The sequence below is a fragment of the Eucalyptus grandis genome, chromosome 9, assembly GCF_016545825.1.
Source record: "Eucalyptus grandis isolate ANBG69807.140 chromosome 9, ASM1654582v1, whole genome shotgun sequence".
NCBI lineage: Eukaryota > Viridiplantae > Streptophyta > Magnoliopsida > Myrtales > Myrtaceae > Eucalyptus > Eucalyptus grandis.
In genome coordinates this window covers 9,276,412-9,420,590 of record NC_052620.1, presented here as the reverse complement: position 1 = coordinate 9,420,590, position 144,179 = coordinate 9,276,412, and the positions used below count along the sequence as shown (strand labels likewise).

The 144,179-nt window shown below is 39.4% G+C and overlaps 5 protein-coding genes and 1 pseudogene across 6 annotated transcripts; 1 reads left to right on the top strand and 5 right to left on the bottom strand.

Moving 5' to 3' along the window:
- Positions 1–40,411: 40,411 nt before the first annotated feature.
- LOC120288087 (probable glucan 1,3-beta-glucosidase A) lies at positions 40,412–44,880 on the top strand. The gene is made up of 8 exons (XM_039301405.1): positions 40,412–40,594; positions 41,172–41,282; positions 41,722–41,913; positions 43,298–43,456; positions 43,540–43,709; positions 43,835–43,984; positions 44,138–44,490; positions 44,618–44,880. Exons 1-8 carry the CDS (start codon positions 40,412–40,414, stop codon positions 44,803–44,805), a joined length of 1,506 nt encoding a protein of 501 aa, XP_039157339.1. The 3' UTR covers positions 44,806–44,880.
- Positions 44,881–70,284: 25,404 nt separating this feature from the next.
- Positions 70,285–72,217, bottom strand: LOC104418251 (protein NEN4). Its single transcript, XM_010029535.3, has 5 exons — positions 71,721–72,217; positions 71,584–71,630; positions 71,408–71,471; positions 70,910–71,098; positions 70,285–70,632 (listed from the first exon to the last, which is right to left on the bottom strand). The coding sequence occupies exons 1-5, from the start codon at positions 72,177–72,179 to the stop codon at positions 70,555–70,557; spliced, it is 837 nt and encodes a 278-aa protein (XP_010027837.2). The 5' UTR covers positions 72,180–72,217; the 3' UTR covers positions 70,285–70,554.
- A 4,287-nt stretch (positions 72,218–76,504) lies between these two features.
- Positions 76,505–78,124, bottom strand: LOC104418250 (scopoletin glucosyltransferase). The gene is given in 2 exon segments (XM_010029534.3): positions 76,505–77,830; positions 77,833–78,124. Coding segments are annotated over 2 exon segments (1,452 nt in total). The 3' UTR covers positions 76,505–76,670.
- A 5,354-nt stretch (positions 78,125–83,478) lies between these two features.
- LOC120288379 lies at positions 83,479–87,690 on the bottom strand (annotated as a pseudogene).
- A 424-nt stretch (positions 87,691–88,114) lies between these two features.
- On the bottom strand, positions 88,115–89,829 carry LOC104418249 (scopoletin glucosyltransferase). Its single transcript, XM_010029533.3, has one exon. It carries the CDS (start codon positions 89,819–89,821, stop codon positions 88,364–88,366), a length of 1,458 nt encoding a protein of 485 aa, XP_010027835.2. The 5' UTR covers positions 89,822–89,829; the 3' UTR covers positions 88,115–88,363.
- A 19,849-nt stretch (positions 89,830–109,678) lies between these two features.
- LOC104418248 (aluminum-activated malate transporter 4) lies at positions 109,679–113,279 on the bottom strand. Of its 2 annotated transcripts, none has more exons than XM_010029531.3 (6): positions 112,648–113,279; positions 112,327–112,464; positions 111,942–112,208; positions 111,412–111,548; positions 111,200–111,346; positions 109,679–110,873 (listed from the first exon to the last, which is right to left on the bottom strand). In XM_010029531.3, exons 1-6 carry the CDS (start codon positions 113,015–113,017, stop codon positions 110,217–110,219), a joined length of 1,716 nt encoding a protein of 571 aa, XP_010027833.2. In that variant the 5' UTR covers positions 113,018–113,279; the 3' UTR covers positions 109,679–110,216. The 2 variants fall into 2 exon arrangements, with proteins under 2 accessions (XP_010027833.2, XP_010027834.2); XM_010029532.3 differs by having other exon boundaries at positions 112,887–113,278.
- Positions 113,280–144,179: the final 30,900 nt, after the last annotated feature.

Here is a 144,179-nt window from a genome sequence, read left to right as displayed (position 1 = left end):
AGATTGACCCATGGCAATGGTCTAACTGCTTTTTCATTTATCAAAAGAGGATTTATAGACTGCTAACTCCTAGTATCTAGAACTTGAAATTGAAAAGACAGGATGAAATACTAGATATTAAACAAGAGTCCCTAAACAACAGAACTTTCACACTATTTACACTAAGGGGCACATGATTGCCAATTTATATGCGACGGGGAGCCTTGTTCTTGCGAGAACGCCTGCTTCCTTGAACTAGCTCTGAGGTGTGCATCTAGTCCATTCCCAAATCCCTCTCCATGAGCTCTGCTTGCTCGTGCTGGCTACTCTCGCTGATTGAGTGAGGGACTGATGGCTTCCATTTTGTCGGGATGCGATGGTTGTGGATGTAGGACATGGAGGCGTGGTGGGATTTTTCTTCTCCCTCAAGCCCTTCAGGTACCACGATCCTTTTACGATGGCACTTGTTCCATGCTTCTTCATAAATGTCAACCATGTATTCAAAATTTTGATGAGTGAAGAGAAGTGGAGGGGTCCTCTTCTTGAAAGATGGCGGGATCTCCTGAAGGGCTCCATACTGTTGTGCCACCCGTTGTGGGAAATAGGAAAAAGCACCGGTGAGGCCGAGCTGTGGAATTGGATGGCGGCGCTTGAAAGCAAAGCGAGCTCTCTTTTCATAGAACCAACCAGCACACCATTGGAATGCCTCAGGAGCCGGGTCTCTTAGGAAATTTATCCAATTTAAACAGCTTTGATTGGGAATGTATGGTCCTAAAACCATAAATTTTTGTAATGGATTTTCGAAGTCATTCATTCCGGATGATCGCATGAAGCCTTGGAATTCGCTTAGGTGAGAAAAGAACCAGACTTGTAAAATTTCAGGAGAGGCTCGCATGATTTTCTCCGTGTTGTCTTTAAAACGATTAAAGGACAATAATGTTTCAGTTAAATCATATTGACATAATTTTGCCCCCTCAAGATTTGATCAACTATCCATGCCATCTTAGGACTTATGACATTTCTTTGATGGGGAAAATGATGAACCCAAAAAAAGCCCGGGGAGGAAAATCTCGCTTTTTGGGTCATAGGCTGATTTTGAAAACGAGGCATTCATGAATTCTAGTGGGCGGTATTATGGTTGCCTTCAAGAATTTGTCTCATGACATGGATTTCGGTTCTAAAAGTCGCGCTAACCCTTGCCACGGGAGGAAGCCTGTCGATGGCTTAACAAGCTTTTTCTCGAGAGGCATTCCAGTGATGATGCTGTATTCTTCCAGAGTTGGGGTTAGCTCAAATCCACCAAACATAAAAGTAGTCGTCTTCAAGCACCAGAAATGTGCCATGGCCTGTATGACTTCGGGACGAACAGTGATTTGAATCAACGATAGGAGATGACCGACTTTGGCCTTCACGCGCTCTTGGGCAAGGCGATCTAATTGACCCCACCATCTCGAAGAGCTCCGCCTTGGGAGCGGAATAAACTGATATCGTCTTTCCCCATCGCATATAAACGGGACTTGAAAAAGCTTATCCTAAATTGCCATGGGCCAAAATAAAAAATGAGTAAAAGTAAAGAAATCGCCTTGCTTTTAAAGAAAAATGGCAAGCACAAAGACATGCAGATGGGATGTGCGGCTCGATTTCTAACTCAGAAGGATTGGTGAGATTAAAAGAATATCCGCCCGTCGCGCGTCTCGCGTTAGCGACATACCCTTTAACCTCGGCTAAGAAATTCGGGAAAAGAAAGGCGACCTCTACATCGCAGTCTCGCGTTCGAGGTCGTATCTTTCTTAACACCATCCTAGAAATCCTATGGCGGCCCAGTCCGGCGGTGGGTTGTGTGTGCCATGTGTAGTGTTTAAAAGCAAAGAAAGCATGCACAATGCAGTTTATAATCACAAAACATTTTATTTTAACAAAATAAAAAACTTTAAACTACTACCCCGCACAAAAGAAAAAACAAGTCAATAAAGGGTTTAAACAAGATAAAATGGCCTAAGTCCTCAAAGTCCCCGGCGAGTCGCCAGGCTGTCGCGACCTCTTTTTTTTTTTTTTCGGCGCCCGCACGGGTACGAGCGCCTAAGGAGGCTAATGGCTCGGCTGAAATTTGTTATGCCCCGACTCTCCCAAGTCCACCAATTCACGACTTAATAGTCCAGGTTTTTAACCCGTAAGTCAATTTTAAAACGGAGTCGCCACTAATCGCCTTTGGGGTGGGTTGATTAGAAACCCAAGCGAAATATCGGGAGAAATACTCGCTCTGCGTAACCGGAGAGAAATTAGGATCGGGGACTTGATTACACTAGTTAATCACTAATGCCCTTTCGGTACCTAATCTTGTTTAAACCTAAGGCTTTTGGATTTTTGAGGGATTTTCCATGCATTTTGGAAGGAAAACATTTTTAGTCTTTTCTATTTTTTTTTTGGACATAAAAGCATTTTTTTTTTATTTTTGGATCTTTTTCTGAAAATATAAATCCTTTTTTGGCTTTTCTGACTTTTTTTGACTTTTTGGGAAAATATGGACATTTTTATTATTATTTTTATTTTTTTAGAAAATAAATTATTTATTATTTTTTTAAAAAAAAATATTATTTTATATTAAAATAATAAAATAAAACCGATCCTGGTCGGATCCACGGGTTGGAGTCCGACCCGCGCCGCGACAACGCGAGACGGGCCGCGTTGCGGGCCCGACTCGGATTTTTCTTGTCTTTTTTCTTTTAAGTGTAAAACCTAAAAGCCCAAACCCACTTTGACCCTTTAAAAGAAACTCAGCCCAAAGACTACCCGGCCCTCGCGCACAACCCGCCCAGCGGAACCCTACCTGGTTCAAACCCATGCCCGACCCACTCTCGACCCGGTTCACAACCGCGACCGGTTCGCGGAACCCTACCCGAACGCCAGCCCCGGATCCGCCCGACTTCGACCCACCTTCCCTTCGCCGACCCGGATTTCTGGAGTTCACGAGATCCGACGATTCGCGGCGCCGAGGAACGAAGGGGGACGGACAGCAGCCCGGCGTCCGACGACGGCGACGTCGCAGCCGGCAGCCGGCCACTCAACTAGATCGACGACGGGGAGACGAGCGGTGGCGACGGTGGAGACGACTACGACGATCCGCTTATGAGGACAGCGAGGGCGAGCGACAACGGGTTTGCGATGAGGATTTCAGTGGCGGCATAGTTCGAAAGGGGGGGAGACGCGGCGGTGACGACGCGACCAGAGGCGGCGGATACCTAGTGGTGGCGAACGGTGATGGTGACGCCGACGGGGCGAGCGACGGCGGTCCCTCAACTCTCGATCCGTGTGGCGTTGGCGGGTCGGTCATGGCACGGCATCGGGGCGGGGAAAGCAGCAACGAGCAGCGGTCACAAGTGGCCGAGAGCTTCCGGCTTCCCGGATCCGGCGTCCAGGGCGATCCTTCCTCTTCTCCGACTTCTTATCCTCCCGGATCTGGGACTCCCTCGGAACCAAACCCTCCGGCTCGACCGGATCTCTCCCTCTCCGCCAGATCCGAGATCTCCGTGGCTTGCCTTCAAACCTTCCCCCGAAGTCTCTCGGGAAAGGTCTTGAAGCTTGCTACCGGAGGTCCCTCACTTCGCCGTGCTCTCCTTCTCGGGCTCGTTCGCCGCCGGCCTCCCGAAGTCTCTCGGAGGGAGGTCGGTTTGAGCTCACGACCCGATTTCCGCCTTGCTCGCTCTTTGAGCTCCCCGAAGTCTCTCGGGAACCTCTCTGAGCTTGCTGGCCTCTTGGCTTGCTCTTTGATTTCCCCCTTGAAGTCTCTCAAAGGGAAGATCTCGGAGTTCGCTGTGTTGGTGTCGACGGAGGTGCTCCGTTATTTATAGGCGAGGGGGTCCGGTCGACGGAGGAGCTCGGCCGCCGGTCTTTGGCTAGCAGACCGGACTCTCGCGGCCCAACCGGCGTCTCATCTCAGCATTAAAGGCGCGCATTGAAGGCGCATGCGCATTGTCCTCTCCTTCGGCGGCCTACCTCCGTGCCTCTCTGCCGTAGGCTGCCCTTGAGCGCGTCGCCGGCCACCGCGCGTGAGATGCAAAGGCGAATGAAGAAGAAGAAGACAGGAAGAAGAAGAGGGGGGCAGGTCGTGCGAAGGGAGAAAGAAAAAGGGGCTGGCTGCTTTTTTGCTTTTTGCTTTTCTTGTTTTTATTTTTTTTATTGAATACTTATCCGAAATGAATTAAAAACTTGATTAATAAAATTGACCTGATTAAAATTGAGGTGTCAACATCCGTCCTTTTGCTCTAGGTGCTTGAGTTCATTGCGAGCTTCCTCTTCCACGTATGCAGGATAGTAGTTCCATCGAAACTCTTTGACGAACCGAGCCCATGTTGTGATAGGGTCACCACACCTATCATCCGATCAATGATGCCACCACAGCAGCACATTATCAACTAAATACATTGATGCGGTATTTACTTGAGATGCGTTGTCATTGATTCCCATGACCTGGAAGTATCGTTTCATGTACCACAGGAAATTATCCATGTCTTTGGCCACCTGTGAGCCCTTAAACTCCCTTGGCTTAGGGGCTTTGGTACGTGGGTTTGCCTGCATGGTGACCACCTCGTTCACATGTGCCGCCTCAACCTTGGCGAGCTTGCCTTTTAGCTTGGCAATCTTTGCGTGCATGGCTACCATCACTGCCTCCCAGGTCTCATCTTGCTACTGTAGCTAGTGAGTGAGGGACCCGAACACCTTGACACGGAGGTCTCCCATGCCGGCCTTGAGTTCTTGCATTTCAGGCAAGAACTCCTCCATACCAGCTTCTGGTCCTTTGATGATCTGGTTCAGTTCGTCCACCATCGCTTGGATGTCTGTGACTATCTCTCTAGGACCATCAGTCGACACCTAAATTTTGGCAACCCATTTTATCATTGATCACATTAAAAAATTAGGGATCAACTGTGACCCCTAAGCAAAAATATAAGTTAATTGCATGGATGTTAGGAGCATTATCATAACAATGAGTCCATGTAAAGTTGCATTGAATGGGTCTCGTGCGAAATTCGGAAGTAGACATTCAATATTGCGGACAAGGAGCCCACTCACGTATGAACTTTTAAAAATTGGCTTGGGCATCAAAAAAATCCAAAGGGCTGACCAATGTTTCTGCTGAGGAAGATAACGAAGAAAAATTAAATTTGGAGATACTAAATGTATATTCTCTTCACACATATCTATAGCAGTATATTTGGTTTGTCTTGAATAGATTTGAAGCAAAGAGGGCAATTGAATAATTCGGCAAAGTGCAAGAGGTGTGGGAATCGTGAAATAAGATAATAACAAATTATGCTTCCCACAATTCAAGATAAATTCGTGCCGGTAGAATGTGAAGGAGAAGCAAGGTGATGACAAAATATCGCCCACTCGATTGGTATTTCCAATTCGGCAACGCAAGGAAAAATAGTGAAGGAAACACAGGATACGCATGCAAGAGGTAATGGAGGAAATGTGAATTTCAACGATTCTTTTTCTTATACAAATTTCCTCTTTCGCAATACAAGGTAGGCAGTATAAAAGGGAAGGCCACATAATTGAACAAAAACTTTTTTCGGGGGGCATTGTTGATACGAGAGAGAGAGAGAGACACGTGAGAGAGGAAAGAGCGTGAGTCTTCTTGGTCAATTCTTGGCCAAGACTCACGCCGACGTTTCTACCACGGTGCTTTCATCGTCCGCGATACATTGTCAACGAGCTGCCATCCTGTTGGAGCTATTACTCGACCGCTTGACGACGCCATCGCAGCCCCTTCATCGATGATGTCACTGCAGTACCGTTCCTTGTAGTTGCTGATCCTCCACTGACGAACGCTGCCTGGAGCTACCCCTTTGCGAGGAGATCGTTGCCTCATCGAGTCGGCAATCTTATTGTGTTTCTGTTTTGCAGCAACTCTCCCTTTCGCTGTTCTAGTCTTCTTGTGGCTGCCCCCTGCTGTGCTGGTCATCCTCGTTGACTTTGCTAAGCCGGATCAGCGAAGCATCAGTCACCACTCGAAATTTGCTGTTGCTTACTGAGCGAGGCACCATCTTTGAGCAGCACGTCATCTTGAACTGCCGCTCGTGAGTCATCCTGCCGTCCGTCATTCAACCAAACTTGACAACGTGGTTCACATGACGCCAAATATTAGGTAAGAATCTCTTTTAATTCAATTTTCATATATCCTTATTGCCTAATTTGTGGGATTATCTTGTTTGAATATTTGAATGATACCATCATATCCACAAAATATCGATTAGCCTTTTAAATTGGGAAATCTTCATAATTTCGTAATGTACATATGATTAACGGTCCGATTTCACGCTCGAAATACAACCCACAATCGTACGGAAAAATCACAAATCCGATCTCACGCTCGAGATACGATTCGTGATTTTATTTAAAAATTGGCCAATCCGATCTCATGCGTGAGATGCGATTCGTCAATTTATTTCCCAAAATTAAATGGACGTGGATGATGTCTTGCTTGATTTGGTGCCGTGTTGTTCTTGATGCCTTATTTGTTTGCTTCCGTAAAAGAAAAATATTTGTGTCGAATAGATGCATGTTAGGATATTACTTGTTTTAGGTTATTTTGCATGTCTAGAATAGGAAATTTATTTATTTCGAGTTTCTTAAATAAAAATACCAAAAACATAAATTTAGGATGTTAGATTTCTGTTTCACTAGTTTAAATTGCATGTTTAATTATTTGGCAATTATTAATTTCGAAATTAAAAAAAAAGAAAAAAAAAGGAAAAACAACAAAAAAAAAAAATCATCATGCATATGTCATGTAGAGTTAGGGTATATTTTTCACATCATTGCATATTAGGATAAAAATTGCACTTAGTTTAATTTTAGATAATTTTTTTCTTAATTTATTATAAGTTTAGGTTTTTTTAAGATATATTGCATTTTAGAATTATTTAGGTTAAGATAATATTTTAGTTTAAATTAGGATTTGGCTCAACCTAATTCCTAATATAAATTAAGTAGGATCTTAATCTAGTTAGGTAATTTTCACATTTCACCAAATTTCGAATTTCAGGAAAAATACAAAAAAATGTCATAGGTTAAATTAGTTTTATTATTTAGGATAAAATGCATACTTTTAGGAAAAAGAAAAAATATCATATGCACGTCATTAGGGTTAGATTCATTGAGATGCATGTCAATTAGTATTTTTGCTAGGCCCAATTAATTAGAAATTACATGTCATTAGAATTAGGTCATTTAGTTAATATTGCATTGCATATTGCATGATTTTCATTAATTAAGTGAAAAAAAAATTGCGTATTAATTAGAAACCATATCTAGGGTTGTTGATGTGGATTTTAATTTAACATTACAGATGCTTTCGTTGCTTTGAGGTAAGTTTTTGCAATTTATTTATTGTTTATTTGGGTGTTAAATTGGTGGATTGCGTACCCGCATGATCACTTCACATATTAGGGAAATAAATTTAAAATCAATTTAAGCTGCCTGCAAAAAACATTTTTGAAAATAAAAGAATGGTATCGAAAGGACATTAGAGAAATCTAGTTTAACTAAGTCCCCGTACCCATAGTCTCTGGTTCGTAGGAGTAAAGTAAAACTCCCGTTACTTTACTTGGGTTTCTAATCGACCTACCAAAAAAATAGATTAGTGGCGACTCCTAGATAAAATCTATTTGCATGTTAAGAATTTAAACCTAAATCGCGAATTGGTATGGGCTTGGGAGAGCTCGAGTTAGGTCTAGGCTTAGCAATCCATTAGTCAAACCTTAGGTGGTTCACGCTTGTAAATTTGATCGCGACATCATCATTCGATTCTCCAAGTCATCCTTTGGATCCCTTGAGCTTGAGACAACATAGTTTTTTCTTTGACTAGGTGGTCTTCTCGAGTGATTTGTTCACAATCGTCACAGTCGTCACCATGAGTGATCGCAACATCAGAATGAGCATTAGCTATTGTGCATGAAATAAAGGCTTTGATACCACTTGTCACGGGTCCGTTGATTCCGAATGATTACATAATCGTGCGGCATTAGGATTCAATCCCAAGTCATCTTTACGCACCCTCAGCTCACAAGAACAAGTATGTGAGTGAAGCATGAATATATTCACTTGTGAACTAAAGTGTACATCTGAAGGGGGAGGGTCTCTTATTTATACATGAGAGGGCTTGATCCTAACCATTGATCTCCTTTCGATCCGATGGTCGTATTCAAATATGTACAATCATTACAAGGCTACATGCAGCTCAAGAGATCCTAGGGCATATGGAAGCCCAATGGATGCTTGCCATGGGTCTGCAGGATTAGTCCTTGGGGACCCCAAAGGATCACTTGGCATAAGGAGCTGAACGGTCATGGGCTTGTCCTATATTGTGCATGGGCCAACTCTTGCGTTGATCACAGATCACTCGTGGATCACTCAAGGGCCAGTTCGTGTGCTAGCTTGTGTATGGAACATGGCTCTATCATCTGGACTGTCTTGGATCATGCTTGCCCTTGGATCGTGTCACAAGTGTGTATGCATGTGGACTTTGAGGAACAAGGATGGGACAAGAAAAGGAAAATTGTATTAGATATTTGTGTATCACAAGATTGGGTGAGGTTTTCTTGTGGTTGGCCTGCATCATACGTGGGTTATTATACGTGGGTCACACGTATTATATTCGGCTCAAGGCATGCGGGGGGACAACAATACATAATAATCTCCCCTAAATTGACCAAGCCAACCGCATTTGTGTACGTATGCGTACTAAATTCTTGCGCATGATCATTGTAGACTTGCCTTTCTTCTAACATGTACCAATATTCATTATGGTAGACTTGCCTTTCTCCCCTAAATTGACAACAATACATAATAATCTCCCCTAAATTGACCAAGCCAACCGCATTTGTGTACGTATGCGTACTAAATTCTTGCGCATGATCATTGTAGACTTGCCTTTCTTCTAACATGTACCAATATTCATTATGGTAGACTTGCCTTTCTCCCCTAAATTGACAACAATACATAATAATCTCCCCTAAATTGACCAAGCCAACCGCATTTGTGTACGTATGCGTACTAAATTCTTGCGCATGATCATTGTAGACTTGCCTTTCTTCTAACATGTACCAATATTCATTGTAGACTTGCCTTTCTTGTGGTTGGCCTGCATCATACGTGGGTTATTATACGTGGGTCACGCGTATTATATTCGGCTCAAGGCATGCGGGGGGACAACAATACATAATAATCTCCCCTAAATTGACCAAGCCAACCGCATTTGTGTACTTATGCGTACTAAATTCTTGCGCATGATCATTCTAGATTTGCCTTTCTTCTAACATGTACCAATATTCATTATGTGGCGGTACTGAGACATTGATTTAGACCCATAATTGGAAATCTCACATGTTATTTTCATAATGAGCAATCCAATTGTCTCGCTTTCAAGTAACGATATGGATTATCGAATATTTATTTCAGGTTCATAAAAAGGAATTCTCGCTCCCAAAAATTTCTTTACATTACATATTAGTGAAAATGCGATGCGATCATCGAGCGGTTAAGTTTCCATTTATAGTTCTTATTGATGTGGATGGACACTTTACTCGTATTAAGCGGATTAAATATTAAGTGTTACTATATCTTGAAAAAACGAGGAGAATAGTCATTATTCCTCGATGGTTGAGGCGTGATCCTTTCATACACAAGAATAGTCATTTCCTTAAGTCTGTTTATAGACTTGATTCCACCTACTTTAGCCAAAATTACTGCCGGCTTCGTACAGCTAGACATTTCTTAAATATGAAAGTAAACTTGATGCACATGCACATCTAGACTACTCTAAATTGGACTAGTATTTAACACTCCTCAATTGATCAATTTTTGTGATGCTCTGACCATACGTCTCAATGTCTTGAACTTGGCTTGTGGCAGCATTTTACTAAATATGTTTTTTTTTTTGGGTAAGGTTTGTACTAAATATGTTCATGACTTGATTTTCGTACTTCTTGTATGCAGTGATATTTGATAGAGATATGTTTAGTTCTTTTGTGAAAGACTGAATTTTTAGAGTAGCGATCTTGAACTTCCCACATAACATCGAATTTAGTTATGTTTGTGCTTTTTTGACGTCTTCTAGAATTCTTCGAAGCCATAAAGCTTGGTGATTACTTCCACACTAGACTGCGCTACTAAGTATTGCTTTTTGGATGTCTATGTTGACACCCAAATTTTTACATAATAAATGGGTTAATTTTTACCAAAAAAATAAAATAAAATTGCATAACATACAGTTTAGGAGCATTTATTTTATTTTATTGAATTGACGGTGAGCGTTGATACGATGCGAGATTTTTCACATATTCAGCTAAGATTTTTACATATTCAGGTAATGTACATCGGGGACATATTTTGGGCGGAAAGGAAGGTTTCAGATGAAATATTTGAAAAAATACAAAAAGAGAATATTGAGATTTTCGTGCCCGAAATTCGACTCGCAATCGCTTGAAAAATTGCCAATCTGATTTCACGCTTGAGATTCTATTCGTGATTTATTAAAAATTGGCCAACCCGATCTCATACACGAGATATGGTTCGTCAATTTTTTGGATATCAATCTTTTCTTGCTCGATTTGCCATAATGTCGTTTGAGTTGATTTTGCTTTCATAAAAAAATCCAAAAATGTGAGTTAGATTAGGTTTATTTCTTGTTTTAGGGTTTTTGCATATTTAGGGTAGGAAATTTACTATTTCGAATTTTTAAAAATAAAAAAAAAATACCAAAAGCATAAATTTAGGATGTTAGATTTTTGTGTCATTAATTTAAATTGCATGTTTAATTATTTGCCAATTTTTATTTCGAATTTTTATTTTAAAAAAAAAAGAAAACCTAGAATTAGGGCATTCTTTGCACGTCACTGCATTCTAGATAATAGTTTTTAATTTATTATAAGTTTAGATATTATTTTTTAGATAGATTGCCTTTTAGTCGGGGATTTCTATGTTAGGATAAAATTCTAGTTTAAATTAGGATTTGACTTAACCTCATTCCCAATACAAATTAGATATATCTTAAACTAGGTAGATAATTTTCGCATTTTTATAATTTCGAATTTCATGAAAAATACCAAAAAATTGCCTTAGAATAAATCAATTTCATTCTTTAAGATAGACTGCATTTTATTTATGTCATATGGTTAGGTCATATTGCCATTTCATATCATTTCACGTTAGATTAGTGGCATGCATTGCATGACTCTTATTAAATAAGTGAAAACAAAAAGAAATTGCGTGTTAATTAGAAATGATATTTAGGAATGTTGATGTGAATTCTAATCTAACAATGCAGGTGCTTTTGTTGCTATGAGGTAAGTCCTGCATTTTTTTTTTTTTTTTTGCGTTCTTGGGTGTTAAATTGGTGGTTTGCGCACTTGCATGATCACTACATGTTAGGAAAGTAAATTAAAATCAACTCAAGCTACCTGCAAAACATGTTTTAAAAAAAAAGTACCGAAAGAGCGTTAGAGAAATTTAGCGTAATCAAGTTCCCGTACCCAAAGTCTCTGGTTCGTAGGAATAAAATAATTCTCCAATTATTTTACTTGGGTTTCTAATCGACCTACCAAAAATAGATTAGTGGTGACTCCTAATTGAAAATCAATTACATGTTAAGAACTTAAACTAAGTCACGAATTGGTATAGATTTGGGAGAGCCCGAGCTAAGTTAGACTTACTAGTCCATTAGCCTGGTTTTAGGTGGTGCACCTGAAATTTATGTTGCAATAATCTATGAGAACGTCGTAGAGTGGGAATGTGTAAATAGTAGTACTCTTACTATTGTCACCTGAATTTGCCTAGTGAGCATTTGCGCTTGGCCGACATGAAATGCCATAGTCCATCATTCCTCGTAGATAAGTTGAATTATTTTAGCATCTCTAAAATGAATTTGGCTTAGGCACTGCATGAAGTGTGATGGTGGACTTGTTGCGTGCAAGATATCTCATGGTGTAGTAGTGAGATATGATAGACAATATATAAAGGCTTCCCTAGAGGGAAGCGTTCGCCTTTTTTATCCCGTTTTCTTTTCGCAGCTTCTCGTTTGTTGCAAGTTATGTTGCAACCATTTGGAAATAATTCATCTTATTTTTCTTGACGAAGTTCTCTACATAGTTCTTTTGGGAGACAAAAAGCTCCTTTATTTTGGTCGATTTCATAAGCATCGCATCAAGCCCAAATCCATCATATCGAAGGTTGCCATTATTTCTCATTTGAACTCTTGAATCCATTTTTCATTGTTCACTTTACAATAGGAGTGCCGGACTTACTTCGGGTCTTAATGTACAGTCTAGGCGCGCTCGTGCTCGTTTTGAATCCTTGCTTAGTAAAGTATCTATGAATTCCGCTCTACCACGATCGTCACTCCGTTTATTTGGGCAAAACCCCACAGATAAACAGTGTAAAATTGCAACAAATTTCTTGGTGAAACCTCTCAGATGAAGCTGGTGACTGGCAAGAAGAAAGACCTCTGTGAAGTGAACTTCTCGGGTGAGGTAGCACGTGAATCGGAACTTTTCTGAGCTGTGTTCTCTGATCTCCAGGATGCACGGAAGCCCTGTCTCTGTTCGGGCTCATCTCCCTGCCTCTTCTCGAACGCGCGTCCATCTCCTCCCCTCTCTCTCTTCTCCCCTCTTTGGGGGTTGCAGGAATTTATCATACACACCAGTTCACGACCACATAAGCACGCAAATCGACGCGAGAACCGAAACTGAAAAGGAGATGGTGGTGATTGAGACAAGACCTCTAAGACAGGGCAAAAGGGATGGGGGTCAGATTTGCTTTTAGGGGGGTGTTGTTGTTGACTTTAAGTTTGCTCTGATCCTGATTAGAAAGCCAAAAGGGGGAAAATGAAGAAAATATCAGTGAAACCTACAGAGACTGGGCAGTATGTGTGTGTGTGACGAAGAAGGTGGTGTCAGAGATTAGATTCTAGGACACGTTGAAGCGTCCATGACGTTAAAAGCCTGCGCCCTGTCGCTGTTACCTTCGTTAAATCGCGTCGAGATCCCGACATTAGCAAACCAGTCTGCAGCTTCGTTGCCCCCTCTGAGTGTATGCCTTGACATATTTCCTAGTCTCTATGCAACATCTTGACAGTGTCTTGGATTTTTTTTTTTTTGGCCCGAGACAGTGTCTTGGTTTGAAAAGTCAACAGTTAAGACAAATAGGGCTTGTTTGATGGTGATTTGTCCTCCCATGGTTGACCAAAATATCTTCACTCCGACAGTTCAAATTTTGCAGGACTCCGTTGTTGTGCAGAACAGCACAACACTTTGGAAGTCCTCGCTTACATTATAAGGTACATTGCAGAAATTACACGGAGCTATCTGTTATTGATTTAAAGCACCTATAACCCTAACATTAGACGAAGACCCATATAAACTGTGACAAACGTAAGAAACAATGTCATATGAACATCAGTACACGGTGTTTCTATGAAACTGTCACATGGTAGTCGCGCAAACATATACTTCTCTGTGACGTTGCAGAATGTAACATGGACACCTTCTGTACTTTGTAGATTTTGAGAGGACTTGATGAACACCCTTAGTTTGTTTGAGAAACAACAGCGACACTCCATTCAATATGACAACATACTACATCCTCTACAGATAATATATCCACATGTTGCGATAAAAAGGCGTCATAAAAGAAAGGGACAGTCATTTCCACGACAACATTACTTTAATCTTTAATCAAAATGAACTTTTGGACTACAAAAGCATTTCCGTTCAATCATGCAAACTCCCCAACTAAATATAGTAGAAGAAATCGCAATATTCCACGATTTATTAAATAGATACAATCACATTGATTGATGTAATTTTCTTTAACGGTGCATGGATTATCAGGTAAAGTCACTGACAGAAGTGATGGCAGATTATACTGAAGGCACGAGTTGGGATGATAATGACCCGTCTGTCTTCGAAATGAACACTGTTGGAGGCTTGCAAGTTGAATACCAAATAACAATTGGCTATGGCCCAAGTACTGCCGGAAAACTCTTACAGGTAATCCTCAGTTAGGTGGCAAGGAAAGAACGTAGTAATTATGCAGAGACGAAGCAGATTGGTTATTTATTAACAATTGTGCTCGGCAGGATCATTGGAACACTTACATTACCGAGCAGGATTTCCAATTCACGGCAAACAAACATCTAAGTGAGGATTCCAGTAGGATGGTGGATGGCATATGATCCAACACCGCTGAAGCCTTTTCTGGGAGGCTCACTGAATGTACTGGACAAGGCTTTTACATCTTATCCAAATAACTCTGATAGAAAATTGGATCAGTAGTGATCAAAATTGAGAGAATCCTATAAGTCTAACCTAGTGAATGTTCTCTTTGTAGGAAATATGGTCTGAAGGTAATAGTTGATCTCCATGCTGTCCGGGATCTCAAAACAGGGAATCTCATAGCACATCGAGAGATGGATATATGGAGTGGGGTGACTCTTACATTGAGGATACTCAGAAAGGTATAGACTTTCTAGCAGCAAGGTCTAGGAAATTCTCACTTGGGATATGTCACTCATGACATATATCACATTAGTATTTCAATGAATCGGATTCCTTGGTATTGATATAAAATATGCTAGATCTTAATTTGATTTTCTAAAGCATGCTCATTTGTAAATGTCAAGTAGATATGGCAACCATCTGGCATTGGTCGCGATTGAGTTAAGGAACGAGCCTCGAGCTCTGCATGTCAAGTTGGAGGATCTCATTCAATACTATTGGTTACATTATGAGGCGTTAGGAGGCACACTTCAAGTGCTTATGTGATCTTGTCCAAATCGGTTGGGACCTACCGACTTGCAAGAGCTCCTTCAGTTTGTGGGAGGCTTGAGCCAAGTGGTCATCCATGTGCATTGTCATGCCTCGAATCTCGGGTATGCGCACATCCCTCAGCGATCGATTAAAAATGCGACGTCCTAGGACGCGTTGTCGACCCTTTTTTTTTTTTTTTTATCTTTCAATTAAGCACATGCAGAAACGAATTAAATACAACACCCAGTCAACAACCAAACTTTAGAGATAGTAAACACAAGGAACAATTTCCCAAACACAACAATTTCCTTACCAACTGTTGACCCTAGGAAGTCTAATAATTACAAGCCCTTTAGCAGCCACTTCCTCTCGACCCTCTCAAAAGACCTCAGGACTCAGGGTCACCCTAAACTTTACTAATGGCAGGGCCACCACAAGGTGTTGCATCTCGCGCCCACCACATATGAACTCAGCAGATCTTCATGCTATGGCCCTGAAAAAGGTTTAGCCCACAACGGGGTGAGATAAAATTTCAGCAAGTCAAAACCTTAAACCCCGATTAGGACGAGAATTCACTCAGAAGCAGCCTAAACAGACATCACACACAAACTTACCTCGCCTCAGCATCTCCATGCCCATTAGCTCATCACATATATTATATGCATACAACAAACATATGTAATAGCTGTAACACCTCAATTTATCTTTCAAACAATCACATGGGTCCCAATTATATAGCTAAACTGTTATGACATGTCCCATTCCGTGCCACATAATTTTGTCCCATAATCAGGTGTAGTTATCTCAATCACTAAGGCATATCCCACTTATTACGACCTAACGGCCACGACCAACTCAACAGTTAGTGGTCATCCAGCATAATCGGGCATCGTCCCACTCCGTCGGGCACGGCAACATCTACATCTAGACGGCATTCCATAAAGGAGCATCGGCCCAGCCTCCACTGTGACCGTCATTCGTTGACTTGGGGCATCCGAACTTAATCATGCATCGTCTCGCGTGAACGAATTAGGACAGGTTTTGATAGTGACCACACGCACATTCATACTCAGCCAAGAATATCGTGCTTTGCACTCAAATGCCTCAATTTCAAATAATAGATTTGGCCAATTTTCTTCATATTAAAAAAATCCCGATAAAATAATTGTGCGTGGTCACACATTCAAATAAAACCATAAAACATGATACTCTCCCATTTCAAAATTCCACGATTTTATATAGTACATAAAATATTTTTTGTGTAAAAAATTGACACTCGGTATTTTTCTATTTAAATACCCATAAAATCGGGTTTTGCAATAATAACCAATAATCACCACCAAGCACTCAATTGCATATCATATTACATAGAAACCATCAAAATCACGCATAATGCCATCATATAGCCAAGAACACCAAAAATCCATTTTTAAAATCAACTTGGCAACTCTTTTTTTTTTCTTTAAAGTTTTCGGAAATAAATTCATACGGGGTCACGTATTTGAAATTAACTCGCCAAAATTTGTACGCATCTAGTATAAAATCTCATCGTTTTATTGAACACATAAAATTCGGCGTCCAAACCTGACACCTCATTTATTTTATATTTTCTTCTCCAAACACTCCTTTGTGAAGACAATTTCTAGTAACCTTTTTTTTTATGTTCAAAACTTTTAGAAATAAATTCGTAGGTGCTCACGTACTCAAAATTAATCTGTCAAACTTTGCACACACCTAGTTTAAAACCTCATTATTTTGATGAGCAAATAATTTTTGGTGTCCAACCCGACACCTAATTATTTTTCTAATTAAAAGCCCATAAAGTCATCTTTTGCATTACCAATAAACATTCACCATAGCACAACCATTCACGTATTATCACCCATAAGTTCTAAGCATGCCAAACATCAACCAAATCATAACATATTCATTTCTTAGCAAGCCAGATACCAAGAGCAACTACAAAACCACAACCGGTCTTAACCGACAGAAACCGGGCCACTCGCACGCCTCCAAGTTTAATTTCAGAAAAATAATCAAATGAGCTCATAAAATTCTCAAATTTTAATATGTTCTGAAAGACACTTAAAATTTTTTTTTTTGAAAACACCTTGACCCAAATCTTTCTATATTAAGAACAGTAAATCACTCAATCCGTTACAAAAACTGTGTCCGTGTCTAGAAATTTTGTTTTCCAAAATCAGTTTGGTTTGAGATCCAAAAATTGTCCATTTGATCTAAAATTTGACTATGTTAAAATAAAAGATGTGATGAACAACTTTTGTGAAGAAACTCTTTCGAAAATAGAACCCTAAGAGTTGATCAAAATCCTTTGAACACCAAAAGGTCATTGTTTGCAGAACAATCCGAGATTTTGTTTTGCAAATAACGAAACTTAAATCTCATTCTTTTAAATTCCTAAAATTTTAAGTAAAATATATATCATAGTTGAAGATGTTTAGAATATTTCTCAATAAGGAAGTAATTTCAAAATCGTAGCACATTTTTCCCCAAAAAATGGCAAGTGGCGAGTCCAGCAAATTGATCTGGTAGAAATCCACTAAACCAAGCTAAATCACACTTAAATCACACTCATTACTACTAATCCAACCAATTAGATCAATATTAATCCATCTTAAGGCTAATCTAACCAAACTAGATTAAAAATAATCCATCTTAAGGCTAATATAACCAAACTAGATTAAAAATAATCCATCTTAAGGCTAGTCTAACTTAATACTAATTTAACTAAGTTAATTAGCACTAATCTAACCCCCTAAGCGCAATTAACAATCTAATAAAGGATTAGGGAGTTAAATCACCGGATTAGGACGGCAGCGGGCTCATGGTGATGGCAACGCGATGACGACGGGAACCCAAGTCTACCGTGACTCGAACGTAGTTCAACTAGTGGCTGAAAACGACCCCACAAGCTCACGACTAAGGACATGGTTCTGTTTGGAGGCTTCGGTGGCTACTGGTCGGCGTAGATGGTGCTGGAGTGAAGTTGGACGGTGCTTGCAGTGGTGGTGTTGGGTCGCTGGCTGTTGGTGTGAGGAGATGGGATGTGGGGCATGTGGGTGGTGATGGAGATGAAATTGTGGATGCGTGAGGGGAATGGTGGCTGTTCGGTGGGTGGGGTTGCTGGACATTGAAGATTTGTGTGGCGTTGGTGGGCTGTTGGATGATGGCAGTGTGACATCCCAGATTTTTAGTTTTGTTTTCTATTGAATAAATCGGGTATTTCATTGACGCGCCTATAGAGCTATTCTCAGAGCTGATCACTCTCGAGATAACTAGCCTATCTAAGAAAGCCATTAAGGAATTTGAAGGCAATAGACTTGAAAATTTGACCAGGAATCGACTTTTCGATCGTGCTCATCTTTAGAGGCCATTACGGCACAGTATAAAATCGATTTGAAATCAAAGATAGATCGGTTCGACTGAGATGTGCGGCTAATTATTGGTGACACCACTAAATTGGAAAATTCTCGTTAGCCAGCACTAGACTGATTTATCTATCGTTTTGGTACCCTGTATCCATATCCAAATCCTCGAGATTTTCACGACAACTGAGAGTCGTCATTGTGTCGAATGGGTTCATAGTGGCTCGAAGAAAATCGACCACGGTTTATTTACACTAAATTTTTTTGAAAACTACCCGGTAGCTTAGATCACGCTAAAAACGCGCTTGAGTGAAATTTACTGTGAATTGGAATCTAATTTCATAATTTGAAGATTCTATCATGTCACAATAAATTCTAGGAACGTCGACTCAGTCTCAGAAGAATTTTCTACAACCCGAGACTTTTTGGGAAAAAGTCGTCTTAGGGTCGTTTTTGTTTAGAAAAATGCCGGTAATGTTTTTTATTGCAAAATTGAGATACAAGATGGTTCAATTGGTGAGGAAAAATATCGATTGGATCAAGGACTCGACAACGGGATTTGTTGAGGCCAAATGGGATTGAATTGGGAGTGAGATCAAGTCCAATTGAAGCCAAAGCTTGGCAAATTCGTAGCTCCACCCCCCTTGCCTAGCCAAATGGACCAATTCAAGTGTCCTAAGGTGTGCATGGTTGGCTGAAGGACAGCCAAGGAAGACATAGGTGGTGGTGGTGGATGGGTCAAGGGGAGAATTGAATGGAAAAATTGGCCAAGGTGGCCCCCCTTTCTCCCTCATCTTCTCATCTCCTCTTATGACCGTTGACCAGCCCATCCTCCCTCTCTATTACACCTTGGAAGCTTCAACAACCCGCAGAGAAGAATCATGAAACCCTCGCCACCGAAGACGCCACGTCGAGCCGCCGTTCACCGCCTTGCCGCACCATCGCCCGCGAGCGCTGCTCGAGCACGTTCGCCTCCCTCACGCCATCGTTCCAACCTGTTCGCCAATCCAATAGGCTGTTTCACAGCCCAGTAGGTCGCCCCCATAATAGAGAGCAGGAAAGTGGGTTTTCCAGCGACTTCAAGGCCCGTTTTGAGGTAATCCCGAACCTTGATTGCTAGGCCCATTGCTAGGCCCACCTTGAGGAAAGTCGAGCCCCGCGATGTTCCCGTCATTTTGCACCGAATCGCTCGTTAAACAAATGAGTTTTACTCACTAATCCCTGCTTAGTCGATTAATGATGCTTAGGGATTGTTTATATTTAATTAAGTATGATTAGGTGGATAGATTAGAGTATAGCAATTAAATTAGTACCTTATCAATGCATGTTAGGCAAATGGTTAGTGCTATTAGCTAGTGAATAGTCTATAGTATTTATTGAACAAACCTTGGAATTTTTCCTGATTCGTTTCGGCTTCCAATTATGCATTATGGGCCTAAATCAAATTTATTTGCATTTATTTAATATTTTCCGAAAAATTAGGCTGGAATAGCCAACGACCGAAATTTTATGCTGATTATTGTGGTGCAGTTTGTTTATTTATTTGAGTGTTAAATTGTGATGAATTACATTAAAGGTGATTTAGGGATTTTATTCCTAAATTATTTAATTTTGGTAATTAATGGGAAAATTACCGGGCGTCAGTTTACAACGCCAAAAATGTGTAATGAGCTGTTGAAACTGGTGGGATGTTCAAAAGGTAAAATTATTATATTTTGGTTAAGGCCGACTGTGTACCCACACACGGCTACTTTTATCGGGTATGATAAAAATGAGGAATTGATTAAATGGTCGGGATGGTATACTATATCAGCCTATGGGCAATATGTCAACTTAAATTGTGAGCAATATACCGGTATGCTATATCAACCTACGGGCTCTGATATGTCAGCTTAGTGAGAGCAGTATACCTACAGCTTAGCGAGAGCAATGTGATCAACTTAGAGAGAGTATTTTTAGTGTACTATATCAACTCAAGGGTTTGATATGTCAGCTAAATGAGAGCAGTACACTATTTATCGGCTTAGTGTGAGCTATACTATCTATATATTAGCTTAGAGCGAGTAGTCCTATTATGGTGGACTTATAGATAGTATTGAATGGGCCAACCATGAGAAGGTCGTGGTGACATGTAATTGACTAGGTCGATTGATCAATGATTTGATCTAATGCTGTGAATTGATTGGTTGTTGTGATTTGAGGCATCTGTAAATGACATTGATTTGCAGGATGGAACTGAGGTCAAGGTAAGTCCTCTGACTTGTATTGTGCTTAAGCAGCCTCTAGAGTGTATTGGCTTCCTAATCAGGTCTCAGGGGGTAGAACTTGCTGAGACATAATCTCACCCCGTTATGGGACAACATTTTAGGTCCCTAGATGGCAGCACCTCCACCTCCTCGTCCTCCCATGCATTTTGGTATTCCTGAAGAGATCACCAAGGTAGGATACTACTTCCGATACACCCCCACCGGAAGGACTATAGTATGTTTTGGTGAAATTCACCATCTAGGTTGATGTGGATAAAGACGACTTGGTGCCCCATGAGTATTGGTCGTGGTATCATCACTACCATGATGGGCGAAGAGAGGGTCCCATAGCAGAAGGTGACATGCCTTTGTATGTCTTAGATGTAGCATTCGAAAATGGGACTGCAAATCCCAAGGACTGAGCAGTGATCGATACCAAAGACCCTAAGCTCGAGGGTGACCTTGATACTCCCGTGTACTCAGCCGTGGACTCCAGCTGGAGCGAAGAGGAATGGGACATTGTTGAGTAGGAGGAGGATCTTGAAGAGGAACCGGAGGAGGATTTAGAGGAGGATCCAGAGTATGACCCGGATGAGGATTGAAACCCCCACCCTGTTTTGCAAACTCTGAGTTGTGATCTGATGTGTGATAGATCTGACTTGTTAATAGTATTGTAATATATACTATGAGGGTTGCCTTGTATAAAAATGTGGTTATGGTTTTTCAAGTTTAAAAAATATGGCATTACTTTTCTATCCCATTATTTTATTTTCTAAAGATTACTTTATATGCTTCTGCATGTGTATTAAAATGAAAGGGTTAGCGATGCGTCCTGAGACATCGCTATTAATCGACCAAGGTGACAAATGGGCACGTGCTCAGATGATTGGGGTGTGATAGGCAACAAAGAAGAAATAAAGCTAGACGGGAGATGGGTTGCTGATTGTGGGGGTTTAAGCATGCATGAAGGATGGAGAGATGGGTTGGTGGCTGTAGCAAGGAAAGGGGATGAAGAATTTGGGGGAAAAGGGACGTGGGAAGAAGAAGAAGAAGAAGTGGGCGGCTAAAGCAGGGGGTGGGCGTGAGAGAGAGAGAGAGAGAGAGAGAGAGAGAGAGAGGGGGAGGGAGAGGGAAGGGTAAGAAAGTCAAGGGAAATATCCTAATTCACTCGTTGCAAAGCCACAAAAGTCTTCATGCCCATCTTCTTTGTCCCCAAATATTTTCTTGAATCTAATTTCCCACAATTAACCATTTTCGGGCAGCAAATCACTCAATTCCCCTCCCATCCGAGTTTCCATTTCTTTTCCGTTTTGTCCGAAATTGATTTTTCCACAAAATTGGACAAAAATTCTCTGAAAGATAAGACGGCGTCCTAAAAATGAATCGCGACACGCTTGAACGTCTGAATTCCGAAACCGAATTCAATTTCGTGGTTAAAATCGATCAAACATGATTTTAGTACAACCTAACCTATCGGGTAGCTTTTAGGGATTTTAGCGCATTTGACCTGTGATTGATAAGTTTTTATTTACGTTTGTGCATCCCCGACTCATGCGACTCTTGGTTGTTGTAAAAGTCACAAGGTTTCAATTACGTGTCCTGAGTACTAACCTAAACTCTTACCAATTAACAAATGGTTATAGCCCAAGTTCTGACCTAAACTCTTATCAGTAATCCTTAGTTGATTAATGGAAAAGAGAATATGTAATATAATATAGTTACTAGGGGCGCGCATGACAGCCATTCTTCCAAAAATAGTTTCGGAACATAAATAGATTTTTCTATTTGTATTTCTAAAAGAGTTTCTAAGAAAAAATAACCTTTTGATAACGACACAAAATTTCTACTCTAAAATAGAAATTCGTTTGATAACGACACAAAATTTCTTTCTTTCGGATGGCGGCGGATCGGCGGATAGCGGTGACAAACGGCGATGGCTGCGGTGGTGGCAAAACGGCCGGATGGCGGCGATCGGCGGCGTTGGCGGCGACCGGTGGCAGCCGACGACCAACGGAGGCGGGGGCCGCGGCGGCCGGCTACCAACAGCAGGGGGTCGGTGGGCGGGCGGCGATCGGCGGACGGTGGTCGACGGCAACGGATGAAGGATCGGTTGACGAACGATGAGAAATTTTTTTATTTCTCATTTCTATTCCAGAAATAGAGAAGTATAAAATTTCTACTTTTGATTTATATTCCAAACCTATTTCTGGAATATAAATCTATTCCAGAAATAGAAAAACGGAATAAGTTTATCAAACGGATTTCTATTCCAAACCTTTCTATTCTAGAAACAAGTTTGGAATAGAAAAATTATTTCTGGAACAGAAATTCTGGTTTGTCATGGACCCCCTAAGTAGATTGGTATTCTATTAGCAAATATGCTTGGTAGGAACACTGGAACACTTACATTACCGAGTAGGATTTCCAACTCATGGGAAACAAACATCTTGCTGCTGTGAGGATTTTGGTAGGATGGTCGTTTGCATAAGATAAGACACTGTCAAAGCCTTTTGTGGGAGGGTCGTTGAATGTTTAGGACAAGGCTTTTACATGGGCAACGTAGATTGAAAATTTGATTAGTCACATTGAATTAGAAAGAATCTTGTGAGTCTAACCTTGAATAATTGAATGTTCTTGTTATAGGAAATATGGTATGAAGGTAATAGTTGATCTCCATGCTGCTCCAGGACACTCTGAAATTTATAGACTTCCTAGCAAAAAGGCTTAGGAAATGAGTTCTTACTTGGGACATTCACTCATGGCATATATCTCATTAGTATTTTGACAAATCAGATTCCTTATTATTGATATAAAACATGCTAGATCTTATCTAATTTAATTTTCTATAACATGCTCACTTATGATTGTCAAGTAGATACAGCAACCATCTGGCATTGGTCGTGATCGAGCTGATGAAGGAGCCTCAAGCCCTGGATGTCAAGTTGGATGATCTTATTAAATATTATTAGTTAGGTTGCGAGGCAGTGAGGTACGCTCCGAATGCTTATTTGATCTTGTCCAACCGGTTGGGACCATCTCAAGAGCTTCTTCAGTTTGTGGGAGGCTTGAGTGGAGTGGTTATCGACATGCATTACTACAACCTTTGTGATCCAAAGTTTAAGCAGTGAAATCTACGACAGAACATTGACTACATCTATAACAATAGAGCTTCAGCTCTAAGCAAATTAACCACAGCAAGCGGCCCCTTGTGCTTTGTTGGTGAGTTCTAACACGTGGTCAGAAAGCAATATGAACATGCTTATGTAGAATATACAAGTGCACATGCTGCGCACATGATAGCAGATTCATGTCATGACCTTCATGAGCTAAAATGGGTTTCCCAGGGGAATGGACTTTGGCATTGGACTTCAACGGGGCAACAAAGGAGGATTCGGGGAGATTTGCCAAGGCTTAGCAGAATGTGTATGTGCGGGCCACTTTTGGGTGGGCGTATTGGTCTTGTAAGTGCCGGTGCGATGCCCGGAATCTCAAACAGATGATTCAAGACGTTCTCATAAAGATCCATCTTGTTTCCATTCTATAGTTCCTCATGCTCATCAAGCGGGTCATGCCATCATGAGTACTAAGAATTAAATAGAATTGAACGTGAGCATCTTCTTCTTCTTCTTCTTCTAGGTGTCCCACGCATAATTTGGTTTCTAACTTAAGATATCTAAGTTTTGGTACAACAGTTTCCTTCTCACGTTTATTTAGATTTCCAATTGAAATACGTTTTCCGAATGATTGGTGTTAACTCTAATTTGGTGTTTTAATTTTATGACTAAATTTATATGTGGTAAGTTATCTGAACTCAGATTTGGAAAAATCCTAAGAATTAGGCGCTAGTAGCTGGTGAATTGCAAAGTTGGAAATGTTATTGATTGGCGACTCCATGGCAGATGTTGGAAATAACACGATAGGTTTGGAGGACTCTTTGGTTGGGTCTCATATCCATGGCAGCCACGCCGAGGTCGATCACCACCTCATGGCGGATGGCGTCATTGCCTCACCGGTGGCAGTCTATGATATGACGCATGTGACCTCCATGTTGGCCCTCTCTGAGATCTAAGAGAGATGGCCATGACTAAGGGGCCAGGGCTGTTATGAGTTTAGATGCGATAGCCATGACTCATGACACGATAGCCACGACTCACTACCCAACGGCCATGGATCTAAATGTGACTGCAGCGACTTGCCAGAAGCAACGTCTCGCGAGGTTCCCATTTAAGTCTGAGAAGGGCGAGAGGGAAACTAAAAATTAAACGAGAGAGAAAGATTAGAAGGGTGTACAGGCCTCCATTGTTACGGTCAACGTTGGTTTGGAAGAAAAGAAATTTCCAATTCGGCAAAACGTTTCTGTAACTAAGTCTCCGTCAGAGAATGCTTGTAAAAGATTATAGAAGCTACCTATGATATTACCCTTTTTTAGGTTTTTTTTAGGGTTAATACCTTAAAAAGCCCCAAACTGGTACACTTGTGACAAATTTACCCCAAACTATTTTTTTGACCATGAAAAACCCAAAACTGGTACACCTGTGACAAATTTACCCCGACTAACTATAAAAAACCATAAACTGGTACATTTATGACAAATTTACCCCAAATTAATTTATTCGATCACAAAAAATCCCAAATTGGTAAATTTGTGTCTAATATACCCTCTGAAAAATTAGATTAATACCACAAAAAATCACAAAAATTATAAACTATGACAAACAAAGTGTAAAATCTCAAATTGATATACCGGTCAATTGTCACGTGTTATTTAACTTTATAATTTAACAAGAAAATTTAACTAAAACTAACAGAGGGTAAATTTGTCATAAGTGTACCAATTTAGGGTAAATTTGTCAAAAGTATACTAGTTTGGGGTTTTTGGTGGTCAAAAATAGTTTGGGGTAAATTTGTCACAAAATGTACCGTTTGGGGTTTTTCAAGGTATTAACCATTTTTTTGACCATGCATGATGTCCTGTAGCATTTTGAGCAAAGAGACTAAAATTGCCTTTTGTCATAGTATCTGTGATAGTTCCAATGATATTATTCCACGTAGTATGACCATGCAATAACTTTTGGCATTCAGATTTTCTAACATGACCCCAACTTTTGGGCTTTAGCTTTTCTGATAATGCAATGAATGAGGATCTTTCCTTAAGAGGAAGGAACACTGAAAGATCTAAATCTAGATTTGGTGGCAGGAATATATTTGGAGGAAGATCTAAAAGTAGAGATCTATAAAATAAAAAAATAAAAAAATAAATAACGTGTTAGAAGTGTAAAAAACCTGAACACATGAAGAAGGATTGTAGAAGTAAAAGTGTGGGTCTAGAGTAGCGAGATGAGGCATCATGCTATAGTACAAAGAAGGATGATATCAACAGCATGAGAGACATGAATGTCATCTACAATTCATCTCAGGTTGACTGTAGTGCATGGATAATTGACATTGGAGTGTCTTTCCACATGATGCCTCAAAGAGATTAGTTCAATTGTTATGAGCCACATCGGGAGGTAGAGTGCGAATGGGAGATGACACGATGTTTTATATTGTTTATCACGAAAAGTGAAGCTGAGGATGAAAGATGGGAAAATCAAGAATCTTCCGGATGTGATGCATATTCCTATACGGGAACCATGAAAGATGTTGGTATTACTTTTACTAGTGACCAATATTTATGCAAGCTAATCTGTGGATCTATGGTAATCGCCAAAGACAAACGGTATCGAAAATTGTGGAATTTATTGGAAAGCACAGTGATCAATGGTGCGAGTTATATCTTAGAGGAGGTGAAAGAAGATATTTCTATATTAGGCCATCAAGAGTGGGTCACATTGGTGAGAAAGGACCGATGACTCTTTCCTCAAAGAAGAAGGTAAATGGAATCTCGAGTTCTTCAATAGGTTTTGGATTTTGTGAAAATTGTTTACATGGGAAACAAAATTGAGTATCTTTTAAATCCATAGGAGGAACAAAAGGGATTTTGGATCTTATCCATAGTGATTTCTTTGCTTTTACACCTATTGCATCATTTGGAAATTCAATGTATTATATTTGTTTTATCGATGATTTTTCTAAATATGTGTGGATGTATTTCTTGTAGAGGAAAGATAATGTGTTTGAAAACTTTTGAGAGTTCAAATCTTTGGTGGAAAATTAGTTTGATAGGAAAAATCAAAGTTTTGCTGACTGACAATGGATGGGTATTCTATTTAGTGAAATTTGATCAATTCTATGTGACTAGTGGCATTGCAAGGCAGAAGAGAATGCCCTATTTACCTCAGCACAATAGGGGTGGTAGAGAGGATTAATACATTTCTCATGGAGAAGGCAAGCAGTATGGTAAGTAGTGTAGGCTTATTAGTTGAATATCGGCTGGGACTAATGGCTACAGTGTGCTATCTAAAGAACATGTCTCCCACATTAGCTTTGATGAGTCAGACACCATTTGAGGCATTGTTCATGATGAAGCCATGCATATACCATGTTAGAGTATTTGACTGTGAAGCATATATATGCGTACCAAAGGAAAAGAGTAACAAGTTCAAGAGTAAGTCAAAGAAATGCATATTCATTGGGTACAAGGATGATGCCAAAAGGTATAACTTGTGGAACCCTGATACTGTACATATCATCTACAGTAGGGATGTGGTGTTTAGAGAATTTATGACAAATCAGATTTTTCCACAAGCTTCTAAAAACTATTGATGGTTAAAGTAGATGTAGGTTTGAAGGAAGAGACAAAGACTATACAAGCCAAAACATAAACTTTAGATTTTGAAGCTAATGAGCCTAACGAGGTGGATGACACCGTAGATTCTAAAATTGAGTTTCAAGTTGAAGCACCATCAAAACCGGTCTTAAAAAGGTTTACATGACTGAGAAGACCACTTGAGAAGTATACCCTATTTAGTAGTAATGAGAATTGTGCTTTGACTGTTACGGATGATGATTCAAGTACCGTCAAGGAAGCAAGAAGTGTGAAGGATGCCAAAAAATGGGAAACTTTCATGAAAGATTAAATGAATTCACTGGATACAAATAGAATGTGGAGTTTGGTTAAACTACTTGTAATCAAAAGACAATTGATTGCAAGTGGATGTTCAAGAAGATGATCTTTGTAGATGGAGAAATAAAACAATACAAGCTCATTTGGTTGCAAAGGAATACTCACAGATAGACAGAGTTGATTATAGTGAGATCTTTTACGTGCTAGTAAATTGAACTCCACATGTCTTATATGTAGCAGCTACATACAATCTTGAGGTAGAGCAGTTTGATGTGAAAACAACATTCCTCTATGGTGACTTGAAAAGAGGATATTTACCTGAAGAAATCATAAGGGTTTATCGTTAAAGGGAAAAAAAGATTTTGTTTCAAACTGAACAAATTTTTATATAGCCTGAACCAATCTCCAAGAATGTGGTACTAGAAATTCGAATCCTATGTCTTGAAGTTTGGCTTTGTTCATTGTGATGCTAATCATTGTGCCTACATGATGAGGTTATAGGATGATTTTGTTATCTTAACCTTATATGTTGATGATATGTTGCTAGTTAGGAACGGTTTAAGAATGATCAATATTGTAAAAGGATTATTGGCAAAATAGTTTGAGATGAAAGATCTAGGCCCAACAAACTTCATCTTGGGCATGTAGAAAAAAAGAGAGCATGAGAATAAGAAGTTGTGGCTAAGTTAGGAGAAATAGGGATGTGTTCACTGGAAGTTCTAAAACTTATCATGAAAATGCAATTGGGTTCTAAAATTTATAAAAAGTGTAATAAAATTCTAAAACTTGTCAAATTGATGCAATAAGTCATTTCGTTAACACTATCAATTTGAGTAATGGAAGATGCTGATGTGGTATTTTTTTTTAATTAATTTCTATTTCCATGTGGCATTTTAAAATTATTTTTATTCAAAATTTTAAAATAGATTAAAAAGCTCAAAGAAAAAAAGCTAAAATTTATTTAAAAACTATATTAAAAAAAAAAAAAAAGAAAATGGCAGGGCTTGCCAATGGGCACTTTCACCGCGACCCCCATGGCTAGAGGGATCGGTAGTGGTTGATCATTCTCGCCAACCGTAAGCAAGAGCTGGCAACCCTTACCAAGCTTGGGCTTAGGCACCCAAATTTGGGCAACGCCAACATTGATCGAGGCCAACAACCATTGCCCACCCTTGGTAAGGCCTTGCTGGGCCCAAGCAAGGGACCCTTGCTAGGCCTAGGTGAGGGTGACACCGTGCTTGCTCGGGCATGGCGAGCTTTTTTGCCCATTTGCCTAGATCTTGGCAAGCCTTGCTGACCCTAGGAGAAGGTTGGCATCACCTAGATTGGAGCACCCTTGCTCGGCCTAGTAGGGTCGCCAACCCTTCTAGGGAAGGGATCACTAGCTTGTTGTTCTCTATTTTTTTCTTTTAGTTCTATTTTTAAAAATAAAATTTTGGGTTTTCTTTTTAGTTTTTTAATCTAATTTAAATATAAATTGGATAAAAATAATTAAAAATGCCTCGTAGGAAATATAAATTAATTCTAAAAATACCACGTTCGCATCTTCCATTAGTGAAATCAATGGTATTAAGAAAGGACTTAATTGCATAAATTTGATAAGTTTTAGAACTTGATTGTACTTTTTGTAAATTTTAGAACTCGGTTACATTTCATGACAAAACTTAAGACTTTTGGTGAATATATCTCGAAGAAATATATTGAAAATGTGTTCAAGAAGTTCAACATGGCATAATGTAAGTTAGTGAGGACCCCACAAGTTCCAAGTTGTTAGCCTCTAGTGTCCTAAGATTGAGGAGGAAGTTGAAGAGATAGCACTAGTTTAGTATGCAAAAGTGGAAGTATTGAGAAAATATATGTCCACTTCATGGAAAAAGCATTGGATGGCAACAAAGTGGGCACTTCATTATCCTCGTGATACATCTAACTTTGAGTTATGTTATGAAAGCATGAAAAACTAAAACAACATGTGTGAGAATTGATATGATTTGCGGATACTAATTGGGGTGATGACATTGATAGCATGAGGTCTATCGGTAGGTTGTTTTCTTATTTGGAAGAGTCATGAGTTGGATGAGTAAGAAGCAAGGCATGGTTGCTTTATCTACTATTTAGGCATAGTACATGACCCCTACTTTTGCTGCTAAGGGGTGATCTGGCTATGTAGATTGTGTAAAGAGCTTGATTTTATATAAGAAAGAGCGAATATTGGATTTCTTGTAAGAACAAAGCACATCAACATACAATATCACTTCATCCGAGAAAAAATAGATGGAAGGTTATAAAGCTAGAGAAAATTGACACACATATAAATAGTGCAGATTTTTTTACCAATCCAGCAAGGTCATAAAAGTTTGAATAGTGTACAATTGTGTTGGGTCTAAAGAAGCATGTAAAGAATTCACCAAGTGGGAGAAGAAATGTTAGGATGCATATGTGAGTTGAGTTAAAGAAGTCTCACATCAGATTGGTGTGGTGTAGAGCAATTAATATATCCAAGTTGACCGAAAACTCATTGGCTTAGATTTTTGAGTGAATGTGAGTTCAACTATATATGTTAATGGGGGTTTGAACTTGAGCTCTCTCTTGGTGATGGTGAATATATTGAACTTATGCTATGTGCCCCTAATTAAATAGTATCAAAGTCGATAATTGATTGGTGGGCCCCCAATCTATTGTATTTAGTGAATATTTCAATGAAGGTAGCTAGTCACTAACGTAGTCTGGCATTGTGGTGTAGTAACATGGGCCTAATTGATGGACTTTGAGATGAAGTAGGGTGTTGATGGAGATTCAAATTGTGAGATATCCTGATGTAGAATGATGCTTGGATTATGGGGGTAGACTTAACACTGAGTTCACACATGAAGAGGGGATTGTTAGGATGCACATTGGAGAATTTGTATGATGTAAAACGGTTAATATATCCTAATTGATTCAAAAACTCATTAGTTTAAGTTTTGAGTGAAAATGGACGTACTAGATATATGACAAGCTTGGATTTGGGCACCCTCTTTGTCACACCCCGATCCTCAAGAGCGTGTCCATTCCTTAATAGTCGATAAAATTTGCGACGTCCCAGCACGCGTCGCCGACCCATTCATTTTATTGCACATGCGGAAGCGAATTAAACACCCCTGACAACAAACAACATGGGATAAGAAAGCAGGACAATCACAACAAACTAAACACCTTTATAAACAAACTGAGTTTATATACAAAAGTCTACCAAAAGACCTATATACAGAAGTCTAGATCGAAAAGGGGCTACGGAGATTCTAAACTCCACGCTCTCTAGTCCTCGGCTCCGGATCCTCCACGACCATAAGGATCCAAAGGGTGCCCTATCTCCCATTCTTCCATCCCGATGGGAGGCCCATCAAAACCACATATAGGACCTTTCCGACTCTCATCTGGCTTATGAAGGTACTACGCTTTGAAACGATGAGGCACCAGGTGGGGTAGACCATTATTGACCTAAGCAGTGGACTCCACAAGCTCACGGGTCAGGTCGGTCATCAAAACTGGGAAATAGGAATGTTGGAAGTCTACCTCCCTTGAAACCCCATAGCGTACATGACGCTGCTCCATCTAAGGACCTGGAAAAAGATGAGCCCACGACGGGGTGAGACAATATCTCAGCAAGTTCACCTCCTAAACTCCGACTAGCAAGGAAATACGCGTAGGGTGTCCTAACCACGCAGTCACACAATCATAGAGACTTACCTTGTCTCAGATCCTTACTGCATGTCAGTACAGTTCTTATCACAAACATAAATAGTATTCATGCTCAAATAATTGGAACGCCATCACTTTCATCTCAACAACACAAGGGGTTCCGATTATAGGGTCAAATCGTTATGACATATTCCATTCCATGCCACACAATTTTATCCTATAATCCAAATACGTCAATTTCACTCAAAGATGCGTTCCAATTGTTAATCACGGCCACACACGGGTACGGCCTACTCGAAGTTTGGCGGTCTTTTGGCGTAATCAAGCATTGTCTCGCCCATCAAGCATGGCAATATCACTACGTTGATGGTATTCCATAAATGAGCATCGGTCCAGCCTCTACTGTGATTGGCATCCAATGGTAGGGCATCCATAAAGGGGCACATCCAGCTCAACAGCTTGGGACGGGTTCTCTTAAACAACATACGACCATTCAATCTTGGCCTAAGACACTGTGCATTGCACTTAAATGCCCCAATTAAAATAATGATCCCAGCCTATTTTATTCGTATTAAAAATACACGGTAAAATAATCGTGTGTGGGTATATGATCAATTTGAACCAGAAAAACTGATACCCTTTCTTTTCAAATCCCACTATTAGACATAGTATTTAAAACTATTTTCAGTGTCAAAATCCAACACCCGGTAATTTCTAAATAATTACCAAAATTTCCAAATTTTGAATTAAATACTCGAAATTTCAATCGCCACACAATTCGCACAAATTAACACTCAATTAAATAAACCAAGCACACAATTGCAATCGCACGAAATTCCAAATCACGACTATCTCGGTATAATTTCTAAAAAATGTTAATTAATTAAATAAATACCAAAATTAATTAAATAATTCAATTTAAATTCAATAAATAGCAACTTATGTCGAAACACTAATCTAACCACCTAAACGGGCCTAGAAATTTTTTGAATCTATCTAGATAAATATCACAACTTATCTAGACCTTAATTTATCTAGTCTAACCACATAATATGCAAAATTGAATAATTAAATCATTAATCTAATCTAACTAACCGCATAATCCCTAATTAACCTAAACTAATAATCTCTTAAGCATGATTAACTCCATAAGCAGAGTTTAGCAAAAACTCACCAGCTTAGCGTTTCGATGAGTTCATGGCGACGGCGACATAAAGGCGAGTGATAAACAACCCCACAAATAGGTACCAACGAAGGCCCTAAGGGACCTAAATGGGCCTAGAAGTCTAAGCTCTTGCTGGGACTTCCACTTCTGTTCTTGGCTGCAGGGACCAGTTGAAGGGGTTGAAACAGAACAAGATGGACGGCGACAACTACAATGTCCTAGGCGGTCAACGGCGGAACTTCCGGTGGCTTGGATGGCGACGTACGGTGGCTAGCGAAGCTTCTAGGCAGCCTCGATGGCTTGCTGGGCGCAAATAGGCGCGGGACGAGCGCGCAGGACGCACAGAGCAACTCGCGAGCAGGGGCGGCAACGACAGGCTCGAGCAATGGGCGGAGGAGCTCCGGCAGCTGTGCAATGGGCAAAGGCTGCTCTGCTCGGTTTCTCTAGTTTTTGGAACTCAAATTCTAACCAATAATGGATAAAGGAGGCTGGTTGAGGGAGAAGAAGACTATAGAAGCTTTAGGCGTTTCCTTTGACCACAAATATCCTCTTTCTTGATCATTGCTTGCCTCCACCACTTAGGCTGTTATCCTCTGCCATTTGCAACTCCTTGGCTTCCCAAACAAGTCTCCCAAATGGTCCAAAATGTTGTCTCCCCGATGGCCTACGAATTTGGACCATTGGACATCAAATTAGATTCAATTTCCTTTCAATCCTCCTCTAATTGAGCTCAATTTGGTCCATATAAATTGAACCAAGATGATTTCGTCCCTCTTAGGATTTTTTCTTGTTAATTGAACCAACTTAAATCCTAAAAACGTGACCAACAACGATCCTCCGAATTTCCAGTTCAAAACGGCCCTACTTTGAATTTTCGCCAAAATCTCAATTTGCAGAAAATTTTTCGAAAGGTGAGTCAACGTTTCTAAAATGAATCATGATATGACAAAACTTTCAAATTCGCGGTTAATTTTAATCTAGTGCGATTTTAGTGTGACCTAACCTATCAGATAGCTTTTAGGAATTTTTGGTACAATTGACCCGTGGTCGATTATTTTTTAGCCATATTGTACATTTTCGACACATTGACGACTCTCGATTATTGTGAAAATCTCAATGTTTCAAATACGGGCATAGGGTACATAAATGACATAAAAATTCGGTCTAGTACCGTTCAACAATAATTTTGCAATTAGATGGAATTACCCACACAGTAATCACATACCTCTATCAAATCGACCTATCTTCGGTCTTTGATCAATTTTGACGGTGCCGTAATGAACTATAGGCGCATTGTAGTTTAGCACGGTCAAGTAGTCGATTTCTAGTCGAATTCTTAAGTCTATTACATTTAGATTCCTTAACTGCTTCACCTGATAAACTAGTTATCCCGTGAGTGGCCAACTCAGGGAAAAGAATTATAGGCGCATCGATGAAAGGCCCAACTTATTCAATTGAAAACAAAACTTGAAATTCAGAATGTCACACTCTTGGCAAGGTCTCGAACTTCCATTATACACTCTCAACAATTACAATGGAGGCACGAGCTGGGATGATAGTGATTTGTTTGTCTTCGAAATGATTGCGCTTAGTGGCTTATGAGGTGAATACTGAATAACAAATGGCCATAGCCCAAGTGTTGCCCAAAACTCTTATAGGTAATCCTTAGTTGATAAGTGGCAAAGAAAATATGTAGTATGATACAAAGACTAAATAGATCAATATTTTATTAGCAAATGTGTTTGGTAGGATCACCGGAACACTTTATCGAGTAGGATTTCCAATTGATGGCAAACAAACATCAAACTGCTCTGAGGATCTAGTAAGATGGTGGATTGTGTATGATTCAACACCGTTAAAGCCTTTTGTGGGAGGCTTGCTAAATTTTCTAGACAAGGTGTTTACATGTGCATTGTAAACAACTTTTCAATGCTTTACATGGGTAGTGTAAGCAACTTTTCAATGCTTTACATCTTTCTCTAGACAAAAGCAAAAATACAATAAAATTATTAAAAATATATAATAAAATTGCATAGTAAAATTATTAAAAAAATTAAAAGAAAATTTGAAAAATATAATAAAATTATACTAAAAATATGATAAAATTATATAAAATTTTTTAAAATATATAATGAAATTATTTTAAAAATTAAAATAAAATTTAAAAATATAATAAAATTACATAATAAAATTATATAGAAATATGATAAATTTGTATAATAAAATTTTAAAATATATGATAAAATAATTTTAAAAATAAATTTATATAATAAAGTTATTAAAAAATTAAAGGAGAAAAATATATTAAAAGTATTAAAAATTAAAAGAATTCTAAGTTACAAAAAAATTTAAGAGCCGTACTAAACGCATTTTTATTCTAATAATAGAAATCTTGGGTAGTTACTAAATGCTTTCAAATACTCAGAAACTTGTCCATAAAACATAATAAAAAAGAATCATTTCTAAGTAGAAATTATTTTTTTAGAATAGAATGGTTACCAAATGTGCCCTTTAAATAATATGCTAGAAAATTTATTATCGAAATTCACCTAAACTTGGGTTATGTCTCCGTGCAAAGGCACTCTGCAAATTTACTAACTTCGAAAAAGTTGCAATAGAGCGATGATCTTCTCTTAACATTAGGGCACAAAGAGATTGAGAATATTTAGAAAGAAAAGAAAACTCACTTTTTTTCTTTTCTCTTTTCTTTCCTCTCTATTTTCTTTGGTTAGCGTCTAAATATTGCTGATATAAAGGTATAGCTTTTAACCTAAAAGCAAAATTAATGGAAAAGACAAAAAAAGCCCCTAAAAAAGATTTGGCTTCATCTATCAACACATGTCATCATGAATACTAAGAACAGATTGGTAATCTATTTACAAAATTCATGTATTATCAAAAGTTGCCATTATGGTGACAATAATAGAATTAAATAGAATTGAACGTGGGAATGCTTCCACTACGTTCCTACTTTATTACCTTCCAATAAAGCTTAACGTGATTGATTAGCCTATTGTCGTGGTGAAAATGAGCACATTCATTGATAAAAAGTTCAATTATTTCTGTCAATGCTGAAGTCCGTTTCTCGGGAGAGACATAAGGCCATGTCATGTTCAAAATCATAGATAGTTAGAAAAAAATGAAACATTAGTCCCCCAATTTTTTAAAATCAAAGTCACCGGTATGCTTTTTTGTGTGTATGTGTATGTGTGTGTGTTTCTTTTTTTTTTTTGTTAAAATGATCCTTATATTTATTGGATTAATACCATGAAAAATTCAAATTAGTATATTTATAACAAATTTACCAAAAACTAATTTTTTGACCACGAAAAATCTAAACCAGTATATTTGTGACAAATTCACCATAAATGACTACAAAAAACTCTAAACTAATACATTTGTGACAAATATACTCTCCATTAAATTGGATTAATATCACAAAAAATCACAAAACTAGTACAACAATGATAAACGGAGAGTAAAATCTCAGATTGGTATACCGGTCAATTGTCATATGTCATTAAATTCAGCAATTTGATAGTAAAATTTAACAAAAATTAATGGGAGGCAAATTTGTCACAAGACCCACCCCGTGGTGGTCGAGTTGGTGGATTCGAACATTGGCCACACGCAAGGACAGGGTTCGATTCCCCAACTCGTCACAATGTGCGACTTAAGTGGGATGCCACGGGTGGTGGGTCCCCGCGCTAATGCCTCCTAGGTTTATGTCGTCGGTTGCCAGCTATACGGTGGTTCCTAGGTATCCAAAAAAAAAAAAAAATTATTGCGAGTATATTGATTTGAGATAAATTTATAAAAAATGTACCAGTTTGGAGTTTTTGATTGTTAAATAATTAGTTTGAAGTAAATTTGTCATAAGTATACTAGTTTAAAGTTTTTGTGGTTTTAACCCTATATTTTTTAAGTGAAGGAATCTTGCAAATTGCTAATCCATCCCATCAGGAGTCAAGGTCCCCAACTTAAGATTTTTAGGTTTTGCAAGATAAATGTCTCGTGCACAATCGAGTCCCCGACATAAAGATAAGTTTTCATACAACAGTTTCCTTCCCACATTTTTTTTTCATAGATTTCCAATTGACATAAGTTTTCCAAATCGATTGGTGGTAACTCTAATTTGGTATTTTAATTTCCAATTGACCTAAGAATCAGGCGCTATTAGTTGGGGACCCCTAACTTGCAAACTTCGAGTTGTTACTGACTAGCGACTCCAAGGGAGATGTTGGAAATAAGATAACAGGTTCAAAGGCCTATTTTGATTAAGTCTTCGTATCCATGGCAACCAAGCTGAGGTTGTTCGCCGCCTCATGGCGGTCGCCGCCTCAACGGTGGCAATCTATCGTATTACGCATGTGACCACCCCAGCAGAGTGACTACGACGACTTGCCAAAAGCAATGTCCTGTGAGGTACCCTTTTACATATGAGAAGGGCCAGAGGGAAAGTAAAAATTGAAACGAGAAAGAATGATTAGAAGGGTTTATAGACCTCCATTGTGATGGTCAACGTTGGTTTGGAAGAAAAAATTTCCAAGTCGGCAAAACGTTTATCTAAGTCTCCATCGGAAAAAATGTATATTATCCCTTTTTAGTTTTTTTCCACCATGCACGGTGTGCTGTAGCTTTTTGGGCAAAGAGACTAAAATCGCCTTTAGTCATAGTGCCTGTGACAATTCAAATGATATTAATCCACGTCGTATGACCATGCCATAACTTTTGGCCTTCAGCTTCCTAACATGATCCCAACTTTTGGCCTTTAGCTTTCTAATAGCGTCCATGTCCCGTACCAAACGATAATAACCACATAACATTGTCTAATATACATTTTTCTAGTTTCTAGAATCTATTTCTTTGTTCAATATCCCTCTTACTAACTTGAAACAAAGCATTAATAAATCTGTTCCGCGCAAAATGGGAATGGGCCAGGGTTATGAACTTATTATCTATAATCTAATGATTTGATTCCTCAATGTCCCTGCTGTTCACATAATGTGAAAAAGGAGATGAAGAATCACTTGCTTTCAGAATAAATCAACAAATTTATTGGGAATTCTTCAAGATCCTTTCTTTTTTTCTTTTTTCTTTTTTTTGTCCTAATGATTGTAGCTTTCTCTAGACCTCCGAGAAAAGCATGAAAAAGACTTGAGTGGTACGATTTCACTGTCACCCCACAATGAAAGGAGTAATTTCGTAGCTCTGGATCTTTAAAATAGTAGGCTGTGGTACTACAGAATCTTTGAGATTCTTCTCTTTGAGCTTGCTGGCCGCTAGCAAGGGTTGCAGGCCTCTCCTGTGGCCGGTGAGAGCCACCTTGCCCATGGCCGGTGAGGGCCAGCAAGCCCCTGCAAAATGCAATTTTCCGAAAGTATCAAAATTTTAATCGCATGTCACAAATCCATTTCTCACCTAATCCTAGCCAAAGAGCGGGCATGATGCCTCAGCTAGGATCGATGCACTCCACCACGTTCGGTGCACTTAGCCACGATCCTCGGCTAGCATTGACATGCCAAGAGCTCTTGATGCCTCTTCATATGTCTTTAGAATGTGTCTGTCATCTCTCCTTTGAATAACTCTACCAGTTACTCATTTTTAAAAGACAAATAATAACCTATCATTGTGGTCGGAAAGCAGCATGAACATCCTTACGTAGAATACATGAGTACACACAATGGGCACACGAGGGCAGATCCATGTCATGACCGTCATGAGCAAAAATGGGTTTCGCAGGGATCGGACCTCGGCACTGGACTTCAATGGGGGCAACAAAGGAGGATTCGTGGAGATTTTCCATGGCTCAGAAAGATGTGTATGGGCGGGCCACTTTTGGATGGGCGTATTGGTCCTATAAGTGCCAGCACGATACCTGAAATCTCAAACAGATGATTCAAGGCGGTCTTATACAAACTTAGCTTCACTCCACTCTATAGGCCCTCACTCTCATCAAGCGGGTCATGTCATCATGAATACTAAGACAAAGGGTTTCTAGTGGGCTTACGGAATGTGTGTATCATCAAAAGTTGAAATTATGGTGATAATAATCGAATCAAATAAAATTGAACTTGAGCATACTTCCACTACATTCCTACTTTATTACCTTCCAGAAAAGATTAACGTGATTGATTAGCCTATTTTGTGGTGAAAACGAGCACATTAACCTATTAACAGTTCAATTTTCTCTCTCAATGCTGACGTCCCTTTCTTGGGGAAAAGATAAGGCCATGTCATGTTCAAAATCATATTTAGTTAGAAAATTAGAACATTAGTCCCCCCATCTAAAAAAAAAAAAAATCAAAGTCACGAGTTTACTTTTTTTTTTTTTTTTTTATCCTTATATTTTAAAGTAAAAGAACCTGGCGGAATGCTAATCCATCCATGGGTAGTTTTAGTCCCCACTTAAGATTTTTAGGTTTTGCATTCTAATCTATCCCACACAAAACTGAGTCCCTGACTTAAGACTTCTAAGTTTTCGTACACCAGTTTCCTTCCCGCGTTTATTTAGATTTCCAACTGACATAAATTTTCCGAATCGATTGGTGGTAACACTAACTTGGTGTATTAATTTTTTATTTATTATCCGAACCTAAGATTTGGAAAAACCATAAAAACCGGACGCTACTTGCTAGTGACCCCTAACTTGCAAAGTTTGAGGTATTGCTGACCAGCGACTCCACAAGAGATGTTGGAAATAACATAAGAGGTTACTCTTTTGGTTAAGTCTTCGTATCCATGGCAACCAAGTTGAGGCTGGTCACCACCTCATGGTAGTCGCTGCCTCAACGGTGGCAATCTATAGTCTGATGCATGTGACCAGCCCACCAGAGTGGTTGGATGCGCAGCCGAACACTGTGTTGACCCTCCGGTTCTCTGAGATCTGAGAGCTAGAGAGCGAAAGCTGGCCATGATTGAGGGGCCGGGACAACCGTGAGTTCAGATGCGACAGCTATGACTCACGACGCTATAGCCACTACGCAATGGCCATGGCCCAAGATGCAACTGCGGCGAATTGCCAGAAGCAACGCCTCGCGAGGTAATCTCTTACATCTGAGAAGGGCGAGAGGGAAAGTAAAAGTTGAACGAGAGAGAAAGATTAGAAGTTTTCCAGGCCTCCAATGTTACGAGTCAACGTTGGTTTGGAAGAAAAAAATTCCAAGTCAGCAAAATGTCTATCTGTCACTAAGTCTCCGTCGGAAAATCTTTGTAAAAAATATATGAACTACCTACCATATTACCCTTTTTTTGAATTTTTTTTACCATATACAGTGTACTGTAGCTTTTTGAGCAAAGAGACTAAAATCGCCCTTTGTCATAGTGTTTGTGACAATTCAAATGATATTAATCCACGTAGTATGACTATGCAATAACTTTTGGGCTTCAGCTTTTTAGAAGTGTCCATGTCCCATACTAAACAACAATAACCGCACAGCAATTGCTCAGGATGCTCTCTTTTGGCTTCTATAATTTTTTTTTTTTTTTTGTTCAAGATCCTTGTTACTAACAAGAATCAAACAATTAGTAGATCTGTTCAAGATCCCTCTTACTAATTGGAATCAAATTAGACTTGGAGTGTTGGATGATTTTCAGCTGGAAGAACTAAAAATCATTTATTTGAATCTCATCAGCTCTATGCAAACTACTTTAGATCTAGGCCATTTGCATAGATAGGTCTTGATTTAACCCATTGATAGATCTAGCAAGGTGTTTTGTGAAGGTAGCCGGGTCTTACACTTGTGTCTCTAGATAATATGACAAGAAAAAGAGAAGTTATTACATGATTTATAAATCATATGTACATATATCATCAGAATTATTAATCATATGAGTCCTATCTTGGAGCCTATGTGATTGACGGTCCATATGATTTGGTCTACACAGTCTACAGGCCCAGATATTTCTTACCCAACTTGGTGTTTCGAGTGCGTTTGGCATAAAGGCTATCCCCAACTGCACTACTCTCAAATGCGTTCAGTTAACAAACACCAAAGCCTGGACTCCTCTCAAATGCGTCAAGTCAACATCCCACCGAAGCCTTCTTAGTCTTAAGACTTTTCTCTGCCGGTCTATAAATGTGTTGGCTCTTCCTCTATCTCTCTGTGTCTCATTTAATCTGACAGCAACGAAGAGAGCCAGAAATGGCACACTGTCGTCACCATCCACTCGTGCTGCTTTGTTCACTCTTTGTGTTCCTTCCCTCGATCCTCGCCCAGACCGCCGACTTCAACTTGCCTCTCAGGGCTATCAACCTCGGAAATTGGCTCGTCACTGAGGGGTGGATGATGCCTTCTCGGTTCGATGGGCTCATTGGACAGCTCTTGGTAGGTACTTAAAGATAATAAGATAAAAGTATCTATGATCCTCTGAATTGTTATTATGTTATGTACATAAAATTGTACATTTCACTTTCTCTAACACACTCTTATATTACAGTTTCACAATTAGTATTATCGGGTGATCACAAAGTTTCTTCTCAAGTCCAATATGACATATGAATGAACTGTGATTGTTGCTTGAATGTGTAGGACGTTTCAAAACCATAAGAGTACAAAACAACGGTGCAATTATACATGCAGATTCTATTTGGCATGTCTATGTGTGTTAGTACATGATTCCAACATCAGACTAGTACAATTTAGTACATGATTCTAACACGAGACTAGTACTACAATTTGCTCAAATTAAGATACCCGAATGTCCCAGAACTTAGTTTCTAATCGAACATTGCTTTTCTTATATTGCTAGATCTCTGACATACATAAATATGGACTTGATCTTAATTTGACTTGTAATATGAACTCTATTAATCCCCTCAAGATGAGGATATATACTGTTTTTCGTTTGGTCTATCAAAATAGTACTTCACTCTTTCACTGAGATTAACCAGTCCAATGGTAGGATGGGGCTCAAGTGCAGTTCAAGTCGACGCAGCTGAAAAAATTCCTGTGCGCTGAAGGCGCCAACATAGTCATCAATCGCGACCGGGCCGCTGGCTGGGAAACTTTCAGGGTATGGCTTTCTATCTTCAATAATCAACTATCAACTTACAAACTATTAGGTTGCATAAATACAATGAAATAGAGAGTAAAAGCAAGAAAGAGAAATCGAGATATAATATTTATTATGATTTACCCTGTTGGTAATTTGAGTTTGTGCTCATTAATAGCTATTGTTTATATATAATATATTTCTTTTATAATTGAGAGTTGTAACAAAAAGGTAAAAGGTCATGATGTAGCCCTAATATAATCCAAACTATAAAAGTCTTTTAAAGTTGCTGGGCTGCTGCCCCATGTCCCCTTTGGGACAGCCCTCGGACCTCCGCCCACTCACCAGGGAGTGGGACTCCTTGCCTTCTCGTCGATGAGAAATATGAATCACACCCCCACATAGACAAGCTGAAAAGATTCACATGCCATCCTTAATTTTTGCCCTTTCTATGGTGCAGCTGTGGAGGATTTCCGACACTAAATTCAACATCAGAGCTTTCAACAAGAATTTCGTTGGATTGAAAGACAAAAAAATAGTGATTGCAGAAGTTTATGGTACTCCGAGTGCCTCGGAAACTTTTGAAATTATAAGGAACCCGAACCGTCCCAATCGAGTGCGACTCCAAGCATCTAATGGGTTGTTTCTCCAGGTAATCCCCGCTATTCCAGCTTCTATATGACTTCTACAGTCCCCATTGTATTATGGCGTACATGGCTCATTCTTTGTTGCCGAGGGTTGCACAACCATTGCGTCATGGCCCATACAATGATTAACAATGAGTGATTTTTAAGGGTAAGTTCACTAGATATGTCATAAATATTGTATGTTGCTTATTTGATTGACATAATTTTTTTTCGCTCACTTAAGTATGACTAATTTGAAAAATCAATTACTTGAGTGTCATGAGCGATTTGCTTCACCAAAAAAGTCAACCTTACATTAATTTATAATATATCATTCAACATGATGTGTGGGAAAGCTAAAGTCAGAGTGCCATAAATTTTTTGAAGTGAACATTTAGATTCATTAATTTTTTAAAAAGTGATTAACTGACAAGAAGAGGAAGTTTGAAAGAAAAATTAAGAAAGGATGACTCTTATGATACTCTTGCCATACTAGATAAAAATTTCCATGTTGAACTTCAATTTATTTTAAAATTCCACGTTTGAATGGCAAATTGAAAACAAAATATACCTAGGACGATTTGTCGGAAATGATGCTCAAATGATTGTTTTTACATTGATGTAGCACTAAAGTGAGTAAAAAAAAATTATGAGATTTAAGTAAGTGCTATATGTAAATTATACTATTTTGTAGTATTGTACTCATTCCGTGGTTTTCGATTTGACGGTTGAGGGTGATTTCTCATCCCGTGGTTGACAATATCTTCACTCCGACAGTAAAATTTTTGCAGGACTACGTTGTTGTGCCGAACAGCACAAGACGTAGAAGTCCTTGCGTACATCATAAGGCGCATAAATTACATGAAGCTATCTGTTGCTGATTTATTGCACCTATTACTCTAATGTTAGACAAAGACCCGAATAAACTTTGACAAACATGACCAACATAAGAAACAATGTCATATGAACAGCAGTACATGGTGTTTCTACCAAACTATCACATGGCACTCGTGTTGGCATATACTATTCTAAGACTTTCCAGCATGTTACATGGGCACATTCTGTACTTTGTTGACGCTACGAGTACGTGATGGACACCCCTGGTTTGTTTGATAAACGTCAGCAGCACTTCATGCAATAGGACGAATATACTATCTTCTGCAGATAATATATCCACCTTTTGCAATGAAAAGCTGTCATGGAAAAGCAAAAAAAACAGTCATTTCAGCGACAACATTACTTTACTCTTTAATCAAAATGAACTTTTGGACTACAAAAGCATTTCCATTCGGTCATCCAAAATCCCCAACTAAATATAATAGAAGAAATCGCCATACTCCTCGATTGTTAAACGGATACAGTCACATCGATTGATGTAAAAAAAATTTCTAACGTTGTATGGATGATCAGGCAAAAACACCGACATCAGTGACAGCAGATTATAATGGAGATACGAATTGGAATGATAATGACCCGTCCATCTTCGATATAAACATTGTTGGTGGCTTACAAGGCGAATACCAGATAACAAATGGCTATGGCCCCAGTACTGCCCCACAACTCTTACGGGTAATTCTTAATTGATAAGTCGCACAGAAAGCATGTAAAGGATACAGAGACTAAGTAGACCTATTTTCAAATGTGCTCTGCAGGATCATTGGAATAATTACGTTACCGAGCAGGACTTCCGATTTATGGCGACCAATAATGTAACTGCCGTGAGGATTCCGGTAGGATGGTGGATTGCATATGATCCAACACCGCCGAAGCCTTTTGTGGGAGGCTCGCTGTATGCACTGGACATGGCTTTTACATGGGCAGAGTAAGCAACTTTTTAATCCTTTACATCTTATAAAAATAACTCTGATAGAAAATTGGATCGGTAGTGATCGAAACTGAGAGAATCCTATGAGTCTAACCTTGAATAATTGAATACTCCTTTCGCAGGAATTATCGTATGAAGGTAATAGTTGATCTCCATGCTGCTCCAGGGTCGCAAAACGCCGAATCTCATAGTGCGACGAGGGATGGATTTGTGGAATGGGGTGACTCTTACATTCAGGAGACTGTGAAAGTTATAGAATTCCTGGCAGCAAGGTCTGGGAAATGAATTCTCACTTTGGACATATCACTCACGACATATATCTCATTAGTATTTCGATGAGTTGGATTCAGTGCTGTTGATGTTAACATGCTAGATCTTATCTAATTTGGTTTTCTAAAGCATGCTCACTTGTGAATGTCAAGTAGATATTGCAACCGCTCAGCATTGGTCGCAATTGAGCTGATGAACGAGCCTCGAGCCCCAGATGTCAAGTTGAATGATCTTATTGATTACTACCGGTTAGGTTATGAGGCTGTGAGGAGGTACACTATGGATGCTTATGTGATCCTGTCCAACCGGTTGGGACCAGCAGACCCACTAGAGCTCTTTCAATTTGTGAGAGGCTTGAGCCGAGTGGTTATCGATGTACATTACTACAACCTCTACGATCCGAAGTTTAAGCAGTGGAATCTGCAGCAGAACATTGGCTACATCTATGTCGATAGAGAGAATGATCTGAGCAAAATAACCCAAAAAAGGGGCCCCTTGAGCTTTGTTGGTGAGTCCTAGCCTGTAGTCGGAAAGCAACAAGAGCATGTTTATATAGAACACACAGACAAACACGACGCGTGCACGGGAGAGCACACACATGTTATGATCTTTGTGAGCTAAAATGGGTTTTGCAGGGGAATGGACCTCCGCATTGGACTTCGATGGGGCAACAAAGGAGGATTCGGGGAGATTCGCCAAGGCCCAGCAAGACGTGTACAGGCAGGCCACTTTCGGGTGGGCGTATCGGTCTTATAAGTGCCACTACGATACCTGGAGTCTCGAACAGATGATTGAAGACGGTCTTATAAAGATCGTAGCTTGATTCTGTTCCGTAGTTCGTCATGCTCATCAAGCGAGTCATGTCATCATGAGTACTAAGAATAAAAGGTTTCGGAGCTTGTCTGCGGGATGTATGTGTCATCAAAAGTTGCCATTATGGTGACAATAATAGAATTAAATAAAACTGGACTTGAGCATGCTTCCACTGCATTCCTTTTTATCACCTTCCAATAAAGATTGAAAGTGACTGCTGCGGTGGAAAACGTGACACATTCTTCCATAAAAAGTTCGGTTCTTTTCTCGTTTCTGAAGTCGGTTTCTAGGGGAAAGATCATGTCATGTTCAAATGCCTCTTTACTTTTTTTTTTTTTTTTCCGAGTTAAAATTTTCCTTATATTTTTTTAGTGGTGATCGAAAGAACGCCAGAACCAGTCCGTCAGAAAGAACGCCAGCACCAGTCCGTGACCTTCTTTTGGTTTTTTTATGCTAATCTATTGCACGCATCATTAGAGGCGGTAAATAGGTGAATTAGATGGGTTATATAAATGGGTTCAACTTAAATTTTATCCATTTAACTTGCATTGACTCATTTATTTTCTATATAATTGAGACGACACATACTTAACGTAGATCTAACACAAACCCAATTCATCCACGTAACTCAGTTTTTTTGTTTAGCTATACCAATTAAGTATTTAGCACATCTAAAATATATTAAAAATAAAGAAAAAAACATCTCAAGAGATTTCCATCGCGCATTCCGCCCCTTCCTTCACCGTTGGCACCACCCTAAACTACCGCTACACCTCGGCCATTGCCTAGAACACTGAGTACACGAAAGCGTCCCTCCCAACGAGCCCCAACTTCTCACCTCTGTCCTCTGCAGCCCCCAGCCAACGCTCCAACTTGAACGCCCAACACTCCGTCCTCCACAAACCTCGCCCCCTTTGCTTCAATTTCAAACCACAAAGAGACCCTCCATTGCAAATTGTGAACAGCCTCAGCAACACACACACATTGCTCAATCGAAGACTTTGAAACCTTCAAGCATGAGGCGCTAGGTAACACATAGCACCGTCATAGCACTCATCCCCACTGTCTATTAGAATTAGCACAAGCTCTCAAATGCTTGATCTTGTGGTATTTAAGTATCTAATTTAACTATAGCTGTGTTTATTTATATGTTATTAGTATTTGAAAAATTGTAAAGCACAAGTTGAGGGCCATAACTTCATTCAAAAGAAGAACTTCCTATTCTTAGAAATATTGGCTCCATTTGGGTCAAATACTTCATTTTGTGGTTTTTTTAGTTTACAAACCGTCTAATTTGCTTATAATTGTGTTTATTTCAATGCTATTCGTACTTGAGAAAGTTTAGAGCACAAGTTGAGGGCCATAACTTCATTTAAAACAGAGAAATTTTTCTTCTAAGAAGGTGTGGCTCCTTTAGGGTCAAATGCTTGATATTGTGGTTTATGGAGCTTCCAAATCATCTAATTTACCTATAATTGAGTTCATTTAGATACTATTAGTACTTGGGAAAGTTTAAAACACAATATCAACTCCATAAATTCATTCTAGCTATACCACTTTCCAGCTTAAGAGAACCAAAGATGAGGAACTTTCTAAAGATGATTAAAACAAAAAAGCAACGGTGAGGGAGAGAGAGTAATGGAAATCACGAGCAAACAATAAAAGTAACTGATGACAAACGTAGGGATGAGTATGGTTTCAAGGTAGAACCTATAATCTGAGGACCGGACTCCTATGGTTTCAAGGTAGAACCTAGTATTTCAATGGGTAGGTTCTAAGGTATGTAAAGTAGGTTCTAGGATCCAAAAATTGGATAACCTATTTCAATGGGTAGGTTCCAAGTTCTATATTGGTGGAACTTGAAACTTGGAACCTAAAACATGAAATAAGTTTTTTTTTCTTGGTTTATGTCTATACATGATCCTATGGTATTCTATGATGTTCGATGATAAGTATATAGTCTAGAACTATTAGTTTGAGCTTACATTTAATGACTAAGTTTTTTACTTTATTAATATTTCATATTTTTGTAGCAACAAGTGGTGACTATTAGATATGATAACTCATTGCAATTGTTCAATTAATGATAAAGGTGGAACTAAGGTAGTCTTTAGAATCGACACCGGAACATATAATGGGATAGGTTTCGAGTTCCTAGGTGAGCATGGTAGAATGTAGGTTCTAGAAAATGAGGAACGTGTTTCAATGGGTGTGTTCTATGTTTCACGTTCCAATTGGAACTTACACAGAATCTGGAAAGGTTTACTCCTGGTCAAATGCATGCTCGAGGGAGAAGATGGCCACAAATGACTAGAAAATTCGATCCCCAATGATCCGTCAAAGCCATCATTGCCGTCGTTAAGCTTGGACGAGAGCTCCTCCCAGAAGGCGGCATTCGGCTGCTCCTTCGATGCCTGCTACCTACGGTCCTTCGTCCAGGTCTAGGCGCGCGCGCCAGACATCTTCAGGCTCCTTTGCTTTTTCGAGAACTTCCGTGAGCATGAGTAGCTCCTCGAGCACGAGCTCGTATGAGAGATGGTGTCCCTATCCTATTACTGGATGGTGTGATTTGCTCCAAGTACACCGAGATTGCCAAGTCGGTGAAGCGGATCGAAGAATTCGAAGCGTCAACCAAGAGGTTGAGGTGCAAGCTAGAGGCATCTCAAGCTAGGTTGGAGGAAGAGAGAATGGTAAGGAGAGCAAAGAGGGAGAGAACAAAGAGTTTTGAGGCCTAGTGGGTTGGAAATGGGCACTAAATTGAACCAATTTATTTTAGGCTCTAAATTTTAAAATCCATACGATATACATGGGTTTAAGACCCACAAGATTTAAGATTTCTAGGTTTTCGTACACCTGTTTCGTACACCTGTTTCGTTGACATATGCATTTGGATTTCCAGTCAACTTAAGCTTTCCAAATCGATTTGCGGTGACTCTAATTCGGTGTTTTAAGTTTATGATCAAATTTATATATCGTATATTACCCAAACTTAAGATTTCAAAAAAGCCGACCAACTAGGCTCGATTAGTTGCTGACAGCTAACTTGCAAAATTCGAGTTGTATCGGACCGGTGACCCCGCAGGAGATATTGGAAATAACATAAAGGATTGGAAGGACTCTTTTTGTTAAGTCTTTGTATCCCCTGCTAAAATACCTCGTCAGAAAGATGAGCTGGACACCTGGCATGTTGAGTTGGACGTCGGAGTCTACATGTAATTTTAGGATTTGTTCAATTATATCTGGTGGCACCAAGTCAGTAAAATAAAGAAACAAATAAAAGCAAAATAGTTAGAGAGAGGTGGTGAGCTATCACCTAAGTAGTATCAATATCAACACGCAATACACAATACGCCACAACACGACACACCGATACGTTGTTTCTCAAAAAATAAAGAATTCTGATACGTTGGGACACATTATATATTAAATGTATATTTTTATATATAAATGATAAATTATCATTTTTACATTTATTTTAATCAAATTAATTTGATTAAAACATCAATTTACCATTTATTAATATCATTATTATTTCAATTTGAAAAATTCAACTCCACTGCAATAATCCATAAAACCTGGAGTAAAGAAAATAAAAACAATTCATATTTTGGACTCATGTGTCAAAGCATGCCGGAAGAGAAGAGAAAAAAATAAATTTTGGAGGTGAATCGTGTGTTATGGGAAGTGAGAGTCGGAAGAAAAGAGAATATGATGTTTTTCTTCTTTTCCTAATTATTATTTTAATTTGTATTTATTTACATATTTAAATTTTGACTTTTCATTTATCGAAAATTTTTAAAATTGATCTCATACGTGTTGAAATCATGTCAAAATTCTCGATTTGCGTGTCAGAGAGTGTCGAGAGAGTTAACTAGATATCGGATTTTTCAATACGTATTGGCCAAGTGTCAAAGAGGATTAGACATATCGAAATGTTTGACACGACAAAAGCTGTCAGAGGGTGTCAATGTTTCTTAAGCTATAACCTTAATGTGGTTGGTCATCACTACACGGCTGTCGCGGCTCAATGGTGGTAATCCATTGTCTGACGCATGTGACCACCCCACCGGGGTGTTTGGATGTGCAGACGATCATCGCGTTAGCCCTATGGATCTTTGAGATTTGAGATTTAGAGAGGGAAAGGTGGCCATGAGTGAGGGGACAGGACCTCTGTGAGTTGACATGCTACTGCTATGACTCACGATGCTGCGATAGCCATGACTCGCTATGCAACGGCTGCAGCTCAAGATGCGTTGGGGTGACTTGCTACAAGCAACGTCTCGCGAGTTGCCCTTCTTTCATGTGAGAAGGGCGAGAGGGAAAGTGAAAAGTGAACGAGAGAGAGAAGTAATAACCACGTATTTTTAGACAATGGTAAAATGATCATTCTGCACTTAACAAACATATAAATGCCTAAATCACTCATAAAATCAAAATTAAATCATATATTTCCCATTGTGAAAAATTTATTTATTTTCTAAATATATCAAAAATCACACCCTGTCTTCCTTTATTAATACAATTATATTTCCTAAATTATTCCTGTAGATATGGCAAGCACAACAAAAAAAGATTGAATAAAACAACTCATCAGATAATGATGCCATGGTGGCATATGATCACATTAAGATTTCATAAGATCATGCTAAGACTCCCCATCAAGTTAGTGCGTGTAGGATATGGACGGCCAACTTGGAAAGTAGCCACATGTACTGATCTCAGCCTAGTGGCTTGGTAAACACGTTAGCTAGTTATGACTCTATATCAATCTTCAATGGAGCAATGAGGTCGACTTGTATTTTTTTTTTCACGAACGAGATGGCAATCAATTTCAATGTGTTTCGTTCACTTGTAAAAAAACTAGGTTGGCAGTAATGTGGAGGGTAGATTGGTTATCACAGTGTAAGGAAACTGGGTCTCGTAAGAGCTATGATAACTGGGTAATTTCACTTGTAATTACTATCATTGCACGTTATTCCGCTTCAGCAGAAGAGTGTGAGACCGTGCTTTGTTTCTTGGTTTTCATTGAAATAGGACTATCACCCAATAAAATGCATATCCAATTGTTGAACGGCAAGTCATGGGGTGTGGCATTCTAGAATTTCTTGCCAATCTTTAGGGGTGCTCTAATTCATGTCTTGCATTAAAACTTTGGCCAAGCTTTTGGTGGGTAATTATTTGATAGGAAAATTCTATTTTTTGGCCATGTGGGTTATGGATTGGAATTTATTAAATTGGATCACAAAGTTTTGGTGAAAAAATAAATCTCAATTAGGTGTATATATAATTAAGGATTAGGTGAATTAATAGGATGAGGATGGGCTGGACAATTAAAGGCCCAAACCAGCCCATTGCCTCACCCCATCCTCGGCCGGCCCACGAAGCCCAAGGAGGAGAGCTACCGCCAGCCCATGGCTTGCCCAAGCCCATGAAGGGCTGTATCCGGTTGCATGTCTCCCCCATTTGTCCCAAGGAGATGGCCAAGTGTCCTCCATGCAAATGCCAATGATGGCTAATGATGGGGGGGAGAGAGGAGGAAGAAATTAGGGGGAAGATGATGCTGGTTTAAGTGAGAGAGAGAGAGAGAGAGAGAGAGAGAGAGAGAGAGAGAGAGGGAAGAAAGGAAGAAAGGGAGAAAGGAAGAGAGGAAGGAGGAGGACCGTTCGACCGTCCGCCGTGCTCCCATCGTCCGTCGCCGCCGTGTCCAGTCGCCGTTGTGCTCGTTGCTTGCTCGGTTTAGAGGCAAGTGGGATCCTTGATCTGCTCTTGCATGTTGTGCCTAGTATGTGTGATTGAATGGTGATAAATTTCGGATGTTTAGGTGTGAAAAGTTGAAGTTTTAAGAGGGGTGTTTGAGGCTAGTAAACTGTTCTTGAGAAAACAGTTCGACCTTGGATGTTCTAGTGACTTGCATGTGATGTTCGAGTTGGATTTTGGCCGTTACTTCTAAATGAAAGTTGTTAAGGACTTCTCTAAGTATAACATACTCAAATTTGGGACAAAAAGAACAATTATAAGTGGGTGAAATATTTATTCTTTAGAAAGACTGAATCTGGAGATTTCGGTAACTACCTTTGATGAATGCATGGACTGTAAGGCTAACTTTTTGTTGAAATTTCACTTCGATTTCTTAACAAAATATGTAAAGGACATCCTGAGGTTTAACATATCAAAAATTTAGAGGAAACCAACAATAATAGGTAGGTGAAATCGTGGATTTTCGGGGGTAGTTGGGTCTGGAAATTTCGGTATGAGGAACAGAAGTTTTGACCGCCTATATTTAATTACCTAGGAAGAATCTGACTTTGATTCATTCATGAAAAATCTATCTTAGGGTCTTGAATACCACATAGTCTAATTTCATAATTTTTGAAGGCCATTAGGGTATATAATCAGAAATGTTTCTAAAACCGTGTAATCTGATGTGTTCGGACTTAGTCAGTTTCAATGCGTGGGCTATATCGTTTTGTATGAGATTCTTTCGGCAAAGTGTTCTTCATGAAATATCTTTCTTTATGTCTTCCTTGCAACATATTCAAATTTCATAATTTTTGAAGTTTATTTTCCTATTTAACTAAAAAAAATTTAAAAACTGTGCAAGTTGAATTGTTAGAATAATGGTGCTGCGATGCATGGTCTATACCAAATGGTATGAAGGTATTTTGGTGTAGTGTTCTTCATGAAATATCTACCTTATATCTTGACTATCACATGTTCGAATTTTATAATTTTTAAAGGTCATTTGGGTATTTAATGAAAATGCTTTCTAAAACCATGCAAGCTGGATTGTGCGAATTTCAGAGGCTGTTATGCATGGACTATTCTGTTTTGCATGAGCCCCATAAATTGTATTGTTGTAAGTGATTGAATCTTGCTGCACATGTGATGATATTTGGCATTAGATATATAATGAAAAGCTGAAATTGACTTTATTGCCATCACATCATGTGCCATGTTGATATTGAGAAATAAATTGTGAATATGAGTTATGATAAATGAGAATACCATCGGAGGGGTGAGCCAACGATGCCCCGGGAGTGTCAGAATGCTCGGAAATGGGAGTGCCAGATGCTCGGGATGTGGGGGTGCCAGATGTCCTCAGGAGTTTCGAGATGCCCAGGATGTGGGGGTGTTGGAAGCCTCGGAGGTGTGTGCTGAGGGGATACCTCGTGATGCCAGTTGGGATGCGAGATGCCCGGGATGTGGGGGTGCCAAATGCCCGGTGGTGTGTGGTGGAGGTTCCTCGCGATGCTAGGTAGGGTGCGAGCGATAAAATGTGGGATACAATCACTGGTCTCGGAAAAGAGAAATGTGGTGACCCAATTGAAAGATAAAAAGTTGAAATTGAATCATGCATGGTATGGTGACATGTATGCATAGCTGTATGATATGATATGTATGAGTGCATGGAACATATGCACATGAGGCATGGATATGCATGAATGCTTGATGATGAGTGCATGATGGTGTATGCACATATGATATGACGACATATGCATGTCCGTAAGGTAAGTTATGCTTGGATGCATGAATGATATGTGCTTTGTTTGTGATGCCTTGATTTTTCTGTGTGATGCATTGAGTAGTTTAATGGATCTTTTACCTACTGAGTGGTTGTACTCACCCCTTTGGAGACTAACATTTCATATTAGAAAGATGCCTCTTCCTCCGGTCACGCGGGGTACCTTTTACGGCCTTCCATCTGACGTGGAGGTCGAGTGTTCGGAGATTGATCGTGTCACCATCCCTAATCTGACGTTTATACGGGTTCGTGTGCTGGTGATGTATTATGTGGGCCTAGCTGGGGACCCGATCATCCAGGAGTTCATATCGGTTCACGTCCACCGTGACAAAGTGATGCGGGGGATGTTGCCGCCACCACCACCTGATGCACCGGGTTGGGTGTGATGGCTCGCATGAAGAGTGGGGAGCTGACACTTTTTGAGGATAGCCGACACTTGTAGATGGAGGATGACACGTGATCGATATAGGGGGTTGAGATCTCTTTAGAGTTGTGGCCAAGTTTAGTTAAAAATCTTGCCTTTTCTTTTTGGTTGTACCGACCCGAGAAATCCATCATGAAAATATGTAAATAAAAGTGGCTCAGCTTCATGTTTTTCATATGATGTGTAGTTGGTGTGCATTGCATTATGGTTATTGGACGGAGGAATGGTGAGACTTGTTTATGCTTCTGCTAATAAACTGCGCTGGGACTATTTAAAAAAAAAAATGCCTATGAACTACGGTGCTTCCGCTAAGTGATGTAACTAGTATTCATTAGGTGGAGCGATAGGTACCTGTGGCGACCTTAGGTGTTTAGGGGTGCCACATGAGGCAACTAGCCCAATTTGAATCATAGTAACCCGTGAGTTGAAGTTCATTTTTAGCTGGGTAAAAGAACCATTGGCCTATAGTAGCCTTCAAATATCATAGGAGAAGGTGTGCTGCATCCAAATGTGGTTGGTGTGGTGCATGCATAAATTGACTCAAAATGTTAACACTATGAGCAATGTTTGGCCTAGTAACAATCAAATAAATGAACCGGCCAATCAAGTGTCAATAGAGAGATGGATCCTCCAATAGAGTGTTTGTATTAATACTCAATTTTATATTTTGTTCAGTAGTAGTATCACCTTGGTCTCTCTTCCTCTGGCCCTTCCTCACCGTCACAGCATCGCCTCCGCTCCCTCCCCCTTGTCTCCACCATCTATCATCTTCTTCAACGATTCTCTCTCGAATATGCATGTCGGAACGTGTTGAGAAAAGTTGACCACATGTCGAAAAATACGGTAGGCGTTGACCACGTGTCCGAGAGTGTCGAATACGTTGACATGTGTTGAACACGACATAGAAGCTCCGACAATGTGTCTATGCTTCATAGGCTACCACTCGAGCCACCTTCACCATCGTTTGTCCACGCCGTCACCTTTCCTCACCTCCACCGCAAGCCACCACCAAACCACCCTTGGTGGCCGTGGGCTTCAAGAGCTGAACCGCCATCATCGTGTCCCCGTTCGAGCCGTGAGCCCCATGTCCTCAACGTTGTGACGCCGCTGTTGCTACGAGCTCATCGTTGCCAAAAAAAAAACCAATGAGTTAACTCATAATCCTTGATTATGAAGTTAATTGTGTTTAGGGTAGGATTAGATTATGGTTAATGGCGGTTAGTGTTAATTAATTATGGTTAGCATAAAGTAACCGTGGTTGGGTTAATTAACTATATTTGGTTTAAAATAACCATAATTAGTGTAAAGTAACTGCAGTTAGGTTAATTAACCATAGTTGCTTTTTAATTAATCATGTTTAGATTAATTAAGAATGTAGCTTAATTAATCGCAATTAGTTTAATTAATCATTATTAGTTTAATTAATTGTAGTTAATTTTAATTAATCGTAGTTAGATTAATTAATGATGATTAGTCTTATATTATCATGGTTAGTGAAATTTAATCACTATTAGCTTAATTAATCACGTTAGCGCTAATTAATTGTGATTAGTTGAAATTAAGGACGAATTAGCTGTTAAGTAGGATTTTATGCTTGATTTATTAGGTGAAATTATGCATAATTATGACTTTCTAAGCTTGTAATGCCATGTTATCGATTGCCCAAATCATGAGTTTAAATGCTATTTTTAAAAAAGGTTTATTTGAAAAGAAAATGACAAACTTTGAGGTGTCATGCTTGGACGCCGTGTTTTACATGCTAAATGGGGCAATGTGGTTTTAAAATGAAAGCATGCAAATTTTGGCGGGTTGATTTTAAGTACGTGACCATGTGCAATTATTTTATCGAAATTATGAATGTAGAGATTTTCCGAGATTTGTTTTTTTAAGCATGCACTCTTTTACATTAAGCTAATTAACAGTAGATAAAAATTAGCTTGAGTGTTGGCATGCTTGTGTAGTCATTTGATTGAACCTGTTACTCAACAGGAATTTAGGGATGATACTCAATATTTATCAAATGCCCAACGAGGGTCTGGATGCTGAGTCCGGGTTGAGGTCGGACCGATACTCTTTTATGGATGTCGTATAGGCGGGGTGTCTAGATGATATCATACTCGATAGGGCGGGATGATGTTCGGTCATGTCAGAAGATTACCAATTCATGTGTTGGTCGTGACCCAATGAGTCATAATGATTGGAATATGTGTAAACAATTGTGATGTATTGCATCTAATTATGGGGTAAAATTGTGAAACATGGTATGAGAAAGGCCAAAATGGGTTTTACCTTAAAATCAAGATTCATGTGGATATTTGGTGCATGAAAGTTATGTGTTCCGGTTATTGATCATGCTTGTTGCACTGATAATGACATGTGTGATGTACTAATATGTAGGAATGTGACAAAGCAAGTTAAGATTGTATGCCATTATATATTTAGGCTGCCTCCGAGGTGAATTTGCGTCCTAACTGATGCTTAGGCCACCTCATTGTTGTTAAATATTTTTAGGTCCGTATTAGAGACAACCTTGAGTGCGATTTGGGGTCTCGATGGACCTAGACGCAAGTGTGCCTGGCGTCAATTTTGTTGGCCTCATCGTTAGTGAAGTTTAGGTTAATCCTGACCTCAGAAGGTTTTTGAGCTAGTCGGTAGGAAGTGGCCATAGAAAGGCTTGTATTTATTAAACTTCTTAAGGTTAACAGCAAATAATAAAAATAGTATTTTGGATTGGTTGACTAATTGTTTATATTAAACTTCTTCAGACGCCTTCTCTAAATTTCCCTTAACTAGTATTTTGGAAATGAATGATGTGTTTACTATTCCTATTCTTAGATTGGCTGACTAGGTGTTTATATTAAATGCTTTCGCTTGCGTCTAATTGAAAGATAAAAAAAATTGGGTTGGCGACGCGTCCTGAGACATCGCAATTTAATCGATCATTAATGGATATTCATGCGCTCGGGATTCGGGGCATGACATAATCTAATTCTCAAAGTTGAAGTTCCTGAAAAACTTTCTTTCATCCATGACTGTGAATTGAATGAATAAAAAGATGAAATAAAGAAAAAGAATGAAGAATTCAACTAATGGTTCGGAACAAAAGCATTTCAAGCCTATTAGTCTCTGCAATGTTTCCTTCAAAATAATCACCAAGATTATTATCAACCGGCTCAAGGAAGTTATGCCTCTTCTCACTTCACCCGCCTGAGTGAGCTTTGTTCCAGGTTGATACATTCAAGATAATATCATCATTGCTCAGGAAATCATTCACTCAATGCGCAAGATGAGGGGAAAGAAGGGCGTCTGATCGACTAAGTTAGAATTTCATTTGTGAGACTCTTTAATTGGCCGGCATCCCTGAGTCACTGGTGGATCTTATCATGCGGTGTGTTACAACTAGCAGTATGCAATTGCTTTGGAATGGAGAAGTCACTCAAGTGTTTAAGCCTACAAGGGGTCTAAGATAAGGGGATCCAGTCTTGCCTTTCTTACTTGTCATTTGTATGGAATGACTCATTTAATCATGGATCTGGTTGATCAGGGTGAATGGAAATCGTTTCGTTCCTGCAGAGGAAGTCCTGCAATCTTTAGCAAAATTAATTTGTTGCAGATAATATACATCGATTTCATGAGATTTCCTAACATTGTAGGAAAAGTCTGATTCAGTTACCAAATAATAGCGACCCGACTCCCTAATTAATAAATAAAATTCCTTTTATTCATTTCAATTAGCATGACTATTTATACCCAGGTAATACCTGAGAACCTTCAGCCGATCAAATTTGTGTATTGTGTCCGGCTTCAAGCATCATGAAGAACTGCTTCGGCATGGTTGTTTTCGGCCTCATCCTGTCGTGTATTCTGGTAATGTCAAACTATGCTCGCTAAGATAATCAATATGTCCAAGTGTTCACAATTATACGCTATCTCATCCTCAGTATTCTTTTTAACGCATCGATGGTTTAGGCAAATGAGCATCAGATGGTCTCTGCGGAGATAGACACATCCCAAACGTGCAATCTGCCCATAACCACTCCGAACTGCAATGATGGCCGTTGCGCAGTCAAGTGCAGTGCTTCTTACGAACAACCAGCTACCGGACGCTGCACGGACTCGAGCACCTGCACATGTTATTTCCCATGCAGTGGATAATCTGTCGATGTTTATGTGAAAGACTAATTCATCCCAATAAAAATATATAAATTGTTTAGCTCTTTTGTTAGCCTTTCCGTGGAGACGAACAGTTTTTTAAGTTATGTTAACCATGCGAGAAAATATTAGTTAGGCCAGTCTTGTCACGTGGGCGATATGACACTACTCAGTGCTTGCTACAAGCTCAACTAAGGCCCACCGGTAAATCTCTTTCTGCACCTTCTGTTTATCTTCTTCACCTTTTCTTTTTCCATTCTTTCCCTTTGGCCTGTGGCCGGTTTTCAGCCATGGCCAAGGACTGAACATCAGCAATGGTATCGCGGTCCTCATCGGCCTTTTGTAAGCACTCGCGTGCTTACAACTTCTTGTACACCCTCTACTTCTTTCTTTTCTAGTGGAAGTAGGCTGCCCGCTTTCAATTGGGCTGGTGCAGGACCCCCCCGAAGGGGTGCCTACATTTGCTCCATCGCTTGGGAACCCATGAGGCTTTTAAATTGTAGCGTGTAAACCACATCGCTTCACTATGTAAGCTCAAATCACGAACTTGGCGGTAGAATATGGTCCCCAAAGAAGCAAGAAGAGAAATTAATAAGTCCACCAATAATCTAGTCAAGACCTGCGAGATCACCTTGGTCACCTCATGAAAATCCGCAGAAAACCTCTCTTCTGCAATTAAAAATCCAAAAGCAATTGCCACCCTCTCGCTATGCACCTTCATTGCGTTCTTCTTCTCTTCCACTCCCATGTCATGCAAAACTGATGAAACGTAAGGTGCATACCCAGCAGCTTCTGTGATTCGTGCTCCAATAATTTCAAGCATCTTGTAAATCTATAATGAAAGGTTGTGCTATCTATCCCAGCAATTAGGGATGTGTAACACGGAGCGCCTGAACCAAGCACCCAGACTAGATCGGACCAGACCAGACTGATAAGTTGGATTTGGTCCCAGGAGCATCGGTCCGGTTCCCGGCTTCTCAAAGTGGAATCGGTGTCCAAGCAGTCAAGTTCCCAATTTCAAGAGAAAACGAATATGACCAACTACATTTACTTTTTTTTCTTAATTTCTTCAAAAAAATAAATGTAGCCATTTTTTTTCATAACATATGACATCAAGTAGTGGAAAAAAAAAGTGACCGATTCCATTGAACCAGATCGATCCAATCCCCAATCACCAAATTTCGACAAATAGGGAACCAATTACCTCTACCTGCCACAAATCTATTTAGTCCCTGCGATTCAATCAAGGTCCAACCAGCAACTTCATTGCCATTTCGCTCCGCTATTAGTCTTCGGACTCTAATTTCATCTGCCCATTTGCTTGCCTTGGCATATATGTTTGGAAGTTGCCCATAATGCCCTCATGGGTGAGATCCAAGTTCAAAAGTTTGCTCCCTGTCTTTTCACCTAGGTCTACTAAGCCATGGACTTTACAGGCGCCGAGTAATGTCGCCCATGTAAGCCAGGATCTGCTGAAATTTTCATGTTTTCTGTTAGAGATAGTTAGAATGTTTTTCTATATTAGGAACAATTAAATATTTCTAGTTAATTTTCTATATCTCTCAAGATATGCATAATTTAATGGAGATATCCACGCAATCTTATTAGATATAAAAAAATTAATAAAAATCTTCTAATTATCTCTAATAATGGGAAAATATATCCTATATTATCTCTAACATTTTCAATTAAATCAACAGCTTCATAAATGTGAACTGCACGACCTAGGAGATCGTTTTGCATCTATAATGTTGCTTCCCAGGTTCGATGCCATATTTTATCAGAAAAACTTTAGCAAGACAAACGCTAGAATATATTGATCATAGGAATATATTGTTCACATAACTTTCAAAATTAATTTGGAAAGGAAAATAATTTGGCTTTCCAGATTTATTAACATAATGAGTTCTAGAATACATAACGTAAATCAAAGTTCGTTATAATCGGAAAAATTCCAATAACTTTCCAAGGTTTATTGGAAAAATGCTCGCACGGCGCACAGACCATTATCCCTTACATTCAAAATTAACTAGAATACAGACGCACATGATGATAAACTAACAAAGTTAGAATAAAACAATTTGACTCACTTCTTGATTAAGTATGGAGTACTCGGGCATAATCTAAGATCCTTTCTCGACATTTTTGTTGTCAGAAGAGGTGTCGTCTTTCACTTTAAAGTTGAAGTGTTTCTTGTGACTAGTGACATTGTCATGGCCATCTTTGATGTCGGTGGGTTTTGCTCCCTTCCAATATCCCGAATTCACCGTTCTTTTTACTCTACACTTCTTCTAAAGCTTGGTGAATCCGTACAAGCTTTTTTTTTCTGGGTTCTTATGGAAGAATTTTTTTTTTTTTTTTTGCTGTTAGTCATGACAATTTACTGACATTATTCATGAAGATATTATAGATATTCAACTTACTAATTGATTTTACCAACTTAGATTTAGACAATATCATTGAATGCAAAAAATCTATTGTTGTCTCTAATAATAGATCATAGATTTATTAAATTTTTCTAATGTGTGAGTGAATAGTAAATTTTACTGCTTATACGTTATTCTTATGCTAACAAGAGTTTACATGTTTTCATGACAGGTCGACCAGTCTTTTGTTTTAGTAAAATTATGATGTTTATGATCCTAACGGATACGAATCCCACATAAACTAGTCAACAAAATGCAAAATACCTAGTCAGCACCTATCCATATAATATATGCGCTATTATTATTTTAATTATCATTATTGTTATTGTCGTCATCATCGTTACAATTATTATCGTAATTTCTATTAGAAGGCTCAAATTTCATTAATGATGAGTTTCTATATGTATTTAAAAAGTTAGAAATGCATTCGGGAAAGCCCTAATTTAACTTAAAAATCATGAAATGGTTCGCACATGCTTATTAAAAGACAAATAAATAAAAAGAAAAAAGAGATGAGGATGAAAAATTGGGGCCTTTGCCAGATCCCGCAAGGATGGCCCTCACCTAAGGCCGTGAGGGAGGGCAACCTCACTCAAGCAAGAGTAGCCTCACTGGCTACAATAAAAAAAAAAAAAAAAAAAAAAAATTAAATTTAAAAAAAATATTACAAAATTGTAAATTTGGTCTACGTTAGCATCGATCATGTTACATAATCGATGTCCATATCAGTAATTTCTGGCAAAAATTAATAAAATGGACTATATTGACAAATTATCAAAAGATTTAGGACTTAAATGGTATAATTGAAAAGTTTATTACTAAATGGCACAAATATAATAGGTTTAAGACTTTCTATAATACTTTTTCCAACATGAATTGACATCCTTTCATTACAAGTCAGCTATGCATCTATTTGTTTTGATGCCAAACAAATATGAATCACATTTACACCAAAGAGTTTTCATATAAATAGGCAAGCACTGCCTTCTTTTTTCTTTCTTCTTTTTCTTGTGAGGAAGACTTAAAAAGATTCATTACAGATGTTGATTGAGTTCACAAAACTTGTGGACATAAGATTATATGATGTTGTATGATGGGTTGAATTATTATAGTTTTGGGTTAAGAAAAATACTAAAACCTACCAAGGCTGATTTACTAAAATTAATTTATTGAAGTATACACTAGAATGTTATTAAATGGAACCCATTGTTTATAGATCTACAAGCCTAATGCTATTCTTTGGTCCATCAATGGTTAAAAAGGGGAAAATCAAAACAAAAACCAGAAAAACAAAAAAAAAAAGAGGTTTGAAAAAGGAAAATAAAAGGAAGGGCGTCTGATGGGGAAGTTGGTGGGATCCACATCATGCCATTGCCACTCAGGCTTTGATATGAACTGATGCTAGGTCGCTTGTCTTTTGGATTCAAACACTATTACGTGGAAAAAGAACATCAAGAGTGTCAAAACTTTTGTACGATACTCACTTGAATACCAAATTTTTTTTTTTATTCACTTGAATGCCACATTGGAGTAAAATCCATCACTTGAGTGTTATTTTTAGCCAAACAGCCTACGTTGATTTTTTTATTTATTAATTTTTCATTCCAAAGTATGGATATTTTTAAAAAATTCAAATTATTATTAATTGTCAATGTCAGCACCAACGATGCTACGTAAGACAATCAATGTTTGTGTCGGATTTTCTTGTAAAGTAAATCAAAATTGGCACTCAAGTGATTGATTTTTCAAATTTACAACACTCAAGTAAGCATCATACAAAAGTTAAGATGCTTTTAGTGTACTTATCCCAAAAATGCTTATACATGTGTCCATTGAATGAGTGATTATTTAAATATTTAGGGAAATTATCAATTTAGTCTTATATCTATAGTATGGATGTCAATTCAATTTTAACTTTCTAATTTTGTCAATATAATCATATACATTTGTGCAAATATACATGTAATATTTCCGGCAAATGTGAAACCAACAAGTTGACCATGTGAGCACACTACTTAGGTCAATCGGTATTGACTAGACACCACATCAACCATTTTAGGTGGCAATTGGCAGGAAAGACTACACTTAAATATGACCCAAAAGTTAAGGGCTACACTAACAAAACTGAAAAATAGGGCTGATTAAGTGGAATATCTAGTTGTTGATAAGATAATTATGACAATTGTAATTCATTATAAGACAATCCGATTAAACCTTTGGCGAATACATTTTTTGTTTTTTGTGGCATTTGGGTTTTTTGTCAGGCCTCGAATAAGTATAGGCTCGTCATGGGTCGACGGGAGTGTCAACAGACTGTGTCATTGGCACCGTTTACGAACACAATTTCATCATTGTCATCGTCGGTATAGCATTAGGCCATCATTTCATCACCACCTGTCGTTCCAAAACATCAACTTTCGGAGAGAAATTTTCCATGCATGGCCATGCACACATCCGATATTAGTCCTGAGCGGCCTCGCCGATTGACCGGGCTGAAGGCCCGTAGCATGCAACGGCCATGCATACGTGAAAGTTTACGATGAAAATTGTCGAAGACCTCCCAACCGTTTCACGTAAAGGACCGCAGACCAACCCAGCTTCATGCACGATTTTTCCTCCTTAGACGGCCATGTGAACGGCCTCGCCAACGGCCACGTTCTTCGGCCATGCAGCACGTAAAGTTCCCTTCCCATTTGCGGCGATTGAAGACCACCGATTTCCATGGCCACGATTAAGCTGGCCCCAACTTCCCCATGCACTTGAAGAAGTCCCCACGCAGCTACGTCCACGCATCCAAGAAAAGCCCATATGCAAGCCCTTTGATGGTCAACAAAAGAAGGGGAATGTTGACTAAGAGGCACCAAATGGCAGCCACGTCGTCCCCAGCAAATGTCTCCTTTGCTGCCACCGAATCCTCCTCAGTTGACTATGAGAGTCAACAAAACCAAGAAAGGAAGCCACGTCCTCTCTCTCTCCTCTTCGGTGGCCAGCGGAGAGAGCCCAGCATGCATGCAGAAACCACGTCCCCAATTGCTGTCCATCCGTTGCTTCGAGCGCGACACGCCTGCCCACCCGTGCCTCCTCCTCTTGCCGCCACCGAGTCTCAATTGTTGACTAAATTAGTAAATGGATAGAGGGGTAAAAGACAGCCACGTTCCCTCCACCTGTCCTCGCCTCCTCCTGCCGCCGAAGCTTTCAATTGTTGACTAGTTTTTGTCAACAAAACCAGCGACGGATCATAGAAGCGAGCGAAAGAGAGAGAGAGAACAGCGAGCAGCGAGCGCGAGAGAGAGAAACCGAGAGAGAGGAAACGCGCGAGAGTGAGAGAGGGAGAAAGGGACCGTCCCCTTCACCGCGCACGAGCAGCTGCCGTTCCCGTCGCGCCGATACAGCCGTCCCACAGCCTCAGCCGCGTCCGCGAAATCGCGATCTCCCAATTTCTCGCCATCAGCGTCGCAGGACTTGAGGCAAGTTAGAGTCTACTAACCTCTATAGTGTAGTGTTGTTGTTGTTTGAGGAAGTACTGTTAGATTAAAATGGTTTGAATGCCGATGTTGAATTGCGACTTCGAGAATGATCGAATCGATTTGAGGCTAGAAAATTGAGAAGTTTTCGTGAGTACCTCGGTTAAGGCCTTCAATTTTACACCAAATGTTGAGGTGGTAGCACCTTGAGACTTTTATTCGCAAATCATTTTAGAAAATCTCTTGATTTGAATCAAAATTTATGGGTACTGTGTGACACTGTACCCAAACGTTTTAAGAAATGTTTTATATTTTAAAGACTTCTGAACTTTTTATAGAAAACATTTCAAACCATTGGAGTGGGATTGAGATTTGAATTTATCGACGTACCGATTTCAAATGTATTTATAGATTTCAATAAATTATTTTGTTCCATACGGGAAGGGTAATTTCCATTCAAGTTTCTTTATACGGATTCAAAAATGATTAGAAAAGTATTTGCGAAAGTGGGACTTTCGGGAAAAAAATCCAAGGGATTTCCATATTGACGATTTGAAAATGTTTTGGCATCGAAATGATTTAATTATTACACCATGGTTGGTGTGTTATCGTTGCCGTTGGACCCTCGGGTTATCGATGCCCCGGGAGTCGGGACGCATAGAGGTGAGACATGACACGCTCTAGATGCCTGGGAACCGGTAAGTCCCAGAGGCCCCGGGAGTGTCGGGATGCCCAAATGTATGATGATACGTATTCCGGAGGGTAGGGGACACTAGTAACATAGTGAGCCCTGGAGATTTCTCGTGATGCTAGGTGAGGTGCGAGATGCCTGAAGGTGAGACATGACACTCTTTGGATGCCCGGTGACTGAAATTTAGAACCGGAGGCTTTTGTGACGCCAGATTGGGTGCAAATGCCTAGAGGGACGCAAACACTGGTCCTTTGGGAGAAAAATCTTTTGAGTTTTAAAGTTGATTTTCTACTGAGTTGCACCTAATTATAGGACAAAATTGTGTGGCATGGTATGGGACGTAATATAACGGTTTAGTCTGATAATCAGAAACCACGTGATTGAAATGATGTGTTCCAGTTTTTAAATTGCGCTTACCATTTCGTTGGAAAACTCTACTGATTTATTGCATACCGATTCTTCTAGTGATGTGTTTTGTGTATTTTGCATGGAGTCAGATGATGATGATTATGCATATTATAGTTTAGCAGATCTTTAGCTACTGAGTGGTTGTATTCACCCATTTTAGGCACTAACATATTTTAGATTAAGAACTATGTCTTTGCTACCCGCACCTCCCGGTACATTCTATGGGATCCCAACCGACTTGTAGTGGGAGCTGTTGGAATTCCAGGACCCTAACGTGCGGGGACTAACGTTTATACAGGTGGGAGTAATCATGACATTCGACACCAGTCTTCCCTCTAGTCCTGTACTCCAGCAGTATGTCATCTTATTCGCCCATCGAAATGGGCAAACTCTAGGGCCGCTGCCACCACCACCAGAAGACAACAACGAGGGATCGAGTGGTTGGGAGTGACTGCGAGGCTGAGGACAGCAAAGTGAGAATTTTTGGATGCTGACACTGAAGGATGGACTCTATGTAAATGGCTGCTAAAGTTGTTGGTTAACTTTTGAAGTATCGCTGAGTATAGGAAACCACGGCCTTTTGGATGTACCAACAAATGGTGTCCATCTAGTTTATGTAAATAAAAGTGTGCGGTTATTATCTATAAACGTGTTTAGTGTGTGCATCATTTTTGTGTGTAAGGAAAGGGGAGTTGTTGGATACGCTTCCGCCACGTATATGATAGAACCCCCACATGACTTCTCTAAAGTCCATTGATTAAAATAAAAGGACATCCGGGACGAGAAAAGAAGTGTGGCAATCCTAATGGATTAGGGGCCGTCGGGGGGGGCGCCACATTTTTCAATTTTAAATGTATGAGAATTTCCAAAGAAAGAGAAGAAAAAAAAGGCAAGAAATAATTATAAATATGGGACTTGTGATAGATATTATGGTCAATTTAAGGTGAAATGAGGCGTCATAAGTCATAAAATGAATGGAAAAAATCTAACTCTTTATTCATTTATCTTTCTTACGCTCATTTAAATGTTACAACTAACCTCCTTATTTATATTTGAGTTGATACAAGTAAAATAAGGAGATAGTATGATGAATTTCTAGAGTTAAGGGTTACACAGTGGTTGGGAAAAAGGAGAGGTGAAGGAGGTAATTTATAATAAATTTTACGTATGTAAAATTGTTTTGCTAATATTTTAATTTCGATCTTTGTTGAAAATTAAATTTAAATTATTTTGAATTTTATATGCAATAAGCTTCATTCATGAGAAGTACCTAGCTTTATATAAATGGTACTGTCCTTTGTTAATATGTCTTATAAAGAATTAATTAATGTAAGGCATTTGCTTACATGGGACCCTTATAGTAAAATTTATAAGGATAGTCACATTGGTCCTCCCCAACCTTTTTACTTATAAATAAAAATTATGGAATAAGAACAGTAAGAGTATCATAATTTTTGTATATAACTCACTTAAATACCATAACTTTTTTTTCTTCACTTAAATGTCACCTCGTAGGAAAATCGATCATTTAAGTGTCATTTCAAGCAAATCGTCCTACGTGGATTTCTTAATAATTTCCCATTCTTGCGTGATTTTTTATATAAATTTTTTATTAATTATCCATGTCAACGCCGACAAAGCCATGTAGGACAATCGACATCTATATTGGATTTTCCAGTGAGACAAATCGAAATTGTTACTCAAGTGATCGATTTTTCAAATTCATGGCACTTGAGTGAGCAAAAAAATTATTTTGGCATTCAAGTGAAAGCTGTATGAAAGTTTTGGCACTCCTAGTGTTCTTCTCTTCTATTATGTCATATACAATATAGTAAAATAAACTTTTGGACATTTTGTGCACTAAACTTTACATGATGATTTCTTTATATATAAATTTAAATTTTAAGAGCTTTCCTAAGAAAGTAAGAATTAAAGAGATCCAATGCACCTACCCATATTCAATTATATTATCATTATTTATATGTCGTAAGATTGCTTATGTACATCATCTATGAAGCAGAGAGAAATATTTTACATTGTTAAATTGTGTCATTATTTGTAAGTACACAATAAGGTGATTCAGTTACTCACAATATATGTAATATATCAAGAGGGAAGGGTTAGAAAATGTCTTACTATTTCATGGGTAGGGAGCAATTGTATTTCTTCTATGGAAAGAAATATTCATTACTTGTTTATATATCTTTAAACTGTGTTTGGTCATTCAGATTTCTAAATAGAATAAAACTAGATAGGATAAGATAGATAAGACAAGAAAATAAATCCTTGGATTTTTTTCATATCCTATCAATTGTTAGGTGAATTGTGAATTTTAAGTCGGATATATTCATATTGTATTATGTACATTATTTGATATAACGGTACAACAATATAAATGAATATAAAAGTTCATAGAAGAAAATAGTAAAAATCTTTTGTGGCACTTTGACCTATTTTATTTTTATTATTCTTTTTATTTATCCTCCCTTTCTTTAATTATTTTCCTTTTTATTTTTTCCCCTTCCATCATTCTTTAATAAGAGTTTATTAAATAGTAAATTATACTAATATACCTTAAATAACTAAAATATTTAACATATTTATATTTATATTAAATTTTATATTATAAGATAGAATTAAATTTGAATATATAAATAAAAATAAGATTAAATTAAAAAAATAAATTGTTATTTTTACTTTGAATTTCTTATACTAGAATTCAAATATTATTTGTATTGGAATATGTCATTTTAATTTTACTAACTTAAGAAACTCATTATTTGAGAAAAATAACTATCCTATTATGGATAGTAAAAATTCTATCTATATTTATCTCATTTCTCCCATATGATAATTTATCTGGTCTAGTTTTTATTTCATCTCTTATATTCAATTTTATCTTGTATTGAGTAAGCATTAAACGCAGGATATCATAAATTTTTAAGAGAAAATTTACTCAAAACTAATTTTTTAAGCCTTTACTAGATTCCCGAAATTTAAAAAAAAAAAAAATGGAATTTTTATTTCATATATTTTTTTATTGTAAAATTCTATCTACTTTTATCTTATCTCTTCCGTGTGATAATTTTATCTCGTCTAGTTTTTATTTCATCTCTTATATTCAATTTTATCTTGTATTAAGTAAGTACTAAACGTAAGATATGATAAATTTTTAAGAGAAAATTTACTCAAAAACTAATTTTTAAGCTTTTCCTGGATTCTGAAAAAATAATTAGAATTTTTAATTAATATAATTTTTAAAATATTACAATAATATAATATAGAACCGACCAAGGTCTGATCACCACATTCGACCTGGGTCAGAACCGTCTTGGTCCACGATTGGACTGGGCTCATCAATTCAGCCAAAAATAAACTAAAGAATAAAAGAGAAATAAAGAATCCCTTTCATTTTCTGATTTTATTTTTACTATCTTTTCTATTTTCTATTGTTATTATTATATTTTTATTTAATTCTCTTCCCAGCACGCGGTCTTCTACCTCACTCAAACTCCCCTCCTTTTCTACGTTCTCTTCTTTGCCGAGAACACCACCATTGCCGAGATCCCTCTCAAAGAAGCGCCACCACTGAACCTCGCCGACCACTACCCATGATCACTGTCACCGTTCAAGCCGCGCTCCAGGTTATCGAAGAACGACGGCCACAAACCGGTCGTCGGGCGAGCAACTTCGTGAGAATACTTCACCGGCATAGTCGTTCGCCTCTTCTCTCCTCGCTCAATGCTCGCTCGGTCCTCTCTCTCTGTTCTCCGAACCAGCTCGAGAACCAGCTATATCCGGAGCATCCCGGAGAAAACAGATCCAAAACAACACCGAACCTTCCTCGTTCAAGAGTGAGGTCAGAACGCACTTGACCAGCCCCACCTCCGGTCCTTCACTACCGCGATGTCACCTCCCCTGCCACCAGAACGCTACCACCGCCCAAGATCTCGAGAAACACAGTCGCTTCTCTCCCTCTCTTTTCTGGTTTCTCGTCCAATCTCCTCTCCTCGGTCGCACTACCTTAGCCGAGCAAGCAAAAGCCGAGCCCCTCCTTTTATGTACCGGCTGCCTATGGCCAGCCTGCCCCCGACCGAGCGTTTCGGGCAATCGCTCGCCCTATTCTCCCTGCCCTTCGTCGCATACGTCGTCCGTTCTGTCGTCGAGCCACGGTCCAAGCGAACAGAACAGAAGGGAAGGAGAAGAAGAGCCACGCGCGGGGCGGGCCGAAACAAAAGGGAGATGGGCCGCGTTGGGGAAATGAGGAGGCTGGGCCTGGACCCAAGCGAAAAGAAATGACGGGGAGAGGAGGAAAGAAAAGGGCCGGGCCACCCTAGCCCTGGCCCGGTCCGCTTTTTCTAATTCCCGTTTTTCATAACAAATTTTCGATTTTTTTGAATTTTTTTGAATTTTTTAATAATTAATGCTAGCAATGCAAGTATCTCTAATATGTATACGTGATGCATTTTAATAAAAAATATTTACTATACTCTTTCTTATTTAATTAATTTTTAAAAAAATTCAAATTTTTGAATAATTAATACTAGTGATGGTAATGTTCCTATTGTCAATATGTGGTGCAATTTAATGAAAATTAATTAGGAGTTAAAAATTAATCCTTAATGTTTTAAGCGATAAAGCCTTTAATAAAATTGCAAAATTTAGGTGTCGACAAGGTTTAGGATCAAATAATCAATAAATCAATTTTATCCATGGAATAATCACGTTGACTAGATATTGTTTCCTAATTTGAACTATGGATGATATCTTTGGCAATTTGATAATAGAAGTATTGGGATCCCTTACAAACGTATGGATTGTATAAATACCAACCAAATTTAGAGCAATTTATTAACTTTTGTCTGATTAAGGGTGTGTTTCATGGAAAAGTCAAGATTTGAAAAAAAAATCCAAAAAATGAACAGTTATATCATATAAAAAATTATTTAATGAATTTTTTTCAATATCAACAATAATTTAGGTCTAATTATTTTCGAGAGTAATAAAAGGTATTTTCCGATCATTTACTAGAAAATATTTTTCAAATCTTGAGCTTTTCATGAAACAAACATACCCTAAATTACAAACGGGTTTCGGTATTACCAGCTCGCTTTTTATTATTTTTTTTTTTAATTTACCAACTTTACTATTGCGACTTTTTTTTGTAATCCGACCGATATGCAGAGTGGATCTGAAATTTTTTTCCCGCAAAGCAAGGAATTTCTGAGAACTTTTTCATGCGAAGCCCAAGCCCGCACGACCGCTTCGTAACCCGGCCCATCTCTTCATTCGAGTGGCACGGATTCCTGCCGCGCACTTGATCCGATTCCTTGCCATCTCGAGCTTATATGCCGAGCAAGGCAAAGACGAGAAGACATCTCAGCTATCCAGGAAGGAATGCTGCCGAGTTTGAGAGAGAAAGAAAGATGGAAAGTGGCGGACTGCAAAAGAGGGAGAGAAACACAGAGAGGGAGCGAGGTCTGATGCAAGGACGAGCCGAAGATTGGACCAAGATTTGCAGAGGAGCCTCACCCGAATGAAGAGAGATCAGTGAATTCCATGAGATGCTCCTCTTGTTTTTGCATGATGCGGGGGAGATTATGTACATGTACACAAGCACGGCCATTGGAAAAGGTATATGCGAACGCATACTAGAGAGCAAAAGAGGAAAACAAAGAGACAAGAGGGAGAGCAGGATGCATTATTGGTTGGGATTGGTGAATGGAGCAGAAGCAGCAAATGAAAACACACAGAGAGGAAACGATGAATTCGCAGAGAGCGAGAGACAAGAGACTCGGGTCACTGTGTTTGGCGTCTTCCTCTGATACCTCAACGCCAGGAAACAAGGTGAGGAGAGGAAAAAGCAATGAAAATCTGGGCTACCCGGGCTGTTAACTACATCTGGGTCTGTCCAGGCGCTTTCAGATCCTCTTTGGCGTTCTCATTGCTGCCTGAATCGAGTACTTGAAGTCTCACGCCATGCCCAAGGCCCTTCGCATCCATTTTGCTTGCAAAGATGGGAGCAAGGTAGAGATCCTAGACGGATGTAATGGCTTCTGTTTACACTCTTAAGGTTTCCTCCATTGTTTCGATTGTTTGCCATCAAGCAAATATCGTTGCGTGCATGGCTATATAGTACATAGCCCACGATGAAGAACAAGTCTTGGTCAAGTGGTTATTGAAATGTTTATACAGCGGTAGACTATTGTTGAAATCTTGGTCTAAGCCCGTTCTGGGTATCCGGAGCCAATGCTCAACCTTACTTTTGGATTACTGAGTTATTCTTCAGTAAATTCAATGCGCTTGGATCGTTTTGGCTTTGCAGAATCGCTCAAAATTCACAAGACCTTTTTTTTAGGATGATTGCACATGTCACTGATTGATTCCGCCACACAAGCCATGCAATTTGGAAGCCACTATTCAAAAGAATCGATGGATAATGCAACTATAAGGATGATCTCATGCCATTGTATGCTGCACTGTTGTGATTATTTTCCAGAAGGAAAAATGGGCACGAATTCTGTACAGCAAGCAATCTAAATTTGAAATGACTGGTGATGCTGCCATCTTCAGCAACCTGCTCCATCAATCAAGCTAAATAGTTCTGTCTTCTCGCCTCTCTGATATCGAAGACGCGGTGTGAATTGCTGTAGAACTTAACTTGTTACACTGCTATCTGAGTAGAGAGTGCTTGAGTAAGTGGTTGAGAGGTTGATTTCCCTGGAAGAGACTTTTCATTTTCTCTGTCATCTGTTGAAACATCCAAAGACACGATTTTAATCAAATCTTGCTATCCACGTTCAAAAGATTCTCTCCACGCTGCATAGTCTTGCATTTTTAGTCTTCTTATATATCTCAGTAATTTTGTTACCCTAGTAAGAACGCGAGCTAATCAAAGCCCTGGTGGGCAGCCTGAACATGAGATTGAATTGCATTTCCATGATGCAGAAATGCAACCCGTATCGCGCACTAATCTCTGAGCAAGAAGATGAAATTTAGAAAATAGGAACTTTAACGATTATCAAACCTTTCCAAGGCTTGCCTTGCCGTTAGGAACAGCTCTTTGATATCCAAGAGAAGTTGGAGATTTACGGCTAATAACGTTGTTGCTCTCGCCTCTGCAAGTCATCTTATGTTGGTTGTTACTTCTGCTTCTTGTAATAATGCTTGGAGATGGTTGCCATTTCCCCCTCAGTAAGCTAGGCAGGGTCGATTCCTTTTTTCAGCAATAATAGAACGTGTCAATATAAAAACATATACATAAATACACCGTTAAATATAAAGAGTTTAGCATGCAATCTTATTATTTTTTTGCAGATTAAAAGAAGTAGCAACAATGTCTTTTTCTCCACCTTTGGACTAACGATTTCAAAAATGTCTCCAAGAATGTTGCATGCAGCATTTGGTAACAAGCGGTAATGATTTAGTAAACCTAGCACTCATCAATTAACCGATTTTATCAACTAAACGTGGCATGTGGACTTGAAATTGAAGCATTTGATAAGATCAAAAGGAATGCCGGTACCAGAAATAGCACGGTCGCGCAATGCTTGACGACCTCCAAATTCATGCGAACGTCATCGAGACTCCTGATCAAGGAAAGATGTCTTGGATTTGGTTAGGGTTTGACATCATAACTTGAATGGACTTGGATTGATCGTAAATTTTATTTTAAATGTGCTGGTTTTTAATTTTGATTACCTGTGCTTTTGTTGTCCTAGCCCAAAATAAGAAGCCAAGGTCTCCATCTGATACAAATAGGAACAGAAAGCGCGCTGGTCAGGACCAAACTTATAGTCAGGTATCTGTATTGACTTGACAAAGACCGATGGACTTACCTTCATATTACCAGCTCGGCGCCCGAACTTTTCAGTCAAGACTCCTAGAGAATCGATCATCCCAACGGGAACCGGCGCATCCCTACCGATCTCAGCGAATGCCTCCTTGATCCGGACGCAATCGAAGCGCTGGATGTTGTGGCCTGCCCAGATCCTGCCATTCAAAATGGCAAATATCTTATCGGCTACTTCTTCGAAGGTGGGCGCCCTCGAGACCGCATCCCGGGTGATCCCTCCCTGGCGACTCGATCTCATCCCGACAACCATGATGTCCCGGGGCCTGATGAGAGTGCAGAAACTCTCGAGCTCGACGAGCTTCCGCGGACAGACAACGATGGCACCAAACTCCAACACAGAGAAGCCTTGTCCAGATTTCTTAGGTACCGTCGTCTCGAGGTCGAAGAAGACAATCTCTGTCGTGGCATAATCGATGCATGGACTGGAAGTGGAGGCCTCCATGTGAATATATTTCTATAAACCTTGTGATTTGCATGCTACGCTCATATCATTTCAGCTTAAATAGCTGTTGCTAATGACCATTGTATATGGGTCATGTTGCGAGAAGAAGAGAGAGAGGAAATGTACGAGTAGAAGAAGAGAATTCTTCAGATGGTAGATTGATTTTCTTGTAGTTCAAGTCTATACATCCTTGAGCGATGTTTGGAATATCACAGAGAGAGAGAGAGAGAGAGAGAGAATATTTTCCCCTCTGTCATGAAAAAACATGCAGCAAATCACTGATTGATTATTGGAAGAAATGAACATTGTGAAGGAAAGGCATGCAAGTAATAAGAGATAAGGTCTCGACTCTTGGCTTGGATGGCGAATTGATTCCAATCTTCATGGCGAAGAAAAGGGTAATGCTCGGACCTCACCCACGATGATCCCAATGAAGAGGAAGGGGATATCCTTCTCAGAGGGATTACCACCTTTTTGTAAAGGGTTAAGGCTGTTGCCTAGGGTTTTCGCCTCCTCGCTTATGGAGAAACATCTTTTATTTTTTCTTTTGGGGAGTGTGAAGAGGATCATTACTTTGAATTGAAGAAAATCTACAGAAAAGTTAAATGACTACTGATTGGAAATTGTATATGCCGTTGAAAGTTGGACGTGGTTCCGTTTGCCAAAAGGCAGAACTGAGTTCGGTGATAATAAATTTCAAGAAGCGCTAATAAATGTTTAATGGTGTTGTTTTTTTGGTCGAATGTTTAATGTTGTTTAATAAGTATTATTTGGTAGGCGATTTCCTTTTTTCTTCTTTTCTTTTTTCCGGTCGATTATTAGTAACTTGCAAAAGATTAAAGGGATTTCTTATTCTTATATGGAGTTTCTTGTAATAGATTACCAAGCGTTTTTAATTTTTAACGACTAGAGCCCGTCAATTAGTTTGTAACTTACCAACAATATGATGAATTCTTTGCACTCACATCTAGCGGTCGATTGCCAAGTGCTTCAACTTTAATAAGTGGATCCATTAGTTAATTAGTAACTTATCAACATAGTCATAGTTTCACCATCCTCAAATCTAGTATCCAATAATAGATCACAGAGTGCCATTATAGTTTACAATTACTTTTTCGACCAAAAAAAAGTAGTTCGATAACTTACCGATGAGATAGTGATTTTATCACCCGCACACCAGTTGTAGATCACCGAGTATCTTAAAATTTTGTACAGGCCCAGTCAATTAACTAGAAAATTATTTCATAAAATAACGAATTCACCATCTCCAAAATCTAGAATCCGTTAATAAATTTCCAACTTTAATATTTTACGTGGAGGCCCGCTTGCCGGTGAAATAATGAATCTACAACCCTTTCTTGTCCTAGTATGTCAAGTGCTTTAGTTTTTAATAAATGGAATGTAAATTAATTAGTAAATTACCAATGAAATAATAATTTTATCATCCTCAAGTATAGCATTTAGTTGATTGCCATGTGCTTTAGAATTTTGTAAGTACGTCCATCAAGTAAATTATAACTTATAAGAATGAGGTAATGATGTTTTATTGTTGGGAAATGCTATTTTGAAGTTGGTAAAACCATCTATTTCTCATTATTATTTGGTGAATGGATATGTTATCTTGTTTCAAGTAATATTGATATAAAAGGATGTTCTATCACTATTGATGGAACCCAAAGTACAAAGTGAGAAGATTAACTAATGTTGGATGGAATTTGGTACAAAATGAGCAAGTCGAGAAAAATGAGAAATTCGTGAAGATTTGGAGGAACCATGACAAGGTGAATAGATGAATATAGTCTTGATCACCAATGTACTAAGGAAGACAAAATGAGTAGCAGATCGTAAAGTTAACTACTGACGGGAAGCTTGATAGATATACGAAAAGCTGATAGCAACTCACTAAATCAGATGTGGAAGATTTTTTTGACTGGATTTATGCAATCTAAATATGAAGACACAAATCTTCCTTTGACTAGTATTGCAGGTCAAAAGGAATTAATAGTTAGCTCAGGCTTGAAATTGATAAGCAATAATTGAAGCAAAATCTACTTAATTGATTTTTATTTGGTACAACGGACTATTACCAAGTATAACTAACTCTATCTGGGAAAACCTTACCATTACTAAAAAGATTTGAATGTATGGTTGTCCCTACTAATTGTGTCCATCATTTCCAACGGCAATTTGATTCTCTTCAAGATTGTCCAAAAGGCTAGTTTGAAGATCAAAGACTATATGAGAGAACCAGTGTTGAAGGAGGCGCTGACGGAAAATTGAGGAACCTGCCAACTTTGATATAGTCACATTCACTTTGTGTTGCAAGCGTGATTTTATTGACTTGTGTTCTACCTTGTTGAGAGTTATTATTACTCATCGTAAGCCTTGTTTCAACAATTGAACAAATGTGTGAGCAGTGTTGAGTTGTTGATAGTATCATCCATCAACTTCTGATAGAAGCGACATATGCTAAGTTGTAACCACTCAAGGTATTATAAGTGGATTTCAACTTATTGGTGGAGGTTAGTCTAATAGAGTAGACATAAATTTGATCAAATTGAACCACCATAAGTTTTGCGTACATCATCCTCTATCTCTTTATTTATCTTATTTTATAATTGATTGAAGCATCGGGCACTTAATATGATATTTCCTGCACATCTCAACCATTAAGATTTTATAAACCTATTCACTGCTCTCTAAGTTCCATTATTAAATACAACAGTTGTCATCTCACGTTCAATGGTAGATTGCAAAGTGCTTTAAAATTTTACAAGTGGGTCCATCCGCTCAATGGTAAATTTCCAAAGAGATCAATAACTTACTATTCTATTTGAAGTTGGTGAATTCCTCATTTCGTTGGTAACTTACTAAATTAACAGTGAATCTACGTTGGTAATTTATTAAATCGCTAGGAAGTTCTAATTCCTCAATATTTTTATGTTGATTTAGGAAATGGATTGAAATGAAAAAGACTTCTAAAATCTTGGACATAGTGCAATTATGAAAATTTGTGAATAATACTAAAGGACGAATTTGACTTTCAAATGGAAAGTTGAGGGAATAAAATGAACATATTGAAAGTTTAATGACTAGATTGAACATTGAAAAATATTTCGAGGACCACACTAAACGAATTAAAAATCCAATGACGACATTGCATAGTAGGCCGAAATTTAGGGACTTTTTTTTGTCATTCTCCCAATCTTCAATATCATTAAATAAGTAGAATTTCATTGGCAATTTCCTTCTTCCCATCAACTTTTAATAAAGTAACGAAACAACAATTAATTATTGTTGTTGTTGTTATATGTAGTTTCCAATAGTATATTACATAGTGTTTTTAGATTTCACAACTTGACTCGTCAAACATTTTATAACTTATCAACAAGATAATGAATTCATCACTCACATCTAACAGTCGATTACCTAAGTGCTTTAAATTTAGTAAGTGGACCCATCAATTAAGCCGTAACTTTATCATTAACAAGTGGACCCATCGATTAAGCCGTAACTTTATTGTTAACAAGTGGACCCATCGATTAAGCCGTAACTTTATCAACAAAGTCGAGATTTTACCATCTTCAAATCTAATAATGAGAAGAAGATTACATATTTCCATAATATTCGACAATTAGACCGACAAGCAGTTTATAACTTATCGATAAAATATTTACCATCCCCGCATGTAGCTGTAGATCCCAAAGTATTTTAAGATCTAATCAGTGTACCTAGTCACTTCATTAGAAACTTATTAACAAATCAAAGATTTGACCATCCGCCGCTCCGCCTTCTCCGCAGCGTCTCTTCTCACGTTCCCTCCGACCACCATAACCCAGCTTTGCAACCACAAAGCCAGTCCCGACCTTGAGGATTGAAGGCACCTAATCTATGAATATGACATCATGAGTATCATATTGGTGCGAAAGTTTCATGCCCACGATTCGGAATGGACTCGAGTTGATGACGAACTGAAGTTGTCGATCTGGTTTGGGCCGAAAGTAACTTCAAACTCAACTATGATTTCATATCACAAGATGAGTTGTGCAACATTCAAATGTTTCCTTAACATGAAATTGCAAGGATGAGTTTGTCATCCTCTTCTTTTCATTTGACTCTCTGTCCCGTCTTCTTCGTCTGTTGATGTGCAAATACAATTCTATGGAATATGGAATTGCAAAGATCTTTCTGCCAGTTCTGTCTCAAGAATAGAATTCAGAAATGGGAAAGTACACGTGTAATTGAAACTTGCAACCGGGATACTAACTTTAATTTCTTTGGCACAGCAGAATTCAAGATCATGTATACATTGCTTAACACCTCAAAAGAAACGAATTCAATGGTATATCCCATGAAAAGAAACAGCAAGCAGCCTTTCTCTCCAGTTTTGCACCACAACAGAGACTCTGAAATTGAGAACTAAAGGTTTCTGTTTCTTTAGTTTTATTCTCTAGAAGCAAAAACTCGAGATTGGTTGCTTCAGGTCATGAATCATGTCTTCTCATCGTGAGCCGATCGCTGCAGTCTGAGAATTTGAAGCAGAGCCCCCAAATCAGACCAAGAAGACCCACCTTCTTCCGCAGCCCCTCTTGCCATCTCCGCAAGTGCTTTCGCCCTCCTTCTCATTTCCTCTGCTTCCTCACCCACCAGGATTCTCTTCACTGCCTCCTCCACTCTATCGCTCTTCACGCTGTCGCCAAACCACCTCACCCACTTCTTCACCCCGATATCAACCCCGATCTTGAGCACTTGGATCACAAACTTCTCATTGTAGAATTGCTCTGCCGCAACCGGCCATGTCACCATTGGTACGCCAGCTGTGACCGCCTCCAAGGTCAAGTTCCACCCACAGTGCGTCACGAACCCCCCAACTGCCTCATGATCGAGAATCAGCACCTGAGGAACCCAGCCTCTGATGATGAGGCCCTTATTTTGGATTCTTGATTCATACCCGTCAGGCAGCCACTCTTCTTTGCCTTCTTCCACATTTGGGTCCTTCTTTACCACCCAGATGAATTGTTGCCCTGATGCTTCTAGTCCGACTGCGATCTCATGGAGCTGAGCAGCATTGAAATTCGCCATGCTTCCAAAGCAAATATAGATCACTGAGTTGGTTTGCCTCGAGTCAAGCCACTTGAGGCACTCGAGCTGGTCAATGGATGCTTGCTCGCCCCTGTGCGCTTTGTCCTCAATCTCCTTATTGCACAGCGAGAGCGAGCCGATTAACCAGGATCGTCTCCCAAGGAATGTCCTGTAATGGTCTGCGTAAGCCGGCTCGAGCTCATAGAAACTGTTCATGACAACTCCAAAGCTCCTCTTCTCCGATTCCTTTATCTCGTCCATGAGTTTGGTGAACTCTGTCTCTTCCTTGACAAAGTCCTGCAACTGCATCCTGGACAGTGTGATTTCTCCAGGGAAGTTGGGGATGACAAAGGGCTCCGAATCACTCGACACCTTCTTGTGAGGCTCGTAAAGCCTCGCACATTCTGTGCCTGCTACGGAGAAGGCACTTGTCCCATGGAAAACGAGCCTAGGAATGCCGCACTTGGCCGTGACCTTGATTGTCCAGGGAAGGAACATGTCCGAGATTAAACAATCAGGGGTGAGTTTCTCTATCAGCAGCTCAAGCTGCTGGTCCAGCATCGTCGTGCCTCTCCTAAATTGCGCATTTCCATCGAGGTGACCCTGTTCATATTGTCAGAGTCTTCTGGCAAGCCGACCTCTTTCAGGGGCAACGTTACCGTGACGACATCGATGTCGAAGCCCAAATCCTTAGATTTCGTGATGGATTTCATGAAACTGGGCTTGTGATGGGGGGTGGCAATGAGGGTGGACTTGCAGCCTCTCATGGCAAACACTTTGGCCATGTCGATCATCGGGATCATGTGGCCCGGAGCTATGAAAGGGAAGAAGAAAAGGTGAAGCTGATGGTTTGCACTATCCATTTGGTTCTTAGGGGAATTACTGCTACAGGAATGTAATTAGGGATGATGGTGGTGAAGGGCGAGAAAGGTTAGGTATATGAAGAAGTGAGTGATGCGAGAAGGACAAGTTTGATTCTTTCTACGCTTTGGATGTCCTATAAAAATTCCGGTTCATATGGTGTCCAAATTCATGTTCGCCAAAAAAAAATTGATTGCAAAAGAGGAAAAAAAAAAGGTCTAGATTTGAATTTATTATCCATGCAGAGAAGACTTTGAGAAGATACCTAGACCGAATCCACGCACACCGTCGTCTTCCAAACTGTGGCAAGTTATATGCACCCTGCAATACTACGAGAGATCCTCTGTTCATCGACAACCTCAAAAGCTAAAGAAAGATGCGTCATGCACGAGATGGCGCCTCCCTCAGAATTGACTAGGAACATTCAATTCGGAAATCTTAAAACTGTTTCTGGTGCAGAAGAGTCACTTTGGATAATTAAAGGAAAATGATTATCTAACCGTCTCGTTACTTCACAAAATTGACGATACATTGTCAGCCACTAATCTTGAAGTTGGAAACTGGGCACTGGCTGGTCTAGTTTTATGTTTTTGTGACCTTGTTTTGGTCGAAAAAGTGGAAACTTCATTAACTTAAAACAAGTTCGTTAACATTAGAAATTAAAACATCCAACATTATCTGCAGAGGAAAAGACAGCCAATTGGTGGGAAGTTATTTTTTCCGTTGTGCCAGAGCCACCCAATCCGCTAGCTTGTTCGCCTCCCTTGGACAAAGGGTAATTTGCACAAAACTGAGTCGAGCCAAAATTGTCTTTGACTGGGTGGGATTCCAACATTTGGAAGGTGTATTTTTTTTTTTTGCTCTGAAATGTTAATGATAAAAAATATTTTTCGGAAAACGTTTTTCAAGAAATTATTTTCTAGAAAATGCTTTGATTTTCGCTTTTCAGTTTAGAGATTTTATTTTCTTAACTTTAAGAATGTACATTATCTTTGATCGTAAATATTTTTTTCGTTGATTGATAATTTTTGGCAAACCCAACACATGAAAGTCCGAAAAACTCATTCGCTTCTTTCATTCAAACAGACACACACCAAAACTCACCCCAATTTTCACCCTCACACAACCAACAGCAGTTTTCATCGTTGTTCAAATGTAGGGGCAAAGAACAAACTCAACACATACGCACACACTCACTCTCACTTTGTACTTACGACTGCTTGGGGAGGAACAGTATTCCGCACAGCATATCCATGTCCTTCATTTTCAGAGAAACCGTTCGAGGCATCGCCAATTCGGCAGTGGGGATAGCAGAGCCGTTGACTCTGGCGTTTCGAGGTCGAGATCTTTCTTAGTGAAGAAGCTGCCCCGAGTCGCTAAGGCGAGCCATCCCCGATTGCCTCTCCTCCACTGCTGCCTTCGTAGCTTGTAGAACTCATTGAGCTGCTCTTGAATTTCGGTCGCGTCTCCTCCACTGTTGCCTTCGTAGCTTGCAGAACTCTTTAGGCTGCTCTTGAATTTCGGTTCTTTCTTATTTTTTATTGGTCTTGCCGACTTGGTTAGATCTTGCCGAGTTTTAATTCCGGTGCTTGAGTAGGCGTTTGGAATTCTAAAGAAACGATGGAAACTCAGAGAATCTGAAACCGGTCAAAGCAATCTCCCATTTTCCTCCATTCGAAATTGTGGCTGACATTAGACGGTCAGTAAATCAATGTAAGGGCACCGTTATCCTAGCCATTCCCAATAATTAATACATGTCCAATGAAGCTCGAAGCATACATAAGCCGTTCTAGACTTAATAAAATTGTTTGCGCTTTTGCATTCATTCGCGCAGATAGCCGAGAACGCTGACTTTTATCTCCCGAGTAGCATCGAGTCTTTTATCGGTGAAGGCATTGCCTCAGGCATCGAGGATGTTAGGCAATAATGCAGTAACTTAACATTACAGCAGTAGCTCCTAAATATGAAAGCATGGTGCAACATGTTCTTGATCGATCATCGATGCAACAAAAGGATGGAGAAGACATTTAGGAATAGAACATGATGGTACAGTAGACTAGGCTTCATTTCGATTTACGAGCAGCTTTGTGCTGCCCGAGTTCTTCCATTAATGAAGTCGAACTTAGTTGGAAGATCCACCTTCCCCAACATCCTTTCTGGTGATTTCGTCACTTGCTTTTGCCCTTCTTCTCATTTCCTCTCCCTCGTCGCCTCCCATGACTCGTCTCGCCACCTTCTTTATTATTGGTTGTTTGATATTAACGTAGCCCTAATATAATAAGTTAGTATTGTTTATTACATTTTGTAGGTTAAATTGAACTCTTAACGAAGGATAGTATAATTTTTAACGTGTTAATAGTAATACAAACACGTGGAAGATAGTTCACCTATATAAGCATAGAAGTGGTACCACTTCTTATGAAAGTTAGGGTTGCTTTATAGAGAGCTCATAAAATAGAATTAAGCACAATGCCATAATAGTGTAGAGTAATACAAAACTTCTTGCCGAAACAATATGTTAGTATATGTATAGTATGTCCGATTTTATTATTTAAAAACACAAATTTAAAGCCGAGTTACCCATCACTTTGATAGAGTTTTGAGATATTTGCACAAAGCAAAGGTTTAACTCAAAAAGAGACCTTCGTGTATGTATATTAATCTCACCGAAATTTTGAATATGTTTTCAAAAAAAATTATTTTTGAAATCTTGTTTTACAAACAAAGTGGTGGATTGTTGGTTGTTTGTTTGTAAAACAAACAAAATGTGTTTTTTCTTATCCCACATAGGAAAGTTAGAAAGAGATGTGCCACTTTATAAGTGTGAGCATTTTATAATGCGTTTAGAGAAAGAGTTGAGGTGTGGGCTAGACCCTACAATACATGTGTGCGGCTGCACGATTATTAGGCACACTAACTCCCTTTTTTTTTCCTATTTAGTTTGGTACGGTTATGTTAGTTGAAAGAGTTGTTTTTTGTTCATTAAGTATTTTTGGAAATTATGAAATTCGGAATTTTATTTTAAAAGATATTTTTATTTTTATTTTTTTATTATTCCCAATTTTATATTCATTTTCAAGATAACCTTTGAAATTATGCTTGTTTAGTTTATAACCTTTTCTGAAAGGTTGCATTTGTTCATTTTGCAATATTTCCTGATTGGTTATCTTTGTTCACTTTGCAACTTTTTCTAAAGGGATACATTTCTTCACTTTAGAATCTTTTGTGAAGAGTGGCTTATATTCTATAAGATTGATATTTATATATACGTGAATTTTTTACATGAATGAGAATAAGGCCTTTTGAGTCTTTTTTTTTTTCCAAAATTACAGCCATCCATTTGAATTATTTCTTAGAGAAATCTTAGAGAAATAATAAAATTGATATTTAGTATTTTCAATTGAGACTTTATTGTATCATGGAGGATATTTACTGGTGACTATTAGTAACATCGTGGGATAAATAAATTCTTAAAGGAAGTAATATTACATTTTAAAGTCCGACTTGATTACTCTATCTAATTTGAAGCCATATTTGCCAAAATCAACATCATCTCTACTTAGGACATATGCACCAACTCCAAACTCAAAGCCCCCTTTAAATGTCAATCCCAATCCCCAGTACCCGAGTGACCAACTTTTCATTATAGAAGGCAGTTCACTATCGGCACACCGACGCATACTCCTTACAGTGCTAAGTTCCATCCGCAGTGAGTAATAAATCCACCGACCAACATGTAATCGAGAATCGACACTTCAGCCACCTCATTGCTGGGAAGGGAAGTTGACCTTGTTGCAACTTTTTGGCTCGAAAGAGCTCTTGCAGCTGCATGGCGGGTGATCTGAAAGTGATAGGCCCTTTGGAGCACCGTATTCTATAGGTGTATCGGTGGTATATGAAATTTGATGGACGAATAAATCTTATTTTTGGCAATAATCGTAGCTTAGATTTAACCATTCACACAGTCAAAAATAAGAAAATTTTGAAGTCGAAATATTAAGTATGGAGCATTAAAATCGAAAGATCTCATTGCATTTTCTAAATTTATGTTGCTGCCGTAATATTTGAGAACATACACATACCTTGACATCTTCCAACTTTTAAATATAATAAACATCCTGAAGTCTTCTTGTACATTAGCTCAATTTTAAACCATAAAATACATTTGAAACTTGAATACTCGAGTATTCTCTTTTATTTAGTAAATAAACTTTCACAAAAATCCAAAGAAAATAAAATAGGTTTTAATGAAAACAATTTGATACAAATTCATAACGGAAGATTAGTGTTTACCAGCCAAATATGAATGAATTGTTCATGTAAGCCATTACCTTTGTGTGGGCGCTTGGCAATGAAGGAACACAAAATAAGCATAATCCCCAATGTATCTAGCGCTGGTAGAAAATTTTGAAAATGAAAAAACAAAACGAAAACTGCTATGCTTTCAAATTCATAAAAAGACTGATATTACTATGATTGATAAATTAATACAAGTGATAAAAAAAAAAAAAAATTAATAAATTAATACAAGTGATAAAAAAAAAAAAAAAAGAGACCCAAATGATTTTGGTGCAGTGAAATGTGGGAAAATCACAAAAAAAAAAAAAAAAAAATCATAAACTTATTACAATTGTGCCACTGACCGGTATTCACATCTACATCGATCGACCAATTCAGTTCTAAATCTTTTGCAATTATGCCAGTTTAGTATATCTAACCAATTTTGGCCGATCAATGTAGATGTAGACACTGGTCAGCGCCGCTCATCTGACTAAGATAAATAATTTATAATAATATTTTATTTTTTTCAATTTTTTTCCTTTTCTTTTTTCTCTTATTTCTTCTTTTGCTTCTTTTCCCCACAATAGCTAACTAGGCTTTGACAAGGCTTGCCCGCCATTGGGTGAGGCCAACCTCTCCATGGCCTTGCCAGCCACAGGCGACCTCGCCTATAGCCCCTAAGCCTTGCCTAGTGGCCAGCAAGCTATGGGAAATAAGCAAAATAAGGAAGAAGAGAAAAAATAAAAAGAGAAATAATAAAATAATTGAAAAAAATCACATATTACTAAAAATTCCATGTCAGTGCCGGCCGGTCATTATTGACTGGATAAATTGAATTGGTACAATTGCAAAAAGTTTAGGATTCAATTAGTAAAAGAAGAAAAAGTTTAAAATTGAATTGGCACAATTACAATGGGTTATTGACTTTTTTGGTAATTCTCCTGTGAAATGTTATCAATCCCCCGTGGTCCACCTTTTTTGGTGCTATGCTTCTAGCAAAAAAAAGAATTCAAGATCATGCATACTTTGCCTTCAACTCATAAGAAACGAAGTCACAACATTCCTAGGGTATATTTCATGAAAAGAAACGGCAATTAGCATTTCGCTCCAGTTTTGCACCACAACAGAGACTCTGAAAGTGAGAATGGAAGGCTTCTATTTCTTTAATTTTATTCTCCACAATCCAAAAACTCAAGATTGGTTGCTTCAGGTCATGAATCAGATCTCCTCGTTGTGAGCTGATCGCTGCCTTTGAGCTCTTGAAGCAGAGCACCAAATCAGACCAAGAAGACCCATCTTCTTCCACAGCACCTCTTGCCATCTCGGCAGGTGCTTTCGCTCTCCTTCTCATTTCCTCTGCTTCCTCACCCACGAGGACTCTCTTCACTGCCTCCTCCACTCTCTCGCTCTTCACGCTGTCGCCGAACGACCTCGCCCACTTCTTCACCCTGAAGTCGACCCCGCTCCTGAGCACTGGGGTCATAAACTTCTCGTTGTTGAATCGCTCTGCTGCGACCGGCCACGTCACCATTGGCACACCGGCTGTGACTGCCTCCAAAGTCAAGTTCCACCCACAGTGCATCACGAAGCCCCCGACCGCCTCATGATCGAGAATCAGCACCTGTGGAGCCCAGCCTCTACTGATGAGGCCCCTTTTCTCGGATTTTTTATTCGTACCCATCAGGCAACCACTCTTCTTTGCCTTCTTCCACTTTTGGGTCTTCCTTTACCACCCAGATGAACTGTTGCTCTGATGCTTCTAGTCCGACTGTGATCTCGTGGAGCTGAGCAGAATTGAAATTCGCCATGCTCTTAGTTGGTTTGCCTCCAGTCAAGCCACTGGAGGCACTCGAGCTGGTCAATGGATGCTTGCTTGTCCCTGTGTGCTTTGTCCTCAATCTCCTTATTGCACAGCGAGAGGGGGCCGATTAACGAGGATCGTCTCCCTAGGAATGTCCTGTAATGGTCCGCATAAGCCGGCTCGAGCTCATAGAAGCTGTTCACGACGACTCCAAAGCTCCTCTTCTCCGATTCCTTCACCTCGACCATGAACTTGGTAAACTATGTCTCTCCCTTGACAAAGCGTGCAACTGCATCCTGGACGGTGTTATCTCTCCCGGGAAGTTGGGGATGACGAAGGGCTCTGAATCGCTCGACACCTTCTTGTGAGGCTCATAGAGCCTTACACAATCTGTGCCCGCTATATAGAAGGTACTTGTGTCACGGTCCGTGGATCCTCCCGTACTCGTGACCTTGTGAGTGGTGCTTGGGGTTATTGGATGAAGAGTGAGGAGACAAAGGGGACAAATACAACTGGTCCGTGGGAGTGGCGTCAGGATGGTTGGTACTAGGAGTTCTAGAATGAAAGGATTATATCGCTTAGGAGCTCTGAAGGCGGGGTAGGTGTCCCGTGCACAAACTGGTCGAGAGTTAATGCCGCTCTCCTGATGAGGCCATGGCAGGCCGAAACCAATTGTTGAACCTAAATAGATCTGTCGTCTTACTTGATGAATTAGACGCCCAAGCGACGCTGGGTTTGGTAGGATCTCGTACGAAGAAGCATTCACAGTATTGTTCGTGGAACAGCTGCAGAAGAAAGGCTGGCCTGGTGAATTCCTCTCGCCAGGTGCCCACGGGTCGTTCCGAGGCCAAGGAAGCTCTCGGCCCGTGACACTTATCTCGTGGAAAACAAGCCTAGGAAAATTGAGGAACCTACCAAATTTGGTGAAGTCACTTTCACTTTGTGTCGCAAGCGTGTTTTTTTTTTTTCACCTGTGTCCTGCCCTGTTGAGAGTTGTTACTACTCATTGTAGTCCTTATTTCGACAATCGAACAAATGTATGAGCAATGTCGAGTTGTTGATAGTATCATCTATCAACTTTTGATAGAAGCGACATGTGCCAAGTTGTAGCCACTCAAGGGATTACTAGTAGATTTCAGCTCATTGATGGAGGCTAGTATGAGAGAGTGGACATAGACTTAATCAGACCAAACAACTATAAGTTTTGCGTACTTTATCCTCTTATCTCTTTATTTATCTTATTCTATAATTGATAGAAGCATTGGGCACTTAACATTTCATGCATATATCAAACTTAACTTCTTTAATTTGCAAAACTGTTATTTTTTTAAAATCCACCTATTCACTGCTCTCTAAGTTCCATTGTTAGCTACAACAGTTATCATGATACATTCAATAGTAGATTGCAAAGTGCTTTAAAATTTTACAAGTGGGTCCGTATGCTAAATGGTAATTCAAAGAGATCAATAACTTACAATATGCTTTGTTGTAATCGACGGCGTAGTGGAAGCGGATCGGAGTTTTGCAATTATGTCGGGAGCTATAGAAATCGACAGAAATAAAACGAGAAACAATAAAAGAACACTAGAAATTTACGTGGTTCAGTCCGAATGTCGGAATCTGCGTCCACGGGGAAAGCCAGCAAAATAATCTACTATAAATCAAAGAATTATAGAATTACAATTACTCATGCATTCAAGTGTTTCCCAACCCTACTTTATACCCGATACCCACGGTGTTTAACAGAACAACTCAATGGACTCGACTTCCGCACAAACCTCTCTGAGTTCAAGCCTCTCACTCTCTCTCGAGCTCTTTGCTCTCGCTATGTTGCATCTTCAGACGTCTTCTCCTTCTATAGGGAGAAGGGCAGAAAACAAGACAAAAATTGAAAGTAAATGGTCTCATTAAATGCAGCATAGGCGCCCACAAGACAAGCCCACAATCGGCACCGACGCCCACCATATTTGTAGGCATGCATGCAGATCGTGCATGTGCATGGGCAAGCATTTAATGAGGCAGAGGAGAGTCAACAAACGTGTGTCAATGATCGTGAAATGAGGTGGGCCGCAGTCTTCAAATTTCTTGTTCCTGGAGAGAAGCAAGCGTAAAAGGAGTCTTCTTCATGTGTCTTCTTCATGCATTTGCAGCAGGTTGTGGGTCCTTTATTTAATGCAGAAGATTGTGGATGCCCTCCTTTTCGGCAGAAGACAATCTCTCTTCAAGACTTTGCTAGCCGAAAATCTCTCTTCTCTGACTTCGCTTGCCCGCTTGAAAGTCAAAGAAATTAAAGCACTCATGCGGCTTTCTTTGGCTTCTTCCTTCTACGCATGGAGATAGAATTAATGCCGGAACAAAATTCGAAGACATCACAAAGTCTCCTTTGAACTTTGTTTATTCGGCCAGACTCGTGCATATTTGTCTAATGGGCTCAAACTCGAGACATAATTTAACATGCTTGAAGTTGGTAAATTCCTCATTTTGTTGCATATTTGTCTAACGGGCTCAAACTTGAGATATAATTTAACATATTTGAAGTTGGTAAATTCCTCATTTTGTTGGTAACTTACTAAATTAATAGCAGATCTACATTTTTACCAAAAAATAAAAATAGCGGATCTACGTTGGTAATCTACTAAATCACTACGAAGTTCTAATTCCTCATTCATTATGTTGATTTAGGAAATGGATTCAAATGAAAAAGAGTTCTAAAATCTTGGATATAGTATAATTATGAAAATTTGTGAATAGTAATGAAGGACAGATTTGACTTTCAAATGAAAATTTGAGAGACTAAAGGAACATATTAAAAGTTTGGGGATTAGATTGAACATTTAAAAATATTCCAAGGACCGCACTAAAAGAATCTAAGGACAGTATTGCACATTGAGCTGAAGTTTAGAGATTTTTTGTACAATTCTCCCAATCTTCAATGTCATTAAATAAGTAGAATTTCATTGGCAATTTTCTCCTTCCGATCAACTATTAGTAAAGTGAAAATAAAACAACACTATATCATCATCATCATCATCATCATCATCATATGTAGTTTCCAATAGTAGATTACAAAGTGTTTTTTAGATTTGACAAACTTGACTCGTCCAACATTTTATAACTTACTAACAAGACAATGAATTCATCACCCACATCTAACAGTCGATCACCTGAGTGCTTTAGATTTAACAAGTGGACCCATCAATTAAGCCACGACTTTATCAACAAAGTCACGATTTTACCATCTTCAAATCTAATAATGAGAAGTTACACAGTTCCATAATGTTTGACAATTAGACCGCCAAGTGGTTCATTACTTACCGACTAAATATTTATGATCCCCGCATGTAGTTGTAGATGCCAAAGTATTTTACGATCTAATCAGTGAACCAAGTCAATTAATTAGAAACTTACTAATAAATCAAAGATTTGACCATCCGCCTCTCCGCCCTTCTCCGCAGCGTCTCTTCTCACGCTATCTCCAGCCACCATAACCCAGCTTTGAAACCACAATGCCAGTCCAGACCTTGAGGATTGAAGTTACCTAATCTATGATTACGACGTCTTGAGCTTCACATTGGTGTCAAAGTTTCATGCCGACAATTTGGAATTGACTCGAGTTGATGACGAACCGAAGTTGTCGATCCGGTTTAGGCTGAAAGTACCTTCAAACAAGACTATGATTACATATCACATGCTGAGTTGCGCAACATCCAAATGTTTCCTTAACACGTGACCAGTCACTAGGTTGAGTTTGCCATCCTCTTCTTTTCATTTGACTCTTTCTGTCCTGTTCTTTTCGTCTGTTAGTGTGTAAGTACAATTCTATGGAATATGAAGTCGCATAGATCTCTCCGCCGGTTCTGTCTCAAGAATAGAGTTCAGAAGTGGGAAAGTACACAGGTGCAATCGAAACTAGCAACCAGGAAACGAACTTTAATTTGTTTGGCACAGCAGAATTCAAGATCATGTATACTTTGCCTTCAACTCAAAAGAAATGAAGTCACAACACCCCCAGGGTATATCCCATGAAAAGAAACAGCAAGCAGCATTTCTCTCCAGTTTTGCATCACAACAGACTCTGAAAGTGAGAATGGAAGGTTTCTATTTCTTTAGTTTTGTTCCCCAGAAGCAAAACTCAAGATTGGTTGCTTCAGGTCATGAATCAGATCTCCTCGTTGTGAGCTGATCTCTGCATTCTGAGCTCTCGAAGCAGAGCGCCCAAGTCAGACCAGGAAGACCCACCTTCTTCCACAGCCCCTCTTGCCATCTCTGCAAGTGCTTTCGCCCTCCTTCTCATCTCCTCTGCTTCCTCACCCACCAGGACCCTCTTCACTGCCTCCTCCACTCTCTCGCTCTTCACGCTGTCGCCGAACAACCTCGCCCACTTTTTCACCCCGATGTCGAACCCGATCTTGAGCACTTGGGTCACAAACTTCTCGTTGTAGAATTGTTCTGCTGCGACCGGCCACGTCACCACTGGCACGCCAGCCGTGATCGCCTCCAAGGTCGAGTTCCAGCCACAGTGTGTCACGAACCCCCCAACTGCCTCATGATCGAGAATCAGCACCTGAGGAGCCCAGCCTCTGATGATGAGGCCCTTGTTTCGGATTCTCGGTTCGTACCCGTCAGGCAACCACTCTTCTTTGCCTTCTTCCACATTTGGGTCTTTCTTTACCACCCAGATGAATTGTTGCCCTGATGCTTCTAATCCGACTGCGATCTCGTGAAGCTGAGCAGCATTGAAATTCGCCATGCTACCGAAGCATATGTAGATCACTGAGTTGGTTTGCCTCGAGTCAAGCCACTGGAGGCACTCAAGTTGGTCAATGGATGCTTGCTTGCCCCTCTGTGCTTTGTCCTCAGTATCCTTATTGCACAGTGAGAACGGGCCGATTAACCAGGATCGTCTCCCTAGGAATGTCCTGTAATGGTCTGCGAAAGCCGGCTCAAGCTCATAGAAGCTGTTCATGACGACTCCGAAGCTCCTCTTCTCCGATTCCTTCACCTCGTCCATGAACTTGGTAAACTCTGTCTCTACCTTGACGAAGTCCTGCAACTGCATCCTGGACAGTGTTATTTCTCCTGGGAAGTTGGGGATGACAAAGGGCTCCGAATCGCTCGACACCTTCTTGTGAGGCTCATAGAGCCTTACACATTCTGTGCCCGCTACAGAGAAGGCACTTGTCCCGTGGAAAACGAGCCTAGGAATGCTGCACTTGGCCGCGACCTCGATTGTCCAAGGGAGGAACATGTCGGAGATTAAACAATCAGGGGCAAGTTTCTCTATCAGCAGCTCGAGCTGTTGGTCCAGCATCGTGATGGCTCTCATAAATTGCATGCGCATTTCCATCGAAGTGACCCTGTTCATATTGTCACGGTCTTCTGGCAAGCCGACCTCCTTTAGGGGCAATGTCACCGTGACGACATTGATGTCGAAGCCCAAATCCTTGAATTTCACGATGGATTTCATGAAAGTGGACTTGTCATAGGGGGTGGCAATGAGGGTGGACTTGCAGCCTCTCATGGCGAACAGTTTGGCCATGTCGATCATCGGGATCATGTGGCCTGGAGCCATGAAAGGGAAGAAGAAAAGGTGAAGCTGATGGCTTGCACTACTCATTTGGCTCTCAGGGGTATTACTGCTACATGAATGTATTCAAGGAGGTGTTTTGGTATATAAAGAAAAGGGTGATGCGAAAAGGTTAAGTTTGATTTCTTGTATGCTTTGAATGTCTTATAGAATTCGGGTTAATATGCCGTGCTCGCAAGAATTTTTGGATCGCAAGAGATTAAAAAAATGGGTCTAGATTTGATTTGATTATCCATGTAGAGAAGACTTTGAGGTGATACCTAGACTGAATCCAATCACGCCATCATATTCAAAACTGGGGCGAGTTATAGGTTAATCACTGAAAGAGTAAACGGTTTACCTGCCGCACCCTGCAATACTCCGAGAGATCCCTCAGTTCATGGACAACCATAAAAGCTAGAGATAGATGCGTGGTGCACGAGATGGCGCCCCCCTCAGAATTGACTAGGAACATTTAAAATCTTGAACTCTTTCTGGTGCAGAAGAGTCACTTTGGATAGTTAATCCATGGTCAATGAAGTTGAAGCATACCTAAGCCATTCTAGACTTAATAAATTTGTTTGTGCATAAATTTATTTGTGCTTTTACATGCATTCGCGCAGAGAGCCGAGAGTGATGACTTTTATGTCCCGAGTAGCATCGAATCCTTTATCGGGGAAGGCATCGCCTCACGCATCAAGGATGTTAGGCAATAATGCAGGAACTGGATGTACCGACCCGACCCCATCCTAAGGTCGCAGCGGTCGATAGTTATCATTGCGGCGCTCTAGGTATCTCGTTGACCCATTTTTTATTATTTTTTTATTTTTATATGCATATGCAGAAATGCATTTATAAAACACCCCAGACTAAACAACAACCGGAAGACGGGGATATACACATACAAACATACTACTTTATATGACATCATTAAAGTTTACAAGTCCTTTCTCTACAGCCCTTTTTTCTTTTTACATCATCCTCGTATATAGGCCAAAGGAATTCATATCTCTTCTAACATGACCACAGTGTAAGAGTTTTTCCTAATGTGGACTAAATTAATTGATATTGTAATTTACTGTTTTTACGGCTACCGTAAAACAGGGTTGGTCTAAGGTGAGATAGAAGGTTTCTTAATTAGTCTAATATGGGCTGGCTTTAGTGTGGGCCGAGTTGAGCCTGACCCGTAATGAGAGGGACCTGGCCGAAACTCTATAAATAGTCTTCAAGTCTCTCCTCTAACCCTAATTCTCACATGTATCCTCACCTAAGGGCGTTTACCTAACGCTGCACGTGAGGGCCGCCTCATTGAGCCGTGATACGGAAGGCAATAGAGGAGAAGGACTTGATGCGTGGATCCTCTTGATATATGTGGGTAATCCTTTTTCCTGCTTCCGCTTTATGTTCGATGGATCCCAAAACAGGTGCGTTAATCTTTCTACTCAATTACGTTCTTGTTCTAGTTATGGAGATCTTGGGATTGCGCAATTTGCGTCCAACATGTGGTATCAGAGCCTCCATAACCTTAGAATTTGAACGCAATTGAGTTTGCCCTAATTTGTACGAATTAGCCCTAATTAGTGCGGATCTTGCCATAATTTGCGATTTTCGAGACTTTTTGTTCAATAAAAATTAAATTAAATTATATATTCGGACTGGGCTCGACGAGACGAAGAAAACCATGGGCGACGCGTCGCCGGAGGAGGTTACACGCGCCCCCACGCGCGGCCACGCGCCTCGCACTAAGGCGGCGCGTGCGGGCGCGTGGAGGCTCCGTTCGGCGCGTGGCTGGCGGCTTTGGACTCATACGGTGATTTCCTATCTCGTGGTATATTTATTTTATATGTTTGATGATTTTATGGATGTGAAAATATATACGAAACCCTAAATACGTGTATTTTTGCGTATTTTTCTTATATTTTCTGTGATTTTGGAAATATAAGTGTTGGGTTATAGGTATATTATCACATAATCATTATAAAGGTGTGATTCATCAATAAAAATCAAACTTTATTGTGAACTGAAGCTGGCTTAATGAGATTCAATCATTATGAGATAATAATTGAATATATCTTGAGATAATGAGAAACAGTAAAAGTCATGAAATTTTTATTGCTTATGCATACTCTTTTACACGCTTGTAATCTTTGAATGATAGAAGTCTTAAGAACTCGTGACCAAATTGATTGTACTGATTAACATATCTGATGTATGTGGGTAATGCATGTCAATTAAATTACTGCATATTGTACATGAACTCATCTGGTCACTTGTTAATGTCTATCAAGTTGAATATTTTTATAGTAAAGGAGTATGACAATATTTACGCAGAGCAATAGTATCTACTGTTAAATTTTAGATATTTGGTTATCTAGTTTGACTCAATTAATAGGTCACTGGTTGATTACAATGATAATTTGTTGCTTAAAATTGGCTAATAAATCAGATGTTGGCCTTGGAGTCATGTTTTGCCATATGAAACTCATAAGCAATAGTGCTTATTGATTTGGTGTACCTTGTATTACTATTGATGTTAATTTGTGAGAGATATTTTAGATCAGCATTCTTTTTATGTTGTTATGGTAATATGTAATCAGGGTGCATAAGAGATGTTTTATTCTCTGTTATGAGAAGTTTCTTGTGTTCCTGTAATCAATGATCTCATTAGAATCTGTCAAAACAGGTTCGCTATATATATATATTTATATAAATATATATATGTATGATTAATTTTTATTAATGAATAAAGCAATGTAATTAGCATGATATGTGATTTTGGTGATATAATGCCCCTATCACTAAAGTTAAAATCACATGTATATGGTGTATGTGAGGAGTAAAGTTTATATCCCCGATATGAGAGAATTTCAATGATTCAATTGAGTAGTGACCGCCAAAGTGGCACGCTTGATTGGGTTTGAGAAATTTCGGTCTCGTATGATGATTGGGATGTCTCCTAATCTAATGCGTGGTCATACTCCCAAATGAGGTGATTGTGTATTGGTTCATGGAGGGATACATGATAGTGTGGTGGAGGAGTGATCGATCATAATAGTTCATATGCCCAAAGGTGATGAATTCACGAAGATTGGAATATATTCTCATAACCCTTATCATGTGGGAAGTGTACAACCGCATGTCATGTATTCTGCCCAAAGGTGATTATATGATTATGCATGTAACTCTCTGGATGTGTACTTGTATGTCATGTTAATTATATACATTGCTTGATTTTCAGTCATATTTTCTGTAATTAATAACTTCATTATTATTGAGGTTTTTACTGCTTCAAATTTTAAGTTATGGATATATGATTTGCTACTTGAGAAAAGAGCAATAGAATTTGTTTACTGTCCATGAGAACACTTGAAAAGAGGTTTGCTTGCGGATTGCATTGCTATAAGATGATGAAAGCTTTAGTTGCTTGAAATTATGTCTTGTCTGATATTGAAATTAGGACATATCTACAAAGATTGTGTTTAAGTCCTAATGACATATACATCTCGTATATGATTAAAATGTTGTTTCCGAAAGTTTTCTATTTAAGGAAAATGGCCATGATAAAGAATAAACTAGTTAAAAATTAGTTTTGAAGGATGTTAGGCTTAACAATGGCCGTGAGTATTTTGACAAGTATGACAATGCGAAATAGCTTAAAGGGTTATTTGTCAAATACTTGGTAGATTCTGGGGTGGTAATTTAATTACTATACCTGAAAATTCTGATAAAAAGATTTGGCCAAAAGGCATAAATACACCATAATGAACATGGTGATGAGTATGATCAGTAAGACCAATTTATCAGGTTTTATGTGGGCTGATATTATGAAAGCAACTTTTTCACATACAAAATGTGTCTCTTATCAAAGTTGTTTCATAAGCTTCTTTTGAGTTATACACTGGACATAGATTATTTGAATCATATTAAATTTAGAGGTGTTATGCAGAAGTGAGATTATCTAATCCAATATTAGAGGCGTTGGAATTTAGATTCACTCAGAATTATTTTGTTTCTTACCTAGATTGTTCAAAAGGATATTAATTTTAAGACCCTAAAGAAGATACAAGAATTATGGTATCACATACTGTAAAGTTTCTACAGTTTGACGAGGATAGCTGCTCTCAGACTATTAAGGATAAAAGTACGATGGAAAATCACCGTGTCTTTGTCTTTGCCTATATAAACAATTGTGGTATAGACAATCGTGAAATTTCCTGTACCATAGACTAAACTTGTTGAGGTTTAAGGCACTATTCTTGATATAGTTTATAATGAAATTTCTTAAACCTCTCAAGTGTAGAATGAAGTGGTTGCAGCTTTATTAAGGAGATTTGTTAAGGAAAGATGATCAGTTATATCATCAGACTATATAGTCTATTTGTAAGAGCATGATTACAATATCCACTATATGGTTGATGTAATGACATATTTATAAATGTCATTTCTTATTCTCAATCAAGTATGTGATTATATGCCATAAAATGCGATATACAATCTATGAAACATCATAGTGTTTGGAAACTTACTTGCCTAAAGATTACAAGTTCATTAGTTGCAAATTGGCATTCAAAATTAAAAGAATTTCAAAGAAAGATTGTGGAATTTAAAGCCAAATTGGTAACTAAAGTTTTCACTCTAAAAGATGGGTGGATAGTTTATAGTGAAGAAATAATTATTTCTTTAAATATTCTTTCAGAGTGAACGTGGCATTAATAACTCTTTTTTATTTGGAGTTACGTTAAACAGATTCAAAATCTATATAGTGCAACTGGATGATTTTGCAGCAGATTCAAGTAAATTTGTATGTAGACTGAAAAGTTCTAATTCATGGTCTTAAGCAAGTTTCAGACAATATTCTTAAAGTTTCATAGTGTTGTTATTTTGTTCAATTGGGAACAAAGTAATTCAATATACTTGTAAGGTCAGTGGGAGGAAATTTATTTTTCTCATACTTTATGTACATGATGTTTTGCTTACAAGTTGTGGCCTTGAGACATCTTATATCCTTTGTACTGAGGTCTGTAAGGATTGTTTTTGCCATATTATATTAGATTTTCTCGGAGGACATTTGTTGATTGTATATTGGAAATATTCAATATACATCATTGCAAGTTAGGAATTGCTCCTGTTGTTAAGGGCGATGAACTAAATCTATCACATTGTCCTTATTTAGATATTGAGAAAATCTAATTAAATGGTGTACCTTGTGTCAGTGCACTTAAAAGTATAATGTATACTCAACTTTGCACTAGACTAAATATCGTTTTTGTGACGGGACTTCTAGGAAGATATCAGTCAAATCCATGACGTGATCACTGGGTTGTTGCCAAGAAGATTTTAAAGGTACTTAAAGAAAACAAGAGATTATATGCTAATTTATAGACATGTTCAATTCTTGCAGTTAGTAGGGTATTTAGATGTAAACTTTTTTTTTTTTTTTTTTTTTTGGTAAAGGTAAAAGGTATTATAGCTTAGGACAAGAATACAGGACCGGCTCCAAAGCATACACTCTCAGGGTGTTACGCACAGAGAGTGTTAGGGAGCCGAAATAAAAAAGATTACAAAGAAGAAAAAGAGACAAGCACAAGCAAGAAGCAAAGACCAACAGGTCACAAGCGAGAAGAAAACGCTAAACAAAACCTCAGCCGCCTAAGGAGAAGGCCGAGGGCCAGACACCCAAGGAGGGAAGGAGAAAAGATCGCACAGCTTGGTCTTCATCCGGATCTACGCATTCTCCTCACGATCAACGAAGATGGAAGGGTCGAAGCCCCAGTTTCTCTCAAGCCTTCTATTTCTAGGGGTATTCGGGACATCAGAGAAGGTGAGAGCTTTGTCCTTGACCATCTTGATAATGTGATTTTTCATTGCAGCAAGAACCACCGCTTCGTCGCGAATATGATAGCATTCCTCTTCTTCCAAATTAAGTAGCACATGGCAGCAAAAGAGTAACGAGCTAAGTTGTGAAAGAAATCATTGCCCTTTAGGAAGGAGGTAGCCCATTGGAGATTCTCCTTCCACGGCCTTGGGCACCAAGGAAGGTTGCATCGAGAAGCCCAAAAATAAGCAATGGAAGCCGATATTTGGCAATAAAAAAACAAGTGATCTATAGAGTCAGGAACATCATTGCAGAAGGCACAGGTGGCATAATCAATTCCACCATAGGAAATGAGAAGTTCTGGGTAGGCAAACGATTTCTAGCAATCAACCGAGATTGAATTGGAACACGGGAGTGATGACGTTGTTCCAAATAAGCGAAGCCTGGGCACTATGCTTCTTTTGGTCCTGAAGTGGTTCCAGGCAGATCCTACCGAAAAAGATCCGGACGGATGCCAACGCCAAGAAAACCGGTCCGGAGCTTGGGAGAGCGTTGGGATAAAGAGACCCCAGCTCTCCATAATACTACGAAATGAAAGGCCCATAGGCGAAAGGAGATCAGCCACCACTGCATGCTTGGGTAGACCAGACCACTGAATAACAGGATCTGGCATAATAATATCAAGAAGGCCTTTTGGGTGCCAATGATCAAACCATAACGAAGTGGAGCGTCCATTTCCAATCTTCCAAAGGAAGGAAAGCCGAGAGTCACTTCTTAATTGCAAAATTTTCTTCCAAGCCCAAGAGCAAATTTTAGGAGATGAAGCTTTCAGAAGTTGTTCCTCTTTAAAAAGTTGGAATGAATCCAACGGCACCAAAGGGATTCTTTATTTGTGAACAGAATCCAAATGTGCTTCATCATGGACGCCTTGTTGCAATCTCTCAATTTTCGAATACCAAGTCCCCCTTCTTTTTTTGGTAGGCATATATCATCCCACGACACCTTCGACCCCCCCTTACCGAGGGCGGATCCTTTCCAAAGAAATTGCCTTAAAATCTTTTCAATGTTATTGAGAATCGAAACCGGCAATGTGAAAACACTTGACCAGAAGGTTTGGATGGAGTGCAAGATCGACTGATTAACCGCAACCTTCCAAAGAAAAGAGGAAACGATGAGCCCAAGATTGGGCTCTAGCTGTAATCCGATCAATAAGGGTGATGCGGTCGGCTTTCCCAAGCTCCGGAGGATATGATAGGCACTCCCAGATAGCGTCCTGGTAGTTTACCTTCTTGAAACCCAAAGGCTAAGGATATGTAGTTGCGAAGAGACGGAGAACCACCCGAGAGAAAAGTTTCGCTCTTGTTCTTGTTTGGAATCAAGCCACTCCATGAAGAGAACAAGTCCAAGCCTTTCTTCAGCAAGGTAATGGACGCTCAATCAGCCTGACTAAAAAGAAAGACATCATCGGCAAAGAAAAGGTGAGAAAGCTTGACCGCTTTGCACCGCCAAAAGTATTTGAATTTCTTGTGGGAGGTGCGAGCACTCAAAATTCCTGAGAATACCTCCATCACTAGGTTAAAAAGATAAGGGGACATCGGGTCGCCTTGTCGCAGCCCCGCCACCAGGAAAGAACCCATGAAGTTCTCCATTGATTGATAATGAGTATTTCGGCGTCCGAACGCATATCATGATCAACCGGATCAGGAAATAAGGAAAGTCAAAGGCTACTAGAGTTAGCTCAAGGAAATCCCAATCAACCGTGTCGTAGGCCTTTTGAAAATCAACTTTCACAGCACATTTAGGGAGGTACGGGTCAAGGTGAAATCCAGCAAAGACTTCCTGAGCTATCAATATATTATCCCTTATCCTCCTACCTTTAATAAAAGCATTTTGGGAAGGATCAACCACTTCGTTCAAGACAGTAGCAAGGTGATTAGCCAAGATCTTAGTAATGACTTTGTATATAGTATTACAACAAGCAATGGGTCTGAAGTCAGAGACCGCACAGGCATTAGGCACTTTAGGTATCAAGGCGAGGATAGTATTGTTTACCTCTCTTAAGAGACGACCCGAAGTGAAGAATTCCTGGACCGCCTCTATGATAGAAGGGCTAACAATTTCCCAATTATTCTTAAAGAATTCCGCCGTGAAGCCATCGGGGCTGGAGCTTTGCCTCTAGGGAGAGAGAAAACAAGATCCCGAATTTCCGAATCAAGAATCGGGCTAGAGAGGGAACTAACCTGGTTCGTAGATAAGGGTCTTCGAACGAACTCTTTAACCTCTTGTAACGAAGGCTTGATAGTGACGAATGAGGAGCAAGCAAGTCCTCAAAGTAAGAGACAAAGACCTACGGGACCGTATTCGTGTCCGTGATCAACTCGCCCAATATATTTTTAACCGAGAGGATTCTATTTCTGAGTTGCCTTTTTTTGACGGAAAGGTGAAAGAATTTGGTATTCTGATCACCTTCCTTAAGCCACCGAACTCTGGATTTTTGTCTGAAGAAAGATTCCTCATCTCGGCGCAAGTCCACAAAAATTCTACGGCTTGTCTTCTCAAGATCGGCCAACCCTGAGTTGTTTGGATCAAGTTGAAGGTCATTTTGCACGAGCCGAAGGGCTTCTCTAGCTTCCTCTGTCCTTGAAGAAATATTGGAAAAGGCTTCTCTATTTAGTTGCTTGGACTACCTTTCAGCACTTTCGGTTTGGAGACAAGCACACATGGAGAATCCAATAACCGGTGTCTCCCAAGCCTCGTTGAACAATGGATGAGAAATTCGGATGGTCTGACCAATAATCAAAAAATTTGAAGGGTCTTCTCTTAAAAATCGGATTAAGAAGTCTGACAACCATAGGAGAATGGTCTGAAATGCCCGGGTTCAGGAATGATGCCTCCGAGAAAGAAAAATCCATGTTCCATTTGGAGTTAACCAATACCCGATCGATTTTCCTCATCTTTCTTGTTAACCCAGCAGAAGTCGACCAAGTGAACCGAAGTCCAACATATCTAAGGTCCTCCAATTCAGATTGAGCTAAACAGTTAGCAAATTCATCAAAATAAGGAATCCAGGTGTTGGTGCCTCCGAACCAGTCAGAGGGATCCTTTATGGCATTGAAATCCCGGCCACTAACCAAGCCGAATCCCGGAGAATAGTGCTCATATGTAGGAGATCATCCCAAAGAGGCCGACGATGGGAGAAGGTATGCTCCCCATAAACTACAGAGACACAACAACACTCGCCAGATAGGTTGATCTTTAGACGACCATGAACAGCCTCATTGATCGCCAAGGTATCAAAACTAACGACATCGGGGTTCCAACCAACCCATATCCTACCTCGACTAGAGAAATCGTAGTTTGCAATCCAATTCCAGCCATTTAGCAAAGAAGATGACATTGAATCAAAGTTAGCTGCTGAGACTTTCGTCTCAATAAGGCCAACGAAGCATAGATTATATTTGAAGACAAAACTCCTAACTTCAGCCTGCCTCAAGGGGTCATGGAGGTCTCTAATATTCCATATTCCTATATACATATATACAAGGAGGAGAGGGGTTACCTCTTTTTGGCAACCTTTTTCCTGGTAGGAACCGGCAACGGAGCCAAGGAGGGAGGAGGGTCCGGGCAAAGCAATAACAGTTTATCTTGTATAGACTCGGCCGGAGCACCCAAAGGAGAAGAAGTTGGGGATGGGCACCCAACTGATAAGAGATCCTCATCATCTGCGCTAGCATGAGCACTAGATATCTCATCGGAACCATCCAAAGAAGAACACGGTGCACGGTGGTAGATTTCGGCCGAGCTAGCAAGGAAGAACTTGCGTGGGATTTTGATGAAGCAAGAGAGCTGTCGACGAGCTTGCGGGGCACCTGGGGATGGCCATCTTCACTTGACGGGTCAAAGCTGAAGGAGGCAACCACCTTGCTCCCTTGGCCTTTCTTATTTTTGCGCTTGACCTGCTTCCAAGAGGGGTCCAAGGTAGAAGGAGGGATGATAGGAACCGATAGCGGGGCGGTCTCCTGGTCTTCGATAGGATCAACCAACACAATAGGCGAAGAGAAAAGCTGTGGGTGAATAGCAACCGAATCGGCAAGCTTGTCCGAAGCGATAGGGTCCACAGCAGCTGGGGCACGAATTGCAACAGGCCTATTGATATACAACGGGTTGTCTCTTGTTCTTTCGTTGATCTGCACTTGCTGTGGATGAAGTGCCGGCTGAGAGTCAGGAACGGAAGAGGAGGATCCACCCCGAGGAGAAGGAGGGTTTGCTACACCAGCTTGGCGAGTGTTCTTGGCCGACTGTTGAGCAGGCGGAGGATAACACTTATGGCCAAAAATGCCGCATTCAGCACATGCCAAAGGTCTCCACTCATATTCGACTTCAACGACACATGTTTCACCATGGAGAACCACCTCCACGAACTCACATGGTTGCTGATTCGCTGTGATCTCCACACACACTCTCGCAAAGGCGAGCATTTCCATTTGTTCCGTGTTTAGATCAACATAAAGGGGCTTCTCAATAAAGCTTGCCACCTTGCTAATTGCCTGAGAGGACCAAAAAGCAATGGGAAGATTTTTGAGTTTAACCCACACCGACACAGACATGAGGGTGTTGTTTTGAAGTTCAGGTTGGCCTCCATTGCCGGAGAACAATATCTTGTTTCGAGACCGTGAAAGCCCCCTTCAAGGATCTTACGACGAAATTCTCTATCCGGAATGTGGAAGAAGAAAAGTCCTCTTCCATTAGCCATTACTTTGGCTAGATTCACCCCCCAAGCTTTCTTGAAGGCTGCTTCAGTCACTTTGAACGGTATACGCTTGCCAATGTAAAAGCCAACTAGGCATTCCTTGAGTTTAGGGTCGGCCGCTTGAATGTCGTCTTCGGTCATCTCAACAATCGCTCTATTTCCAACATAAGTTGGAGGGCAATATTCCAAGTCATAGCCTTTGGAGGCCACCTTTGCCACCGCAACACTAGCCCAGTTGCGCAAGTTGGAGTTCCTAGATATCGCCCGCTGAAGGCGCTTGGATCCCGATCTTCCCCTGCTCCTACCTCTCGGTACAGCAGGGACTTGGTCTGAACGGGCATGGGCCGAGACATCAGTCGGGGCAGCAAGGGAATGATCGGTCGTTCCCATAATTTCCTTCCCGGCACCACCACGGAAGGTTCCAACAGCAAACTGATTCGAAGAGGGAAGCCCAACCCCGCCAAGAGCGGTTGAGGCCATTCGTCGAACACGTAGCGTGCACTACTATAGAAACCGAGAAAGGGCCATAAAGAGGCCGAAAGCTTCACGAAATTCAGGACCAGGTGATAGCTCGATAGCCCACAGTGAGTCCCAAACCAGAACCGGGCGCATTCCAGGAAAGGAATAAAACCAGTAAAACCCAGTAAAAACCAACAGAGGACTGCAGTTCGACCAGCCCCTTGGTCGAGGAAGATCTCGAGTTGTAGAGGAGATCTAGCGAAATCCTTCGGTGGAAGTAGAGAGGAGGAAGAGAGGATCTTCCCTCCAAAATCATCCCATTCCGACGTCTAGAACTCCGGGAATCGGCATCACTTCGAGCTGCCCAGTAAAAACCAGCAGAGGACTGCAGTTCGACCAGCCCCTTAGGTCGAGGAAGATCTCGAAATGTAGAGGAGCTCTAGCAAAATCCTTCGGTGGAAGTAGAGAGGAGGAAGAGAGGGATCTTCCCTCCAAAAATCATCCCATTCCGACGTCTAGAACTCCGGGAATCGGCATCACTTCGAGCTGATGAACAGTGACTCGAGAGAGAGTCCCTTTTCTTCTTTTGAGAGAGAGTATGAACCACTTATTCACGGGTCAAACTTTTGTCACTCTTTAGATGTAAACTTTGCTGGTTGTTCTGATGACATGCAATCAATAACATAATACATATTTATGTTAGCAGTAAGTGCAATAAATAAAGTTTTATGTCATCTTCTACTATGTAAGCAGTGTTAGTAACATTCTTTTAGGCTGTTACTTGGGCTTTTAAGCTCCAGAACCTCATTAAAGGAGGTGATCGTTTTAACTTTATGGATAGATCAATACGGTTGTATTGAAATAACAAATTTGTAGTATTATTTATTTACTATAGAGGTCTCAAGGGATCTAAATATGGTGGTCAAAATTTTTGACCAAAAGCAAACAAGATGCAGAAATGTGACGTTTTAATATAGTATATATTTCACAGATGATGTGATTGCAGATCCACTAACTAAACGCCTACGCTCGTGTGTATTTGAGTGACATATTGTTAGCATGGGCCTAGGAGTATCATGAGATGCTGTTGTTTAGTGGGAGCTATTTTAACTTTACTCTGATAAGGGTTTCATCTGTATTCGTTACATTTTGTAACGGTTTGATATGTATCAACTTTTGCATTCAATAAAATATTTTTGAATGTATTATTATTATGTTGAATACATATTGATAAAATCTCAAGGGATTGTATAAATCTTGAGTGAAGGCTAGGGGCATCCGGTTATTAGCCTTGTGCATATGTCTTGTGATACATAAATAAATGTTAACCATAAGGACAAGACATATGTGGGTTCATTGGAACCATAAAGCATTCTCTAGTGGCACAAGTTTTTGTGACGCCTAAAGTTAAGAGAATGGTGACTGATAAATGGGATCTCTCTATGAGAGATGTTATTCATTTGCCACACTACTATATTGAATCCATATCAATAAAGTTGAGAACATTCGTGACCATGGAAGGCTCTGTGTGTATACATGCAGTTACCGCCATGATTCGATGTTTAAGACTTTATGGGATAGGATTGACTATTAAGAATTATCTCTGGACCAAATGTGCGCACATATAGTACGATTTCAATTAATATAGTCCAAGTGGGAGAATGTAAGAGTTTTTCCTAATGTGGACTAAATTAATTGATATTGTAATTTACTGTTTTTACGGCTACCGTAAAACAGGGTTGGTCTAAGGTGAGATAGAAGGTTTCTTAATTAGTCTAATATGGGCTGGCTAGTGTGGGCCGAGTTGAGCCTGACCCGTAATGAGAGGGACTGGCTGGAAACTCTATAAATAGTGCTCAAGTCTCTCCTCTAACCCTAATTCTCACATGTATCCTCACCTAAGGGGCGTTTACCTAACGCTGCACGTGAGGGGGGCCGCCTCATTGAGCCAGTGATACGGAGGGCAATAGAAGAGAAGAACTTGATGCGTGGATCCTCTTGATATATGTGGGTAATCCTTTTTCCTGCTTCCGCTTTATGTTCGATGGATCCCAAAACAGGTGCGTTAATCTTTCTACTCAATTACGTTCTTGTTCTAGTTATGGAGATCTTGGGATTGCGCAATTTGCGTCCAACACACAGCTCCCAAAACTAATGTAACACATCCATACCTATAAGTCTAAAAGATAAAATGGTGAGTTAAGGACTTCATAAGTAAAATCACTAAACCTCATCTAGGAGGTTGATTCGTCATAAAATCAAGCACGTGAACATCTCACACACTATAATATTAATGGTAAACCGAATAGCAAATCATTACTTTTCCTTGACCATATGCATATGTTTGTACTGGCTTACCTTCAATGCATGATCCACTTCAGCTTACCAAACAAATTACTCTTAGGGTGTTTGGTAAAATTTTTGTTCTTAAGAACAAAAATTCTATTTTTTTTGTTCTCGGGAATAAATTTGGAATAAAAACAAGAAATAGAAAAAAGTAACTTCTTGTTCTCGGGAACGATTTTTCTTTTCTCTTTTTTTCTTCTCTTTTCTCTTCTTCTATTTTCTTTCCTTCTTCTTCCTTTTGGCGATCGCCGGCCTTGACCATGGCCGGTGACCGGCCGACGAGGGCCGGCAATGCCGAGCCATGGCAAGGCTCATTGGCCCAAGCTTCACTGTGGCTAGGTGAGCTCGGCCTCGCTAAATTTAGGTGAGCTTGAGCTTGCCTAGCCAAGGCAAGGCCAAGCCTCGTCGGCCGGCACGAGGCTCGGCCTCGCTAGGCCAATGCGAGGCCAACCTCGCGCTGCCTAGGTGAGGTTGAGCCTCGCAATGGCTAGGCGAGCCTTTGACGAGCTCGCCGGCCCTTGCCCTGGCCTAGCGAGGCTTCAGCAAGTTCACTAAACCTCGCCCAATCGATCGCCAACTGCCACAGTGGCTACCAACCGGCCACAAAGGAGGAAGAAGGAGAAAAAGAAAAAGAAAGAATAAAAAAGGGAAAATATAATAAAAATATTTAAAAATTAAAAGAAACAACAAATTATGCAATTCTACCAAACACATTTCTATCTTGAGAATAAAAATTTTGTGCAATTACCAAACGCATTCTTATACTCAGAAATTATTCGTGGGCATAGAAACAAAAAAAAAATCATTTTTGATTACCAAACGCGCCCTTAACTTACCAAATAAGCTACCTTCAACTTACTCAACAAGCTACCTTACTAAATAAGTTACCCTCAATTTACAGACAAGCTACCTTACCAAGCAAACTTATCAAACAACAAACGAAAATATGTATAAAAGGTTCATTAACCGTCTCAAATGGTTCTTCTCAACTCAACCGAGGCATCCCATACTTTCAAGGACTTCTTGGTATCAACTAGGGAATTCAGCCTCAAGGCTGGCATCATACGCATGTGAGCTATTTCAACTTATCGTCAATGTTTACTCTACCTCAAACTTATTAAACAAGCTCATTAAATGACACACACAGAAGCATGCACAAACAAGTTCATTCATCAATCCATTGAGTATCTGGAATCCATCGGATGTTCGGAATCCACCACACATCCAAATTCCATTAGGCATCTGAAATCCACCGGACATCCAAAATCCATCAAGCATTCGAAATCCACTAGGCATCCCATTTTCATGAACAAGGTATGGCCGCCAACGCTACGTAACGACGAGTCTTATCTTAATTAAGTAAGAACATGTTGTACAACGCACAAACTAATTTATTATTTTTTTTCCTCTTAGCCCACACATACAAGGCCTAAGAGCGTGCTCATACAAGTGTGCGCATATCATTTCTACAATACTATAACTACATAATATGATGGGCAAGGCACAAGGTTCGTGGCTCAAACCAACCTATTTAAGCACTGACCCACCGCCAAGCGAGGCTTGGATCAACACGCCTCACTATCGATACAAGGCCCAGTGAGGTTTGGTCCTTCACGCCTTTAACACCGACCTAAGGCCTAGTGAGACCTGTCCTTAGCCTAAGAGGTGCTCCAACTCGCAAATCCATCATCATGAGCAAACCATAGTAAATATTATAAGAACAAGTCATAGAACAACCTACATGCACAAGCACAGTTAAGAATACAACTAACTCAAACAACATATCACAACGCATTAGTCAAGGGTTAAGAGATCCACTTACTCACGCAAAGACATGACTAACATGTTCATAGTCAAATCCAATAATGTAGTACCTCACTCTAGTGAAAGATTAGAGATTCCACTTACCTTGACAAACCTCAAGAGCTAGAGGCAGTTTAGTGAGGGTGGGCATGTGTGAAACTGAGAGAGGGAGAGGGGAAACATGCAAGGCAAGGGGGAGGAAAGCTTTAAGGGTGAGAAATGAATGGGTGGTGTCTCTATTTATAGACAAAGCCTTTATCATTGCTTGTCCAAGTGGCCCAATCATCTTTTGTGAAGTGGCACGACTACTTAGTTGTCTTGTGGCCTATGGGAATTATTGGAGGTTTATTTGTTTCTCTTCTATTGGTCCACTTAAGCATGAATCACTACCTTTTCTTCAAGGCAAATCTTTTTCCATCATTATAAAATCTTCCTATGGCCACCTAAAGGGGTGAATCATTCCTTTGCATTTAATGACCTAGCATTCTAGAACCTTCTCTTATGTCATCTTCTAAGGAACATAGCCAACGTGGAAATAAGGCCATTAGACAAGTCACTAACTTCTTCCCTAAGGCGATCCTTAAGTTATCATTACACAATTTTAGAGTGGACACTTAAGAGGGGTGACTCATCATTGCATTTAATGAGGTATTCTAGAACCTTCTTTCCGATTAATACACTTAGGCCATAAGTCCTTTACTTCTTTCCAAAAGCACAAATCTTTAAGTGGACACCTAAGAGAGGTGATTCATCTCATGCATTCAATGAGGTATTCTAGAATTTTATATTATGTCTTCTTCTCAAGAACATGGTAAACATGAGAATTAGGCCATTTAAAGCCCTAATGGGATCAAGTGAGGACTCCTCACATTCATCCACGATTAACCATCCCGACTCATCCAAGATTTGTAGCCAAATCACCATCATCATGGCTAGTCATAGGCAAAAATTGCCTATCTCCACTAAGTTGATGGCCCAGTGCATTGGCATAGTGCAAGGCGCGATGCCTTCATTTATGGACACGAGACAAGGCATGGTGCCTTTGTCCCAAGCCAATCCCTCTTATTAGCACATCGATTCCATAGCCTTTTTTCATAGCTCGAAACCATGGATGTTACACTGGACATTACGATAGTAGCTCCCAAATATGAAAGCATGCCACAACATGTTCTTGGTCGATCATCGATGCAACGAAAGGATGGAGAAGATATTCAAGAATAGAAGATGATGCTACACTAGACTAGGCTTCATTTCGATTCACAAGCAGCTCTGTGTCGCCTAAGTTCTTCGATCAATGAAGTCGAACTTAGTTGGAAGACCCTCCTTCCCCAATAGCCTTCCTAGCGATTTCGTCATGCATTGTTGCCTGCCCTTCTTCTTGTTTCCTCTCCCTTGCTGCCTCCCATAGCTTGTCTTACCACTTTCTTGACATCTCAAGAAGCACCGACACACTCTCTAGGAGCCTTTATATCGTGTCCGACACTTTAACACTTGATCAATAGATGTCAAAAAAATCCGACATATGGTTAACTCTCCCGAAACACGAGTCCAAAATTTTGACACCCGATTTCAACATGAACGAGATCAATTTTAAAATTTTTCAATAAATGAGTGGTCAAAATGTAAATATGTAAAAAAACAAAAAATAAATAAAGGAGAAAAGAAGAAAAATCTTATTTTATCTTTTCTTTTGACTCTCACCTTCCCGTGAGACTGTGGCTTATGATTTTTATTGTAAATTAATTCTGCGTTCTTTTTATTATTTATTTATTATGAATTTGAATCAAATTAATTTGATTAAGCTAATAATCAAAATGATATTTTATAATTTATATATAAAAATATATATTTAATATATAATGTGTCATCATGCGTTGGAAGACTATTTTTTTTTTTAAGAAATAACACGTCCACATATCATATCGTGTTGTGTTGTGTCACGTATCGCGCTTAATTCACATCTTCTCTACTTAGGACATCTACACCAACTCCAAATTCAGTGCACCCTTTAGATCCAATGTCAATCCCAATCCCTAGCACTCGAGTGACCAACTTTTCGTTACAGAACGCAGGTCACTATTAGCACACCGGCGCATACTCCTCACAGTGCTAAATTCCATCCGTAGTGAGTGACAAATCCACCAATCAACATATGGTCGAGAAAACCACTGGGATTCGCCCCAGTGGCCACCCTTCCAACATGGAATGGGGAGGTGAGGGGTTCAAATCCCCACCTTCTCAGGGGGGATGGGGTGGGGACGCGTAAGTTTCAGGAGTAGGTTTCGACTCCCACGCCCTGCAAGAGGCAAGGCAAAAGTCTGAGAGTGAGTGTAGGGTAGAAATAGAGTAGGACTGACAGAAAAAAAAAACGTATGGTCGAGAATCGACACTTCGGGCACCTCATTTATGGGAAGGGAAGTTGACCTTGTTGCAACTTTTTTGGTCCGAAAGAGATCTTGCAACTGATTGGCAGGTCATCTGAAAGTGAAAGGACCTGTGGAGCACCGTATTCTATAGGTGTACCGGTGGTAAATGAAGATTGATGGATGAACAAATCTTATTTTTGGTAATAATCGTAGATTAGATTTAACCATTCACAAAGTCGAAAATAGGAAAATTTTGAAGTCCAAATATTAAGTATGGAGTATTAACATCAAAAGATCTTATTGCACTTTCTAAATTTATGTTGCAGCCATAATATTATACATGTACCTTTATAATTAAATTGTTTTATCACAAAAAACCGACATCTTCCAATTTTTATTTATATAAAAAAAATCCTGAAGTCTTCTTGCACAATAGCTCAATTTTAAACCACAAAATACATTTGAAACTTGAATTCTTGAGTATTCTCTTTTATTTTGAAATTAAATTTTCACAGACATTTAAAGAAAATAAAATAGGATTGAATGACAATAATTTGATAGAAATTCATAGCGGAAGATTAGTTGTGTACCGATCAAATAGGAATGAATTGTTCATACAAGCCATTACCTTTGTGTCGGCACTTGGCAATTAAAGGACACAAAATAAGCATAATCTCCAGTGTATCTATTGCAAGTAAGGGAAAAAAAAATTTATGCCTTCAAATTCATACAAAGACTGATTTAACTATAATAGATGGATACATGTGATCATATAAAGAGATCCGAATGATTTTTGTGCAGTGAAATGTGGGAAAATTACCAAAAAAGTCATTAACATATTACAATTGTGTTAATTTAGTCATAAATATTTTTTTAGCCAATTTAATCATAAATTATTTTTATTCGTGTCAATTTAATCTATCTAGTCAATTTTGGCTAACCGACGTTAACATGAACATTGACTGACACTAGCCGTCCACCCGACACTAATGTAGACAATTTTTAAGAATATTTCATTTTTTTGAATTTTTTTATTTTTTATGCTTGTTTTTCCTTTTTCTTTTTTTTTGTTCTTCCTTGTTTTGCTTCTTTTCCCCATAGTAGCCGGCAAGGCTCCGGCGGGCGGGCCATGGCCTCGCCTAGTGGCCGATGAGCCTCGCCAAAGCCTCGTCAGCCACTATGGGGAAAGAAGCAAAAAAAAGAAAAAGAGGAAAAAATTAATAAAAAAATTCAAAAGTAAATATTATTAAAAATTATACATATAATGTCGATCAGTCATAATTGGCTTAATGGACTAGCTTTTTAGGATTGAAATAACAAAAAAGAAAGAGTTAGAACTAAATTTGTATAATTATAATAAGTTTATAATTTTTTTAATAATTTTCATGTGAAATGTTAGCAATCCCCCGTGGTCTGCCTTTTTTAAGAAGCAATTAGTTTTTCAAGGGAATTTTTTAGTTAACGTGCTGAAAAATAATTGTAATTAGTAAAAAGGGGTTAGGACGTGAGGCTTTTTTTTTTTTTTTTTTTTTGTCAGAAGGACGTGAGGTTAAGTGGGCCTGCTTATGGATGGGTCGAACACCGTCAGTGAATCGAAGATTGTCTCTTTCTATAATGTCCTATACAGCGAAAAGCTGAAAAAATGTAGTGGTGTCTGATGTGCCCTGTTCTGTACGTTTCAGACCAGCAAAACTGATGGATGGTTTTCTCTCTGCTCAGTCGCAGAAAAATGATCCTTCTCAACCACTCGATCCTCCCCCAGTGGCGATCTTCAGGTTACTCGCCCCGGAAAAATCCATACAATGACAAGTAGAACAGAAGAGGCGACACCGAAACATTTGCTAGATAACTGTCATGGAAAACTTACTCGTCGTCCTCTTTCGTGGCAGAACTATCAATCATTCACTCGAGTCACTTTCATGGGGTCTGAATTGAGAACTCAGAAAAGAAGAAGACATCGCTCGTGTCAAGAGAGTGGTTTCGTTCTGATTGCGAGACTTCTTTTCAATGTTAAAGTGATGGTGACCCTGGACATTTTGAAATAATTTAGACAGAAGTTTAACTTAATTGAAAAATTCCACCGTTCTTGCAGTTTTCAGATGTAGCAGACTACCATGAGCAGAAATTCATGTTGGAGCTCACCTGCCACTCAAGGAGAAACCAAACCACATGCAATGTCTTTCCGGCACTGCAAAAACGCGAGAGAACTAACATCATAACTTTCGATCTACTGAATTCAGATCCAGGGAGTGCGATAATAATATGCGTCGGGTTTTCAGTAGCCCATCTAACAAATTCCAGTTAGATAATAGAGACATTCTCCTCGATGCATCTAATTAGTTCCGCCACAAAAATTGGTCCAAGAAAAGTACAAAAGCACATGTTTATGGAACCACTTTTGTGAAATATCCAGAGCACAGGAAGCCGAGATTACCATAGAAAAGGATCACTCCTTCAACGAAATCCTTCTAATTAATGAGAACGAATGGAAACAGATGCTTTCCCTTCTTACCTATTTTCTTTAGCAAGCTCCGAAACATAATTGTTTTTTTTTTTTTTTTGGTACCATCCTTTCATTCTTCAGTTTCTGTTCGCCTCGATAGCTTGACAAGACAAAGCCGATTCAATCATCTGGTCAAGCAAATTAACCATATTCACGACATACGTGCTCTGCTCATAAGTTCAAGTTCAACAAAACCTACTATATGATTGCAGGGAGCGACAAAAAAATATCCCACCAATAGCCAACTTATGTTACCATGGAAGAGACCCCCGCATGATGGCCTCTTGGCACAACCTTAGTTTCCGTTCTTATGGAAACACAGGCAAAGCCATGTATTATCTGATCACACTCACAAAATTCAAGACTTTATATCAAATACGACCTGGAAGTAAGATTGACCTGTCTCAGTTTCTGGACCTGAAATGCCTCAGAAGCCTACTCCAGAAGCCGACGTCTTCATTGGGCACCAGCTGCTGCTCTGGATCCCTGAAATTTGCCTTCTCACTAAGCTCTTTGAATTCATCCACGAGATTTTGAAGCCTCGCGGCAAACTCAATAAGAAGTGAAGCGAATGTTGCTAGAGATAAGGCGCTAGCACTCTCATATACTTTCGACTCCAGTTCATTAGGCGAAGGATTTGCATTAAACGAGAGACGTGGCCACGACGCCCTCTTGATCGTACTGTCTGAGGACACAAACTCAGGAAGCGGTGAATTGACAGCCACATTCGAGAGCTGTGGTTCCCAACAAATATCACTCAACGAATGTATCACTGTCTGTCTATTTTCAGCATCTTTAGAATCTTGGAAGTTCTCCAAATCTTCGAGTTCCTTGGGTGGCAATGTGGATTCCCAGCTCTGTGAATTAACTAGGAGGTACGACTTCTCATCTATCTTCATCTGCAGTTGTTCGGCTGCTTCATGCACTGGTAAGAGTATGTCTTCAGGGCTTAATTTCTCCATCCGTTCAACCTTGCTTCCAAGCTCTCGTAATACCTTAGCTCCTTCAGTGCCAACCCTTTGAAGCTCATCACTGAAAACCTTTCTCTTTTCTGCCGGAGCCTTCAAAAATTAAGGACCCAATAGAATTTTTTCCTAATGATTATCAACTTGCCAAAGAGATGGCATTAGAATAAACTGAAAATGCAGATATGCTTAAGCAGCAAATGGAAATCATCCCTCCAGAGTCATAGACCCCATCAGAATTAAGCTGCTCATTTGACATCACAGCACAAAATGGGAGACACAGTGCAACTCAAAGGAGAAAGATGCCACACAAACACGGGCTAAAGAATTCATGCAGTTAACCACGTCAGACGCAATCAACCACTGAAGCAGCATCATCATTAAAATATCAGAAGAGGTCGAGCAAGAATGCACAATATTACCTGTATTTCGGAGAGAATGCAGCCATGCATTGCCATCACCATGAAAGCGCAATGCCTCAGAGCTCCACTTACTTCCACATAGTTTCTCCAAGGGTATTTAAATGACTTGTATGGGCCATGAGGTGGCTCCCATCTCGCAAAATCTAACTGCCATATTACGAAAAGGTCGGTTATGATTCCCAACTGATTAAAAGAAGGGGGAAAGAGCATACCAGTGATTCCTCTTGACCGACAGATTGTACAGCTGTTCGGTAACCATTGTAAAGGGGGTCATCAGAAGCTTGGTATGTCAGTATTTTCGAAGGAACTCTCGTATATTCCACACATTCCAAATATCCAGTAACACACCCTGAATAAATTAGCCATATAAATTAGCACGCAGAACTCTCTTGTTTAGTAATCATACAAAATCAGGAGCAAATATCCACGTTGATCATTGAATCTTTTAGCGCTATTTCCATTTTTTCCACTGAACTTTGATTTCCATCACTGCCACCAATCATATATTCAGACGAAAAAACTGAAGCAATGTCAAAAGTTTAGTGCTAGCAATCAAACTCTAAAAGCATATCTTCGTCTGGCTTTTGAATGTAACGGTAATTTGACAGAGTGGTAAACTTTAAAGTTGAATGGCTGTGTGATGCAAATCAATCCTCATTGATAAGAATGAAAATCACCTGTAATTGAATGAGAAAAAGAAAATATTGACCCATCATACTAGAAACAGGGAAATTGATCAAACCTTCCAAGGAAGTAGCCACACCCTTGAAATTCTTGACAACCAATTTGTGCAGGTCCTCCCCAGCCCAGATTGGGTAGATACATGTATTAACGACCAAACATATGAAAGCTCCAACAGCAATGAGCATTAGCCGGTAAAAAGCTGTTTCGAAAAATGTTGAAGAAGTCCCAGATACCATGACAATGCAGTAAGTCAACAAGAACACCCGAAACCCATATTCGTATGGCTTCATGGTCGGGTAAAGCTTAGCATAACTGGCACAAAATCCTGAATACCATATGGCAAATAACATCATAAGATCAGAATAAGACACATTGCAAAGGCATTAACTGCGGAAATAGAATCTAAATCAGCTATTCAGTAACTTGAATCCAACTATGCTAACCTGCTATAAAGATACTGAATACAAGAATAGACTCCTGCAAATCACCAGTCTTGGCCGATAACTCTGCAATGCCGAGAGAAATACTTCCAGCTGATAATGTCCCAATAGCCCGATTAAATCCTTTGTTCAGAGTTGCGCCTGAGGATTGAAATCAAAACAACAACCTTCACTATCTTCCCTTGTTCTTCAACAGCAAAACATGAACACAACACACTTGGAAAATGAAACAGCGTGATTAATTCATAAGAACAATAAACTATATTCTTCAAAAACAGGGCAAAACAAAAAAAGGGAAAATGCTGAAACAAACAAAGATAATACCAACGCTGAACTCAAAAACCACAACGACAGTAAGAATCGCCCAGATGGAGTACTGGCTAACATCCGCGAGCGGCTCTTTAAAGAAGATAACCAGCGAAACGAGGGCCAAAGACAAGCCCATCTTCACGGCGAAGACGAACTTCCGAGGATCGGAACGGCCCATCTCATACAGCTTAACCACGACATCCTGCAACCCATTCCAGCAGTTCACAACCCAATCCGAAATCGACCTAAAGCACCTGCATTTGACGCCGTAATCGCTCCCATCCGCGTCGGTCATGCCGAAGTCAGAGTATTCTTTTCTGGAGAGGAGCCTCTCTTTGCTCCTCTCCAAGAAGCTGTGCCTGAAGGACCCGACCTTCGCAGCCATTGGAAACGACGAAGAACAAGGTCAAAAGGGATTCCCAGAGCCGAGAGACAGACGAATGAGAAGACGGTGGCGACTCTGCTCCTGGGAACGGCCTGCGGAACTGCAAAATGGGTCTTAGAAATAGTGAGTGGGTGGAGACGTGAAGCGATGATTCGAGCGATGTGAGAAGGAGACTCGAAGATGGAGACGCGTTCATGGGGTCAGCGGAGAGTTGAGGACACTATCGGAACAGTTGGAAGAGAATTAACTGAGCGTGGAATGGTAGGAGACGAGTGGTCCTACCGCATCGTGTGTGTACGAGAATGTCCGTGTTGCTTTGGTTTAGTTTTCCAAAAGTGCTTTAGCCTTTCGAACATCTTCGGGAAAACAATTGAAGTGTTTGGTGAATTCTTTTCAGTCATTTTGGGAAATGTTGGCTTTAGCAAGACTGGAAGGTTGCCTATCAGGCTTTGAGCAATTATGAAAGAAAAACTTGTAAAGTTAATGAACTTTTTTCCTTTGATATTGCCCCCATCATTTTTATTTTTTTCAAAAATTCGATCTTGTCTTTACTCGGTCCATGTTTATCTTCTCGATTGTTCTGGCTCACTATACCTAGTTCTTCATCAAGGGTCTCCGCCCTCAGCTGCCTCCTTGTCCTCCCTTCCTCGATTGATCACACGCCTATGACTAGTGCTAATGGTGAGAAGGGGGCATTGGATGAGCTTGAGCTGGACAAACAATAGGTCTAACGTATTGTCCAATCCCTCTCATAAGACAAAAACGTTCAAGTAGGATCAAGTCTAAACCAAGGTTTGGTAGGCCAACTTTCTAGTGTAATGACGTTGCTTGATCCTGTCGATTTGCCTCTCAAGCTAACCATTCGCCCTTTCATTGACCACCTCTTTTATTTTTGTAGAAATTGGTCACCTCTTGCTTAACCATATTAATATCGGTCTTCATAATTAGTATATCAACTAATAAGATAGATTGAAAATAGTTGTTTAAGTAATAGTCTATCAATTGATTTGGTATACAAACTTTCCAATAATGATGATAAATGCTTCGAGGGTTAATACACTGATTACACTAACCACACACACACACAGAGAATGTATTGACATTGACAAACTCTTTTTATTTGCCTGAGTTAACAAAGCCCTTTTGTCACAGTCTGAGACGGTGGCTCAATTCATGTGTGCGGTGTATTAGCCTTGACCACGAGCAGTACACTAGCCGACTTAAGTGCATAATGTCCTGATTATGAAGCGCGCAAGCCCTTTTTGCGTGATTGTTTGTAAGTAAGAAAGAAAGCTGGTCATGATAAAAGTGTTCTACTGATGTGTATTGATCAACAATGATACAAACAGCAAACATCAAAGGACTGTCGAGATGGAAGGGTCTGGGTAGTGGAACCTCGCTAAAGAACTTTGTGAGTTATCTAGTTAAGCAGTAGAAGACAATACAGGTAGTTGAGATGGCATTGTCTAGAAATCATCCCTAGACAAGCCCGGATCAAAGGACTTGTGACACTTTCCCCGACTCGACAAACGGAGAGGAACCATTAAGGATTCAACTTGAATTACTTCAATTCTTGATCAAGAAGTCAAAGGTGACTTTTGCTTTGGAGGAGAATTTAATGAGAAGACGATTGAGATTCTCGATTGAGATTCAGATCTAGTCATGCTAAGGTAATACACTATGTGTTATTTATTATATTGCCCTCTTCACAATCCAAAATTTCCCACATTCCAGACTCTTCCAACTCATCTCAGGCTCAAGTCTTCACCTGGTCCCCCTGCCCAAATATATACAAGTAATTTATTATTGCGGATACTAGATTATTCTACCTGCAACTTTATGCTACCATGCAGTTAAAAGCATTTGGTTAGGTTTTCTTCTTCTCATATGAAGGGAGACCAAGAAGTCCAAGAATGCCCGCTATGAAGTTTGAAGCTTAGCATAATACTGATCAAATTAAGCTTCAAAATCTCTTGATGGCTAATTCTGTCATCACAGTTTTGATTGAGCTACACAACCAAGATATTGAAATTTTGGGCTATATGATCATGATAGTGAAATGTCCTATTTGTTGACCAACATGCAAGAGTTGTGACCCTCTCTTGAATATGGGGAAGGGCAAGATGGCCTCACCTATGGCCAACAAAGGCACTTAGGCCCTCTCTTGTGGCCGACAAGGGGCGGAGGCCCTCACCCAAACCTTGCTAGCCCACAGTTGAGAAAGAAAAAAAAAATTAGAAAAGTGCAAAAATTGTTCACATTTGCATCGGATATGCCATGTAGGACGATTGAGGTCCATGTGAGTGATTTTTTTATCAAAATTGATCAGATGAATTACATTGGCAAATTGTCGAAAGAATTAAGATTTAATTTAATTAAAAAGTTTATGATTGAATTAGTATAAATGCAATAAATTTATATTTTTTTGGTAATTTTGCCAAAAATAAGGAATTTCGGCCATGCAATGTATGATAACGGGAAAAAACGTTGCACACCTTGGATACCAATCCGTTACCATAATGTTGGTAAAGAACCGTTAGGCAAACACGTTATTATAAGACGTAGTTCCTCAAAACACTCTCCCTTGGTTGTGTTGGGACCGGAAATAGCTCGAGTAACCCGGCCTGCTTATGAGCTCAAGAAGGTTCCTTACCGTAGGATCATTCTCAAGATGCATGTGAATTTGTTCACGCATTGCGGATGCCACTCAACTGCTGCCATGTTGTTCATTCTCAGCAGAGCTACGAGGTCGGCCCGCAGCTAAGTGCATCAACTAGCTTGTTCATTCGACTACTCCTGTATTCGATGTCCCTGTCGAATTCAGGCCAAAATTGCTTGTTTCTTTGTTTACTTACCAGTAGATTGTTCACTAGATGGAAATGGAGTTCACCGGGCATTGCGCCCTTAAAAACACTCGGGAACCAGTCACGGTGCTTGAAAACCGATCGGAGACCACTTAACCATCAAATCAAAACGCTCATATTACTCATTTTAAATCTTTGTTTTGTTTTGTTTTGTTTTTTTTGTTTTTTTTTTTTTTTGGGTAAGGTAAGTATAGTATTGACTTTTAACTAAAGGAACTTTATAGCAAAATAATCTCGGCACCAACAAAACTTGCACTCATAGTGACAAACAAGTCATAAGGAGTGGAAGGGTGCCGAGAGTAAAATAAAAGCGGGAAAGCCAAAACTATGGCAACCCTCAAACAAACTCTACAAAGAAAGATCTGACACCTCGGAAGAGAAAATAAGGGGATTAAGTCCCCAGCTTCTTTGAATCCTCCTATTCCTTGGCGTGTCTACCACATTGCTAAACGTAATAGCCTTGTCCTTAACAGCTTTGACGAGATGCATTTGCAGCGCAAGCACAAATAGAGCTTGGATCTTGAAGAGGATGTTGTTTCTCGTCTTCCAAATTACATGACAAAAGGCCCCAAAGGCAAACCGGGCAATACAATGCGCGAAATCATTGTCAAAGAGAGATTTGATGGCCCATTGTAAATTTTCCATCCACGACCTATTTTGCCAAGGGAGATTGCATCTTGCAACCCAAAACATAGCAAGACCAGCAATAATAAGGCAGCCAAAAAATAGATGATCAATAGAATCTTGCCTTAAGTTACAAAAAGCACAAGCGCCACTAGCAATCCTACCATAGGAAAGTAAGAGAACCCGAGTAGGTAACCGGTTTCTGGTGATGAGCCAGAGATGGAACTGGTACCTAGGGGAGATAGTTTTGTTCCAAACGAAGGAGGACCACGTGACCGAGAATTTTTTTTGGACGAATGGCTTCCCAAGCGAAACAGAGAAGGATCTTGAGGAGTGTTCTAGCCAGCAGAATTGATTTGGGTGCTGCGTTAGTACAGGGAGGGTATGAGTCCACGAGTCCAGGATGGCCTTGGTGGCTTGGCCTTGCAAGGAGAAGAGGTCCACAACCACAGCTTGTCTGGATAAGCCCGAATGGTAGATGTCGCATCCATGAAGAAACTGTTTAGGGGTCCTCGGGGGTGCCAAGGATCAAACCAAAAGGACACCAAGCGATTGTTGCCTATCCTCCAATTGAAGAACTTTTGGAATTCCCTCCTAAGGTCGAGAATTTTCTTCCAAGCCCAGGAACAAAAGGTTGGCTTTTTAACAACCCAACAGTTCTTCTTTTTCAAGTAAATAGCATGTAACCACTTGCACCAAAGAGATTCTTTATCTGTGAAAAGAATCCATACGTGTTTAAGTATTGCGGCTATGTTACAATCCTGAAGTTTGCAAATACCAAGTCCTCCTTCTTTTTTGGGTAAGTAGACATCCTCCCATGCCACTTTTGCACCCCCACTCCCATGATCAGGGCCTTTCAAGAGGAATTGTCGAAAAATTTGTTTAAAGTGGTCTAATTCAGCTCTAGGACGAATAAAAATACCAGACCAATAAACTTGTATGGAGTGAAGGATTGACTTGATAAGTTGAAGGCGACTTGCTAATGATAGGAAGCGATGTGTCCATGACTGAATTCTTGCTATTATAAGGTTGATAAGAGCATTGCAATCTGCCTTGCCAAGCCGCGATGAAATAATTGGGACTCTAAGGTAGCGAACCGGCAATGAACTTTCCTGAAAACCAAGGGCCTGAATCATTTGGGAACGAGAAGTGTGCGTACCTCCCGCCAGAAAGACTTCACTTTTATTCAAGTTGGGTCTCGACCCACTCCAAGAGGAGAACGTTTGAAGGCCATCTTTAAGAAGTGAAATGGAGGCCAAGTTCCCTTCAATAAATAAGAAGACGTCATCCACGAAAAAAGGTGGGATAGGCCAATAGATTTGTATCTCCAAAAATACTTGAATCCCGGTCGTTTAGTTTGAAGAGATAATATTCTCCGAGAATGTCTCCATAGCCAAAGTGAAAAGGTATGGAGACAACGGGTCCCCTTTGAGAGTGCTAGTATGAACAAAATAAAGGAGTTAGGGAAGAGAATAAGAACACAAGATTTATAGTGGTTCGGCTTAATCCAAGCCTACGTCCACTCTCCCACGCTAATAGCCTTCTTGGCTGGATTCCAATATGCAATCAACAAGAGATTACAACTTCGAGTGCAAACACTTAGTAGTAGATCACACTATCTCACTAAGTCACTCTTTCGGTATTTCTCTCACGATTACAAATGTTTAAGCTCTCAAGAGACAAGTATATGATCTAAAGTCGCTTAGACTTTGGAATTATAAATTCTACGCTCCGTCTCTTACTTGCTCATCGGTCCATGATCTCCTTAAATACTCCTCCACTTCCAAACTACCCGTTGGACAAGATCCCGGAGAATCGTCTTCCAATATACCAATTGGACAGCTCGTATCTAGAAGATTTGGTAGCCGTTGAGTGACAAAGGTAAAATCCCAAATTGATTCCGATCGCCCATACAAACGAAATCTTGGTTTCCATAAGTAAAGCTTCTTCGTGTAGAAAGTTCTTGTCTTCAAGATCCAATCGTCAATCAATTAGATTGAATCAATCAAATCAATCTTGATGTGGAATCCAAACCGGATCACTAGCCGTTGTATGATTGGGCTTGAGTTACAATTCATTGAATCTGGATGTAAAGTCTCGAGTCTCAGTAGACTTTACAATCCGAGTCTCTAGACTTTACAATCCGGGTCCGTAGACTTTACAATGGGGTGCTCAGAGACTTTAAGGTCACTACCCAATTTTCAAAGATAGAGTCTGTCTTCCTGGTTCGGCAAAGATAGAGTCTATCTTCCGGTTCTCCTTCAAAGATAGAATTAGACGAGTTGACAGACTTACGATATAGAACGTACTTTGATACTAAATTCGACAGGTCTTCAAACTTTGAGTCTTGAGTCTCGGCGGTCTTGGACTTTGACACGAAGTCTGGAAATCTTCATAATATACTTTGGACATATGTTACGTTCAGTCTTCTGGTCGTCTTCTAACTTTGATAATATCCTCTACATGTTCTAACATCTGCATGGTCTATTACTCAACCATCAAACATGTTAGTAGCCTTTGATTTATTTTGTCATCTTCAAAACATCATAAGGGATTTCCCTAACACCCTTGGCATAGACCATGACCACTGGGGAAGAAACCGTGGAGCTCCCCATTGATGGAAATAGAGAACTTCGGTGTGTGGCCACAAGTCATAATAAGCCTAACTAATTGGTTGGGGAAACCAAAAGCACGAAGAGTTAGTTCCATGAAATCCCTATCAATCATATCATAGGCTTTCTAGAAATCAACCTTGATGGCACATGTGGAAACCACTAAAAAGCTCTTGAGCCAACAAGACATTATCACTAATTCGCCGGCCTTTGATAAAGGCATTCTGAGTAGTACTGATGATGTCCAGGAGGACAGCTGCCACTCTATTTGCTATAAGCTTGGTAATGCACTTGTAAATTGTATTACAACAAGCAATGGATCTATAATCCGAGATTGAAGACGCATTAGGAATCTTGGGCACAAGGGCTATGATAGTGTAAATTGTAATACACTTGTTTTTTTTTTTTTTTATGTGCCACCATTACTTTATTTTATGTTGGTCGGGTATGTGCAACCATTACTTGGTTTAGTTTAATAATACACCAATATTCAAGCATGTGCAGTCGAATGATTAAGTGATGGGAAGAAAATGAGTAGTTATATAAGAAGGTGGGTGCAATAAAAAGAAAATGGAGATATGCTAAAAAAATCTTTTTTTTCTCTTTTCATTTATATGGCAATTTCAAGGGTCCTTTCGAAAAATGAAAACTTCCTTTTAACTTAATTCTCTAAGATGTTTGGAATTTTCAAGATGTAATAAATAGAGATTAAACTATCCATTAGGTAAACTTTCCCTCCTTTCATAAGAGAGAAAGGAGAGCCACAAATATGAAAACCCAATCAATACCTCTGTTGGGATATCATCATGAATGATTTGGGTGCATGTAGTCAAAACAAGTACAGTTAATATCATGAAAAACTCTAAACTAATACATTTATGATAAATTTACCCTCAAACTAATTTTTTGATCACCAAAACCCCAAAACTAATACCTTTTTAACAAATTTGCCTTCCAATGTTTCTATTAAATTTGGTTAATATTATAAAAACTCACAAATTAATATACCTATAATAAACGAAGGGTAAAACCCAAACCGATAGACTTGTTAACTGTTACATATTATTCAACTCAACAATTTGGATATAAATTAAATGAAAATTAAAAGATAATAAATTTGTCACGGCTATATTAATTTGGGGATTTTAGTGGTCATAAAATTAGTTTAATGTAAATTTATCATAAGTATGCCGATTTGAGATTTTCATAATATTAATCCAAACAAATAGGTTATAGCAGTATTACAGTGGAAGCCGGCATAAGTATTCTAATAATTTCGGTTTCACCTCCAATAATTATAAATTAAAACGTTGTCAAGCCATTTTATTAAAGAGTAATCTTCACGAATAACAATATTAAATGGAGAGGAGACCTATTAAAAATAATATAAAATTGAGGGGAGAAAGAGTCAAACCAGAGCGAGGCCATCCGGGAAGATTGGGTCAGGATTTTTTTGGGATTCTACTAAACTTATGGGGCCTTCAGGATGTGGACATTTGTTGGCTTTGAACAGGACAACGTTTATGTATTACATTATAAATGACGAATTGCGATTCCATATCTCTCCGTGTTTGTACAATGTACAGATGCACCTATCAGTCCCGTCATCATCACAAAATAAGTTATCCAGATTTGTGGTGCTTAGGAGATGAAGGGTCGTGGGACCGCAACTTCTGTCTTTCCATGTGAAATGCAATGTTGTCATTCTGCATCTCATTTGACTTTTTTTTAATTAAGTTTGCTTTTTCATACAATCGAGCCACTCCATTATGAGTTTGGTAAGGAAAATGGCAAATAATGGGGCCATCGAGTAGCGAAATTTGGATGTTAGTGTTTTATCCTAAAAAGGAAACTACTTGAAAAAGGAACTGAGGCTAATTATAAGATTAGCTGTTTTACTTTAGAATTTCCTAAAAGCTTATCCTTTCCTTTTCTAGGCATGGCCATCAATTTGCCATGACAGACCTAAGTTAGATGTGTGGACAGAAATATGTGGGATAGATTGATATATGAGAGATAAACATGGAAAAGACGGTTTGATGGATGAATTTGCACGAGAGATTCTTTTTCGATTAATGGGGATGATGGAAAGCTCCTTCAAGCCTCCTTTGACCCCTTTCTACCCCGGGTCCCTATTTTGCTAGGCAAAGGGTTATTTTTATTAAAAACTCACAAAGCCATATTACATTAACACATTTACTCCAAATTAGCGTGCATTTTTCAAAAATATCTCAAATGAGTACCCATGACCTATCTATCCTAAATTACTTTTCATTTCGATAAAAATCTCAAATTGACATATTTGACCCAAATCAACCTTCTATTGAGCATTTTGTCTAATATCTCATCAAAATGCATACATGTCAATACATGTGACAAATGATTGCTTTTTCAAGTCGGATTTGTCATCCTCCACATTAGATCCGCATTATAATCGTCTATCAACTTGTATGCATTTTAACAGAATATTGAATGGAATGTCATTAACACCCCATTAATTTTCCACTTTGAATTCATCATTCTTCACATTAGATATGTCGTTTTTCACGTGTATTGACACGTATGCATTTGAATAGAATATAGGATAGAATGCTACTAGCACACATGGATCTTCTACGTCGAATTTGTTATTCTCCACATCAAATTTATCTTACACTTGTCTCCCACGTGTTTTGACACATACATAATTTGATGGAATACTATTAACACATGGATTTTTCTTGTTAGATTCATCATTCTCTGTGTCAAATTCATTTTGCAGTTGTTTGCCACATGTATTGACACATATATATTTTAACAAGATATTGAAAGGACCACTAATCGATGGTAAATTTGAGTAATGGTTATCAATTTGAGGTTTTTAATGAAACAAAATTAATTTGGGATAAATATATCATGAGAGTATCCATTTGATTTTTTTTTTTTTTTTTTTTTTGGTATAAACCTTAGGTAAATAATCTTTCAATTCGCCTTTTTAGGGGTACAAAGTTTGATTCTCAAGCGAAGGGGGACGGTGTTTTATAAGCCAGCACAACTCGTGCTATTTAAAAGTTGATTCTGCGTTCTATGGATGTGACCCACAAAACTAAGGCTCAGCCCGTAAAAATAAAAGGTTATATCCTATTTGGTCTGCCGTTGAATTTGAATCACCTTTTGCTTGGGGCTTCAACGAACGCAAGCATTGCTCGATGCATATCATATTCTTTCTGTGTACTTTAAAAGTAGGTCAAGCGGTAGGCTCTTAAGGAGGGTGGGACCTGTGCTTATTAGACTGTGACAGAAAGTGAGGATTTGGTGCCTTTTCATTGAGAAAAATTATCTAAAAGTCATTAATTTATTATTTTTTTATCATTTCTATCATAAGTATTTAATTTTATCAATTAAGTCATAAATATTTTTAAGTTTATCAATTTATTTTATCTGATCAATTTTTGTTAAAAATCACTAATGCGAACATTGGTTATTCTATATAGTAAAGTTATTGTGTTGATGTAAATAATTTTTAAAAACATTTTTTTTTTATATTTTCAAGTTATTTACTTATTAATTTTTCCCTTCATTTTCCTTTTTTTCCCCTTCCTTCTTCTTCCTCTAGTTGGTCGTTAGGTTTAGGTGATGATGACCCTCACCGGTTGTTTCCCTTGGCTGGTGGTTGGCCATCACCCAAGCTCCATGGCTAACTAGTGGAAGAAGAAGGGAGTAAAAAAGGAAAGAAATTTTTAAAATTTGAATAAAATTTGAAAAAACATTAAACTATTATTAAAAATTATTTATGTCAGAGTTGACCATGTCATATATAACAATTAACATTCACGTCGGTAAATTTCAGCCATAATTAGTTGGATAAACTTAGTTAGTAAAACGTGAAAAATGTTCTAAACTCAACTAGTAAAATTAAAATATTTGGCTTTAAAATAGTAAAAAATGAAATAAATTTAAAAAATTTGAGCAATTTATCATTCCCATTCTTAGTAGATGCCGACATTTAGCGAACAATTGACAAATAAATTAGGTGCTTTGTAAATGAGTGGGGAGGATAAGATAGGGCTGCTTGAGGGTCTTTCAAATTCAAAGTCTCCACGTGTATCCGATGGGGAGGAGGATTTTATTCATCCACACGAGGACGATGTCTGTCGTTATCTCTTGGACTTCCGAGATTTCTCCTAGGAAGACTGAAAAGGCGGTCAAGAAATAAAGTTTCAGCAGACTCCACGTGCTGCTATTAATTTTCGGGCTCCAGGAGTTTTCGGTGGTTGTCCTATTATTGTTAAATGATTATTCTCGTACGAAACCATCTATTTTCTTCAACTTCTGGTGCAAGCAACTTGACTTTCCTTAAAGACTGTTGAAGGTGCTTAGCACTGTGGAGAATGGAAGCTCTCCTTTGTTTTTGTCCTTTATGAGAAGCTGAAAAATGTTAAGAATGCTTTGTGTTAACCTAATAGAGAGCAGGATGGGCGGATTTCTGCTCAAGTTGAGTTTGCCACTTTCAAGCATGAAAAACAGCATTACAAGGGGATCATGATCATCAATTACTGGAAGAGAAATTTGATTGCTAGTATCGAGTTATGGAAGCAAAAGTTTAAGGATATCGCATATCAACCCTCAGCGTTTAACAAAAAACATGCATGTAATGTTGATCCTACAGATGTGAGAGCTACATTTATTTAGGAGGAGCATGCTCTCCCAAGTATTTAATAAAGAGAACACATGTCAACCCTCTAGCTTCGGCTTAGTTAGTTGGGTTGTTGGAGAATTTTTAGCTTAGTGACAATTTTGAATTAACTCATTGTCAATATATTATTAACATTGGCCTGTTTCTTATCAAGCTTCACAGTTTTATCTTTTTGGCGTATAGGTAGACACTTTTCCAGGAGGTCATCCATTAAAATAATGCTCTAGACTGGGCTTGCTTAATTTTGGAGTTCCAAAGAAAAACTTACCATTACATCAACAGGTGTCTCCGCAAGTTAATTTGATTTTTCACATATATATATTCAAGAATTATTCTCTCCCTATTTGGTGCATGGTTTAGTTTATTCTTGTTTCCTTCGCCATGTTAAAAAAACTTGCTAGAAGATGCTCACTGTTCAAATCCTCTAACCCAGGCGACCACTCCCCACCCTTGTTGGATTGGGTTGTTACAGTTTGCACGATGTTTCGTAGGCCTTCATATAATTGGGTCACCATCCTTGTGCCTATGATTATGAAGATAAAAATTAGAGAGGGGAGGACGCATATCATTGTCAATTAATGAAAAAGATGGAGGACCTACTAATACAGTTTTGAAAGAGCGGTGCATCTTAATTTCCATGTATGCATAAAAGATTTAAAAGGTTTTGATGAGAATTGCCTCTACGCTACGGCACTAGTCAAGCAATTCAAAACGAAAAAAAAACACTATCTCTAGATTATTGAGTTTCAAATGCAATCGTCGTTTGAAAACTGAATCCCCTATCCCTCAAGTAATTTGTACAATTAGCTTGTGCTCTTGAAACAATATTTATTGCTTCATTTCCACTGTTCTAAAAATCAAGTACACTTTCCAAATTGATGTGCTCACCAACTGATGATGTGCAAAACGATCCGGCTTGGAATGGCTCAAACTGAGGTGATGAACCAAATCAACTGGGCTGGACTTTGGGAGCACAAAGTTGATCTGCTCAATATAAGAAGAGAAGCTTCCTAGGTAGGGAAGACCCTTCCCCACTAAAGTTGATCTGCTCAATACAAGTGGAAATTAGAGAAAGCCTCCTGTCCTTTAAGGACAATCGAGGAGATCAACAAGCAGGGGGCCAGTTTTACTTGCCAAGGCCTTAGATGTAAATATGCTGGTTTGGACAAACATCGTTACACGAGAAGTCTAGCCTGCCAAACCTTGGCCTTATCCAGCACAAAATTTACGTGTCGGTTATAGGTGGGCTTGGAAAACACATTAGACCTGACCGTCGGTCCCGCGCGGGTCCGAAACTGTCCGACAATCATCTCCTAGACAGGCGTAACTGGTAAAATACCTTCTATGGGCTCTTAGGCCTCTTGGCTTCTTGGGGCCTTGCAAGGTTAGTTGGTAACACAATATACATTGCAAGGTTGGGATCAACTGGGCCTAGTCTAAGCCCCTCTTGCGAGTGCGTGCGAGGAAAAGTTTCAACAAATTTTCAAGACGGAAGCCGTCGAGATTTCACTGTTTCGTCAAAATAAAATGCACACCCAACTTGAAGTTTCATCAAAGTAAATCATCTGGTACATTCATGGCTTCCACTTTCATTTGTTTCAATCGGAAAACCAAAAGACCATATTCTGCCAGCATCTCCATAACTAATATCTAATGTTCCAGGAGGAAAGAGAGACCGGGATGTTACCAAAATGTTCCCTCCTCAGCGGCACGCATATTCGCCACTTCGTGCCTAACCGGTGTGCCTGAAAATCGAGACTTTGAAGACCAATGGAGTCTTCTTGATCATTTCGAACACGCAAACATCTCCTGCACTCAAGGAATTATCAGACGCAAACATGGCCCATCCAGATTGGAACTTTCCACAGTAATAATTTGGATAGTTGAAGAACTTCACGGTCCATGATCTGCCCTGAAACTCGAATGTTGAGTCTTCAACTACCAGGCTTTCCTTTATGTGGTTCTTCATAAATCCACCAGGTACATGCTGATCAAGTACATGTTTGTAAAAACCACTTTGATCACAATGAAACTAGTCTTAGGCACATGATAAAGGAGCATTGTTTTTCCCTCGCTCCTCTGACAAAGTACTTGGGCAACAAGAAAAATCAAGATAAGGATAAAAGTTTCATGGAAAAAACCAAAGACATGTTGCTGTAAATGTGTGTCTTAAGTTAGTGAGCAAAGTCCCAACTAGAAAATCCTACGCATATCACCACTTGTAAAAAACCATCTTATCCCAATGTTGTTCCTTTGCCCAGAAGCCCGATAGACGCATGCCCGCACTGTCACATTCAAAACTATACCAGATACTAACACCAAATTCTTATAATGTCGTTAGATAATCTTGCTGTGAGGTCAATTAGAAATGTCGTGAAATCTCTGTATCAATTAATAAATTCTTACCACGTTAGAGTGCTTGAGATAGTAGCGCTGCACGACGATAAGGAAAGAAGGATGTTCTGATTTGAATTTCCTGGCCTTTTTCAGAGCATCAGGTGGGTTTGGACATCTAGATCTAAGATGAATCTGCTCAAAAGGGGTTGCTCTTTTTTCAGGCTCTTTGGTTATGCCTGCAGAAAAGTGAAACAAGAGACCTACTCCGTCATTTGAACAATTGAGAGAAAGGAAGAAGTTATATTTAAGGGAAATAAATCATACCACCATAGTCTCGTGACGAACAATACGCACGCATGTTCTTCTTCAGCTTCAACGTCCTTCTATCTCCTGAATGAGAGCCTTTACCTTCAGGTGAAGCCGACCACAATGGCGACTTCAACTCCCTCCTTCCTCTAGGCGAAATGATGTGCTCCCCCAATTCTGTGGAGACATCATCGATTTCAACCACCTCAGGGTCTAATAACTTTTCAGGAGCTACGGGCTTCTGGGGATACTCTATTTCAGTCGCACTTTTATCGAATATTAGAACATGAAAAAAAGAGGCCCCTTCAAGTCTAAAGACTATCAAATGTCCGTGATCTATGGAGTAATAATCCATGAAATTCCTCCATCCTTTGCAGATCCATACCCTGCCATCGCACTTCTCTAGTTCCACTGGCCAATTTCCATCCCCTGCAACTTTGAGAAGCAACTGGTTTGGCAGGCGGTTTCCATATTTTGCTACGAACCTCTTTGGTATTATCTGCACTGATGGAATTTTCCATTTACGGGACAGAGTACCAAAGATATATACTCATACTTCAATGCACTGAACCCCCCCCAAAAAAAAAAAAAAAAAAAAAAAGATAACTGAGAAGATAGGAGTGTAGAAATTCTACACACAAGCTTTCCACTTTGGAGAGTGTCGGAGAGTATGATCTTGAAGAAATGAGGACTCTCCAGGGGCTCATAACGCTTCCAGCGATACGAGACGTTCGTCATCCTTCAACGGGTTGGTTCAGATATCAGGCATTCACATGCACCAGCTTGCCCTGGTTCCTTTTATTTCTTCGGCCGGCAGCTTGCCACAGCTGAACTTACTCAACTGTAGCAGTAAATAAGTGGTCAGAGGACTTGTAATGGAGACCTATAGTGGTCATGATGATCTCGGTGAGAAGGAACAAACATGCAAACGCTCATTGAACGTGGCTTTGACTCCTTCGGAGCTCATCCGCCAGAGTGAAAGATGAAATTAGGTGAAGCGAAAATCGAAGAGAATGAATAGGAGTAAGTAAAACAATTTTATTTTGAAAAGGCATGCTCCGTCTGTTTTGCGAAAAATGAATAAATGAAAGATATTTTCATGGAAATATTCAGACATAAAATATATTTCAATGACTAATTATTTTAAGTAATACAAACGATTATTTTTGGGAAAATATTTTTAAAATCATTTATGTTCCAAAAAAACAAATGGAACCTAAGTAAACTTTAATCATTCATGTGTTGCGTGCAATTATTACTTTGAAAATACTCCAATTAATGCACGAACATGTTTTTTTTTTTTTTAATAAACATGTTTGAGATAATGAAATGTATGTATCTTTCGTTCATGATATATGCTTCAATTTCATTAGTGTATGAAGAGTTTCGTTCCAAAACTGCTTGGGGAAAAAGTTCTCACTTTTACTATGTATCTTATCTTTGTAGATTAACAGAAAGGTTTAATAGAAGGCAAAAAGATTTGTGTGTGGTCTTTGTAAATTTGGTTTATGGTACACAAGCGTCCAAATAAATATCATTTGGAGGCCTCACCAAGAAGAAAGGACACATGGTACATAGATCAAATAAATATCATTTCGACACGTCAGTTGATTGCACAGAGCTCTGGTGAGGTTTTTAATAGCCTCCATTAAGACAAAACCAAATGTTCTTTTACCTTTCTGTTAATGCAGGGAGAGGGGCTGGACTGAGGCCGGCTTGATGTGGCGTAGGTGGTGATCTGGTCTGGGCAACCTGCAAACGGAAGAACCAGCGTAGCAGAGGAAACAGGACTGCAAGCGGCGGCGTTGGGAGGAGTTGGGATGCTGCCACCGGAGCTTTCGCAAGTTGATGACAACGCGGCTGAGCTCGTCAAGAAACCGGCGTGGACTGACTTGGCCACGAGGGGATCTGGAGAGCGGCACGGGGCTGAGGCTACCGGAGCTCCATGTGTCGCCGTTGAGAGCCGGCTGTGGGTTCGTGCTCGCAGGAAAACACCGAAAAGCCTGCAAGAAAACTGACGTTGCTACCGGTAAGAGCGCCGCCAGATCGGGGCAGCGGTGCCCTGAAGAAGCTGCAGCGACGGTTCATGCGCGAGGGCGCGGGGAAGGATTTCGGCAGCTGCACAAGTGGCCGCACACGAAGCGCACGCCCGAGGAAGAAGACACGCTTCTCTTTCTCTCTCTCATCTCACTTCTTTGACTCTTTCTGTTGGTGCTTTTCTTTTTCTAGCTTTCTTTTGGCCTTTTCCTTCTGACCCTCCTTTTGTCCTCCCTCTGTTTTCTCTTACGTTTTCTTGTTTCTAGCTTTCAATGTATGCCGTACGTTCACCCCCGCCCCTTCTTTTTCTAGCTTTCTTTTGGCCTTTTCCTTCTGACCCTCCTTTTGTCCTCCCTCTGTTTTCTCTTACGTTTTCTTGTTTATAGCTTTCAATGTATGCCGTACGTTCACCCCCTCCCAAAAAAAAACTCCTTTGACTCTTTTTTTTTGGCCTTTTCCTTCTTACCCTCCTTTGGTCCCGTGTTTTTCCCTCACGTTTTCTTGTTTCTGGTTTTCAATGTATGCCGTACGTCCCCCTTTCTCGGTACACATGGTCCAGAACTTTATCCTAACGTGTATTGTGCAATGTACCCCTTGAGATTTTGGTTTGTTCACTGTACCTTAAACTTAATATTCATTGTAATCTTTAAACTTTTAATTTGTTTTTCAATGCAATCTTAAATTTTTAGCAAATGTTTAATATAGACCCTAAATTATACACTTCTTCTTCTCCAACCTGATAGGATTTTTTGAAAAATGCAGCTTTATTAAGTTATTGATGTCACTATCTTGGCATCTTTGAACGTCTTTATACTTTGATCCAAATTTCCGAGTAGTTCATAGCTAAAAGGTAGTCTCTAGAAGGCTTGAACAGGGGTTCACCTATTGTGGGATAGCATACCTACTGCAACTAACTTGGTCTTCTCTAGTTCTAAGCATAATTCCTCTCATTGGTAAATTAGTCTTTCCATTAATTTAAGATTAGAGATAACATTAAATATTTTCATGAAATCTATGGACATGTACCAAAAGTTTAGTTATTATATTTAACAAATTAAAAGTTCAAGAACCACATGATACATAAGGTTAAAGTTTAGGGATTATATTGAATAAATTAAAAGTTCAAGGACTAAATTGTACACTGGGCCAAAATTTAAGGATTATTTGTTTTTATGATGAAACATGTCTATATAGTCCAGATTTAGGGCACCTCTTGCCAGATGAGGTGATGTCCTTACTTCCTATTATTGATTATATGACTATTCTCATCAGGATATTGGGTTATTCGCTTCGTCTATTTTCCCATAATTGCAATTTTCAAAGGTGATACCTTTATCTTCTCCAAACATCATTCTAGGAATGCAATATGTCTTATTTCAGCTTCCCATGTGGCAACCTGTGTGATATTTTCAGCCACCAAAGCTCTCAATGGGCTTGGCTTAATCTATACTATAATGCGCATTGTCCGTGTAATTAAATTTAGGCCTTCATGCTTGAGTCCATTAGCTCTAGTCCGGAAGAATTACCAAAAAAGTCATAAATCGATTGTAATTGTGCTAATTCAGTCATAAACTTTTTTTAGTCAATTTAGTTCTAAACCTTTTGCAATTATATCAATTCAGTTCATTCGGCCACGACACCGACATGGACGCCGGCCGTCCGGCGAATGCTGATGTGGCATTTAAAAAATATATATATTTTTATTTTATTTTTTCGAATTTTTAAATATTTTTGAATTTTTGAATTCTTTTTTCCCCATTTTCTCCTTCCCTTGGCCAGGGAGGAGGTGAGGGCTAGCGAGGCCTCGCCAAACCCGGCGAGCTTAGCCCTCGCCAAATTTGGAAGGCCTCGCCCAGCCAAGACGAGGGTCGACCTCCCAGTGGCCGGCGAGGCTCCTTGCCTAGGGACGGCGAGGCTTGACCATGCCATGGCTGGGTGAGGCCGAGCCTCGCCAAATGTGGTGACGGCGGTCTCGTTGTCGCTGGGCGAGGCTTGCCTTCACTAGTGGCCGACGGGGTCAAGCCTCGCCAATGGAAGGAGAAGGTGGGAAAAAAAAGAAAAAAAGATTGAAAAATTCGAAAAATATATATAAAAATTCGAGAAAAATAAAAATATATTAAAAAATTGTCACGTCGGCATTCCCGGCCGGTCAATTTTGGTCGGATGGACTAAATTAACATAATTATAAAAGGTTTAGGACTAAATTGGCCAAAAACAAAGTTTAGGGCTAAATTGGCACAATTGCAGTAAGTTTAGGACTTTTTTGGTAATTCTCCTGCTCTAATCCAATTAAAATGCAATATATGGGGTTAATTAAAATTCTTATAATAACTAATATTTATGTGTAGGGATTGGGATAAATCTCTAATATTCCTTTGTAGTAAATGACTAAATAAGTCATCAAAATATTGGTGTCAACACATTTTAAAGAGATATTAAATGAAATGCTGCTAACACACGTGAATTTTCCACGGTAGATCTGTCATTTTTCAAGTTACATCAGTCTTGCACTCATTTGACATGTCTCTTGACATGTATGCATTTTAACAGGATATTAAAAAAAATGCTAATGGATATTAGATTTTGGTCGGGGTTACTAGTTTGAGAGTTTTGATGATACAAAAATTAATTTAGGGTAAATAAGCTAGTTCGAGATTTCTTGTAAAACAACATTAGTTTAGAGTAAATGTACAATGGATACTAGTGTGACTTATTTTGTAGTATTTACCTTTTGTAAATGATCATTCGATTACATTTTTTTAAGGGCTTGACCCTTCAAAGTTTGATTCCTTTAGCAAAGGAGAGAGTTTTTGTGAACTATCACCACTTGTGCTCTTTACAATTTGATTGTTTTTTTTAGATAGATGTGATCCCAAAAAACTTAAGAAAGTGATGATAATAAATTGAGGTTCAACCCCTAAACATAAAGATTATACTATTTAGTCCGCCATTGTGTTTAAATCACATATCCCTTGGGGCTTTAGGAAATGCAAGCATTGCTCATAATTTAGGCAAAGTGTTCCTTTTTGTCATAATTTGAAGCATAGAAAGGAAGTTAAGAAGTAGATTCCTAAAAGGGTACAGCCTATGTTGATTAGATTGTGATGGATAGCGAGGGTTGGTTGCCTCCCCATTCTCAGGCTGCATTTGGTTAAGTTTTGGAAATGGGTTTTGGAGAAATGCAAATATTTTTTGCCTAAAGGGCTTTGGGGAAGTGCAAATTACATTTGGTTAAAAATTCTTTGCAAAGCTATTTTGACTTAAAGAGTGTTTGGCAAATGTTTTTTTTTATAAAGAGTTTTTGAATTACCTTTTTCTTTTTTATTAAATAATATTAAACTCTTTGTCAATTGAAGGTAAGGGTAGTTTTGGAACAATGAGAGATAAAAACGAAAAACTAAGAAAATTATGATGGTAGTTTTGAAAAAAAAAAAAAGTAGTTTCAGCACTTGGCAAAATACTGAAGGCTCAAAGCTAATCCCTATCGACATTGAGCTTTCAGCTTTTTTAAGGTTAGCATTTGACGGAAAGCTCCTTGGACAACCTCGCTAAACACCCCTACATTTTCCTAAAGGGCTTTGGAGGCTGAAACCTCTTGGGAAAGCTAAACCAAATGCATCATCAATCAACACCGCAAGCAACATGCAATTGACAAATAAATTTGGTGGTTTGGAAATGAATGAGGTAGGGTTCTTAGATTCAAAGTCTCGAATGTATCCAATGGGGACAATTCCATTCTTCCCCATGAGGATGACGTGGCGGTTACCTCGTGCACTTCCAAAATTTCTCCTAGGGAAACTACATGGTAGCCAAGAATTCAATCGAAGTTAGAAAATTGTGCAGGAGTAGAGGGGAATGAAGAAGGTTGAAACTACAATGCTGAAAAAGTTGACTGGTAAAACCCAAATCATCCAGTCTTTCTAAATGAACATGCAACACTGAATACTAAGAGCGCTAATAAGAGTCTATTTGATAAAATGCCAAACGATGTCTTATTCTATTTTTTTGTTCTTCGGAAAAAAAAGAAGAATAGAAATCCGTTTGGTAACTTTTTTTTATTTCCGGGAGTAGATGTGAAAAAAAATCAAGAAGTTAAAAAAAATTACTTCTTTATTCCCGAACCATTTTTTTCTCTTCCTCTTATTCTTCCTTTCCAGGTCACCGACCCTCGTTGAGCCTTGCCATGGCGGGGCAAGGCTCAACCTAGATAGATCTAGCAAGGCCGAGCCTCACCTAGCCACGACAAGGCTCGACCTTGTCGAGGGTTGACAAGGCTCCCCTGAGGCCAGCAACCTGGCTAACTATCATCTTGTTGGCCATTGGTCGTCATCGTGGCTGGCAATCGGCTAAAGGAAGAAAAAGAGAAGGAAAAAGAAAGGAAAGGAAAAGAAAAATGTCATAGAATTATAACGAGAAGTTAAAAGAATTTATATAAAAAAAAAAAAAAATTAAGGGTCGTGCAAATTCATTTTTATTATGAGAGTATGAATTTTGGATAGTTATCAAACGTTTTCAAATGTTTGGAAACTCGTTTGGGGAACAAATTAGAAAAACTATTTCAGAGTAGAAATTGTTCTTAGGAACATAATGGTTACCAAATGTACCGTAAGCTTCATAAGCTTCAGGAAGTTAAAAAAAAAGATAGTGGCTTAGAATGATGTTTCAATTGTTTTGTCTTCTAGAACTATAGTTAAGGACTCAACTATTGCCAAATTTCAACTTCCTAACAAGTATTGGCTTCATAGTTATAGTGATAAACCCTGCTGGTAGAATTTGGATTTTCATGAAGTTCAGTTGAGCCCGCAAGCTGTTTTGCAGCGTTTGAACCAATGTAACTATGTATCTTTTCATCTCCCTATTGTCTATATTGCTAATGCTATTGGGGAGATTTTATTACAAGATGTTTCAAGAGAGATCTCTACTCCTTGGCTTTTAATGGAAGATTTTAACACAATATGCAATCTTTCTAAAATTAGTAGCTTTGAAAATATAGATGAAGCTCATCTTGTGGGCTTTGAGACATTCTACGGGACGTTTTTTTAGTCTAGGATATTCAAGTTAAGCGGGGACTTTTTTTTTTACCAGAACCAATAGAAGTTTGGAAGGATTTGTGGGTCGCCAGCTTGATAGAACCCTTGGTAATGATATATGGTTTCAACAGTCTCCTTATGCTGCTGTCAATTTTCAGGGTCCAGGAATTTCTGATATTGTCCAAATAGTGTTAAATGATCATTCTCCTCCGCAATTACTTGAGTTGTTTAATTTCTGGTTTAAGTAACCTGACTTCCTGTAGATTGTTGAAGGTGCTTGGCATTGTGAGAATAGAGGGTTTCTCGTGTTTGTCTTTCATGAGAAGGTGGAAATGTAAAGCAGCATGTGCAGATTTCTGCTCAAGTTAGAGTTTGCCACTTTCTAGCTTGCAAAACAACATTATGCGAGGAGATCATGATCATCAATTACTGGAAGCGAATATGATGCTAAGGTTGAGTTCTTGAGCAAGAGTCTAAAGAGAATGCATACCAACCCCCAAAGTTGACAAAGAGAATGCATGTAACGTTGACCCTATGCATGAGATACCTACATTTATTTGAGAGGAGTATACTCTGCGAAGTATATAATAAAGAGAACACATATCAACCCTAAAGTTGGTGCAATTAGTTGGAATGTTTGAGGATCACTTGTTCAAATCCCACCAACTAAGTAAAAACTATTTTGAGTTAAGCCTACGTGTACAGGCCAAAACCTGAGTTTATGGGGTTTCCAAAGTACTTCATTGACTCTTAATAACCGGGATGCTCGCGTCTGTGGAGTATGAAAAAAGAAAAAGAGAGTGCATATCATGGTTGACTAATGAAAGGATGGAGGAGCTGCTAGTGCAGATTTGAAAGGGCGGTGCATCATGTTTTTCAGGAATGCATAGAAGACTCAAAAGGTTTAATAACAATTGCCTTTGACAGCACTAGTCAGGCAATTCGACAAAAGACATTCCTCTATCTTTGAATTATTGAGTTTTGAATGTAAATAATGTTTGAAAGCCGAAACACCTCTTGGGACATTGTTGACATAACACGAAAGACTTGAACTACAACATCATCATCCTCATCATCGAGAGAGAGAGTCCTCAAAGTTAAACGACATGCATCTTTGATTAATTAATTTAGCTACCTTTTTCCATTGACAATATACTCGATAAGACTCCATTCAATGTATATCACTTACTTTTGTGGATGGAAGACAGTGGCATTTATTGGCCTTTATTAATACACATCCTATAGAGAAAACATGTTTCGAGTTCGCCTGAGAGTGCAGAAGTGGCTATAGTGATTCATCACTTCAACTCCACAGTTCTAAAGATCAATTACGCTTTCCAAATTGGCGTGCTAACTATTTGATGATGCACAAAACCAACCGAGGTGGTGCACTGATTGCACTGAATTGTACTTTAAGAGCACACAATTGATCTGCACAGTAAAAGTAAAGAAGACTTGAGGGTAGGCAAGACTCTTTCCACGCCTAAAATAATAGAGAAAAAATCGGAGAGGCAAAAATTGATATAAAGACAGTAGAGGTGATCAATAAGTGGGTGGCCTATTTTGCTTGCCAAGACCTTAGATGTAAATGGGCGGGTTTGAGTATTATTCTTACATGAGAAGCCTGGCCCGCCAAACTTTGACCCTAGCCGACACGAAATTTTCATGTCTATTACAAATGGGTATGGGAAACACATTAGACCTGATCTTCCGACCCATAGGTCCAAACCTGTCCAATCATCACCTCCTGGAGAGGCATAACTGGTAAATACCTACTATGGGCTCTTGGGCCTCTTGGCTTCTTGGGGCCTTGCAAGGTTAGTTTATTACACAATATACATAGCACGGTGGGATCAACTGGGCCTACTTGTCTAAGCTGCTCTGACAAGTGCGTGTAAGGAAAACTTCCAACAAATTTCAGGACGTAAGCTGCCAAGATTCCACTGTTCCATCAAAATAAAATGCACACCCAACTAGAGTTTCATCAAAGTAAAGTATCTGGTACACTCATGATTCCATTTTCATTGTCCCAATTAGAAAACAAAAAGGACCATACTTAACCAGCATCTTCATAACTAATGCCTAATGCTCTGGTAGGAGAGAGACAAGAATGTTACCAAAATGTTCCCTCCTCAGCAGCATGCATGATCGAGGCTTCGTGCCTAACCGGCACGCCTGAAAATCGATAGTCTGAAGACCATTGGAGTCTTCTTGATCAGTTCGAACACGCAAACGTCTCCTGTGCTCAAGGAATTATCAGTCGCAAACATGGCCCAACCAGCCGAGAACTTTCCACAGTAGCGTTTTGGATAGTAGAAGAACTTCACAGTCCATGACCTGCCCCGAAACTCGAGTGTTGCATCTTCGACTACCAGGCTTTTCCTTATCTGGCTCTTCAAAAATCCACTAGGTACATTCTGATCAAGTACATGTTTGTAAAAACCAATTTGATCGTGATGAAACAAATCTTAGGGACATGATAAAGGAGTACTGTTTTTCCCTCGCTTCTCTGACAAAGTACTTGGGCAACAAGAATAACCAAGATAAGGACAAAAGCTTTGTGGGAAACCAAACACTTGTAGCTGTAAATGTGCCTTAAGTTGGTGAGCAAAGTCTATTAATAGCCCTCATTTGTACGGTTTTTGATGTCCATAGACCAACTAGAAAATCCCATGCATATCACCACTCGTAATACATAATCTTTTCCCATGTTGCTCCTTTGCCCGAAGCTCGATAGACGCATGCACGCACTTTCACATTCAAAACTATACCAAAAACTATCACCAAATTTTAATGATGTTGTTAGAAAGTCTTGCTGTGCAGTCAACATGAAACGTCCTGAAATCTCTGTTTTATGTAATGAATAAGTTCTTACCACGTTAGAGTGCTCAGGATAGCAGCACCGTACAACGATGAGGAAAGAAGGATGTTCTGATTTGAATTTCCTGGCCTTTTTCAGAGCATCAGGTGGGTTTGGACATCTAGAACTAAGACGAATCTGCTCAAAGGGGGTTGCTCTTTTCTCAGACTCTTTGATCCTGCCTGCAGAAACGTGAAACAAGGGACCTATTCAGTCATTTGAACAGTTGAGAGAGGAAAGAAAGTTATGTTTAAGGGAAATAAATCATAGCACCACAGTATCGTGACGAACAATATGAATGCACGTTTTTCTTCAGCTTTGAAGTCCTTCTATCTCCTGAACGAGAGCCTTTAGATTCAAAATGTGGTGTCAGCAAAGAGGCGTAGGACTTACTCCGATCTTTGCTAACAAGATTGGATTTCATCATCAGCTTATCAGGTGAAGCCGAGCACAATGGCGACTTCAATTCCCTTCTTTCTCCAGGCAAAACGATGTGCTCCCCCAACTCCGTCGAGACATCATCTATTTTGACCATCTCAGGATCTAATAATTTTGCAGGAGCTATGGGTTTCCAGGTATACTCTATCTCAAACGCACTTTCATTGAATATTAGAACATGAAAGAAAGAAGCCCCTTCAAGTCTAAAGACTATCAAATTTCCAAGATTGATGGAGTGTAATCCAAGAAATTTCTCCATCCTTTGCAAATCCATACCCTGTCATCGCTCTTCTCTAGTTCCTGTTGGAGAAATCCTCGTGAAGAGTTTTGAAGTTGACAAAACGTTTCCATCGAGTCCTAATCAAGGTCACAGACTACGTTGGTTAAAGTCCGAAGACTTCCTGACAGCCGGACTCAAGACTCAAAGTCTATCCTCATTGACAGCTCGATCCGTTGAAGAAAGGTTATCCCGAACTAGATGTTTTGTTCGGGATTTAACCTTATCATCCGGAGAAGATCTCGTGGCTGGAGAAGACGTATAAGAATCCTTTGATTGATCAAGATTGATTCAATGACTGAAGATTCGATGATTGTCTAAATATTATTGGAAGGTTCTACTTATGGAAACCGAGATCCCGATTGTATGGGCGAACATGATTGATGGGCTATCAACACGTTCCTTTAATAGCTCGAACGATCTTCCTAATTGATTCCGTCCAACGGGTAGATTGGAGGAATTCCTTTGGAAAGTGCCAACGGGTATGATGGCATAAAGGAGTATATAAGGAAGACGTTCTTAGTTGTTTAAGGAGAGTGCGCGATAGAAAAATTCCAAAGTCCAAGCTCCTATTTGTTTAGATAAATCCTTTGAGCGAATACTTGTATACAAAAGAGAGTCTATATTTGTGAGAGACCTTGAGGAGGTGTGGCAAGTACATCTACACTTTGTGGAATCAAGGCAAAGGCGTGCTGTAACTACTCTTTTGATCATAGTGAAATCCAGCCGGTGGGCTGTCGGTGCGGAAGAGTGGACGTAGGCTTGGAATAAGCCGAACCATTATAAATCCTGTGTTTGATTTTCTCTTCCTTACTCTCTCTACATCGATCGTATTTCAATCTGTTGCTTCCGTATATCGACAAATTGTTTGTGCGCCTATTCACCCCCCTCTAGGTGTTTATACTAGCAATATCAATTGGTATCAGAGCCCGTGTACTTACTTTATTTGAAGTGTTTGACTTCATAGTAAAAGATCCATGGCTAGTATGTTAGCACCAGGGCTGATGGAAGGGCAAAGTAATACCAGACCACCCTACTTTGATGGAAAGGATTACAACATCTAGAAGAACAAAATGAAAGCTTTCCTACGATCAAAGGATCCTCTGGAATGGGACGTTGTAGAAAAAGGAATTACTCCTACCACTGCATCAGTCTCTGAAAGAGGAAAAGAAACTGAAGAATCCAGCGGAATGTCTCAGGAAGAAAAAACCAAGAGACAGACACTCGATGCAAAAGCAATTTACTCCTTATATTGTGCTTTATCACCAACTGAATATAATAGAATATCTTCCCCGTGGTACAGCAAAAAGAAGTTTGGGATAGATTGCATATCACCTATGAAGGAACAGACGAGTGAAGGAAACAAGAATCAACATTCTTCTTGGTCAATACGAAGCCTTCGAATGAAACCAGGAGAATCAATATCTCGACATGTTTAGTCGTTTTACGATATTGTGAATGGTCTTGAAAATCAAGGCCAACCAACTTCGATCCCATGAAGGTAAACAAGCTACTTTGCGTGACTCTCAAGGGATTGGAATCACATAAAGACTTCGATAAGAGAGACGCAGAGAATTATGCCACTATCTCGTCGACGAGGCTGATTGGAACTCTTCGGTCCTATGAAGTGGAAAGGATCAATGAAGATGAAGATCCAAGAGGTAAGAAATCCATTGCGTTAAAATCAAATGATGATTTTGATGTTACAGATTCTGAAGAAGATATGGACGATGAGGAGCTTGCTCTCATGATAAGAAGATTCAGAAATCTAAACGAAAAGGAAGAAGGTTCAACTCAAAGAAACAAGGCTTTCAAAGACAGCAGACCAAGTCTCGTTGATGATGAGGAACCAAACAAAGATGTAGTCCGCTTTGAATGCAAGAAAAAGGGACACATCGACCCAACCGTCCTCTTTTGAAGAAAAAGAAAGGAAAAGCTGAAAAATTTCGAAAAGCTCTCAAAGCTGAAACCCAGTGATATTGAGTGTGAAGAAAGTGATAATGAATATGCCAATCTATGTCGATGGCACACCGACTCGGACTGGATCGGACTCGGGATCGGACTCGGACAAGTGAATTTGAGGCAAGTAATTTTAAAATTCCTGTCAAAGTTTCTAAATATATTGAGGAACTATGCTTTAGTCTTAAGATTTCTCTCAAAAGAATTTCCAAACTGAAAAAAGAAAACTCAGCTCTAAAACTAAAAGAAAATGTTTTAGAAGAAAGAGTTAAAAGTCTAGACATGTCTGTTTCCAATCTTTTGAAAGAAAATGCTTGTTTAAAAACAGACTTATCTAATATATCAAAGAAATTTTCTATGGGGTCCGAAAAACTTGAGAAAATTCTTTCAGCGCAAAGACCTTACTTCAATAAGTCTGGTCTAGGTATGACAAAGAAACAATTCCCTTGATTGATTTTCCTAAAGTAAAAGAAAGAATCAAGAAAAGGTTTTCGAGTGAAGTTTACAAAAATCACTTCAAAAGAGTTTTTGTTAAACCCGTAGGAAGAAATGCTCTCAAATGTTCAAAGTGTAATAGTCCGGATCACTTTGAAAAAGAGTGTCCTATGGTATGGAAACCGTTAAGAAAGTATGGGCTAATACCGTTTATATTACTAACACCAAAGGACCCAAGAAAGTTTGGGTACCAAAGAAAGCTTGAGACTTTATTTTAAATGCAGGTCTTTGTCAAGAAACAGTAAAGTGGTATCTTGACAGCGATGCTCAAGACACATGACGAGAAGACTCAAATTGTTTTATAAAGCTTGCTCAAGTAAATGGTGGAAAAGTTTCATTTGGAGGAAATAGCAAAGGAAGTATTGTGGGATTTGGAACCGTGAAAATTAGTACTCTCACAATAAGTAATGTCTCCCTAGTAGAAGGACTCAATTACAATCTTCTCAGCATTAGTCAATTGTGTGATAATTGGTTTCAAGATCTTCTTTCAAGAAGGAACATGTTCGAATCGTAAAGACTCTACTCAATCTTTCATGGGTCGAAGACATGGAAATATCTATCTTCTGGATGTGAAACCAAATGAATCGCAATGCCTTATCTCAATTCAAGACGAAGCAAGCTTATGGCACAAAAGCTTGGTCATGTCAACATGAAGCAATTAGCCAAAATTTCTTCAAAACAGCTTGTTCGAGGACTACCCATTGCCATACCAAAAGACTGATTCATGCACTCCATGTATTCGGGAAAGCGGGTAAGAAATTCTTTTAAGCCAATTAATTATGTCTCTACTAATCAAGTACTACACGGTTGCTGCATATGGATCTCTTCGGACCAACCAGAACTCAAAGTATTGGGGGTAAGAAGTATTGCCTAGTAATTGTTGATGATTACTCCCGTTTTACTTGGGTATATTTCCTTGCAAGTAAGTCTGAAACCTTTTCGTATTTTAAAAAATTTGCTAAAATGATTCAAAATGAAAAAGGTTGTGTTATATCTAGTATAAGAACAGATCATGGAGGTGAATTTGAAAATCAAGATTTTGCAAAATTTCTGTGATGAATCCGTCGTAAGCATGTGTTTTCCTCTCCATATACTCCTCAAAAAATGGAGTTGTGGAAAGAAAGAACAGATCTCTTCAAGAAATGGCTAGAACTCTTTTAATTGAAAGTAAAATTTCTTCTCGATTTTGGGCTGAAGTCATTTTTCAACAGCTTGCTATATCATCAATAGAGTCTTCTTAAGATCTATTCTTCGAAAACCCCTTATGAGTTATTCAAAGATAAGAAGCCTATTGTTTCATACTTTCATGTATTTGGGTGCAAATGTTTTATATTGAAAAATGCAAAAGATCGAGTTGGTAAGTTTGAAGAAAGATCGGATGAAGGTATCTTCCTTGGATATTCTACTTCAAGCAAAGCCTACGAGTCTATAACAAGAAGAGCTGACCGTGGAGGAGTCAATGAATGTCAAATTTCAAGACTCAACGCAAGATGAAACAAGTCGACTCATCAAGAAGAGTCCGAACCGCTCTAGAACCCTCCAAAGTCTACAACTCAAGAAGCATCTCGCACTGGAAAACCAGCTTCAAGATGTTCGTGAAGATCTAAACAAAGAAAAAGATCATCAACCGGACAAATCAACGAGTAACTCGGAAGCATAAGTCTAGTCATCCCAAAGATCTTATAATCGGCGAAATTAATGAAGGAATTCGCACCGCATCCAAAAGGCGAGAAGAGTCTAGTCTTTGTGGCACTCGTTTCTCGAAATTGAACCAAAGAGCATAGAAGAAGCTTTATCGATGAAAGCTGGATTGAAGCTATGCAAGAAGAGCTCGATAGTTCAGATAAATGATGTCTGGAAATTGACATCCAAACCTAAAGGTAAAACCATTATGGAGCTAAATGGGTTTTCGAAACAAGATGAACGAAAAGGAAAAGTCGTACGAAATAAAGCAAGACTCGTGGCCAAGGGATATACGCAAGAAGAAGGAATAGACTATGATGAGACTTACGCTCCAAAGTGGCAAGGTTAGAAGTTATTCGACTATTACTTGCGTTTGCTTGTTATAAGAATTTCAGGTTATTCCAAATGGACGTCAAAAGCACCTTCCTAAATGGATTTATCCATGAGGAAGTTTATGTGGAACAACCGCCAGGGTTTGAAGACCCAAAGAAGCCGACTCGCCTTGGCACGAAAAGGCTTGTATGGTTTAAAGCAAGCACCTCGGGCTTGGTACGACGGATTGAGTAAGTTTTTAATTCAAAATGGTTTTGTCAAAGGTAAAGTAGATACAACCTTATTTATCAAGAAGGAAAACAAAAGTTTCTTACTTGTTCAAATATATGTGGATGACATTATTTTCGGATCCTCTAATGAGAATCAATGCAAGAAATTTTCTAAGTCTATGCGATGAGTTTGAAATGAGTATGATGGGAGAATTAACATTCTTTCTTGGTCTTCAAATAAAACAATTGAAGGAAGGAACTTTTATTTATCAAGAAAAATATGTGAATGATCTTGTCAAAAGGTTTGACTGGAGAATTGCAAAAGGTCGACATTCCAATGTCAAGTTCTTTAAAGATAGACAAAGATGAAGAAGGGAAGAAAGTTGATCAAAAGCTGTACAGAGCATTATTGGATCACTTCTTTATCTTACGCCTCTAGACCTGATATTTTGTTGAGTGTTTGCATCTCGTGCTAGGTTTCAATCGATCCTAGAGAATCCCATCTCGCTGCCAAACGCATCATTAAATACGTCGCTTCATCATCAAGCATCGGTCTTTGGTATCCTAAGAAGGGAGACTTTAATCTTCCGGGATATTCGACGCGAATCTGGCCGGTTGCGAGTTGACAGAAGAGCACACTTCAGAACTTGCCGCTTGCTTGGAAGCAGGACGGTGTCTTGGTTTTCAAGGAAACAAAGCACCGTGTCTCTTTCAACAACGAAGCGAGTATGTAGCTCTTGGAAGTTGTTGTTCGCAAATTCTATGGATAAAACAACAGCTAAGAGACTTTGAAATTGAAGACTCATGCACGGAGATTAATTGCGACAACACCAGCGCTATCAACCTCACCAAAATCCAATTCTCCACTCAAGAGCAAAGCATAGAGAGATTCAACATCACTTTATAAGAGACCATGTTCAAAATGGAGATGTTTCAATTCAATTTGTTGACTCAAAGAATCAATCAAGGATATATTCACAAAGCCTTTGGAGAAAAATCAATTTGAGTCTATACCGTCCCGGACTCAACATTTTGAGGTATGAGGATATCAAAGTCTAAAGACTTTCGACTCAAAGCTTACAAGACTTTATCTACCGTCTTGACTCGACCTTCGGGACTTGTAAGTCTCTCTCCAATCTTATCTTGAAAAGGTACGATCATCGACCGTGTTTAAATTGTTGCTATATTTAATTAACATAAATATTGCATCGATTCATTTTCAAAAGGGAAGTTACTTTTGAAATAACTATTTTTGCGGATAAAGACAGTTATTTTGAAAAGGCATATTTTTATTTCCTTTGTGACGGTTTGTTTACTCTTCTTTTTAACCGAACGAGCACTGTCGATTTCTCTTCACTCTTCTACTCTCTCTCAAAACCCTAGAAAGCATCGATCCTCCATTCCCGTTTGTCTTCTTCGCTAAATCTTCAAAAAGTTGTCATCTTTTCTGGGAAAGTCAAGCAAGGAAACTTCCAAACACCGTTAAAGATGTCTTCTTCACGAAAGTCGTCAAGAATCGCAAGGGGACCACAGAGAATGAGTGAGGGGCCTACGCACTTCGATCTTACCAAGATGAAGTTACTCCGGATCAGCAACCGAGCCCACAACATTCTCAGCAGCGTCATTCTCCACCATCTAGTCCTCAAGGCGTTGTTGATCGATCGGAAGAAATCATCGAGGAGGCGCACTCGTAAGAGTTCAAAAGCCCGCTTTTATCTACAAGCTATATCGTGCTTTAAAAGGAATTCGTATTCCTTTGAACTATGTTGATGATTTTGTTAAAGAAAAAGGATATAGGAATGAATATATCTTTCGAAAAGAATGGAAAGTTTGGGAATCGCTCGTAAAGGGGTGGGCGAGGAAACCCTTGCGAATATCCCAAGTGATCCTTGTGATCGGGGCCGAATCTTAGATGGGAATGATGATGACAATTTGTTGGTCTATTTCAACCGAAAATGGGTATTGCGGCTGAAATTCAAGGAAAAAGGGAGATTTGTTCGAGATCAAAGGAACAAAAGGATCTCGTACTCGAAATTGCTGAAGCGTGGGGTAATAAACCCTAGAAGTGTGGACTTTGATTTTCTGGATGCTGTGAAAGTGAACTTGAGGGAAAAGTTCAGTTATCTTCAACTTGAGAAGTTTTGCTCTGACTCTACTGAGGCTTATGCTGAATTGACTGCTTACTTCTATTCAAATCTTAGCTTTTTAGATGCGAATAGATTTTCCTTCAGTGTCAAAGAACAAGACTATGTTGTGGATATGAATATGCTGACAGATGTGCTAGAAGTTGAGAGAGGCAGATATCAACCGATTAAAGTTTCCATTGCTGGGGCTACACTTGAACTGGTGAAGGACAGGAGAACAGATGAGAAGATCACTTACTCACGGATGAATGCACTCAACATTTTGCTTCACAAAATTGT

Excerpts from the sequence above, each read along its gene's own strand:
- LOC104418249 (XM_010029533.3), bottom strand. The coding sequence starts at position 89,821 with ATGAGTAGTGCAAGCCATCAGCTTCACCTTTTCTTCTTCCCTTTCATG.
- LOC104418251 (XM_010029535.3), bottom strand. The coding sequence starts at position 72,179 with ATGGAGGCCTCCACTTCCAGTCCATGCATCGATTATGCCACGACAGAG. Across the intron at positions 71,472-71,583 it reads CTAGGACAACAAAAGCACAG|GAGTCTCGATGACGTTCGCA; the intron begins GTAATCAAAATT and ends TTCCTTGATCAG. Across the intron at positions 70,633-70,909 it reads GCAAGGCAAGCCTTGGAAAG|ATGACAGAGAAAATGAAAAG; the intron begins GTTTGATAATCG and ends ATGTTTCAACAG.
- LOC104418248 (XM_010029531.3), bottom strand. The coding sequence starts at position 113,017 with ATGGCTGCGAAGGTCGGGTCCTTCAGGCACAGCTTCTTGGAGAGGAGC. Across the intron at positions 112,465-112,647 it reads GGTTTTTGAGTTCAGCGTTG|GCGCAACTCTGAACAAAGGA; the intron begins GTATTATCTTTG and ends TTCAATCCTCAG. Across the intron at positions 112,209-112,326 it reads ATTCAGTATCTTTATAGCAG|GATTTTGTGCCAGTTATGCT; the intron begins GTTAGCATAGTT and ends TATGGTATTCAG.
- LOC120288087 (XM_039301405.1), top strand. The coding sequence starts at position 40,412 with ATGGCACACTGTCGTCACCATCCACTCGTGCTGCTTTGTTCACTCTTT. Across the intron at positions 43,457-43,539 it reads CTGCCCCACAACTCTTACGG|GATCATTGGAATAATTACGT; the intron begins GTAATTCTTAAT and ends TGTGCTCTGCAG. Across the intron at positions 43,710-43,834 it reads ATGGCTTTTACATGGGCAGA|GAATTATCGTATGAAGGTAA; the intron begins GTAAGCAACTTT and ends CTCCTTTCGCAG.